At 40.5% G+C, this 144,179-nt stretch overlaps 3 protein-coding genes and 1 long non-coding RNA gene across 9 annotated transcripts; 1 reads left to right on the forward strand and 3 right to left on the reverse strand.

The window, feature by feature from the left end:
- Positions 1-2,873: 2,873 nt before the first annotated feature.
- On the reverse strand, positions 2,874-7,213 carry ntpcr (nucleoside-triphosphatase, cancer-related). 3 transcript variants are annotated; one of them, XM_086166504.1, is made up of 5 exons: positions 7,134-7,213; positions 5,248-5,410; positions 5,068-5,170; positions 3,889-4,098; positions 2,874-3,405 (listed from the first exon to the last, which is right to left on the reverse strand). In XM_086166504.1, exons 1-5 carry the CDS (start codon positions 7,165-7,167, stop codon positions 3,328-3,330), a joined length of 588 nt encoding a protein of 195 aa, XP_086022630.1. In that variant the 5' UTR covers positions 7,168-7,213; the 3' UTR covers positions 2,874-3,327. The 3 variants fall into 3 exon arrangements, with proteins under 3 accessions (XP_086022630.1, XP_086022639.1, XP_086022649.1); XM_086166513.1 differs by having other exon boundaries at positions 3,871-4,098; XM_086166523.1 differs by having other exon boundaries at positions 5,248-5,432; positions 7,134-7,200.
- Positions 7,214-8,133: 920 nt separating this feature from the next.
- Positions 8,134-10,693, reverse strand: map10 (microtubule associated protein 10). The gene has a single exon (XM_086161361.1). It carries the CDS (start codon positions 10,596-10,598, stop codon positions 8,166-8,168), a length of 2,433 nt encoding a protein of 810 aa, XP_086017487.1. The 5' UTR covers positions 10,599-10,693; the 3' UTR covers positions 8,134-8,165.
- A 413-nt stretch (positions 10,694-11,106) lies between these two features.
- On the forward strand, positions 11,107-97,108 carry sipa1l2a (signal-induced proliferation-associated 1like 2, genome duplicate a). Of its 4 annotated transcripts, XM_086166470.1 has the most exons (22): positions 11,107-11,451; positions 42,967-44,742; positions 47,898-48,031; positions 49,966-50,154; positions 55,053-55,227; positions 55,434-55,537; positions 56,667-56,824; positions 57,375-57,951; positions 63,328-63,602; positions 68,728-68,982; positions 72,731-72,877; positions 74,293-74,396; positions 76,406-76,494; positions 78,016-78,383; positions 81,216-81,503; positions 82,551-82,604; positions 86,558-86,696; positions 89,420-89,639; positions 90,997-91,128; positions 93,278-93,392; positions 93,871-93,946; positions 95,344-97,108. In XM_086166470.1, exons 2-22 carry the CDS (start codon positions 43,233-43,235, stop codon positions 95,488-95,490), a joined length of 5,256 nt encoding a protein of 1,751 aa, XP_086022596.1. In that variant the 5' UTR covers positions 11,107-11,451; positions 42,967-43,232; the 3' UTR covers positions 95,491-97,108. The 4 variants fall into 4 exon arrangements, with proteins under 4 accessions (XP_086022596.1, XP_086022612.1, XP_086022604.1 ...); XM_086166486.1 differs by lacking the exon at positions 90,997-91,128; XM_086166478.1 differs by lacking the exon at positions 82,551-82,604.
- LOC147236300 (uncharacterized) lies at positions 50,093-78,060 on the reverse strand. The gene is made up of 3 exons (XR_015107640.1): positions 77,956-78,060; positions 76,397-76,446; positions 50,093-54,092 (listed from the first exon to the last, which is right to left on the reverse strand). It is a non-coding gene; the product is annotated as an uncharacterized LOC147236300 (long non-coding RNA).
- Positions 97,109-144,179: the final 47,071 nt, after the last annotated feature.

Here is a 144,179-nt window from a genome sequence, read left to right on the forward strand (position 1 = left end):
TCTTGAGCCTCTAGGGATGGAGCGACGGCTAATCGATTGATCACCCTGCCCCTGATCTTTGTCCCCTCTGTGCACTCTGACCTCTATATCATCTGCTGACAGCTCCTATTGCTTACCTCCCTGCTCCCGGGACTCTCGAGCCTCATTTGCAGTGACAGTAATGCAGTGTTTATGTGTCCCCACATCTACGTTCTCACTGTGGGCAGCTGATATAGGCAACAAAAACAGCATTGGCACTCTTATGCCGTTGCATTTCCCCTGTTTAGCCACTGAAAAAAAACAAAGAACAAATAGTGCTGTGAAATCAAGTGACTCAAAGGGGTTTTTACAGCCATCCATTGAGACGAGGAGATCACAAGGAGCAACGATGGAGGTGTAACTGGATAAGTTGTCCTTGGGCTTTGAACCCTATCCTGCTGATGATGGGAAATTGTTTTTTGACACATCAGATTAATGCTCTCAAGTATTAAAGTATAACAATATGAGTAATTTCATAAAACCTTAAGTTGGTTTATGTTCATTCTTATGCTTCCTTGAACTTTAATCCCAGTCTCCATAGGTAGGCTTGCAGAGGGCTGTGCTTGTGGCCTGAAACTGGCTTTGAAAACCAACACTGTCTGTCTCGCCTGACCCCAGGGAGCACATGAAAATGATGTAATGGTAAGAGTGGAAAAATGGTTAAGAACATGGATCAAATGGCTTGATTTCCACAGTCGTTGGATCCCATTTTACATAAACTGCCCACCTGTCAAGGCCATTAAAACTTAGTTATGGCCATTAACGCAATGAGCTGAATTTAAGCTTAATTATAGTTATTTGGGAGTATATCTGAAATCCAAGAGCCTGGGGGGGTGTTTATGAGGGCCATTCCAAGCCTCACATACCCCATGATTCTAAATGCAGACTTGAATTTGAATATGGAGACTTTAAAATTGTAAAGTCTAATGCTGATGATGTCATCATTCTGGATTGTCAGAAAGCTCTTTGCATCTATCAGTCCTCTGAGAAGCGAGGGACAAAAGATGCAGGGTGCCAGACAGACATCTGTCCTGTAAATATGGTGCGAATGCAACTCTGTGATATGGATGTTAATTTGCTTCACCTTTATTCAAGCTATTCCACGTGGCTTTTCACACAAAACTCTTATCAGACACATCAAACCATAAAGCCCCTGGTAGACATGGACCGCGGACCTGAAAATTGTCCGCTGAAGCACAGTTACGATATGGACAGAACAAAAAACCTGTCACACTTAAGGCTGAAACTATTAGTCATATGCTGATGTGGGACAATTGTGATTCTCTCCATAATGTCACCATATGGACAACATCGCTACTAATTACATCATGACCCATCAATGCACCCTTGATACGACTGGCAAGGTCTGTGTCACTGTTACATAACCCATCTGCCACTCTGCAGCAGGGTGCCCAGAATCACCCGCCAATCAGGAGAGCCACCTCCTTCTCAGCTCCCGCTACCTTCAATCATAACAGCCTGGCAAGTCTGAGCCCACACAAACAACAAAATTTCATATTTCCATGTTAGTTCAAAGATGATCTTCGATGCCAAGTCACCTACTGTAAGTGCCAATTAATCCAGGAGTTCGTCCCAGAGATGTTCACTGAGCAGATGCCAGCACAGCACCAGGTCTGACGCTGACTATAAGATAGCAGCTGATTTGACAGGTTACATAATTCATATCAGGTTGGTATGAAATAAGCTAGAATATTTTTGCTTTGAAATGACATGCTGAAAATCAGTGCTGAAAATGTTTTACTAGGTTTAAGAAATAACTTCAAAAATGACATTTTTGTCTGTATTAGGCAAAAGTGATTAAAAAAACAAATTCTGCCAGTGTTGACATTTGGGAGTTCCAATTTTCTATAGGTTTGACAACATGTAACTTTGCTGCTGTGCAGCCCTGCAGAACCTCTCAGAGCTGTAGAGTATTAAATCCTGCATTAATGCATTCTGATAACACAAAAATCCTACACTCGTGGATACTATTTATCCCTTACTGTAATCTTACCCCAAATGGACAGCCATTGAAGCCCAGGGAGGATCAGAAAATCCCTGGAACATAAATGTAAAGCATATTTGTTTGTGCTGAGCCCTGGCAAGAGCGACAAAGCTTATCCACAGTATGAAATTAAATATTTGCTTTCAATATTTTAAGACTAAGGTGTGACTTCTAAAGAACACCCTTTTTGATTATTATTCTATTCTTGGTTTATACATGAATAAAAAATGAAGAGATTAGACATAGGTGTGTGCTGTTAAATATTGATCGACATTCAATGAGCACATCTCATGTTGGATACCTAAAAACATAAGCCATGTAAAAAGTAAATGGGGGAGCACATGGACCTGTAAATAACAAATAACAACAAACAAATTAACCTCTAAAATAAATAAATCAGAACAGCATACTAATGCACCACTATTATTCAGTCCTGATTGGCAACACCTAAATTAAAAAGTAAAATCATTTTGAAGACCAGCAGCCGTTTGACTCAGCAAACAGGGGGTATTTACACACTGAAAACAACTATCCTGTTGTGTTCCAGATCATGATCAATTATTCAGCATGCAATCCATTTTCAGTTAGTATGAGGAAGAATAAAAAGAGTTGTGGACATAAATGCATGCATGTGACACACATAGTCATCCGCCAGCTTGCAACATTTTCAGACCAGGTTCAAGTCAATAAATACTTGATTTGTCAACACAAGTCATACTGCAGGGGGGAATTCCCTTTCAGCTGTGTGAAACCTAACAATCCCAACTTCGAGAGTAGGTTTTGATATTCATATACATCACAGTATGAAAAATGATAAACATGACATAACAGAAATAGACCAACTTTCAAATCAAGAAAATAAATAAACTTAGCTTTAATAGACATTGCCTCAATTCAACACATATTACAAGCAATAACTGTATATGCAGGAAATCTGATAAAGCATCACCGATATGAGCTTTTAAATATAATTACAATTTGAAGTAGAAACATATATTGTCCCTGGTTCCTGGACCTACTTTAAGGACATTTCTAGCACATTTTCAAGCAACTGTTTACTGACTTTTTAGCAAGTGCTTGCAAATTTTAAACAAACTTTTCAACTGATTTAATGAAATGTCCATGCAAAACACCAACTCAATTAATATACAATTACCAAGAGCAAACCAACAAAACTGTTGCTAAACAAGTATTCGTGCTCTAACATAAACTCTTGCATATTCTTTATTTTGTGCCAAAACATTTCTGCGATGCAAAAATACAGTTAGATTTGAGTATTTCTTAAAGCAGCTCAGATCAATATTTCAGTTTACATGTTTTAAACACTCCTGTAGTGTTAATAGAATATCTTGTAGAATGGAATTTCTGTTCTCCTTGGTCACCTAAGTGTTGGGGAAAAAAAGAAAAAAACACATTTATGAAAAACTGCGTGGGAATGCTGTTTTATTGTGTCTACTTAGGCCTCAACAGTTTCCACTATAAGATTATCAGTTCAACATGTTGTAAATAATCTCTTGCCTACTGTCACATCTGTGTCATTAGCAATCATGTACTTCCAAAATATGTTTGTACTTCCTCATAACCTTGTTTGGTGTAGTAACTACTATGGCTTGGTGAATGCTTTGCATGACAATATCCATAACTGAATCTTCCGTGATAAATTATTTCGACATTTGCGACCACCCTTTGTTGTTTAATCAGTCACGCATGATTTAGAGTTAATCCTGCTATAGGAGAGGGATAATGCAGGGCATGGCCCCTCTACATAAATGTGCAGAATAACTGGCTTCTAAGACCAAGTAGATACAGTGTAAACTACTGGGAGACTTATAAGCCTCTAAACTGACCTAAATGTTGGTGCTCACCGTGAAGACTTTGACATCTCTCCTGTTCCGGACCTCTTCAACGAGACCGAGCGGTTTCCCCTTGGGGATGGGGATGGTGCCAAAGATGGAGCAGGAACAGCTGTCTAAGGTCTGTCTCACCGCCCTTATGAATGGCTGGCTGAAGAGCTCCATTTTCCCGATTTCGTCAATGACAAACACCTTCCTACTGCCCGTATCCGCTGAGTTGACCTGAGGTGAAAGAAGGCAAAAACACCAAAACAAATGCCTTTTAAGAATTACACCTTATATGAATGCTGGACAACATGCAAAATTTTATATCATATATGGCAAATTATTGACTGTGAAAAGGAAGATTTGCCATGTCTAATGTGTACTACATAAATCTTACTTGGCACTATTTTCTTTATGAAATTCACTTGTTTTCAAAATCATGTAAGACTTATACATGCAACTGCTCAGTCAAAACATCCCTGACCTAAAATTACTAAAGATATAAACAAAGGATATAAAAACAAAAAATATTTAAAGGTCATAAAAAAAGAACAAATTAAAAAAATTAAGTATCTGAGAGTCTCAGGGCCAGGTTTTCTTGACTGATTCATTTGAATCATAATCACCAATGAATTATATACTCAATAGGTCAGATCATCTTGCTTTAAGAGCAGTATTTGAAATAATCTTTTCATTCCTGGGGAGTCACTGAAACCATCATTTAGTTCACTATATGTCAGCATAAAAAAAAACTTGTGTCTGAGTAAGGTGAATATTACCTTACTTCCCATATTGCCCATTTGTAGTTTATAATACAATGAAAAAGGCTTCATGGGAGACATTTACGCTTCTGCACTGTTAGTAAACATTTCATCATGTTAATGTCTCATGTATGTAAAGCTGATTGATGGATAACCTCTGGTAATGAATGAATGTTACACGCACACAGTGATCCTCTGTGATTACAAATTTGTACAGAGATTTAAGTGCAGCACCCACTGGTAATACATAGGCCCCTTCCTCTCAGCAAACATGTAGGTGGCAATCTGTTCCACTTTACATGCCGGATTAATCACGGTCAGTGATGGCCAGACGGCACCGACAGCGCTACAAAAGCCACTGTGGAATTTATGTGTTTGCAAATTGGTGAGCAGGAAGAGTAGAGACGGTTTTGTTGTCTTTGATTTAGTGACAAAGCTGGCTTACATTCCTGAAGAGCGGGAGAGCTAGACCTTCAAATGAAGGTAGATCAACCACGTACTGGCCGACAGTGTATTTCTGTCTGCCATGAGATGCACCAGCAGTGTTGCTGTGGGGTGAAATGAGGCAAGGGTTAGACACGGACAACAGGGTACTTTGATTAGGATTCTATGACAGCCCTGCTACCTGATTCTGGACAGGTGGCCTCGCTCGCCATTCAGTGTGACCACATCAAAGCCCACTCGCCGGCTTCCTTCCCTGACCTCCTCTGTGTAAAACCCCTCAAGGGTGTGTCCTGATGACACCAACATATCGCAGGCTTTTTGGACCAGAGTGGTTTTCCCCACACCTGCAGCAGAAACACCATCAAACTACCAATATGACATTTTTGTTAATATCATTTACACACTGCTGACTTTTTAACAATTCTTCTTTTCCTTTCAGCTTTTCCCTTCAGGGGTCGCCACTGCGAATCAACCTTCTTCATCTAACCCTATTCACTGTATCCTCCTCTCTCACACCAACTAACTTCATATCCTCTATCGCTATGTTCATAAATCTTCTCCTTGGTCTTCCTCTAGACCTTTTGCCTGGCAGCTCCAATTCTAGCATCCGTCTATCAATATATTCACTATCCCTCCTCTGTACATGGCCGAACCGTCTCAGTCTTTGTCATTAGCATTGGTGTATTACAAATTATCAGCTATTTCCAATGGCTGACATTGACAAAAAAAGAAATATCATCAGTAATGTTAAAGCTTATATGTTTTTTAAAAGTCACACACTTGAATCAGTCCATTAACCCATATTAGGGGGTTTGAGTGTCTGAGACAGTGCACCCCACCTAACAGATAAAGCTTGTTTAACGCCTCTTAGTTCACAAGAGAGCTTCAAAAATTAATTATTAAGTTTCAGCTGCAGCTATTCTATTTTTAATGATATCATTTTTTTGGTTTTCTTTTGTCTCATTTTGGGGAGCAAACTGTCCTCTGATTTCAGCAAGTAGGAAATTATTTGGAAATGTCCGTAAATAGACTGTAAAGATTTCAAATATTAAATGGATCATAAAATTATAAATGTTATTTTAAAAGACAATGAATAAATCACAATTCAATCCAAATGGAAATAATCATTGCTTGTGGTATCTTAATTTTAGCTGTTGTTTTTTGAGGATTTTGCCTGCAATCCCCAGTTATGGGGGAGCAAGTCCATTACCACACATAAACTGTAATGAAACGCAGCTAGAATTATAAGTTGTATGCCTTACAGCTAGACTTGACTTTATTTTGAATTGATTTAATTTCAGGGATGGCCTATTTGCTGAGTTAAAAAAATAATTTAGTTGTGGTGAAGTCTGTCTGCAATGAGACTTTGCGTTTAACAGGTCTTTGTCAAGCAACAATGACACCAAAAAAGGGGCTTGTACTCTAAGGATACTCATGAAATATGAGTATCCTTAGAGTACAAGTTCAATTTTTCCAGCTTTAGGAAGTCCATTCCATCTTTAACCCAAAGAGTGAAATACCAGGGTCCTTGTTGCTTAAAACCTTCAAAGATCACAGGTCTTGAAGAGTGAAGTAGAAGCTATAACCATATGAATACCTGAAAGGTGTGAGAGACTTTGGAGATTAAGACAACAAAGTATTATTGTGCTATGTTCAACTTCCGTTATATGTAACAGGATTTCAGGGACCCTTCCCTCGACCAATCCCGTTAACTCCGGGCTGGGAAGAAGCAGGAAACCTCCAGCAAAGTGCAGCGTCTGAACTTTTAAACCAAAACATCACTAATTTTCTACCGTATATGGATTAAATTTGACTGACAGCGCCGAAAAGCTTGGAGTTTCCCTAAGGAGACACACTTCCCACTTCAAAAACCTCTTACTTGTTACAGGCTCAAAGCTAAACTAGCTTGTCAGGCTCGGTATCATGCAAAGATACGGGACACTTTCAGAAGCTAAAAAGGCTTAAGATAGCCAAGTCAGCAAAGGCTTATCAATACTTCGCCAGCTCTTTTCTCGTGGTTTGCAGCAACTGTGACATGAACAGCCGTTTACTGGTGGGATCTGTTACCTGGAGGTCCAGTCAAGAAAACGTGTTTCAACATCTCAACGTTTCACCTCAACGCCGCAGCTCTTCCGGACACACCGAGCTGGCGCATGCGCAAAAACCTCCTCCACGGCAGGACCTCAAACCTCTATTGACACCCATTATTTGCTAATTGCTTAGGGCAGAAACATAAACAAAACACTCAAACTGCGGATAGTCAAGTTTGCGTTTCTAGGTAGAGTAAAAGTTCGTACACAAGACTATGTTTCGTGGAGAAGGAATTTAATGAACTGCGAAGGTAAATCATATTTTGAAGCAATATACTAATGAATACATATTTTAAACACAAAATAGGTGATCAAAACATACTAAAGCATTTTCGGAAATTGATTGTATTTCCCCTCTTATTTATATTAATATTATATATGGTATAATCAGTTTAGTAACGTTTACTGTACGTGAAATTGCAGACAATTTTAAGTCTGTTAAATGATGAGAAGAAAATGTCTAAAAAAAAAACAGCAAGCCACAAAAATGTGCAAAATTCAGACCTGATAAAAATGAATATATAAACGAATTGTCACATGTCTTAACCCAATGTTTATATCCATACAGTACAGTATGGATGAATGTGTCTGAGAGAGCGCGAGTAAGAGAGCTATCGGTTTCAGACACTCTGAAGCTCAAATTTTGAACATCCTGTATCCTGCCAAACAAACAGCACCAGTCTAACAAGTTATCTTACCGCTTCTGTTCTGGCAGTCAAAACATATCAGTTAAAATGCAAATTAGTTGGAAGTAGTTAGATGAAGTATCACCCAACAAGCAGCAGCTCTATGTAAACGTTAATGGAAATTAAGAGCGTTATGAAAAGTTAAATGATTTGCATAAATGGCAAATGGTTCTCCCCTAGTTATATAATAAAGTTTTTCTGGCTCAAAAAGACCCAACAAGATGATCAGTTTCAGCAGCGTTTGACAACTGAGAAATCACACTTAGACATCCATTTTATAAATACCTGCATTTATTAAAGAAGTGAAATTTTAGAGTTGGCCTTTACATAGTGTAGCCACAAAGATTGTTGACCACTAAGTCAGAGATTTGCTGATACTCTTTTCTGAAATCCAGAGATTCAAACTCATCCTCTTGTGCCTCAAACTCCTCTGGTTTAAATGAGGACACAGATTCAGAAGATTCTTGAGCCGGAGGGCCGCTCCTGTTTGACTCTCTACTTTGACCTGCTGATGACCTCAAAGTCCCAGCCCCAGAGCTCCACCCTGTCATCCCTTTTCTGGAGCACGTTGGTTGTTCAGAATCTGACTTGTCTCCAAGATCGGAGGAGGAGCTGAGCGCGGAAGACTGGTTTCGGGGATGAACAACATATGTACCTCTTACAGACCGCTGTGGAGAACTGCAAGCTTTAATGGGTGTAGGGAGGACAGTTCTCTTCTGGATGGATTCCGAGCCAGAGTCAGAATAGTGGGAGTGAGGACAAACAGGAGGCTTTGGAGTCCTGGCCTCAGGACTACTCGCAGGGTCAGAAGAGTAAGCATCACTGGGCCCAAGGCTGTTAAAGTCATCAGTATAGTCTGGCTCCAAGCTTCTTTCCCTGCTGGGCTCTGAAGATAAAGATTTGGGGCTGCTGTGTCTGCTGCATCCAGAAGATTGAATTTTCTCTCTGCGGCTGTCGTATTGATAGAGAAATTGATTTGATTCAATCTGATTCTTGTTGTTTATGGCAACACTCTCACGCTCCTTAGTGGAGTTGTGAATACTCTTTATGTCCCTCTCAGAAGAAGGAAGAATTTCAGAAATTGGTTGAGAATCTCCATCTTGTCGTTCATTGATTTTCATCATGGAATCACTTGCATGTATGTTGCTTTTCTGAAGTACGATCTTGTTTTGGTCTGAGTCAACTGCGATACTCTCTGCCGTTGTCTTGATGTCCTCCCTGAAAGATTTCTGATTTGATATTTTCCTGCTGTATACACTAATCTTATCTGAAGATTTTGTGTTTCCTTTTTTCAAAACTGATTGTGTTTCATTCTGAATTAATTCTATACACTCGCGATGTTTTCCAGTGGAAGAATTTTTCTTCAGCCTCAGGTGAAATGTTTTAGTTGTTCCATACACTAGCTTTTTCCCAGGGGTTTTCCTTGAGGTTGAAATCCCCATCAAAGGTTCTCTGTGTATGTTTTGTAGCAGTCTCTCAGATGCAGGTCTCATGATTTCTGATGAATATTTTCCTGATGAATGTAAATGTTTAAACCTGTGATTTGCTCCTTGGGTGCTGTGTAAGGTTTTGTTCTGTGGTGTGCTCGTTTGCACATTGGAGGATTCTGCAGACTTATAAATCTGAGCTAAAATAGGATGAACTGGCAAGGATTTGTGGGCACTTTTGATATTGAGCTGTGACACCTCAATGAGAAGAGCATTTAGGAGAGGTAACTGTCTTAAGGCTTCACCGAGGACATTTGGAATCCCCACACTTGTTTCTTGGTTGTTCGATGATTCATTCGTATGCTGCACTGTCTGCAATACCACTGATGCCTGCTGGTTGTCATTCGGAGAGGATGTATCTTCAGTGGTAAAATCCTGTGAATCTTTTTTCAAGAACTTGTAATCACTTCCTTCATATTTGCTTTCTTTCTCCCCAGAATTACTGTAGTAAAGATGTGGGGGGCAGAATACAGTTAAATCTTCTTCAAAGCACTCATTTTCTTGAGGACTCTGAGGCGTTTGGCTTCTTGTTTTATTTTCAGTCTCACAAAGAGAGTTGTCTTGATTATCCATATTTAGCAAAGTATTATCCTGTGATTGGATGTACGAGTTTTCCGGTGAAGACAACGTAACTTTCCTGCTCAAAGGTATGGGTTTTGTTTCTACATTATTCCCCATGGTGGTTTCTTCGAACTTGTGTCCTTCAGTGTTTATGTCTCTCCTCTCTGTCACATTTCCATGTAAACTAACTCCAAGAGTTAATAGTTTGTAACTCACAGAAAGTGATCCAACTCTCTCCCCTTGGAGGTTATACATACTGACAAGGCCCCTTTCACCGTGTGAGGAGTGAGTGGAAACTCCATGTTTCCTGACATCCTCTCTGATTTTGTCCATGACTGTAGCCAGGGAGAGCGTGGAGTTCCCCACTAATTTGGGGATCTCCTCGGTTACATCCAACACCATGGCGTAGAGTGGGGTGTTCGACAGATGAGCTTGCAAAGAGTCTAGGTTCATTTTAAAGAAACACGACTTGCCTCTATTAAAGTCGTATTTTCCTCTCTTAGGTCCTTCTGCCAGCTCCCTGTGTATGATTTCACGATCTCTTCGCTCAGGCTGATAAATGAGCAGCGTCGGGAAATCCAGCAGTCGTATCCCGAGAGCTAGCCAGTCGGACACGTTGATTTCTTTATCGAATTGAACGTAGTCCACCAAAAACTCAAATGAAAAAAAAGTCTCCAGTTGATGGCTACCGTGTCGTTCCATGGACATTATGAGAGCAGCGTTTCTAAAAAAAAACGGAAGAAATCTCGCAGACCTCTTAAGTACTTTCTACCTAATCCTCGGACTCTGCGCGTTTAGCCTCTATCGAATCCATGGAAACAAATACAAGTCGCGAGATATCTACGTCACCTGCTTCGCTCGATGGGAAATGTAGTTTCTTATCTTGTTCTTCATCGTCAATTACGTTTGCTCATTAAAAATCAGTAATTAAAAATAAGAAGAATGGTGATAATAACATTTTGAGATATTTCATAGTATTTCGTTTATGTACTTGATTTCAGATATAGATAACGCCAAAAATCAGCTGTTTTTGATTTCACTCCTAAGAAAACATGTCGAAGTGGACATACAAAGATTGAATGGAGATGAATAATATAATCATTTTAGGGTGGAATCGGGATGGCCACTTTCCTCCAGTTCACCAGATGGTGCCACTGTGGGCTTACTGGGCTTAAAGACGAAAATAGTCTGGTAGTGAGTGGCAACCAGGCTCGACTGACGCGACATGTTACTTTTTTATTTAACGTCCAACTAGGTTTGTGATCCTGAAAAAAAGAAAATAAAAAAAGAAAATGAAAAATTAATAAATAAATCCACCAGTCACACGTACGAGGTAAGAGTTCCTAGGAGCGAACGGAGGGCGCCGGTGGGTGGAGCCTCGCTCCGTGCGTGTTGTCATCACTGAGATAGGTGCTGGATGCGTATCGCTATGGTCTGTGCCTTCAGTCTGGAAGCTGAGAGTGCGGGCGACACATATGAGTCGGAACAACGCATCGAGACCACTGGTTTGACCGAGGATAACTAACTACATTAACTATCACACCGCACAAGTCTTCGTGAGGTAAGACCGATAGGAGAGTGTCGGTGAGGGGCTTTCTTTTTTGTCTTCTTGACTTCAGTTTTTGTTTTTTTTTTGCTTCCAACAGTGTAAACAAACGAACTGGAAAGTGAGGAGTGAGAGGAGCAGTTAGTGGTGAACACCAAGCTTAAAGTTACTTTCAGACACACGGGCAGATGTGATCTGAGCAAATAACGCATGAATTAAAACGATCTGTCACTGGAAAAGAGTAGTTTTACCTGTTTAACCCGCCTTTTCCTAAATTGCCATGATCGGAGTTTCGGGGCTCCTTCAACTCGCCGCTTGTTTGTTTATTTACGGCAGGCCGTTAATCCGAAAACAAATGTTTTCAAAACGATAGTTGCAGTTTTGCTCTAGAAGGCGGACGGTGCTGCCTGTTGTCGAGGCTGCCTGTTGTTAAGACTTCTCATGTTTGCCTTGGGAGTGTGAGAACGATCTCGCAGAGGTAATAGCTGATTCACAGTGAAATCTTTCTGAATGACTTTGTAAGATGGCGTCGGTACGGCCATCGGACGGTAGGGGGCGACAAAAGCATCATTAAAATTGGTCACAGCTAATAAAGCCTTCACTTGCCCACTGTGGAGCCCGCTCCTCTGTGCGCTCCAGGGGTGAAAATGTGCATTTAATTATAGCACGCAAAGACAAAGCAATCTCTCCTTCTTCAGTCATATATACACGCACGCAGCCACACTCACATATATATATTTTTTTCAACTGATATTTTCCAGAATTCTGAGCCTGTCAGTATGATTGATAAAAACAAAGAGTTATTTCCACCCACATCAGAGTGGTCTACATCCTACCTCGCCTTAGCATGTCCTGCCTGTAATCTGCTATATACAGTGAAGCCATTATTCCACTGGGAGAGTAAACAAGTGAAATACTGTTTGTTTTCCTGCATCATATCCTTTGCTGTCTTCCTGTCGGATGTTTAGCCTCAGCCATAGCTGAGTTCCCATTAAAGGCAAATAAATGGGCCAATTCCTCTGTTGGTGGCCTGCTGTAGGCACAACAACAAGGTGCTCATGAGGGTAATGTAACTGTCCCTTGCTTGTTTGTTTTTCCCAACTGACTTGAACAAGCATATCGAGACCTTTTGTGCTCCTTGGGAGTTGAATCAATAAAACAGCATTAAATTTCCCTGTTTTGTGTCAGGGAAACATTGTTTTCCCACAGAGCTGCATTGGTGCTGAACTAAGTAGGTACAGAATTGCTTTAAAATTGCCCAAGTATGCTCATGGCCTGATACCACATTTAAGATTTTTTTTCCTTATAACATGACAATGGTCTGGCTGTGGGTCTGGTCTACTTATCGGGAAGGCCCTTTTTTTAAACTGTCCACTCTCCTCGATGGGCATAAATACATATGAATGGATGTGTTACTAATGCGCTTTTATTGTGCACAAAGCAGAAAAGACTCTTATTAATCTGTTCATTTTTCATTGCATTCCTTAATTTCTTGCATTCTTCTACTAGTTAATCTATTTCCCCATTTAATTCGGATTCACTCCATTCATCAATGTTTAATTTGTACACACATTTTAAACTTTGTTCATCGGTTTCTTGACACAGTGAACTTAGTATTGTATATTCTGTGTTGCAAAATTGCTCAAGGGGACGGATACCATTTTTTTCTTAGGAATGACAGATAAACACAGGCCCTTCATTTATTCATATAATTAAAATAAAATAGAATTATTTCAAAATTAAAATAAAGTAAATATTAATGTATCTGCGTAGATGTGTTTTCTCATCCACTGCCAGCAATGATCTCACAGGAGACCTGATCAGTAGGCATGGTAATGACGATGCTGGGTAAAATGCTTCAATCTTTTTTAAATAGAGTGCTACATTTTGCCATCAATAGGGTTTCTAACACAGCCTCCTTCGTTGACAAACAGACAATAGGTAATTGAGCTGGATAGATATGTCTTTCAAAATTAAGTTATGTGCACATTGTGTACTCAGCTTAACAATACAGCACCTGTCACGTTTGGCAGAAAAAACGTTTCCCGTCATGCCCCAGAACACATATCCAATTCTTATCATTGTAGAGCTGAGTGTCTTCAGGCCTACTGGGCTTGGAGACGCCCTACTAGGGTTACAGTGTGGTGTATTTGTGACACAGCATTTGCCTATAAATTTGTAACCATAACACAGAATTGTGAAAATAACTTATCAGCATTGCCTGGTTTTAGCCCCTTAGCCTTGTAGCAACCCGGACAAATAGCCTGTTTTTTGTTTTTTCTATTTCGGGGGTGGGTTCCCACTATGTCTCTGTTCTTGAGGGGTTTTGCTACTTGTGTGCTGACTAGTTTGCAGAAGCATGAAAGTGCACAGTTAAAAAGAGTAATGCATTCCTCACATTTGTGCAAGAGAAAATGCCAAAAGATGTGGTGCCTCTGATTTCTGCACCCTGTGCATGTGATCAGGATAAGGAAAGCCAGTCTGGTCTGAGCTGGCTGACTGGTCGACCATCCAGCAGTCACAATGGGGCCTCTCCAACCAAATCCTGTTGCTTCAAAACCAACCAACCAGTAGACAGGGGATCACATGCTGCCTGCTCCTGTTGTTAGAGCCGGACTTTCTGTTCGTCTTTTGTCAGCCTTTGTTTTGATTGCAGTCTGGATTTGTGGAACATTTTAAGCCCCTCCATCACCATCAGAGAAAGCACAAATGCCATCATTAGTTTAGTGTTTTTTTTTAATGAATTAAATCCTGCGTTCCACCGTAGGTCTGTGAAGAATGTGCAATTGTTGGTTTTATTGTTTTTAGTATAGAAGAAGTCTTGAAATAGTACTGGCAGTCTTTTATTTGATTGATCTATTACATCTATAATATTATTGATCAGTTACAGTCAACAGTACAATCAATGCTTACCATATTAGTCATATATGATAAAAAGAAGCAGAATATAATCAATTGAAACATTCTCTTGATATTCCAGTTAGTTCAAATATACATCCTCATAAAAATTGATTAGCCCTGGTTCAGATCAAAAGAAAGATGTGCATTTCATGTTATCTGGTTTATGATCTGTGTAATAAACCTATTAAAAATTACTTCTTTTATCTGTCCTTGCTGAACTACCTTCCACCTGGGATACGCAGCAACAACATTCAACAACAATATGGATCCAAGAGAAGAAACACTCTTCCAGTAATTTGTGTCAGGTCAATGTTTGGTTCCATTTGGGTCATTCATCTGACTGAATTGTGTGACATGACTTCTCATGTGCAGTCAGTGTAATGGTTTTAAGACAGCATGTTCAACAGCTTGCTCTGGTGCTGGCGTATGTCAGCAAGCATCAGAGAACCACAGGAAAATGCCAACAGCCATTCAAAGCACCATCATTTTCATTCTTTATGTGGTATGCTGAAATGAGATGTTATGGCCTGTGGTGTGTTTGTGGAGGACATATGTGCCCTCATACGCTGCTTTGCTTGTTTATTTATTTGTGTCACATAGATGTAGCACTGGTTAATCTGACTTAACTGATGTGGGTGAGCCGGACAGTGGGAATTGTACATTACACACGCATATGGATGTTGTGTTTGGTCAGATGCATAGTGTTCCATATAAAGGCTTCTCACTAAAGGATTTGCATTTTTTTTAAAACAAGAAATGGCACACATGCACCCTCTAATGCCATCTTGACCAGATAGCTCTGTGATTGATATAAGAAGTAGTCCAGACACAGCGAAATTCCATATTCATCCAAGTGGCTTTCATAGTTTCTCCACCTTTGTCTTTTTAATATCTCTGAGTTTCTTCTGCATTATAGTTTCCCACCTCCTTGCCCTCTTGCCACGCTACCCTTTCCTCACTGTCATGCCAGGCATGTTGGAGTGACATCACAGTGCCATGGCTGGAGGGGAAGCTGCTCAATAAAGCAGATGGTATAATGACAGAAGTCAATTGCTTATTGTGTCATTGCTGGTTAGGACCCTGTCAACCTCTTGTAACACCATTCCCTCTGTCTGAAACACTGAGCAGAAAGTGGGATAAAGGGACAAAGTTTAGGTTAAAGGTTTACACCATCACTGCTGGCTCTTTCATAGCAACACTGTTTTTGGGAGGAGAGAGAAGAGGACATCATGAGGGCAATCTTTTTCATTCTTTTACTTTGGAATGACAGTGAGATAAGAGGGGAATCAATATAACATTTTTCACCAGACATTTGTTGTTCCATGTCTCAAAGTATCAGCTCAGATATGGAAAACTACATGTTAAGATCCACAGTGCAAATGAATTAATTTATTAACTGAATACTGTATATTTAGAGCGTAATGAGAAATACTTTTTCTTATTTTGGTAATGTTCTTTCAATCTGATTTTCAGATAGTGACTTGCAGGGTTTTATGTTATGATTTGGTGGATTTTTCCAGAAAAAGACAATGGTGTCAAAACTTACTGTAATGCGTGCGCGTCAAGATTGTAGGTCTTAAAGGTCACATCGTTGAGTCATCTGTACTTGCATAATTTATTAAAGATTAACCTCTCATCCAAGAGGCTGCTTTAGCCCAATCAGGAATTTAATCAAGTCCAGGTGTCCAAATAATATTTATTAGCAATCACAACAGTGCATCTTGCTTTGAATAAACATTGCAAACACAAATTGTTTTTCTTTTAACTACTCGTCCTGACCCAGCCATATTTTCAGTAGTTTTATCTGAGAGTGAGGATCAGTCTTTCAGCTGCAATAAAAGAGAGGGGGAGATTTTCTTCTTTTATTTGACGAAATCCAAATTGACAACATTTTCCCTGAGGCAAACAATTTGCAGCCCAACATTTTGATAAATCGCAGCATATTCAAATAACAAAAATATCCCACTGAAGTATTGATATATTGATTCTTACTGTGACATAACTGCAGCCAGAAGAATGAATCATTTGTGGTTTTTTTCTATATTCTTTTTACTGTCAACTGAATTTATTTTCTGCAAATGCTGAAGTATGCAATAGTGTGTTGTATTCGTACATTACACACTACCAGTCTGCAAAGGGTCATCAAAGCATCATCATGTGACTGGCTTGGACCTTACTTTTCACACACAACCTTTGAGAACCCACATTATTTTCTGGCCTCAGCTCAAACCAAAACACACAGCTGACAGACGGAGCTACAAATGATACTGTACAATGATTAACAGATGTAGCTGACAGTCATCACAGATGTAACTGCTAAGACATTTTCTCCATCTAAAAGAAAAACTAATCCTCATAATAATCCCTGTGATGCTTTCAAACCATAGTGAAAATTAGGTCATCTCAGTTGTTCAAGAAAGACTATCGTCATTACCACAAATCCCACGTACTGGACAATTATGCTTACATTGCCAGGGTTTTTAGAATGATTACAAACTGATGTATTCAATTTCCATATTATTGCTACCATTGGTATAATCTCCACAGGCTTGACACAACCTTGTAATACCATACACACATAACGTTCACACAGCCTTATCAAGTTGTCTAATTTCTAAAGATTCTACTCAATTTAAAGGTTTGTCTTAAAAAAAGAGGAAAAAGGATTCCTTTTTCAGGTTTTTCCCATTTTTTTATGTTTGTTCTACGAAAAAAAACTGCAGAACTCCATGAATTAGAATGATCGTGTTGCTCTCTTTTTTCCAAGACATCCTTTAATTAAGTGCCACTCCAAGAATCATTGTCCCCCACATTAAGGGTATGCAATAGAAAGCATATAGAAATATGTGGCCTGCCAAGATGAATTATGTCTGCACTTCCTTTTCCCTTAGGGACCTATTAGTATCCGTATCAAGAATGTTAGGGGAAAAGGCCAAGTTGCAAACCTTGCCTAGATGTTTTGTCTAGATCTCTACCCCTGATCCATAGATAAAATGAGTGTTGGCCAGTCATTAACCTGAAGGCTACTAAGTCCAAGGACCAGTTGTGACCCGTGGGGTTAACTCAGTCTATGTTTCCTTCAGCAGGCACAGACAATCAAGACGACTGACTTCTCTGGTTTCAGCCAGCCTCCAATGGGAGATAAGAAGGGATTTGGTGTGCATACCTCCTTCCTACTGTAGCGAAAAAGAAAGGGTATGTTTGAATAGTAAAGTCAGGACTTAATGTAGGTGACACACAGACACATACACACACCACACAATCCTAGCAGAATGTCTCTTTCCTTTCCTGCCTCTTCACCTTCTCAGATATTGCCACAGCATTTACGAATGGCCTAGTATAGAATATGAAAGACTCTTCTCCTTTTGGCTTTTCCTTTCAAGGGTCGCCACAGTGAATCAACCTTCTCCATCGAACCCTTTTCTCTGTATCCTCTTATCTCACATGAACTGCCTTCATATCCTCTCTTACTATAAAGTTAAAACAATTAAGAATTAGAACAAACTGATTAATCCCAATAAACAAAAATAGATGTCATCGTAGCACCATATACCATTGTCAAAGTCTACATTGTGTCAGGTTGGTTTATTTTGGTTATTCTGTTATTCATTAAGTAATGGGTTGAAGAGTTTCATTGAATATTTGCCATTGATTAACTAGAAATGTCTTGGTTAGAAGTGCTCACCTCCATAATGCAAACATCTTTGCCCCTGAGTGTCATATTGACCCAAGTTAAGTATGGAGCAAAGAACCATCTAATTGGTTGTTGTAGACCATTTAAAACATGCTGACTCGTTTAATAAGAATAACTTTATTCTCCCCTCATGGGGAAATTAAGTTCTCTGCAATTAAACCATCATGGATAAACCATGAGCAGTAGGCTGTCGTCCATCAGCGCCAGGGGAGCAGTTAGGGGTTCAGTGTCTTGCTCAACAACACTTTGAAACACTAGGAAGAGACGGGAATCAAACCAGAAATGTTCAGTTCCAAAGACGATTGCTCTACCTCCTGCACCACACCGCCCCAGAGGTTTCTGATAGAGGTCGATTGTAATTAACAAGGTAAATGGAGCAGAGCCATGACAGATGTGCTTTAAAATGCCTAGCTTCAGTAGGTTTGTGTGTGTGTGTGTGTGTGTGTGTGTGTGTATCTGTGTGTGTGGTGTGTGCATGTTCATGTACCACTGAAGCATTCCTGCCAGAGCCGCTATTCATTACAATACTTAAACATTGTTATTGAAGAGTTCAAAGTGCAGTTTCCAAAACATGTGATATTATGTAGGAATTTCCAATGTCTTATAGATATTTAAATTGAACTAAACTCCCGCTTGTGTAGTTTTGTTTGAAAGCTGGCTTTGTGTTGCTCAGTGTTGTCCTTCTGGACTTTGTATGCAGTGTTGTCTGGAATGCCCACGCTTTCAGGCTATCAGCCTTTTGAGAGGAAGGAACTTTCTCATAAACAGTCCTTTATCAATTGTGAGAAAGTGTCTGTGTTTGCTTAAATCCTTTCATGTTGTTTCTCACCAACATAAGACAAATTAGACGTCTAGTCATTTTCTGCATTCTATCATTGTGTTTAAAAACCGCTGACAAAACATATTTGACAGGAGGATGTTGTCCCTGTTTGTGTTTCAAATAGCCCATAAATCATATAATTCACTGCTTGGAATGTGCTTTATTTCAGGACTCCCATGAAGATGAACATTTTTACCATTTGCAATGTTTGGTTAAAAGTGGTGTAGTGCAGTTGTCTCAATGTGTTGCTTTTTAATTCGACTGTTGCAGGAGATTTTTGAATTCTTTCCATTTTGTATAGCATCATCTCATCAAAGTAAAAATGGTGCAGAACTTATCCATGAAATATAATTAATTACTCTTTTTTTAGTTCAATTCAGATTGAAGTGTGAATTATTCACAACATTACGCCAGGGCCTTAATATTTACTTATTGAAGCCGAAAAAATTGAAATGGTGCTGCCTTTGGCCCGTGCTTGTAACTTGCTCTTAACAAAGATGTGTTCTGTGGCCATGTAAGACAATTCACTCGGGATCCTGAGTGAAAACCCCTTTTTCCTAAAACAGGAAAGCAGGGTGCAAATGGAGGAGTTGAATTGTGTGGACTGGCCTGTCCTTTTCCCTGTTCTTGGGGCAACATTAGCAGTTTGATGCATTTAAGGATCTCCGGCCCAGCCAAGCAAAGCTAATTCATAGCTAGCACAGAATGCCATCTAGCTCAGGTTTTTACCTCTCTTTCCCTCATTCTTTGCAACATCATTTCGAATGGCTTTTTCTTTTTGTGATTTATAGACTGTTGACAGAGAATAATGATCTGGAGTGACAGTGCCCTGATTTTTTTTTTTCTTTTTTTCTTGCTTCTATAATCACGCTGTCCGTCAATTTGGGTGAGATCAACACCCCCTCCCCCCCAGGTATATTGAGCTACTGTGTTTGAATGTTAGCCGCAGGGGGTGGGATGTTGCAGGATCCAGAGCCAGAGGCCCACTATATTTGATACTGAATAGTTGTCTTTATATAGGTTTACTGCCTTAAAAGTGGGAGCAAATGAAAAGGAGATGACATAACACATCCAGGCAAACGTTGTCCCAGACACTATGTACGGATACTAACAAGAGGTCTTTGTATAATTATTCTTAAAATGCCCGGCAGCAACACGGTGTGCCCATTCAGTGCTTACCTTCCCCGGGCTTTGTTTACTGAGAGTCTGTCGAAGCCCTCTGAAATGTAAACAGGACTGCAGGGCCACATACAGTTCAGCACTGAGCTCTGCTGGATACATAGCCAGGTGTTGTATCTCTTGCCACAGGAACAGCTGTACAATTACACTGGTGTCATCTGTCTCAAGATTATTTGTCTTGAGGTAGACTGAACAAACATTTAAGTTCAGTGCTCAAAGTTAGATTCAGTTCGCTGAGTGATTCCTAATGAATGTTAATTAATTCCTAATTAATGTAGGTTATTTCTTCTTTCTCAAAGACGCCACAGTTTTGATTTGTCTGGCTAAATGTAATTTATAATGTTATATATGGACATTTCTTTGAAAAAAAGTCAGTTTAAAAAGTCTGTCTAATTTTAATGACTATTTAGAAACCAGGTCTCTGAATAAAGGTCACCTAAGTGCATGTAAACAAACTGATTGTCATCAGGTCACCCACAGAGGTTCATGGTTCACTCTCTCAGGTGGCGACATTTGACATTTATGGGGGGAGTTTAAAGAGCGTAATGAGTGTGGGTTAATTGTTTCCTATCATTTTGTTTAATTTTCACTGAAAAGCGGTCTGAGGATCGGATCCTTTGGGATACCTCTTGCACCTCCCCAGACTCTGTTGGCCACATCCCTAGTTAGTCTGTATTGCTCCTTTCGGATCCCAGCTTCATCATAGATCTGTGCTCTTCTTTTTGTGCTGCACAGCCAACATTGTGCCAATTGCTAAGTTCTAAAATTGTATAAAATGGGTGAGCAAAAATGTCAGTTTGTTAGATCCTGAACAATAATACTTGGCTGATATTGGTATTGAGTTGTATTGCTGATCAAATTATTTTACTGATGAAAGTAATTTGGAGACATTAAATATTTTGTATCTCTTAGGTTGTGTTTCATGGTTGGATAACTAAGTTGTAAAGACCTCTGTGTGACTTTCGCAAGCTGACTCACAACACACAAACACGCATTTACAGCAACTGCCATTGCGAATCATCCACCTTATCAAGCCCTGCTGGAAATAGTGCTACATTTGCAATTCTGGGAAATGAAAGCCGGCCTTTCCATCGTGCTGTTGACCCTGGGGCAAATTGTACAGCTGCCAGTGCATGGTGCTACCAAAAGAAGTGCCTGGTAAGGAATTCTGTGTTTATTTGGGAGGGCTTTGTAACCCTTTTTTTTCACATAAAATTTGGAACGTCTTTCTGTGTGCTGACCATAAGGGAATATTCCATACGCCTTATAAGATGTTTGGTTTCATGTGTTATATCCACATACCATTGCTGTTAATGTCCTTCCCCCCCTTTGAGAAGATCACCTCATCAGATCAGTGGTCTTGATCAGATCTAAAGGTCAGAGGTCACTCGATCACTAGGGGCCCTCATGTCAGGTCAGATCAGGTGGAAGGTGTATTCTGGTGGAAGGAGTGAATTCATCCGAACTCATCTCCCTTGACAATTAACCAATTTCTTGTTCAGAAGAGAGATGGGAAAATGGTGGAGCACAGTGTTGAAGTATAACATAATAACAGTAAAAACCATTTTCATTGTGTCCAGCTATTAACTATGCTTCACAGTATGTGCGGTTTATGCGTCATATGTATGCGTACAACCAGATAGTTACCAGGAAGTATTAAGGACCTGTTGTTTGAAGGAATGATGTGAGTTTATATTTCTGGACTGCTTCTTTTACTACAGCAGATTCATCAGATGTAAGTAAACCTTATGTGTGGCATTCCTCCCGAGTACTTGCCATTTCTATTGACATCTGCTTACATAGACTACATCTTATAGTGTCATTGAGAACTTGTCAGTACTTGCAAGATTGTCAGCATTTGTTGAGGTGTGCATGTGTGGGTGGCTCTCAGCGGGAGATTAGTCTTTGACACCCTCTTAGACACCAAACCTCCCTTAAACACACCCACTGCATGCCATGCCAGCTGCAGCTGTTGGGCCTCAATGCTAGAGATGTAGAAAATTCCTCACACACTGCAATTAGAGCTGCAGATTGCTGAATAGCACACATTGCAATGTCCTAAAATTGCACATGGTCCCCTCTCTTCCCCCCCAGAAGACTGGGTAAATAGAAATTGATGAGAGTGAATGACTAGTAAACTGGCCCAGTCTGTTTTCAAGATGACAGATTGTTTTTTGTGCAAGCTGCTTCTTGTGATGTGCTGTTGCCTCAGTTAAAGAAAATCAAAATGGAAAAAAGGCCTCATTGATGGGGAGGATTTCTCACGCTTGACTGAGGATGTTCGCTTTCCATCGAGTCAAGTGGCGTATTGTGATCTCAACCAAAGAAATGCAAATATATAGAACAGATGTACTACCACTTTTGCCTGTTTGTCCACAGGAGTAATCCCTCACTCCAGTGGGGATTGTTTTTGGTGCACTCTGGGTGCAAGACTAAAGTGTTAACAAGGAAAAAGCCATGTCACCTTGGCACATATGATGGCCGCCTGCCTTTCAGGGTTTTTTCTCAAGAAGGCTAGATGCTCAGGATATATAAATGGAGGCTTTTGAGACCTTTCCCAGAGGGAAAACTTCACAATGCAGGACACACACAGAGCCAAGTCTTTTTCATAGCAAGCAGCTAAAAGAACCATTTCTTCAGACCCACTTCCTTTTTTCTACTCTCTCCTTCACGTTCGCCTGTCCCTCACTCATACTTGCTTCCCCATTCTTTTCATCCTCTGTGAGAACTGAACCTTACTCCCATAATGTTTCCATAAACGGGCTGAGGGAATGGAAATAACTTGGACCATTTCCCACTGCTTCTCTCTATCCACTCTCCCCCCACTCATGGTCTTCACTGGGCTATGGACAGTACGCACTGCCCCTAATGATGCAGTGTTTTACACAGTTTAGAGCACTAGAGTGTACATTTAAGGCCTCATGCCAGTCTCAAAATAGCCATGCTACTGCTACGTTATCAGGCATTAGCCTCTCCACTAGCTGAAGTCCTCTGAAGTAAGTGCAGAAACTATTTAAACAGGTTGGATTGGCTGACTTGGAATTAATATTTTGCTCCTTGGTTGATATACAGTTAGGCCCAGAATTATTTGGACAGTGGGACAATATTCATGGTTTGAGCTCTGCATGCCACCACATTGGATTTGAAATGAAAGCACTGCAACATAATTGAAGTGCAGACTTTAAGGTTTAATTCAAGGGGTTGAACAAACATATATGATTAAACATGTAGGAATTGCAGCTATTTTTATAAAAATGCTCCTCATTTCAGGGGTTCAAAGGTAATTGGACAAATAAAAATAAACCAAAGTAAAATGTTACTCCTCAATATTTTGTTTAGAATCCTTTGCAGGCAATGACCGCCTGAAGTCTGGAACCCATGGACGTCACCAAACGTTGATTTTCTTCCTTTGTGATGCTTTGCCAGCCCTTCACTGCAGCTGTCTTCAGTTGTTGCTTGTTTGTGGGTCTTTCTGCCTTAAGTTTTGTCTTGAGCAAGAGAAATGCATGCTCGATTGGGTTGAAATCTGGTGATTGACTCGACCATTGCAGAATAATCCACTTCTTTGCTTTAAAAAACTCCTGGGTGGCTTTTACAGTATGTTCTGGATCATTGTCCATCTGTATTGTGAATTTGAGCAGAAAGTATATCCCTATACACTTCAGAATTCATCCGGCTACTGACGTCTTTTGTCACATCATCAATAAACACAAGTGACCCATTGGAAGCCATGCATGCCCGTGCCATCACACAGCCTCCACCATGTTTTACAGAAGATGTGATGTGCTTTGGATCATGAGCTGTTCCAATTCTTTTCCGAACTTTCTTCTTCCCATCATTCTGGTACAGGTTGATCTTAGTCTCATCTGTCCAAAGAATGCTGTTCCAGAACTGGGCCGGCTTCTTCAGGTGTTTTTTGGCAAAGTCAATTCTGGCCTTTCTATTTTTGAGGCTGATTAATGGTTTGTACCTTGTGGTGAATCCTTTGTATTTACTGTCATGCAGTCTTCTCTTTATGGCAAACTTAGATACTGATACACCTACTTCCTGGAGGGTGCCCTTCACTTGAGTGGATGTTGTGAAGGGGGTTTTCCTTCACCATGGAAAGGATTCTGCACTCATCCACCACTGTTGTCTTCTGTGGATTTCAAGGCTTTTTTAAGTTCCCAAGCTCACCAGTGCACTCCTTTTTTTCTCAGAATGCACCAAACTGTTGATTTGGCCACTCCTAATATTTCTGCTATCTCTGATGGATTGCTTCTCTTTTCAGACTCAGGATGGTCTGTTTCACCTCCATTGAGAGCTCTTTTGACTGCATGTTGTGTGTTCACAGCAACAGCTTCTAAATGCAAACGCCACACCTGGAATCAACTCCAGACCTTTTAACTGCTTAATTAATAACAGGTTACCGAGGGAAAAGCCCATGCAGTCTTGTTATTTTTTTTTTTTGCAGCCTTCTGAGTCAATTGTCCAATTACCTTTGGTTCCTTGTATTAAAGAGCTGTAATTTCTAAACCCTTGCTCCAATTTGGATGTGAATACTCTCCAATTACAACTGAGAGTCTGCACTATAAACCCATATTGATATATAATTGTATCCTGTATATGTTTTTGTAAACTAAAATAACAAAACTTGTGTCACTGTCCAAATATGTCCAGGCCTAACTGTCACTTCTCCAGCTATCTCTTCTTTATTTATTTTCCATTTTCTCTATGTTGTCCGTATTTCACAGAAAGTTAGTATCTACTCAGTCTCTAATTGTCTTTTGCTTTTCTTCCCATTCTTTCCTTATTTTGGTATCATGCTCTCTAACTGTCACCGTGTGGCTGCCTGGGATTCTGTGTATATGTTTGCCTGCCAGCCGTTGCCTACATCTGCAGACCCTCCTGCAATGACTGGGCAATCTCTCATGTGGGTGGTTGCCCTGGGAACAGATGTTTTGATGCCACTTATAGGGAAAATGCTTTGAAAGTGACTCCACAAAAGGGATGCCAGCTGTATGACAAGCCAAGGCCGCCTAGTTCTCAGGAAGAGTACAGGAGCGTTTGCTCTCTTTATCTTGGAAACACAGCCTGTGGAGAATAAAAATATTTTTCACTTAATCAGACTCTTCCCTTTGGAGAATGTAATTAATTACAGGAGAGAGTTGCTATCCTAGAATATATGCTCCAGGTGGCCACAGAAATTACTTTGAAAGAAAATGTAATTCTTCATATTACAATTACTTGTGACTCTTGCTTGACCTAAATGTTTTCTCACTTTATGCATCATAATACATGTATCACTCGGTGTATTTCTGTTGTGTTTCAAGATACATTCAGGAATGTATCCCCACGTATGTTTTCAGGATCATTTGATTGTAGAGATGCCCTCCATTTCTTTTATCTGCCTAGTTACAGGCATCTGGCATCCTCTGTGGTTACCGAAAAACTCTGGCAACATTTCCTATTGCTGTTAACAGCATGGTTTCCAGTGTCAGATTTCCCTTGCTTCCTGACTGCCTGCCATTTCAGCACACATCCGCATCCGTCTCTCTCTTGTCCTGCCAAACCTGGGGAAAAAACTTTTTGGCCAGTGATTATTATTGACGTGCTAATTTTAGCCCCCGCAGTTGTCAAAGACCCTTATTATCTCCCCTGTGGATGAGGAACAACATGTGCTCTGTGAAAATTTGCTGAGCCAGAAACATTGGTGCCTGCCAACTTCTGCCCAGATTCTAGGTTATTGTAATCCTGGTTCTGTGCCTTGGAGCATCCTCATCTTGTCTTAGTCACTTGGTTATTGTGAATGAAATGGTATTTACAATACAAGGAAATATAAAAGAGTGTTGGATAAAGAAAAAGTTCAGGAATATTTTTATTCCTAAACATGTATTTGAAGGGATTTCTAGGAAAGTAAACTCAAATTGGATCACTGTTGGTTATGAGCCATCGTGTAATAGTTTGGTGTATAGTTCTCCTTTTCTCCACAGATTATTTTTGTATGGCTTTGCGTCACCAAACCAATCTTTGTGCTGAGGGCAGGTCTGCTGTCACTCATGGCTGTCAAATGCAGAAAAATTGCTTAGCAACAAGAGGGATGCAAGCCACAATTTACTCTCCATCCCCTCACCTTGGATGCCCCCCACCGACCCTTATCTTTCCCCAAGATGGAGTGGCATTGCTTGATAGCGGAGGCGACTCAATCTCCTCTTACATGAATTTAGTCAACAGATCCAGAACAGACAGAGAGAAAGTGGGGTGAGAGAAGTGGGTGGGGGCAGATAAAGGATAAGTGACGTCCAGAGGTGCCTGTAGCCTGCCAGCTGCAATTTCTCCCTTTATCTCTGGAGGGGAAGCAGGCCATCTCCCTAAACAGCTCCTGCCCCTCTGCATAGCTTAAGAGAAACCTTATCAGCATGGCATTACATGCCTGGTAGTCCTGAAACCCTCTTGTAGCACTGCTCATTCTTAGAAGATATAGTTGCCATTCTTTGGATTATTAAATGTTCCCAACTTGAAGCAAGTTTGAGTTTGATGGTCTTTCCACACTGACGATTGAAAATGATTTATAAGCAAGGTGCGCGTTAACTGCCACTGAGAGATAATAGATGAATGTAGGTCAACATGTTTCTATATCTATGTCTACATAGTCAACCCCAGTCATGTAAATCACCGAACACTCCTGCCAGTCCAAGAATTGTTTTGGGGGAGTGTGTGTTTTTCCATGGGCCCTGCTACATATGTGTGTAGGCTGATGAATAGTTTGTTTGCTGGGATGCAGTGAAAAGACATTTTAAGTGTTACCTCCTGGGGCTTCCCACTCATCAAATAAAACCTGTGCCTTCTCCTTAGCTCAAATCAAAGCTGAGAAGCAGCCTGCAGAGACTGGATCAAAGCAGAATGTGGCACAAAGACCTGTATTTGCCATTAATTCAGCTTGATTAAAGGACGTCATTTCCTGCTATTAACATGTTCTTACTTCCGACAAGTAACAGATAGTGGAAAACACAGGAGGTGGTAGGAATGACACAGTTTTAGCGTTTTCCAAATAATTTCCTTGAAACTCAAATAAACTACTAAACTTTACGAGAGGAGATATATGATCAAAACTCATTCATCTCACACTGTTGTCCTTAACGGTCAAGTACAGAGGAGGGATAGTGAATGTATCGGTAAATGGATGCCAGAATTTGAGCTGCCAGGCAGGAGGTCTCGAGGAAGACCAAATAGACGATTTATGGACGTAGTGAGAGGATATGACTGTAGTCGGTGTGAGAGAGGAGGATAAAGAGAATAGGGTTAGATGGAGAAGGTTGATTCGCTGTGGCGACCCCTGAAGGGAAAAGCTGAAGGAAAAGGAGTGTCAAAGGAGTTTGACTTCTGCGGGAATAATTTTCAAAGCATATATAGCGACAATTCTTTTTGTCAATAGTAGCCCATATTACTACGTATTGATTGTTGGCAGCCAAACATCAAACTAATTATTCTGTAACTCAAGCGAAATAACAAGCCACCCCCCCTCACCATCATCCCACTCTTTTCTTGTAGCACCCAGCTGTGCTGAGGTGAAAAAGTTGGCAAGGTTTAAACTTTACAGACTTTACACAACTGCAGTCACTTTCTGTGAACAAAGCAAATGTAGTGTGAGACATTTTTTTTGTAGAGACTGTCAGATAATGTGTCCTGACATTAACTCTTAGAAGGCCTGCATTTTCCCCTTTGGAAAACTTTAGAACTGCATTGAGGCAGTCTTATGTCAGATTGCCGGAGAATGTCAACTCTAATTCATTTTCAGCACAACCCTATGACCCCTTACTCAAATTGTTGTCCTCTGAGGTCCAGCTATCAGATCCACTTTGGCAATTAGAGATTGTAGGGATATTGTGCTGAAATGTCTTGGTGTCTTGAGTCAAAGATTTCTACAAGTATCTTACGCTGGCAGAATGTTTGTAACCCTTCTTGTCTGGGCTCTGATTCATGGAATTGAACTTAAATCACTACTATCAAATTTCTTGAGTGTGCGCAAGTACATTTTTTATCAAGAGATATAGAATGACATTTAAACTGATCTTGATGAGCCCAATGTGTTTCATGTCTCAACATTTCCTGAAGTGAGTTGTGTGTTAAAGAGCAAATTTCAGAACCAGCCAGGCAGGATGTTCAATGGAAATAACTCTGGATCCTTACTATTGTCTTTGCAATGTCCTGTTGAGTCCGTTATTGAATCGTGTAAGTTATTCTTAAGATAATTATGAGTGAACGAGTATGTACGATTTAAAGAGTTCTCAAGGCGGTAGGTATGTTCCCATTCAAACTTTTCTCACCTGCCATCTCTCATCTAAACCTTAGCAAGTACTTCCAGTAAAAAAATGCAACTGACAATCTCCTTTTATCTGCAAAGTCTTTTGAAAAGGCATTTCTAGACAATCTATGTGAGAAAATAACTCCTCTATAGGTGGCAATAGAGGACACAGACCCAGATCACACGCAAATCAACATTTAATAACACTTGCAGATCAAACTGTGCATGTCAGCAATGTAACACTATCTATAACGGGCCCCAAAATGGGTTGCAGATACATTCCTAATAGTGGTCAACATATTCAATTTTGTCTGCAACAACCTGATTGAGACAATAAGAGTTCAAGACACAGCATGAGGGGAAACACGTGGAAGGCAAATGTTTGTTTAGGTATCTGTTATGTAAACAAGAACCCCAACCCGATCCTGTTATCTTGTTCTTTTGCTTTGCTTCTTGTTTGGTGGGTCACTGAAAATCAGTGCATACAAAACTTGGATGGTTTATTTCTCAGGGACATCTGCCTTTGGAACATTGTCCTGTGTAGAATTGCATTTCTTTTTGTGTCACCCATCAGCAAAGCACATTCTCAAGGATTGACTCTTTAATGGCTTTGAATGAACTTGAACTGAACCCTCCTGGAGTTAGATTCTAATGTATAATCTACAATCGTTTATGAATTCTAGAATCGTGGCAGTCATTTATATGGTGACAATGCCAAAAAAAAACTTTCTCCACAAATTTGGCACCAAGACCATCTGAGCATCTCCCCTCCTTGTTTTCTCCCGCCTGTTTTCTCTGACCTTTCTTGATGGTAAAAATATTGCAAGGTCATCATGTGCCATATGGACAGATGGGGATTATCACTTTTGAGTGAAGGATAATTCCTTTCTGGTTGTGTGTTTCATATCTTTGTGTGTTCATAGCAGTCATGGCTGCTAGTTCTGATCTTCAGAGAGACCTTTGTACCTTTGAAGTCCGCAGACAGAGTATGGATAAGTAAATTTCTCCATCTTCCACTTCTTCAAATGTCGGACATGACAAGGAACTTAAAAGGTCACAGGCTTGACCCGGCATCGTTATCCCGAAACAATAGTTACCCCCCCCCCTTTTTTTTTCCTCGTCCTTCCCATCAAGCAGAGGACTGAATGTCACGGTCCTCCCTTCCCCCAACCTTCAACACCTCCCAACCCTCCACCCCCAGCTAGCACAGCCACCTACTTTCCCTTACATATGCTAATGTTTCAGTCTTATTCAGCTGTCGGTGGCTTTGTCGCAGGGGCAGGGAGAGGTTAGTGTGCATTAAGGGGCAGCTGTATGCAGTTCACCAAATTGACTCCCCAATGGTTGCCAGACTTCTCTTTATGCAACTTTCTCATTTCAAATCTTTCTCCATTTTTGGGATATTCCTCGGGATAAAGCTGCAGAGCAATGGATGGCAATGCTCTTGCCTGTTTTAAGGCCTTTCAGCTGTAAAGTTTGGAGTACTTTTCTCTCACATGTGTGTTTTTGGGTGGTGTGCACTCAACATGTGGCTGATGGATTTAATGCAGTTAGATAGCATCTCCACAGTGGGCTCATTATCACATTGGCTTACAGAGCTTTGTTACCTCTCCTCACAGGAATTAATAGCTCTAATGAAAAGGATTCTTAATCAGGTAAGCGTGGCAACTTTGGATCTCAATTGTTGGTCTTTTATATTATGTGGAAGCCTCATAAAAGTGTTATAGCTAACACTATACCTAATGTGAAAGGTGATACTTGTAGGCAGCAGGATGTTTGAAAGCTTTAGTTGGTAGTTTGTCAGGGGAAGGGCTTTTGACTGCATTTTGGCAAAGGCACCAAAGAAAGTTCTTGCAAGGTTAATAATTGTGATACATCTGCTTACTCATGTGTGAATCTTTCTTCAGGTCAAATTCTCTGGCTGAACAAATCTTAGTCAGTGTCAACTGAACTTACAGCCGCTGCTCTAAGGTCCAAAATTTATCTTGTTTGCCAGATGTATGTCAGCAACACCAGAATGACTACAACTTGAAGTAAATAAGAGGAAATACTACTGCTAGCAATCTCCTTGAGTGAAGTGTGCGGATGTTTTTGTGCATGCTTATGTGTTCTCAACCATTATATTGTGTCCTTCTCCACTGCACTGTTTCTTAGTTGTCATGTAAAAATACGGGCTCCACAGATTTTGGCTAAAAGACATAGTGAGATCAATGTTTTCCAGAAGTTTTACCTCAGTGTCGTAAAACACGGTTTGTGGCTTCACTTGTTTGCAAAACAAAAACTTTTCTCATGATTCACTTCCTTTTCCTTTCCATGCTTTTCTTCCCCTCGAAGAGTACAACCTCCAACTGGCTGTCACTGTTATTGAAGTAGATGGGTGGGAAGAAAGCTGCTGGGGGTCAGCAGACGGGGGATGTGTGCCGATAGAAAGATGTGGCGTTTTTTTTTTTTTTCGAGAGGCCTGCTGGGCTGCATCAACCCTATATGTCTCTTTCAGTTTCCCCTACTCAGCGGACGTCGGCGTGGCAAGGCCCAGTTTTGGGGACAGATGGTCCCTTTTGGCGTTTGGCCACAGCACAGTGCTCTCTGTCTGTGGGGCTGCGCTGGAGTGGCCAAGACCTAACATGATTTCCTTCTGTTGGGAAAGCACAGGAGCGTCAGCCTTCAACAACTGAAGAGACTTGGAGTCCAAATAAGGAACTAGTCATGTAGTCCTGCACTTAGCTCTTACAAACTGAATAGATTGGCCTGTGATAAGCCTGCCACTCATGATTCTTACAACTTGCTGCCCACTTCAAGTTGTAATCAGCATGCTATAATTTTGTCAGAGAACAGGGGCTCTTTCTGTACTTTATCCTCAACCAAATGTTTTTTACTTTATCTTTTACTGCAGTGCAACAAGGGTCTCTGATTAGGCAGCAGTTGAGCTTTGTTCTCATGTGAATAAACAGGGGAAAATCTGTTGTCCTGTCTATTTTAATTCCCAGATCACCCTGAAACAACCAAAGGACAATAGCAATGTGCTGCCTGGCAGGCGCTGGGCAGATAGCCAGCTGGCAGGGCAACAGTGCAGGAGATTTTCAGTGAAGCCATGAGGAGGTCTGACTCTCTTCCACATTAACTACAGCCGGCTATACCACTAATACAAACCACAGGCTCTTTTCTCTCCAAAACAAAATTTTACAATCTAGCAGAGCTCCACACCTTGCTAATGTGAGGTTTCGAAGCTCCCAGGACTGTGGTTAAGCTGCCACTTGGTAGATTGCTTATGGTAGTTCTGTTCACCTTTGCTTCAAAAAGTTGTCATTCCATTTTGTTGTAGTTTTAGTGGCTGTTATCATAATGCATTATCCATTGCTGAAGTTTTCAAACACTGAATAGGATTCCCAGAGAATCAGTGTATGTATTCCAAATACTGTGACAATTGGCAAGCTGGGAATTAGCTGTGACAAAGTGTTTAGAGTTGGCTCTTTAAAAAATGTGGATATTTAATGGGTTTGAGGAGAACCTACTTGGTGGTTGTTTTAGAAGCACCGGTTCATGTCTTCCCATAATCCATTTTATGTTCCAGTAAAACAGAGATGATATTTATAATGATGTTGTCTGGATCAATGTGCACATAACTGGATTTACCATGACTGCACTTGCTCTCTGGAACATATATAAACAACTCTCTTTTGGCAGACTTTTTATTGTGTGTAACAAAGCATATGGTAGATATTATGAGTGCATGCAGGAAATGAAAAGAATCTAACATTTTCAGGTTCTCTTCTGATAAATACTTGCTGTTCCCTGAACCAAATAAAATGGAGTCATAACACATTTGACCCTTGTGCTGTTGACTCAAATTTAGCTCGCACATTCCAGATGGAGCTACTGCTAGCCCAAAGCAAACTAAGGGGTTTTGTGATATAGGAAAGCACACTTGTTCATCGCAACAGGCTGTATGATGCTATAATCGCAAAACCAAGCATCAGTTCAGACAGTGGTATTTCCAATGCAATTGCAAGGCATATTGCTATATTTCAGCAAATCTTTCACACAGGAGCGTATATTTTGATAGATGTAGTGTGGCATGATGGCCATTAAAGGTCAGTGACCTCAGTTTAGCCCTTGCGGCCAAGAAGGGAGGCTATCAGATAGTGTAGCCTATGACATATTTATCTCATCATATGTTTTCAAGCTGTACTATTTCAAATATGTGGAATTTCAACTTTATAAATTCTTCCATCTTCATTTTCCCCTCTTGCTTGGAGTTGTATAAAATCTGCCAAACTCATTAGGGAAACTTTAACGTATATTATATGTATCACATGTGTTTTATGCTTTGAAGCTGAACAAATGCGGAAAGTATGACCCTTGCAGATACTGCTGTGCTTGCTTGAGTTCACCTCAAGAACTGACTGGGGTTTAGCAAATGTGGGTATTTCCCACACTGTGTTTTGAAGCAAGGCAGCAGGCGAATGATGAGACAGTGAGTGTGTCTGTTTACCCTGCACAGTCTGACCTCCTTTTCTTTATCTATCCAACTGATTGTTCTTATTTTGCTGTCAGGTCAACCAATGTAGCTTGCAGAGGCCGAGGTCTCTTGCTATTGAGGTCTCTGTGCACCAAGATATAAAAAAAAAAAAAAAACTAATCATCTCCTGCTGGTTTGTTCTGTTAATCCCGTAAACATGCAGGTCCACTGTAGTTTTGATGGTAGGTTTTATTATGAGATGTCAGAACACGCATGAATGTTGTTTCCAAAGATAAATGAGATGGACACTGATTAGCTTAAGATGCAGCTAATGATACAACATTAGAAGTCTAATTCATCCATCCATCTTCTGCCTCTTATCCTGCAATTAGGGTCTTGGGGGATACTGGAGCCTATCCCAGCTGTCATCAGGTGGAATGTGGGGTACACCCTGGACTGTCAATTGCAAGGCCACATATACTGATGGACAACTATTGAATCACGCTTGCAATGTATTTCTCTTTTCATACAAAAAAACGCAAAACTTTTAATTACTTTCAATGTTCATTACTTTTGAACAGAACATACTATGAATGAAAAAAGATTGACTTGCTCTGGCATACCAGCAAGTATACCGGAACAAGTTACCTAGCATGTGCGCTCTGTTACAAAACAAAATATTTCTCCGATCTGGCTCTCTTTTTTGTTTAATAAAGCTAACATGCTTGCTTGTTATTTGTTGATGTTTAGTAGTACCGGAGTTACAACAAAATTTTCTTCTCTCGCCTGTGTTATTCACTTGAGGTGTCTGGCTTTCTTTGTTTTGACTCGAAACTTCCTCACTTGGAAGCAGATACCCTTTGTGCCTATAATGGCAGAGGTAACAAGAGTCATATTTGACAGCTTTTCAGAAAATGAGAAATTTGGTTTTGAACTGCGTATTCTGGAATGCAAAAGTAAATGTGAGGTGAATTGAGGTGAGGGAGAGGGTGGGAAGTGAGGGGCAGTGCTTGAATTTGACTGCCTGTTTATATGTGATGGTAATAACCCAGTGCAGAACTGAACACTTCAGATGCTCCTTTATGCCCACGGCCATCAGACTGTACAACTGCAGTCTGGACGGCAAACAATACCGACCGGCTTAAGGGGAACAGTTAGGGGTTCAGTGTCTTGCTCAACAACACTTAGACACACTAGGGAATCGGACCAGGAATGTTTGGTTTAAAAGACGACTGCGACGAGGATAGGATAGGTTCCTGTTGTTGCTGCTGCTGCTGTCTATTAATTGGTGGATGTCTTGCTGTCCTCTGTCTCTCTATGTATATTTTATATTAGTTTTATTTTTTGACATTATAGTGTTACGCTGCTGTGACAAAGGGATTTCCATTATGGCGATCAATAGAGCTTATCTTATCTTATCTTATCTTATCTTATCTTATCTTATCTTATCTTATCTTATCTTATCTTACCACATATAATTTCTCAAATGGATAGTGTTGAGACTTTGCCACCACTTGTTGAGCATTGTTTTTAATGCCTAAACCCACTTTACTTAAATACATACGTGGTGTCTCTATTTGTTATATTCCCAAATTTACATCATCTGTATGTGAGCTGTTGGCAGAATAATATCATGTGCTCTACTCGAGGACTTGACATGGCTGAATTTAATTTCATTGGATTCCTCACTTCCCTTTAGGGTGTGAGCCTCCTTTCACACTGACCATTAGAATCACAGCATCAACCCCTGCAGGCAATTGTGGAATATCAGGGTCTTCAGTTGATGGCCTGATCAGAATAAGAGAAGGCGGACATAAACGATTGGGGTCCTAACACATCAAATGCATTGTTATTGCTGTGCATGGCAAGGAACGGGGCTTGCCATTTATAGCAGAGCCTTTACATTTGCTAATTTGAGTGTCAACTGGTGGTAGAGTCCACCCTGCTGTGAGGTTGCATTTGTGGACCAGAGGATAAAAGAGGAAGAAGGTGAATGGAACTTTTGTTTTTCTCTGGTCTGCACTTTCATACCCTCGGTTGGTGTGAGGAGTATTATATAAATAGTCTTTACCGGTGTTCTTTGTGGTTGTTGAAATAGCAAGGAAGATCGTGGTGGCGCTTTCCCAGGCCCCAGTGATAAACTCACAAGGACTTGGTTGCCCAATTATTTAGTTCTCTGCTTTAATTGCACAGATTTCTTTGAGTAAAACTTTGGCAATATGCCCATTCTCAGTTTTTATTTGCTCCAATTCTTTCACTCTTCTTCTTAACACTACTCTTTACCTTTGCGTGAACTCAGTTAAGGTAAAGTATTTCTGCTTCAGTGAAGCAGAAATACAATTGTTCTCATCAGATTGGAAATGCCTGTGGCTGGTAGCAGACATACACATTTGCATCCAACTCTCAAATTTACATTGTGGATGTAAAGTAATTTTAGATGGCTTATTTTCATGAATAGTTTAATATAGTATTTACCTTACACATATATTTTAGGTTAATTTGATGCAGTCAGAAAACTTCCAACTTTTTTATTTTGTTTCATACCAGCCTTTGTTACAGTGCCTTAGTTAGCCTTCTATCTGTTTTGGCCAAATATACTTTATAAGACCCCTGTGAGCCAGCCAATAGCTGTTGAGGGGTAAGGTCCCTCTTTTTTGGCAAGTGTTTTTTGCCTGGATAAACAATCAAAAAATGACCATGACAGTCAGTTTGAGGCAAAGGTGTGGAAGAAAGAAATACGAGGGTTCTGTGAAACCTGAAGACAGAGCTATGCATAGTACTTTCCCATATCTTAACACTTGTTTAAAATGTGAGATAGTGTCTAAGGAGGACAAATGCCCATCTAACATTAAATTAATGACAGAAAATATAGAAAACATAGAAAGCTCCCTTCAATTCTAACTCATAACTCCAGAGTGTCCCTCCCACTGTAAATCTAGAACAGCTGCTTGCAATAAAGGACCTTGTTTTCATCAACTCCAAGAACGGTGAAATACTACCACTGTGAGCAGCCATGGTCCACTGTCGGGTAAAACAGAATGTGATTTGTTTTTTTAATTGTGAGTTTATTGAAAATTCAAATGGTCCTCGGTGAAGTTTAAGCAATGTGCCCCCAGGTGTGTTTTTCTTTCTGCATGGTTGTTTTCTCCCGTGTGTTAATAAGGAACAGCGTGACCTATCTTAACATCACGCTGGATCCAGCTAGCCTGTGTAAAACAGCAGTGTACAGGTAATAGGAGAGAGAAATAAAAAAGGGTTATGAATCCACTGTGTGGAACTGGGGATTTTAGTCTTCAAAGCAATGCTGCCCAATTCACAAAATGATGAAGTCCATGAGCTTGAAAATTGGTGTAATCATCCTGGCCTCTAACCTACACTGCACCCTAATTTGGCTGTGGGTGGAGAGGAGGACTGCATCAAGGCTTGAACCTCAGCTCTGGAGGTCAAAGTGTCTTTGGGAAGAGGCAAGCTACTACTTCCTGCTTGACAAGAACAGAGGAGCATTAATATAGCTCAATTACACAAGGCTTTATTGAAGATAATTGGCCATAATCGCATGTCTGTGCTCAATTCAAAACTCAAGAGTTGCTCAGCGTCATAGTCTTAAACAAATAAACATGTTTGACCTTGATCTCAGGGCGAGAGGGCTTGACTGTCAGGACAATCATGCTCTTTATTTTGAGAAAAGGAAAGTAAAAGTATGGTTTGAATATAGTTACCTCATATGTCTTTTTTCTTTGTTACGTTTTGCTTCTATAACCCCTGAATTTCTGTATTAATATACATTTAAGTAATGTAACATGGCAGGTGCACCGACAGAAATACAAGAGCGTGATGACCATACATATGCAAATTGTAATGTTTTGCTCAGACTCTTAAATGTTTTCATTCACGACAATATTAACAACCAATTAATTAGTCCTTATCTCCTCGGGGTTTAAAGCATACCCTGTTGAAAGTTACCTTAAGGTTAAGGCTGGAAATGTCACAAATGCAAAGTTTTTCAAGCGGTGTGTCTCAGTATCTTGTCGTTTTTGATTTTACTAAAATCAAGGCTACCTGACATGGGAATATCAGATTAACTGTCAAAATTTTTTTTTTTTAACTGAATAACATTACCCCGCTTTCTGAACATGTGCCACTGCAATTTGCTGAAAGCATCTCAGCTCTAAATGGATTGGTCTTAATAATTTTTTCAAGATGTTTATTTATTGTTACTGACAGTCAAATATAGCTACAGGGTAAAGTATGTGCTGCTCTTTTCTTCAAATGTATGTGTTAAAGGCCCTATTCTTTTAATTGTGGTTTGCAGTGTCAGAATTTGCGTATCTATTGGGTGACAAAGGTTTGGGTTTGAGGGAAAAAAATAAATTATATATATAGTATTGGTCTCCCTTTTTGAACCCATAGGTTAAGTGACATCCATCTGTATACGTCCATGTTCTTTTAATATGCTTGTGTAGTGGGATAAGTATTGATAAATACCAATTCTCACCCAACTTTTGTCTGTTTATTTTTTTTTATTTTTTTTTTAAACTGATTGCATGGTTTAAAATGAACCATATTTGTACAATGTGGAGGTGAAAAATTTAGTTCATCCATATTTAATTCAACAAGATTCAAGTCAAAACAATTATGCCAAAATCTGAGAGCTGTTCAGGTTACAAATCTCCCTCAAAACTTGACTCAGTTCACCATCTGTACAATACCGAAGAAAAAAGATGTGCTAAAGAGAGTTGGTGGGGCTAAAAGGGTGACTATGTGAACAAAGCAAAGTCTCAACTCTTAGAAGAAATAGAAAAGTTCTTGTTAGTTTGGATGAATGACTGACAGCTTGCTGTATATAGCATTAGCGAGGGTCTCATATACGAGGCTTTACCTTTGCATGCGGGTTTAGTGAGGTTTAATGCTGAATACAGGTGCTGACAAAAGAAAGACCAGAAAAGACCAAAAAACAATACTTATGGTTATCTTCAATTCCTTTCTGTATGCTTTTTTTCCCACAATTAAAGAAAACATTTCAGAAGAGTGCAGTATGTTTTTAGGGGTTGGAGAACGGATCACAGGGATTTGCATTAATTTCAATGGGAGAAAATGATTTGGTTTGCAAACAGACTCAAAGAACTAATTCAATTCATAGACAGAGGTTCTACTGTATGTCTTTTTAACATTTGGTCTTTATTGGATCCAGATGTGTTGGAATTTTGTAATCGATTGTACTGAATTCAAATAAATGTAACATCTGTCACTGACAATTATCATGGGGCGTATAAAAAAAGAGCAGAATATTAGAAGATCTCCCTTCACATTGTGTGTAAGTGACTAATAAACAGTTAGTCTGGCAAGTCCGTCACAAGCTGACTCATATCATGTGGTGTCCCCTGCTGTTATAATGTCTGAACATTGATAGAAAAGTATGAATCACAGGATGACATAAACATGTCTGCATCCAGTACAGCATATCAATATCTGTCTGGTCTTTAATCAGACCACAATGTCAGAGGATTATTCAAAGCCTGCCAAAACTACTGCACTATCCATCTCTGGATTAAACAAGCTAAATACAGACTCACCAACGTCACAGACTCTAGATGCTTTTTCGCCCTCTAAATTATGGTCAGATTTTCACTGTTAACCCTTCATCAGAGATCCGTTTGAATAATTTCCCATTTTGTCTGTCAAACTGTCAAAGAACAAAGAAGCATTTGAGTGTAGCAGACTGTTAAACAGATTTTCTTTTTTTTGTGAGACAAACCAACCATTGGTCATTGTAACACAGCTTTTCATGTTTTTTTGAAACATGAATATTCATCCACCTAAAGGCTTTTTCCAACATTAAGTATTATATGTTGGGCAAAGAAAAAATATATAAGAGGGAGACAGAATCTCAGTGAGTGGCCAAGCTACAGGTGAGCAGGACTGGCTAAGATTTTGACTTACTGTCTCCTTATCTACAGGCACGGCGTATAGATAAATCCATAACAAAATGCCATGTTTGTTCTTGAAGTATTTGCGTGCTCCGAATCCATCGAATTCCCTCTCTCTTCTCTTTCTCCCTCTCTCGTCTCTCTCTTACAAGCTTTTCTCTCTCTGTCCCTTCCCACTGTTTGCCAGACCTTGTGTCTTAAACACCCATAATGGCGATGCTTTACTCCACTAATAAATGGCTGTTAGTAAAGTAGACCGCCCACCCTCCATCTGCTGACTCCCAAGAACACAGAGCCACAAAGGAAAGAACAGAAAACAGCCTCCTCAGGTCACACAAGAGAGAATCTGCTGACCAAGTAGCCTGTGACACTCCGCATTGGCTGGGAAGGGGTGGGGGTTGATGGTCGGGGATTTTTGAAGGTTGGAGGTGGACAGAGACACATTGCAACTGTGTTCATTAATCACTGTCACAGAGAAAGTAGCTAATAGAATGAGGAGAAGGGAAACACAGGCCACCATGTTCACCAGTTTTTCGTTGTCTTTTCTTTCACATAAAATACAGACACAATTACCCTTTTCTTGCCCTTTGCGGCAACATGATCACAGGGAGGCGGGACATTTTTTAAAGGATTGCCTCTGCATTTGTTAAAAAAAAAGCTACTAAATAATAGAATATCAGTGGGAGTTTGTGCAACATATTAGATTGCTTCATAACTGAAGTTATAAACCAAAGCAGTGGGTATATGCCTTAATTTATGCTTTTTTTTTGTAATTCTGGTGATTGAAACAAGTTGTGCAACGTTTCACCTCAGTATTCAATATAATTCTAAATGTTGGCACAATAGAAGGTTTACCTAGCTGATATTTATATAACTGCCATACACTAATATATTGTTGTTTAGCTGCACAGCACAGACACGTGTGAGAGGTCATTCATTTGTCAAGCACTAAGATTATAGAATGTTGCATTCATTATTCGTCCTGTCCTTCGTCATCCTTAAAAGCATCTGCACAAGTGTCATCCATGAAAGAGCTATTGGCACAGGTGGGACAGTATGTTGTGACTTGCTTCAATTGGAAACGTGAAAAGACTTGGTATATACTGTAGCTGTCGCTCAGCATTCATTCATTCCTTCTCCTTGTTATGCCCTAAAATTGACCTTGGATGGATTTTGGTTCATAGGAGAAACCTAAATTAAATGCCTGGCAACCAGAATAGAAAGCAGTGGGAAAACCATGTGAGGGAGGATATTTATGTTTTTAAGCTGGTGGATTCAGCAAAGCTCATTACCTCCGCCAAGAACCTTATGCGATTGCTTTGGTACTATTTGTTTGTCTGATTGTCATGCTGTTTTCACCAAACTTGTTGCAAGGGTGTTGCATGAGACAAAGAAGAAGCTGTTAAATTTGGTCTTGGGTCAGTCTTACAAAGGAAAAAATGTTTCTCTTTTCGACTGTCCTTGTTTTTATTTGACACCCAAGCAAGTACTTCTGCTTGCTTGGGTATGATTTCAGGATTTTTTTATTTCTCAACCAGAGTGAGATAAAGCTGTTCAAAATAGTTACCCCTGTCAACTGGATTATATGATTTCTTTGTATATGGTAGGCCCTATGTCCCCGACTGCCTCACTTAAATATTGAAGCAAAAACATTAAACATCACACAGAATTTGATTTGCAGCCTGATTCTTGTTTGTGAAATTGCCAGATGATGAAATTAGCCGATTAACTCTTTTCAGTCTTTGTAGAGGTTTGAAGTATCACATTAATCTCGTTAATTAAGAATAAGAATTTTTTTACAATATGTTTCTGATGTAAAAAGGTAACCCAGATAACCACACAAATTAAACAGGAACATTTCAACTCAAATTCGGGCTGCATATTTTTAAAGATGCTTCACCTTATTTCCTTTTCTGCCCATACTGTATATGCATGTGAATTGAGACGTATATCCAAAACATTTCTCTATATCTGTTAAACGTTAAATTAGTTTTCTGTACAACATCATGATTTTTTACTCCCTTTAGAACAAAAAAACAACGAGACGTTTCATAAGTAACTCAGACACTCATGCCCTCACAGACGATGTTAAATCTGACTGGCTCTGGCAATATTTACTTCATGGCAGCGAGTAGCGTATTCCATTATTCATCACATGCCAACTGTAAGGGACAAACATTTCATAGAGCAGTCTTCGTTGCTTTTATTATGCAATCACATGACACAACACAATATCCTGCTGCTTTGTGTTAAATACAGTAACATCACACTTGTCATTCAAGCTGTTTTCATTGCCAAGCCAGTCTTCATTTTGTATAGCAATACAAAATGTGGCAATAACTGAGAAAGTATCACTGTTAATCTTTGTCAACACATTTGGGTCATGCATGCATTAACCCCAATTTGAACCAAGACAAGGCACATATATTTAATGAAAATGTTTGCAACTTTTTCAGAGTATTTGGTCTATCCTAAATGGTTTATAATAGGATCTGTCCCATTTTCATTTTAAAATAGTTTATAATCCTTAACCAAAAATGTCAGTGAAATGTAAACAGTTGTCTGGAAACATGGGCCATCATCTGTAGATAGAGCTGAAGCACAGCCCAGGGGGCTGGCCCCAATTCAAATCATCCCTAATTTTTGTTTAAATGTGGCATTTAAAAAGAGAATACGGTAATTTTAACAGGCTTATCTTCAGTGAAGCAAACACGAGCAAGTCAGTTCTGTCTCCCTCTTGTAGTCCAGGGTTGTTGCTTGAGGGATATCTGGAAGGCTTACTTGATAACTTAGGGTTTTTAGAAGATGATTGTATTGGGATAAATGACCTGAAGAACTAGTAAAACATTTTGGTCAATGTGGAAACACTTCCAGTCTCGGTTGCAACTCAGCATGGATGAGATCGATCAAAGGAACCTGCTGATGTTGGACTTATTTATTCATATTTCCTCTTAGAGTTGCAGGTTTAATTGGAAAGTTTTTTTTGTCTCTCTTAGTGTTTTTTAAATGTCAAAAATGTTTTCTGCTGTAAAATTAGACTCTTATTTATCAAAAGCCTCCATGTGGCTGATGTGCAGAGACATTACTTTGAAAATTGCTTGTAGAAGAATGAGCAAAGTGACATTCATTCTGAGTAAAACGGATTCCACACTTGTTGATATGCAGCAGCTGAATACTGCTCAATCAGGTGGCAGGGTTTGGGAAATTTCCTCACAAAGCAAAGATTGCAGCTACTTAATATTTCACGGTCATTTGGCTACTATTACATTTCAGTTTTTACACTGTGTGCACAATTATTAGTATTTATACAGCTTGGAGTGGGAAATTATGGATAAAATTATCATATGGTCAAGATAATCACTTGCCTAATAATTGTGCACAGTCTATAATCAGTCGTACACAAATGTAACTTTCCCTCTAGCCAGCAATATTTGGTTTAACAGGAAGAATCAGTGATTGCTCCTAAATGTGAAAAAAAATCCTGTATAATTTGCAGCCTGATGATGATGTGAGCAGTTGGATTGTACATGTGAACATTTAGCTGAACATCTGCTTTTTGTTGCTGTAATTTGCTTCACCACCATCTGTTCGATGTTGGCTAGAAGCGCCAACAAAGATATACTGTCAAATTAATGGAAATATCTGACGGGTGAACAGGATGACGAAGCTTCCGCCATAGTGGAATCCTGAATGATTAAACTTGAGTGTAAATATGATATAAATCATTTAAATTCACCGGATCTGAGCCTCTGATGATGACCTGTATGAGATATCTGCACGTTGGATAATGCCCTCACAACAGTATTATCAATTGCAAGACTTTTTTTTTCCAGGAATAGTTCAGAACTGTACCAGAATATGCTCTGCAGCCATTTTGTTGGCTGAATATTTACCAGGACACAAAATGCGGTGTTGTGTTCTTTTTTTTGTGTTTCTTTATATGTACTGCTTCTGCCTTTAATGAACTGGAAAGGACAGCAAACCCACTAAAATATGCTAATTAGACCTATTCTAGACATGCTCTACTTTGCTGTAAAACTATATGTCCTTATGTACCCTCTTTTGAGACTTCTTGCAAGGTAACACCATTGCAACAATTTAGGTCAGCAGCAAGGTCAATTTTAGTGTTTAAGTGAATGTTGCTTGTTTTGGGGCCATTTTCATGACAATAAACAATATATTATGGAAAGCTATGTCAGTTACACAGTCCAGAAACCGTGGCTTTATGCTAACTTTTTTCTCTGTGTTTTTGTCTCCGTTTCATAGATTCGTCTCTTCCAGCTGTCGCTCTTTATCTTTGGCACGCTGTGAGAAAAAGAGTCCTCTCTGCTGTGCTGCAACCCTCATCAGACACTTGTCCTTGACATCCAAATGCTGTGTGTCAATCATCGTGCCAGGATTCTATTGTGTTATGATGACGGCTGCTTCTTTGACTCAGGAAACAGGCCCCTCCTCTCACTCGTGAGCCGATCACATGGTATAATGAAGAAGGGTCCTGAAAGTCTGCTCCTTCAGGCCTCTGCCACCAGGATATGAGTATTTTGAGCCCTGGTTCAAATAACAAATCAAAGGTTGCGGGAACAGAGGGAGGCCCAGAAGAATACCCCAGAACCATGCAGTCAGAGGAACTATTCAGCAGGAAACTCAAAGCTTTGAATGGTAGCATGGGACCACCAGCATCCAACATGCAGGGGAAACCTGATGTAGCTGGCAAAACAAACGGTACTCCAGCCATGCCTAAAATGGGTGTCAGGGCTAGGGTGACAGAATGGCCGCCAAGGAAAGATGCGTGGGATGGAAGGCCATCACCAAACTATCACAGTATGATACCAGTGTTTCAGAATGGACAGCAGGACCACACTGCAGAAATAGTGGAGCAAGGTGAAGGAGTGTGTTTGGAAGTGGAGTACTCCGATACGAAGTACACACTGAGTGACCTCCTCAGCCACTCACCTTTGAAGGGTCTCCACCCAATCCGTCAACGTAGCAACAGTGACGTCACGATTAGTGATATTGATTCTGAAGACATAATGGACCAGAATGCTATCAATCCAAACACCGGGGCCTCTCTACACCGTGAATATGGAAGTACATCATCCATTGACCGCCAAGGCCTGAGCGGAGATGGATTCTTCACAATGCTTCGAGGCTATCGAGTAGACACTCTGGACCATCGCAGCATACCTCCTTTAGGATTTCCCGAGTTGTTGCGTTGTGATGCCGCACTCTCTCCCAGTTTGCAGACAGCAGCCCAGATTGCAAGGGGTGAGATAGTCCACATTCCAGGCTATGATTATGTAGACAGTTCTCTTCTCTATAGCAGGGACCGGGAGAAATCCTTCATGAGGCGTCTCAAGTCAGAATCATCCGAAACATCTCTGTTCAGGAAATTGCGAACCATCAAAAGTGAAAGTGATGCATTGCGGCTCTCGATAGAAGATGACCGTCGACCACTCAGCTTTCAAAAATGTTTTGCACATTATGACGTGCAGAGTGTTCTTTTCAACATCAGTGAGGCAGTGGCAAGCAGGGCCAACTTGAGCCAGAGAAAGAACACTACTACCGGGGCTTCAGCTGCTTCAGCAGGAGCCGTAGCTGGTGGAGTGTCTGGCGGAGCTGGGACTATACCTGGGGTGGGGCCAGATAGTGTAGCAGCAGGATGTAGCAGTGGAAGTGCCACAATTTTTGAATCTCCATTGGGAAGCAGAGAGGACTTGAACCCCAAGGAGAACTTGGATGCTGATGAGGGGGATGGAAAGAGCAACAGTCTCGTGTTAGGCTGCCCGCATTTTCGCAATGAGATTGGTGGTGAGGGCGAGAGAAAGATTTCCCTCTCCAGAGCCAACAGTGCCAACTACATTGGAGTGTCTGAGAGCTGTTCCTTTGAATCATCTCTGAGCTCACACTGTACCAATGCAGGCGTCTCTGTTTTGGAGGTGCCAAGAGAAAATCAACCTATCCATAGGGAAAAGGTCAAACGATACATTATTGAGCACATTGACCTTGGAGCGTACTACTATCACAAGTTCTTCTATGGGAAAGGTAAGAGCCACATGTGTCTTCTTTTTGTTTTATTAGTATGATGTAGTGATGATATTGTAGGGAATAAATAATACATTGCCAAGAATGATGAATACATCAGGTCAAAGCTATTTTTGCTGGAAAAGACCACATTGAGCAGCCTTTGGTCTTCGGGTCAGATATTTTGAGGGCCCATTTATTCTTGCAAGCCATGATCAAATAGGGGCCAGGACAATATGAGGGTTGTGTTGGCTGTCAGTGTTTTTCACTCTCTTCGAAGAGAAGCGGCTGTGTCTTCCCTGTGATACTGCAGTGAACCCCTTGGAGTAACTATGATTAGTCATGTGGGAAGAGATAGGTGAGCAAGAGGATGTGTTGCAGCTGTTCCCTGTAGGGGCCAAAGGGGTGTGAAGACCCCGCTTACGAAACAATGGGGTCAGCAAAAGCATGTCAGGGTCTCAGATCCCCTCATTAAAATACCTATATAAGTGTGGCTGGAAATACAATGCCTACCCCAACCCCTCATAACGTCATACGTTTCAGTTTTTCCCACTGTCCTTGTGTTCACCGCTCTCAGCAGATTGGATTTCTCATACTTAAGCCCCTCAGAAAAACAGCTGCTTCATCTTTAGCATTGATAGATGCTGAAACTCTTCAAGAATATACTCTGAAATCAGTTGACAGTCTCTTGCCAAGGCTAATGAGACCAATACAATAAGTTTGAATAAACTATTGATCTCTAGCAGATGATCATGTGATTTTTTTTTTAATGTTTCATAATTCTCTGAATTCTCTCAATTCAACTGCTTGAACCGTTAATATTTATAATATTTATACATTTTCTATTTATAGCAACAGGGGTCACATATGTAACTGGTATAAATAAAGAGCCCCAGGTTGCCGTCACTTTCATTTAGCTGTGACAGGGTTTTTTAACGAAAGATGTCTTTTTCACAGTATGTGAATGTAGCCTTTGCCCTTTTTTATGAGGTGTTTCATTGGAGAGACAAGTCTGTCATCACCGCTCTTTCAACACACACACACACACACACAGACACACGCACACACAAGAATTACTGTGTGTCACCACTTTAGGGTAAGCTTTTATCAACCTGCCCTGAACATTGATCCCTTGAATGCTTACAGCCATCTTTCCCTCAGCAACAGGCGTATGTCTCCCCAGGCTGCCATAATAAACAGCATTTCATTCACACCAATGGAACAAGCCTTGTTGCATGGAGGTCATGGTCAAATACTGCATTTGGTCACACATCATGACTTCCATACTCTGTCATAAATGGAGATATTTGACCTAAAAAAAGCACCATGTATGAAATAGCAACAAGAAATTCAGGACTGAAAATTCGGACACAGTTGTGGTGTGGAGTGACAGGAAGCCAAGAGATAGGGCATTATATGACAATCAAAGTCTTTCATTTGCAACCTTTGGCAAATGTCAACACCAAGTGATGTGTGCAAGTGACATATTACAAAGAAGAGTTGACTAAATCTCTTCTCTGGTTAGCACTGCTTCCTCACCCGGTGTGTATGAATATTCTGGCATTTGACCTCATGCCTCACGGACCATACCACATCAGTCCTCTGTCTCTGGCATGCTTCACATTCCTCATGTGTAACCCTGCTTGAACTCAATAAAATTGAAATAATTGTTCCATTATTAATGCTGATATCTTTCCCCACAAGTCAATACTGCATTGAAAAAACACGGTGTATTACATTCTGTTGGCAACATGAAAAGGATGCGATGTCTAAAGTTTCCACGGTGATCTCTTTGCGATTATAAGGGGTTTGACTCCCTACTGTGGTTTTTCTTTTGTTGTCGACTGAATCCCAGCTTTCTTTCAGGCTTTAGCCTGGATTATGAAGTATGTGCTCAAGGCACTGCTGTGCAAGTGCAAAACTAAACTTTGTCCGCCAATACACACACACACACACACACACACACACACACACACACACACACACACACACACACACACACACACACACTCGGTGACTGTCATTAAGTTATATTTATTTTGAGCATTGTATCAAGTATCAAGAACTATAACAATAAAAGTCAAGTCTTAAGTGCTTGTAGTCTTCATTAACATCTATATACCACTTAATACTAAGACAAAATGAGGTCCAAATGACTATTTTTCAAGGCTGTACCGAAAGAGGGGCAAGAATTGTAAAATTTAAAATATTAATCTTTTCTCAGAACAATATTATGTTATAGAATTTCAAAGCAGAATGAATCAGGGCTGAATTTGGGAGTTAAAAAACTTAATCATGGGTTTCATTAAATATAAGTAATTATCTTCATCTACCGCAAAATATGTCTCTTCGTTCAGAGGATTCACTGCTTTTCTTTCAAATGATGTTAGTGTGAAGAATATTGGTAATTGACATAATTACCAGTATCATACCTTTTTTGTTGTTATACTAATGACATTTTCATATTGTAATAGTCTCACTGATGAAACAAGAACAGGCCAGGATCAAAATAAAAATTGTAGGCAGTACCTAACTTATTTTGCATGAGATAACTAATAAGCTACTATCATATTTTTCTTAGGAGAAAAAATGTGTATTCATTTATCTATGTTGAGATGTAAAATGTTGAATTGTCAACCTGTCTTACAGTTTTGATTTTTATTTGTGTGGTCGTGATCATGTCATGATTATAGTATTATTTTAATTGAAAACAAACCAGCGAAAATGCATTCAAAGTTGTTTCTTTCACAACACTAGTGTCTAGAATAACAAACTTTACTATGCAAACATCTATCCAGCTTCACAAAAATCTGACTTAGTATCTCATGTATTTGGGTCTATGGTGAGTAACAGTGGGTTAGACTTCACTCACAGCTGTTTTTCCCCATTTGGTCTATTTTCATATCACAATCTGGGATCTTTCAATTCTAATCATGAGTGAATTAATTTCAAATCTTGCATCTAAGCATTTCTCCAGAATCACTGTCAACTTTTGTGCCCAAAGCACCGTTTGCAAGAATAAGATATGCAGATGACAAAACATATACAGATGCAGAAATATGTCACGGCATACTGATTTAACAGGATAAAAACCTTACAGCTTTTGTGTTTAAACTCAGACTGATAAATGATGCTTAATATCTGTTTGCTTTTTGCCTGTCTTGATCCATCTCCAGAGCATCAAAACTATTTTGGGATAGATGACCATCTGGGACCTGTGGCAGTTAGCATCCGCAGAGAGAGGCTGGACGACGGGAGGGAGAAAGATGGAATGCAGTACAACTATCGGGTCACCTTCAGAACCAGTCAGGTAAACGGACCTCTCTGCTTGGGTCATGGTTGTAAATCAGACCAAACTATTTAAGATGTCTGGGCAGAGAAAGCTGCTTGATTTGTGTTCCTCTGTGATATTGGTGACTTCCTATATTTAGACCACAATCTTAAAGGATATGGCTCATCTATTGCATTCGGCTAGACATATTGAGTTCTTTGGCTCAGGGCTAGGTAATGCAGCACAGGGGCACTCTCGGATAGGAAGTGATTCCCATTCTGCATCGAACATGTTCTGTGTGTGAATTAAAACATGGCAACCACATAGTAATCAAACCAGGTTTGGCCAGCAGACCAGTTATTTGAAAGCATTTCCTGAAGAATATATTCATACATGCACCCTCAGTAAATATGTCAACTGTGTGAGTTTGAGAGGGAATGTGAAGAATAATTTTAGGTACATTTTCTTGGCCGTTAACAGCACGGTCTTCACAAGTAAAGAACAGAAGGGCACTTAAGTCCAGCCTGCACTGGCATCTAGACAGGTGAATTGTTTCCCTTAGCCTCATCCTTGTCAACCGTGATACATAGAAACACATGCAGCTCCAGGGAAGTCTACCATTAAAAAATAAAAGTGTCCTCAGTATAGTCACCAATAAGTAAAAAATGTTTACGCCACTTCTGCAAAAATTCAGTATGTTGGGCAGGTGGATGAGCTAGCTCATTTTCTCAGTCCAGACAGCCGCTTGCCACTACTCACTACGCAGACCAATGACAAACCTGTCCTGGCTGAACCATTTATAATAGAAAAAGAATGCTAGCAGGTGTTGCCCCACATGTGCTAGTGTACAGAAATGCTTCAGTAGCAATGGAAAGAAGAGGAAGTGTCTCACATCTCTCCCTCCCTAAATCTGTTGCAAATAGTCTGAAGAGCCCAGTGATTCTGTGCCAGTTTTAGCTCTACTGGTCAGTCATGCAGACACTGATGCAGTTTATCAGAATCAGTGTGACCAGCTTTGTTCACCCTCACACATCCACACATAGACACATGCACATGCATGCACACACAACACAATTAATCCTCAAACCGGGATGCACATTCCACGTCCCTGGTGGTACAGAAACCTTTCACTGATAGATGCTGGGTGGTCTCATCCACTGAATTATTCAGGTGCAACAGATGTGTCAGGCAGGGAAATGTCACTGATATCCAGTACCGTTCCTGGTTTGAAGCACCACTCCCATGATAAAACAATGTATCTGGGTCATGCTAGCCCTGCAAGTAGCACGCAGACAATGTTTAACTCCCCAACCACTGGAACATCTTTTGCATACAGTCTTACCATTTAGCCACAGCCCTCTTGTCTTCTCTCCTGACTCTTAGCCCCAGTTGCTGTTAAATCATGTGCTTCTCAGAAGTACCTTATATCCAGTCATTGACTGCTGTAATTCACTTCCATGGCCAAAATGTAATTTGTAAGCATAAAAGTGTCTGTGATATTTGAAATAACAACACATTGTTACACAGTGGGTGTTTTATTTTTACATTGGCGGCTTTTGATGCTGGTGTTTTAAAAGTGACTGGCATACTAATGATCTTAAACAGTGAAATACTACTTAACATCTGGTGTGTGTTTAGTATATTCTTCTTATTTGAAATTTAAGACTCTAATTCTGCCTACTGAAATGACACAGTAGGGGAGCAATTGGCCTAAATAGAAAGCTAGCATTCTATGACGGCGTATCACATCTGTCTCACAAAGCAGCCATAAGAACTCAAAACATATGGTTCCAGTCATATACGATGAAACAGAATAAATCAAATAACTGACTTACAAACATATTGACCTACATGCTAAGAGGGATCACTTACACTAACCACTAATACGATATACTGTCCAAGGGTGTACCAGAACCACATATCAGATACTCAGCGTAATTAACTGAATCTTTGCCATCTGTGTGGCCTCTCAGCTGACCACACTGCGTGGAGCCATCCTGGAAGATGCCATACCCTCCACAGCCAGACACGGGACAGCCCGTGGCTTGCCGCTGAAGGAAGTGCTTGAATATGTCATCCCAGAGCTTAATATCCAGTGCTTGAGGCTGGCCATCAGCTCCCCCAAAGTCCCAGAGCAACTCCTAAAACTGGATGAGCAGGGGGTGAGTACCATTGTCTATAGTGCAGAACATTTCCGTGTTTTTTTTTTTTGACTGGAGTCATGCTGACGAGGAGCCATTGAAGGAATACATGTATTTTCAACTTCTAAAATAATGAATATAAGATAAGATAAACTTTATTGATCATATTGGAAATTCTTTTTGTCACAGCAGCTGTAAGTTAACAGTTATAAGCGTCAATAAATATCAATATAAATATAAATAGAGAGAAAATTAGGAGACAGTTCCAAAAACCAAAAGACGTCCACAAATAAAATACATCAAAGATAAGAATATACAACAAAATTGAAAAATAAAAGGGGAGTAAATAGACAACCAAAACTAAATGACAACATAAACAGTGACAACTGCAAGGACAAGGACAAGAATAAAATAAATTAACAAAAATAAGCAGGATGCGATGGGGATGAGACCGACAAGGTCTATAAAACAATATAATAATATAATATAATATAATATAATATAATATATACAAAATATTTAAAATAATAATGTGGTGACTATTCTGTACTGGATTGAGGCGACTGGTCTTTTTTATATTCAGAAATTCTATATTTGTTAACGAGCACACATGTGCTTGGAGTTGGATATTGTTACACTTAGACACTGTGAGATAAACCATTTCCTTTTGTTAAGACTGCTGGTTGTAGTTTCATTGTCAACTATCATAGCATGAAGGCAAATACGCTCATATTTCCAAAAATATTTCTTGAAGGGAGGACACAGATTTTTGCTGTTTTGAGGATATTAACGCCACTAGCAGTATTCTAAACAATTTTCAGGAACAAAGCAAGAATGATAATATACCGAACATTTTTATATTTAGCAATATCCTATAGAAAGAAACATCAGGAATATTGACGTTATAGTATTTTTTGCTTGTCTCATGCTTGCCCACAGATGAAGGCATAAGACAGCTAATATCTCCCTAAAATTGAATCAATATGAATCCTGCTCTCAGTGTAGCCTGTATTGACTCAAATAAAACACTTCTCTGCTGATAGGAAACATAGTCACACAGTCTTCTGATATCTAACTTACTTTGGCGCTTCTGATTTGGTATTCTGCTTGAATGGTAGACAAAGTTCATCTTGCATTATCTCTGTTTGAATAAAATGGCTTTTAGTGATATGGGCTCTATATTCGCAGGTGTCAGAGATGGATTTGCTATGTGATCTTAGGGCCTTTAATTTCTCATATAATGAAACTGCAAAATGGGAAGAAGTTAGGGGGGTGATATTCGCGCACTATGTGTCTGACTATCAAAGAATTGACTGCCTATTAGTGTAATTACATTTCTTAGTGGTTGCCCATCTTTTCAATTGACAGGAGGCCTGGTGTTTTAATAGATTGTGTCTGCCATGGGGCTCTTGTATATTAAACAAGAGCAGTAAAAACAAGAGCACTATAGTGATCTCTCCAAGTAAAGCTCAGTACTCTTCAAATAATGAGAGACTTTGTGTTTCCAGTTATCACTGAAGTGCTCTTGCAAGTTTTCTCCTGCTTGATCCGAAGGAGCTGGTATTGCATGTGTGGGTTTGTTTACCTGCTTACTGTTCCCATGTTCCCTTTTGTATGAGAGACTGTCCACAGAGACAGACTTTGATGGAAGATTGAAATGCACTTGGAAAAATTGCAATAAAGTCATCCATGAAACACTCAACTCTTTTCTACCGCATCGAGAGCACAGACTAAGTGGGACTCAAAGCTTTTCCAACTGGCACTCTTCCTCACAGACCTCAAACCGAACGCCCAGCAACGCCACGCCAGTTTTATATTTGGACCACAGTATTTTTATACAGTCCTGTTTTAATCATTAATATTATGCTTTCTGTGCAATCTTACAATATCAGAAACTCCCCCATCTAGTTTTTACCTAACTTTCATGATCCATGTAATTGTTTCCATGTAAAGCTGAGGAGCTGCTTCGTATATTAGAGTGGTTAGATATTTCATTTGTGTGCATAACTTCAACAGCTTTGTCTGAGATTTTAATGTAAACAACTCTTTAAAGACACATTGCTTGTCTGTATTTTTTATGTGTGTGTTTGAAGAAGCTTTTTTGTGTGCAAAGAGAAAGCATGTCTGGTGTGTACTGTCCTAGAGCAAGACGGCCTTCAAAGTATCCTAATGATCAAATGTGCAGGAAGAATATCCCTGAAACCCTGAAAACCGTGCTGTAGACAGTGCACAAATGGCCCCAAGCATAAGGAGAGAACAGCACATATTTGAATGTGTTTTCAATCACAGTAAACTGAGTATCTTCAGAATAACTGAGAAATGCGTTACGAAAATCTCAAGATGTGATTTTAGTGATAGCATCACAAACATGCATTTTCCAAGTAAGCTAGAAATGGAGAGATTGCTGTTGAATAGAAACAATGATTTGAGATTTATTGCTTTAATGGATATGAATGAAATTGTCTTCTGAAATTCCAAAATCTCAATAATAAAAGAAGTGACTGAACAAGATAAGGGGTAGCATGCAGAGGTCTAAGAAGATACAAATCAAAGTAAGTGTGTTTGGAGATAGTAACGTTAACAACCTTATTAATGAGAATCCATAAAAAAGGCAGAAATCTTGCTTTCCTGGTGATTTAAAATATATTAAAGAAAGCCTTTTTATATTGACATTGATTCTGTGTGAGATAATAACCTTTGTATGAACTGAAAGTAAAAAATCGCTTTCAGGAAAATGATTGAATTAATGAAGCTGACATTTCCTTGATTGCAAGCATAATTTTCTTATATTTCCAATTATGATTTGATATCCGAGAGGAAAATCCCACCTTGCGTCATATATGTTTCTTCATTCATACGTCGACACCACATCTCTGAATTTGGGCTCCACTGGAATTTGTTCCTCAAATTCCAAAAGAATAATCACACATCACCACGAAGGTTTTTCACAGAAATCTATTTCAGATCTACCTTATGTAAATCAATCCTTTCAGTATATTAAATCTTGAGGGTTTACATCGTAATGCACTGAGCACACCCATTTCCCTCAATCAACACTTCATGTTCTTTTTTTGCATTGTCGAATGAGAAACGTTCCCATATAGCCATGTGTTTTAAGTAGAATATGATGGTAGCCAGTACTTTGGGGTCATATTTCAGGTTTTGGTTCCATCAGGGCACTTTAGAGCAGAGAGATGTCACAATGATAGGAGTTATGTTAGGACACTGTTGTAAGGCACATCTTAGGGCACTCCAGGGACAGAGTGTCCTCATTTCTCTCTCCACTTATTGTCTTTCCAGCTTTGTATTTTTTTTATGTTTAGTTTTGTTTTTTGAGAGTATAAGGGGATTAAATAAAAAAAAAGAGATTGACAATGCCACCATCCATAAGGCATGAGGAATATTCTAACAGCAAAGCAACAAATCCTCCCTTCATGAGATTAGAATTTCAATTTTCATTGACTATGTGCCGAACGTGGTTATTTTTCCAATCTTAAATTTCGAACCATTAATTTAAAGTGCTGTTGGGCGGTTTGTGTTTTAACAGTCTGTGTCATTTATATAAGTTTAAGATGTGGATAGATAAATAAAGCTCTCACTGTATTTGAATCAGAGGTGTACCCAGCCAAAGATTATTTCAAAGTGAGCTCTACCTCCAAAGCTGAACATATGTATGTGTTGTTTATACTTTTCAGAAAGTGTCAAATACCCTTACAAAGGGCGGTGTGATTGTCCTTGCAAGCAGCCTGAATTTTAAGAAGGGTACAAGGTTAAGTGAGCCCATATAATACTCTATAAAAAAAAAAAGGAGGGCCGCATCTTTGCACATCATGCCATTTCCACAAGGCTTGACAGTATAATAGGTTTCCATCACCGTAGGAGCTTTTTCACATAGCAGACTGCCTGATAGAGGAAGTCACCATGACAACAGTGTCAGCAGCACACCAGGAACAGATAACCTGTAAGGGAAGAAAAAGACAATTCCAATTTGTTTCACTATATGGATCATTTGTCAGTTTCACATTCAGTGAAACCTTTTTGTCTTGGTGTATTGACACATTGACCCCGTGTTAAGATCAAGGTTCTGTCCTCAGTGATGGATACAGGGCAACAGGTGCCAAATACGGGGGGGGCGGGGGTCTTTTCCCCATCACCCCCATCTCCCCTCCCCCCCGTCAGGGAGCTCTGAGCCAAAAAACATTAATGCATGTGAAGGGGCCTGTCACTCTTACTGTGAAGGGAGAATCTGTACCAGATATATTCTTGTTTCTCCATAAAAATTGTATCAGACAGGGTAATTTAGTTATGAAATCAATGCTTCAGGGTAAAACCCTGCAAATTTGGTCGACTCTCTCTATTTATGAAAATAAGCTTTTGCTTTCATTTAGACATATATGTATAGGCTTCACCTTTTGAACAATAACTTAATTAAGATTTGTGATTTTTGTGATATTTGGAGTACCAATATAGGATATAGATGTAATGTCTATGGCTCATCTTTTCAATGCTGTATAATTGGTCTCAGCAAGCACACAAGTGTAGTCTGTCTCAGAGCATTTAGTATACTTAATATACTTCTGTTAGTTTGTTGTTTTCATGGGCGATCCTGTTATAGGTTTCTAATTCACTTCATCTTTCTCCAGAGCTGCTCTTAAGTAGCAGCTCTTAGCTTGACTTGATTTATGCTTCACTCTGGGCTCACGAGAGTTCATCACCTGACTTTGCAAAGGGGGATTTGAGCTCTCTTGTAGAAGGGTTATGAACGCTTCCGCATTAGCTGTGACATGATGGAAAGTGGGTGCTCACATCTTTTGAGTGCATATTGTACAGTATGTATGAGGAGGGTGTGTGTGTGCTCCACACCATCTACAGGGAATAATACTTATTCACTGAGTGTTTGTGTATGATCCTCATTCCAGCTAAGTTTCCAGCACAAGGTGGGAGTGCTTTACTGTAAGGCAGGCCAGAGCACAGAGGAAGAGATGTACAATAATGAGAGTGCTGGACCGGCACTAGAAGAATTCTTGGATCTGCTGGGCCAGAGAGTACGCCTTAAAGGCTTCACAAAATACAGAGCTCAGCTGGATAACAAAAGTAAGATAAAACACACATCACACGCCCCAAACTTAACAGAACATGCCCGGATACTTCTTATCCTGCTGAGCACAGATGGTCTGCTCATTTATTTCCTCAAGGCTGTTTTTTTCATGGTTTTGTATATTTAATTTAGTTGCAGATTAATAGATATAAGACAAAGATTCTTATTCATGAGGCTTTGACTGTCATGTCCTGTGTTGCAGCGGATTCCACGGGCACACACTCTCTTTATACCACCTATAAGGACTATGAGCTCATGTTTCATGTATCCACCATGCTCCCGTACACACCTAACAACAGACAGCAGGTTAGTAAATCTTTTCATTTCACACATACTTCACACAGTCTGTCCCACAACTCTTTCAGCAGACCACCATGTTTGCTCTTGTGTGTGGTCAACCAGAGTCTAATGGTGGTAATAAGTCCCTTAGCAGCTTCCTTTTATGATATTTTCAGTCCAGGCTCCTGTCAATCTCTCCCTAGAGGCTCATTTAGCCACAGTAATGACCCATCAGTTGAATGTATGAGCATTGCCATGGAGACGGTACCTCAAAGTAGGGGTTTAATCAATGCGTCCCGAGGGGCTGAGCCTGGCATGGTATCAGATGTGCCTCTATGTCTCCTTGTGCTAACAAGTGGAATTAAGTGGATGTAGTGGTGGACTGACGGCCGATGGCCTGATAAAGCTGCAATCACAGCGGATCACTATCCTTTCATTTACCCTGCTGTTATGGAAGTGCCTCAAGAGTCCATAAAAAAGCTTGCGGAAACATAACCTACAATATTATTAACGATGAATCCACTGGAGGAGGTGGTGAGTGATTGAAGAGTTGTGTGATCCACAAGGAAACACCCAAGACCTAAGAGACCTAATCTATCATGTGCATCTGAAATGTCCTGATTGCCAGATTGTAGACTTTTCTTTCTCCTCCTCTGGCAATTGTGTGTTGGCATGATTAATTTGATCCCAGGCTGTAATCTTTCAGCAGACACAAGGAGATCTCAACCTAGTCATCCCTTCATTCTTTCCAGTTCACCTCTGCACCATCTACTGTCGTTGATTACAAGCATTCAACGTCCATTTGCACAGTCCAACAATAGAGGCAATCTAAATTAGATTTCGGGGAATGTATCACCTTCACCCTGTAATCCCTTGATATTAAATCGGCTTCTCACATTTTAAGTTACAAAACGTGGTTCAGTTCATGAGAGAACCCACAACTTATCCCAGTGAACTGTTCGGTACCTCGCTTGCCAAAATTACACCACATCAATAGACAAACATCTCAAGATGGCATTGAGATGAAGATGACACAGGAATAACACATGCATTATTAACTTAAATCACACCATTAAAAACATCTACAGTACTTTTATGTTTCCTTATGTGACGTATTCTTTTGTCTTTTTAACACGTGTTTTGTCTTTTTTTGTAGTTATTGAGGAAGAGGCACATAGGCAATGACATTGTCACAATCGTATTCCAAGAGCCCGGGGCCCTTCCTTTCACTCCCAAAAACATCCGCTCTCATTTTCAACATGTGTTTGTCATCGTCAAAGTCCACAACCCCTGCACTGATAACGTCTGTTACAGGTAAATAAAGCTATTTTACTGAACATCAGAACTCAACGGTCGTTAAAGCAATCGTCAGATATTACAAAACTCATCATGAGATAAGAGACGAAATAAGACATTGATGTAATGCGTATCGTTTCATGTGCTTTGCATAAATGTCTACATGTCATACGTCTCAATGCAAACTTTTTCAAGTTTTAATGATAGCCTACTGAAAGCTTTCTGTGTTATCTGTCTTGACTTCATAGTACCTTATACTATGAATTAGAATCAAAGGACTCATCTGATCTGCTCAGTGATGATGCAGTTATTATCTTCAGAGACACCTGGAAATTATGACTTGTTTCTTTCCTCCAGTGTTTTTCAAGTAGAGATGATGCATGTTATTAAGCATATGTCTAATAGTGGAAGACAAGGCCAAGCTCTTCTTTGACTCAACGCTTCAAATTATTTTTCAAAAAAATCAAGTGAATGCTCATTGTATGTGAATTCCTATGCTCTGGCAACCCATGTATGCAGTCTTTGTTCTCATTATGGCAGTGAACAGATGGTTAATATGTTTTTCCAGCGTGGCGGTGTCCAGATCAAAAGACGTCCCTCCTTTCGGGCCACCAATTCCCAAGTCTGTGACTTTCCCCAAGTCAGCAGTTTTTAGGGACTTCTTACTTGCCAAGGTCATTAATGGAGAAAATGCAGCGCACAAGTCGGAGAAGTTCCGAGCCATGGCAACTCGCACGCGGCAGGAGTACCTTAAGGACCTGGCAGAAAACTTTGTTAGTACTGCTACTATTGACTCTGCTGTCAAATTCAGCTTCATCACCCTGGGTGCCAAGAAAAAGGAGAAGGTGAAACCAAGGAAAGATGCACATCTGTTGAGTATTGGAGCCATCACTTGGAGCGTCTGTGCACGGGATTTTGGCCAATCGATGGACGTGGACTGTTTGCTTGGCATATCAAATGAGTTCATTGTGCTCATTGAGGAGGAATCAAAAAACGTAGTCTTTAACTGCTCTTGTCGTGACGTAATTGGATGGACCTCAGGGATTATGAGCATCAAGATTTTCTACGAACGCGGAGAGTGTATCATGTTGTCTGCCCATGACAACTGCGGAGAAGACATCCGGGAGATGGTTCAAAGATTAGAGGTGAGTTTGTTTAAAGTAACCCAATTCTTGTTTCCCTAAACTTTAAATTTGAAACCTTTCTAGCAGGTTTTAATCTCAAGTCATACCATTATATCCAATATGATTTTTTTTGACAGATATTAATTGTGCCTCTGTTACAGCATGACGCTCCTTCCTGTAGTTTTCGTGGTTACCGGTTATAGTTTAATCTTGTTTGATATCTTGTGATAATGAGAACGTATGACAAATCTTTTTTCACTGAAGTTCTGTGTTGAAAAACCTTTTCACCCTTTCACTCCGAGGTGTGGCTTAGTCAGACCAAAGTGGTTTAAGATCTACCGCGTGCTTTGTTGGCAAAGTAAATGCAAGGTTTCAGCCTCTACTGATGGAAAGCTCATTGTGATGCCAAAAAAAGTAGTAGTAGTAAAGAGATACCTCAATATTTACAGTCACTACGGTGTAACAGTCACTCCTAATATTTGTTAAGTGTCATAGTTTGGTCACATATTTGCCAAACTATATAAGTTATTCGCTTAATAGTTCTCATTGATTTTCTCTTGCATTTGAGGTTGTCAGCACCTTATATAATGTGAATGACTCACCGTTCAAAGTTATTTCTGAAAGGCCACATGTGTTGGCCCACTGTTTCAACTTGGTTGTCTGAATGGTCTTTCAGCCTTCTTGCTATAATTTCAGTTAATCATTTTAGGTAGTAAAGGAGACAAGCCACCCTTTTAAAATCTTTTATGGGGGTTATTTTGCCCATTAACTACATGTTACATGAAGGGCAACAGCCAACTATACTTGAAATATTGTTTTGAGCCACTTTTACATATATTTGTGTTTTCCGTGGTCCTTCTGTGGCTAAACAATGTGTTCTGTGAATATTACTTTGCCACTCAGCCCTTACCACTTACCACAATCATAGTCATTTTCTTTTATTGTTTTTGCAAGAGAACCATTGAATACTCATACAATATCTAAACTGTTGCATTTCATGTGCTATTACCCAAGCTTTCAATATTTTATTTTCTTTCACTATGTCTCACTACTTGTTTCCTCAAAACGATAAACATGTGGTTTGAATCATTAGCCCAAAAAAGTACTTGTTCTCCAAACTCTCGCCTCCTGTGTCCACCTGCTCCCCATAGGCCTGTCCAGACATGTGAATGTTACTTGAATGTGAAACTGTAATGGAAAATTGACAAAGAGGATTTTGGACCTCCTGTTGATAGCTTTTTTTGGCTCATCACACAGAATCAGCAGAGGTGTACAGCCAACTATTTAGGTCAGACATTTGCAGTTGTTGTCCTGCTCTTGATCAGGATAAACCGTTATTAAACTTCAGGACATATTCATCAAATAACAAAGCCAGAGCCACTCCCTGCTGCAAGTAGTTTATTTAATGGAATGAGAGATTAGTGTTAATGAGATTTGTGCCATTTTTGAATTGATGGATGCCTGGCTGGGTATGTGCAGTAAGGCAACTTAAACAGGACACCAACCCAGTTTTGAAGGGAAGGGGAGGAAATACAGAGACATTTTTGGGCATGAAAACCTAAGAATAGACTAGAATCGCCCTGACTCTCTGACTAGTGAAGGCTACCCACTTAGTGCTTTTATCCCCATTCTGTAGGCTAAAACAGGGTTGTTGTTTTTTTTGTTTTGTTTTTTGAGGCTGGAAGGTGCAGGCATCTTGTGGACTGAAAACAGAATCAAAACATCTGCTCCTTTATCCTGGATGTCGGCATCTAATGTCTTATTACTGCTCTTAAATGTTGGTACTGACTTCAGCCCGCCTGCCTGTCAACATACTGATGTGCACTCATTCCTCATAGCCATACTTTGGTAACCTCTTCAACAGTTCCCTCAGAATCTGAACAGAAAGAAAATGTTTAAGCGGAAAATATGAAGGTGATGAAAAGTTTCTACACTTTGTGTAATGGGCAGTATTGGTAAGACCCACCCACCAGCTAATATGTTTGTTGGTCTCTCAATATGCAATAAGAAAACCAAAAAAAACCCACACAACCCTCAATTTTGATCTCAAAATGTCATACACAGTGCATACAGTGGTTTTTAATCAATTTTTTATTTGATATTTTGAATACCTCACAACAGTTGCTAATAGGCTTAAACAGGAAAACAAACAGTGTTTATCCACTTCTGTCTATATTTCAAATAGAGATAGGTATGAATGAGATTGTGGTTCTCTTTAAAATATTCCTTTTTATTTGTCTGTAATGATCAAATACTTCACAATATCCAGACTGAATATGTTCGTAAGTTTCTGTCAATCGGCACTTTGTCAAAAGGTACTGATCAATGCTTTGGAATATTTTCCATTAACTTTTTGGCAAGTGCTTACTAAATAAGATTGAAAAAAAAATGTGTCTGATTTAACTTCAGTGTGCACAATGGCAGGCACAGTTTTAGGTAGGACGACTGTTGTATTTGTCCTGCCTTTGAATTTAATCAGTCTGAAGACCAAGGATTGCCCAAGCTTCTCAAGAAAGAGAAATATACATGAACTTAACTCTCGCGACCCCATCGCTCTTCACTAAAATTGTATGGTTCCTAAGAGCTTATAAATTTGAATAAGTAGGTAGAAGAAAAAAAAAAGTATTAACATGACAAAGATTTTCCACATCATAACCACCCTTCAAATATAGGTGATTATGATAAACCATCTACCACAATTAATCTTAAAAGGACAAGGGAGTCACTGAGTAGCTATACCACACAGCACTAGAAAAGACATAGCAGGATAAATTAGCATTTGTGATTAGCCAAAAGGACTTCATTTTGTCATTCATAATGCTAATCTCCTCTCACACCCACGAGATTTGTCAGGGATATTCTGCAGAAGACGCTCAGGATAAGTGTGAATAAGAGGGTTGATATTTACATTACTTCGACAGAGTAAAGCAATAGGCTTATTTGGGTTTGAGTAGACCATGCATACTTAGAGATGTCTATATTTTTTGAGAATGTTCCAGCAGTGGACTGGAGTCATGTTTTATCGTCCGGATTTACAGCCAGCCTGAGCTGTGATGTAATGCAATCAGAACAGTAAGACACTGGACACTTTAACATGAAATGGAGCCCAGGGTGAAAGAAACTTAAAAGCATTATTTTTACATCCTCCCCCATATATATATATATATGCACACACACGCACACACACATTTATTTAATGTAGTTTATTGTATGGAAGGATGATATATGAATGCCATTCATGTGCTATTCCATACAAAAAAAATAAGTTTAACGAAGTAAGTAAGTAATTATCTGTGTCAGCATGTCCAAGAGTACTGAAAATGCTGAGATTCAAGAGTTGTCAAGCACATGCTGAGTTGGAAGGGACTCAGTTACCAAAAAATACATTACACACTAAAATCAGGTAAATATTTTACTGAAGGACTAAGCGCCTTTTATTTTTTGCTGTCCATTCATTAATTCTGCACCAAACAGTAACTCAGATAACCACTTATAATTTGTTCCACACTTCACTGAACAAACTCATTCCTAATCACATTGCAGTCTATGTCCCTAGATATCCCCTATTATTTACTGAGAATCATAAACATGTAACTGGAGGAAACAAGGGGACCTACACTTGGCAGTTTACACTTGTCTCCGATGATGTTAAAAGGAATGACAGGAGTTTTGTCAAAGTCTGAATGATTTGCAGAGGACGTCAATGTCACGTCCGCTTCTGACTGTCAGACCTCTCACTGAGGATCAGCGACTTGCTGTTTGACAGCAGACCATTGTTTCTTTAGGGCAACATTGTAGTCTTATGTCACAAGTCATCAGAGCCCATGATCAGGCTCTGAATTCTGCCTGTAGAGTTCAAAAGTCACTTCACCACTTTCAAGAAAAATAACTCGACAGGTCCTCATTGGAGGCAGAGATTGTCTTGTTAGACATTGTAATTCTACTGTTTGAATGAGAAAATTGGCACATTTTTGGATGAAGTGGATGGTGGGACCTCATAGAGGCAAAAAGCTATTATTTAACCAAAATACATGTCTGACCAAGGGCAGTTTGATTCAAGGTCCCTTATGCCCAGTCTAATGTCTTCCCTCTACACAGACCATTTAGCTCTTGAGTTAACCCCCCAGAGAGCTGTTGGCCATCACATTTCAAATTCCTTTTAGCCTTGATGTTTTATGCAGATTTAGTTTGTGGGTCATGCAGCCAAGGTGCTCCCCTAGTCTTATTTCAAGAAGAGCAAAAAAATAGGATGTGCTATATTTGATAATAATACCGTAAAACCCAGCAAAGCATAAAGCATTGTTATAAATCAACTAACTAAACAACTACAATGCCATACTTAGTCACCGAGGAAGCTGTCGATGCATCCACCGTAGTGGTATAGGGTCGGCTCTATCACAGCGGGGGTAAATAATTGCCTGTGAGAGAATCTGTTGGGGTGTTGACAGGCCAAAGTCTGAGTTAATGTGTCTTTGAAGCCAGCTGCCACTCTGAGGCAAATTGAGGCAGTCAACCACAACTGAACCAAGACTAATATGATGGGTGATTAAAACTTGTTGGATGTTGTGTGTGCTTTTCTGCGGAGTCTGTAACAGATGCACCTACGCTGCAGTGTAGCTAATGCATAAACTGTCTCTTATACCGTCGAGTTAAAAATAGATCTTGTATTATCATCTCTGTGCGCCATCGCGTGCCTTAACTTCTGCGGTGCCACTGAGCCAAAATGGGTCGCCTGAACTTTGCTTGACCCTTAACTGACTTAAAGAGGATTAGGCAATCAAGCACAGCTGGGAAAAATGAGCAGTTGAAATTTGCATGCAACATTTGGAAAGCATCAACTGCCTGGAAGCTATAGAAGCACTGGAGAGAGCTTGGTGATCATCAGGTGATATTATTGTTTATTGACGTCAGTGATTGGGAATTCAAATTTTAGACACGTTTCCTTAGATTCTAATTGTCGGTGAAGCTTTCTTATATTCTAAAGACTTAAAAGATTCCTTGTGGCCTTCGCCAACATCAGAGGCTAAATTGTGTCAAATAAGCAATTTTACAGTTAATGCTGCAGCCCATAGATAAAGGGGTGTGTCTACTAAGCTCTGTCTCTACTCCAAGTGGAAATCTTTTCTGTCCAAGTTTTTCAAGGACAGGATTTTTACTTTTCCTCTAAGGCTGTCATCATATTTGTGTATGTGCAGATGTATTGTCTAGGTCAACCTACATAAAAACCCTTCCGAAAACAATTTTCTGTATCTGAAAAACAGTTATGAATAAGGACTGTCTTATTAGTTTTATAGTTAATTTGTTTCTAGCATATTTGTTACATTTCACATTTTTTCAGCAAAATAGTTAGTAAACAGACAACCAAGATAATCAAACTGAATTTAACTGTGCTTCCAGATAACCACAAGAGGCTGTGAGACGTCAGAAATGACTTTACGTCGAAATGGCCTCGGGCAGCTGGGTTTCCATGTCAACTTTGAGGGTATCGTGGCAGACGTCGAGCCCTTCGGCTTTGCCTGGAAGGCTGGACTGAGGCAGGGCAGTCGACTGGTGGAGATTTGTAAGGTGGCGGTTGCTACTCTTACCCATGAGCAGATGATTGACCTGCTGCGCACCTCCGTTACTGTCAAAGTGGTTATAATCCAACCTCATGAAGATGGCACCCCTCGCAGGTAATAGATTCAATTTTATTATCTTTATATAGTATCTCTGTCATAATCTTTAATGAGATCATCTCTCTCTCTCTCTCTTTCTCCCTCTCTCTTGATAAATGGCTGCTGTGCTTTTGTTAGAGAGACCAAAAAGCAGATACTCCTCAGATATGTATGATGTCATAATGAAAAGCGCAGTTTCTTCTGTCTCTGGTTTTTCTTTAGATCTGGGATAAATGAACTTGACTTTTGTTTTCATATTTAAGATCATTAGCATCGAGAAATGCCTATACAGTGGTTTCTCTTGACACGGTTAGTATCTGCTGATTTCTCTTGAGGACAGATTTTTCTTTGCATCCATGTACTCCATAGCCCCACTGGAGCAGAGCCATAGAGACAGACAGGGACAGTCAGCATTTCTCACTAATACTAATGAGAGGAGCATTTTGATTAATGGCTCATCTCTCCTTACTATTGTCTCGGCTGGTCACATTTCCAGATTGCTTTTTTTCTGTCCTCACCCAATTGTCTGTTCAACCATTGGAGTGGCTTTTTAGGGACACAGTCTCAGGGGTAGACACCATGAATCTTGTAGTTAAATACATAAAAGACAGAGATCTTACATTTTAACAGGAAAATATTGTCTATGTTTTGTTTGAGAGACTGACACATACTGTATGTTAAACAATATCCATCACTCTTTAATGCTCTCAATTTTCAATATCTTCTATGGAGATTTTTTTTGGTTTTATTTTGTATTTTTTGCAATTGATGTACACCTTGCAGAAATGTCTAAATTGATTGGAAGCTGCAGGTCCAATGCCGAAGGACATTGCTTCTTAAACTAGATTCTGTCAATGAAAGTAAAGATCTGTCTGTCTGTCTCTATCTGTCCATCTGTCAACTGTGAGAATTAATTCCTGATTTCCCAGGGCATTGCTTAAAAGATGAACAAATGCTGCAAGACTGGATTAGACATTTCATGTATTTTTGGCAGGCTTCTTAATTTGCTGTATTTCTTAGAGATGCAGATGTAAAATAGCTAACATTCAATTGGACTTGTTACTGTGACTTGAGTTAGCACTGTGGCCCAGACCAGACCAGTCAACATATTGGCTCCCCCAGATCGTGGGCAAACATACTTCATCTGTCCATCCAACGCAGCTGCCTAGCTGGCAGAATATATATCTAATCCTCTCACCACGATCTGTGATAATACATGATGACATAATCATAATCACAGTCCAAAGAACCAAAAACCAGACCAGACTAAACAAACTTCCCCCAAAATTGGTTGTGTGTCAACAAACCCAAGTCTAAGTAAAAAAAACTGTGGTTCCAGTGCGGCGGACTTGATAAATCAGCTTTTTGTGTGCATTGTAAGACATCTGGCTTGATTTGAATGACACTGGAAATCTTTTTAGGTTTTTAAGATAGGGTTTAGTAAGAATAGACACCATTTAACTTTGCATTTTACCCAAGCATTTCATTAATTCACTTCTTATATCCCTGTTGGATGGCATAACGGCTGACTGACCCTGACCATAAACAGTTTGCTGTTTGATAACAGATGTGTGTAACAGATTCTTTGCTAATTCTGTTCTGTGGTCATCTGTGACACTCTCGTACTAAAGTTCAATTTTCCACAATCATCCCCTGAAAATCAAAAGTCTGTATATTCCAGGTCATTGGGAATTTCTCCCAAGACTGAAACAAATGAAGAGGTGAGAGATCAGGTGAAAAACCTTGAGGGCCCTTAGCGCTTTTCGCTGGCTGTGTTTTTGAGTTGCCAAAGTGTTGCATTTAACAATAAGTGCCCCACTTTCCTCGCCATTATCTCAAGGGAAAGGAATTCAGCAAAGGGCTCAAAGACCCCAGTCAGTCCCCAATGACCAGAAAGATGGGGCAAGTGTAACAACAATGGACTAGACTCTCATGATCGTTAGACTTTATAGCATAGCTACGTACTGCGGCCATGAAAAGGCAAAGTATCTTAATATGCACATCCAAAGGCAAGACATAACAAATGTCCTTCTCACTCCTTTCCTATAATCAAAGTGTCAATTATTCTTAATTGAAAGGGATCTTTACCAACTCAGTTTAATTTAGTCTGAAGGAAAAAAAAACAATGGACTGCTGAACCTCACACACTGTTATGTTTTGGTCCTATTGCTTTTCACGTTGTCTGCCCGAAGCGAGATATCAAATATTATACTTACCTAGCACTTTATTTATTTCCAGTGGAGGCAGGATGTGGTTTTAGCCCAGTGTAATACCAGAGGCTTCTCCACCATCACTCTGAAGAGCTTTAAACAAGTTCACCATGTGAGTGTGAGAGCCAACTAATGAAATAAAGATGAATGGAACTGCAACAGTATGTATGGAAAATGCACGTGATTGCATGTTTAGCCTATGTTTTGGTACATAGTCATAAGAGAAGTAAAAGTAAATATGTGGATCAGTACAATCTGGACTTAATATGGATAGTGAATACAGACACAAAAGCAGGAAAATGGTAAGAAAAACTATATCTTAAGAATACCAAAGTCTTTATTTGAAGATGGTGTAGTTTTCCAGTTTCGTTGACAAAAGATTGTTTTAAATGGTGGACCCAATAAAAGGGCGGGCAATATGCCCCAGATATGCCAATATGCCCTCATTACCCTGCTGGTGATGAGTATTGCTTGCAACATTCAAATGGCCAGTTTTGACCTTTCTTTTTGAAGTGGCATCAGGCTCATCATCATGAATTTTCATCTGGCCTGAAGTTAAGCCGGATTTCTCACGTCCCATGCAGACACCCTGTGAAAGAGAATTCAGCTAACCCAGAAACCTGAACCACAGTTTTCTGTCTATATTCCTGCCTTTCTATAGCAGTGCAATTATTGAGATCCATCAATAAATAAGAATAAGGATTTTTTTTTCTTTTACAATGGGGTTGTGCTCTATTAATGTAAGCACATTTCATCAGCATCCCTCACCCTTTTTTTTTTTTGATGAACCTCTTGCAAAGGGCTGGTGGAGGTCCCAACCTCACTGGCTCTTTGCTGTGACATGGACTGTGGGAATGGATTAGCATGTCCTTCAGTCGTTGGCCATGTCATTAGAGTGACAGCGCTTAACTGAGGTCCAAGGTCCAGCAGTCACATTGTCCTATTCCAGTTTATTAAGAAACTATAGCGGAAGGATTGTTCCCTTCAAAGCAGGCCTAGCTCTTTTTGTTTTTTGAAATGAGTACAAGTTGTTTCAGTAATTGCATTTTATTAAATGATGTACTACAATATATTGAACGTAACTACTGTAGCTGTCAACTCCCTCAAAAAAGCTTCTTTAGGCAGATACAGAGTAACTAATAAGCTTTCTCATTTAGTGGGAGTAGTGTACTGTAGCAGTTTGTTGTGGTATCAGGAAAAGGCAGACTATATTTTTCACCAGCTCCCCTCCCTATGGGTAGCTTAATGTGTCTAAGTCCAACACCAGCCTCCCACTCTCGTTTACTACTATTCCCCTGCTGGTTTACCATGATTTTATGTGGAGAGACAGAGTTCTCTCTATCCATGAACACATGAACAAGAAACAAATCCCTCATTCATCCAGCCAGTATATGATGGTGATTAACACCTCCAGTGTATCCTGAAGCCACAGAAGCAGAATATCAGGACAAATCTAGCTTGTCAAATCCTGGTCACTCTGGTTTAAAAAGTAGAGCAAGAGATAGCAAGTGAGACCCCTCTTGTTGAGAAGCTTTTAGCTAGATTTATCTTATTCAGGGGTTAATCGTGTGGGGCAACCCAATATCACCACACACACACACACGCACACACACGTGGGCACAAAGTTAATGAAGGTAATGAGTGAGCCCTATTAAAAAAATATTGATCACTTGGCTTGAGGCACTGCAATATAATATGTATTTGCTGCCCTTCCTCCTTACAAAAACCCAAACCGTAGAACAAAAGAATATATAAAGTATACATTCAGTTAGATAAGACATATGTTAGATTGAGCAGATGCAGCAGGTAGTTACATTATAGTTTGCGGGGTATTTTGTTCAACAAGATCAACAAATCTTGTGTTTAACAACCCTCATCTCTTTAATTCTGTAATTTCATCGTCCCATATAGCAAACCAACGATGCATGCCAGACACATTCAATAAATAAATAGTGTCAGCGGGCTGAATGTAGTATGTGCCATTGACGGGCTCTCATCATAGAGGAGGCGGTTTGATGTTGACATTGACCAGATGGGTGAGATGTGTCGCAAAGGGGAGGACTTAGTGAAAGATGATCTTATAGCAGACCCACATCTCCAGTGAGATGCCATCTATAAACAGCCCATCCACCCATGGCCCAGTTTGATGAAAGAGTCTGTCTGAGAGGGATTAGTTGCCCCCTCCACCACAGTCTTGGTAATCAACACACCCACCTTAAGACCCACTGTTTGTACATGTATGACCACAGCTAAGTATACATAAAATTCCACCAACCAGAGGATTATAGAAAATGGAGGGGGCAAGTGTAATCATTATGGTCATACTTGAGTTGTTTTTGAAAGCTTGAAGAGCAACTTAGCTGTTGAACCCTGACACATCACAACCATTCAATCATACACATTGAGCTTCAGAAATTAATGTTGCCTTACAGACATTCCTCCGACCATGAGATTTTCACTGCTATAGGCAGTAATGGGATGAGATTGAGAGGAAAAGCCTTGACCCTGAGAATTTTAGTTTTGTAAGTATGTGTATATGCATGCTATTTATGTGTTCACATAGAGCAGGCATTTGTGTGTCTGCACATGGACATACTATATCTAGATGTCTAGTTCTGAAGTTGTCAGTGTGTTTTGACATTGTCATGGTATCAAAAAGAAACATCCGTCCCCTCTCCTCATATTTTACACAGGATACCATTTATGGTGGTTTAGTTTGGCAAGTCAGCTGATGAGCAATTGCTTGCTAATACGATATACGAAAGACTTTACAAAGCGATGTGATTTACAGATTTTTATATCAAACATACAGCAATTTACACTGCCAGGAAATATTAGGGAAATACTTCAACAGATGATGCCAGAGAGTGAATAAAGGTATGATTCTTTTGCAATTCTGTGACTGACCTCCGCCCCCTACCTCTCCTCTTTAGGGGGTGCTCTGAGCTCTATCGCATACCCATGGTGGAGTACAAAGTCGACAGCGAGGGGACACCATGCGAGTACAAGACACCCTTCAGGAGAAATACCACCTGGCATCGGGTGCCTGCTACAGCTGGACCAGCGTTATCCCGAGGATCGCCCACACAGGGCCCCGATCGCCTGCAGTGCCAGCAGATCCTCCAGCAGCACCAGGCAGCCATCCCACGAAGCACATCCTTTGATCGGAAGTTGCCAGATGGGTCCAGGTATGGTTTGTGGCTCTGGTCTCCACAGCCTTTTATCTTGTTCACTTCTTTCCTCTTTTTTTCCACATTAGAGGATAAAGACCACAAACAACTCTAAATCAATATATATAGAGAAAATAACAACAGAACCTGAGAGTCAGAGCTGTTGGATTACCCACCAAAAGGACTATGAAAAGACCGCCAATTTTCATAGAAATTGCTCTAGTGTGGACTATCAGGGAATATCCTGTCAGTTTTTTTTTTTTTTGTTTTTTTTTTCACTCACATTTTGTGGCTGTTGTTCTTTGCAGATTACCATTAAGTTCTACATTACCTGGTTTTAAAAATAGATGGACAGCATCCACTTTCATATATTGTGGGTCTTTTTTTTTTAAAGGCACTTCCTCCCTCCTCTTCATTAAAAATATATGGAAATGCTAATGTTTTTCGATGTCCCACTTCCCTGTAAAGTCTATTCTCCCAACAAATGCAATGATTAAATTGCAAATATTGATTTCAAAATATCTGATTTGATATCCATCTAAACATCGGTTTCAGAATGAGTACAGAAAAATGAATGAGCAAATGTGAAGAGGCAAGCAGACCCTGTGCTGACCTCAATGTTCACAGGGAAGCTCAGACATTCAAATGTCGCAACAAAAAAGTTGTGTGTGAGTTTGTGTAGAGAGAGCGAGAGAAGGAGAGGCTGAACAAGGTCTGAACGTTAAAAATTAAGGAGACAAACAGGAGTGTTCTTTGGAAGAGGAGCTTAGTGTTCGTAAGAAAGCAAGATTGAAGAGTACTCCTGATCAAACGTCCTCCTGCTCAAATATGCAATCCTGTTAGATTGAATCTTTGAACTCTCAGCCTTTTACGTTTTGGAAAAAAAAGGAATCTCTTTAAGGGTCTGCCTATGTGTTCACTTATTTGCATATGCATAAATGCAACAATTTAGCAGAATTAATTACCAGCTCCCCTTTCATCTCCCTTTAGATGATAAGGCTGTACTTAGACTTTGTTCCTGTCCTAGACCACGTCTTTTTTTTTGGACATCATCGCACCATGAAAAGCAGTGATTTGTTCATTCTAATGAATCATGATAATATTTCCGGTGTGTCACAAAGACCCCACCCTCCCCCCCGTTGTTGCAAACGCTCACTATACTGGGATAATGGCTGCCCTCTCTACCTAATCAGTGTCCCTGGCAGTGGGAGCACACCATTCTGTCATTCTTTCTTTCTCTTACTCTGCATCCCTTCTACCCATTGCTCCCTCTTTTTCCCCGCACCCTGCTGAGGAGGAGGTGATGGGGACACTGACACGGCTCATCTCAACTCATCCAATTACCGTAGAGACAAAGAGAGAGCACTTCTCCAGACCATGATATGTGGAGCCCCAGAGGGAGTGGGAGTAAAGGAGGGGCATGAAGGAGTTATTGACTGAGGAGGAGGAAAGAGAAGGGAAAGAATATTCTGCAGATGCAAATTATACAAATAGAAATTCTAATGGAAATCTATGTGTTGTTTTGGCTCTTGCGTGTTTTTTTTTTTTTTTGTGTGTGTGTGTGTGATTCTACATAATACAGACATAAAGCATAAAGCAGAGAAAACCTTTTTACAATGAAATACCTTTGATCAAATGACAGCTGGTCAACATATAAATAAATCTAGACTTCATATTCTAAAATATGACATCTAGTTTTCAAGCAGCAGGGACCAACTAATCTTGGTAGCTTCAGACGTTATTCTAGCGCAGAGGGAAAAGCTGCGATATCCCCTCAGAACTTAACAGTATGTCAAGGAAGGAAGTGGAAGAGATCGAAATGCAGCTGCTGCTGTTTTACATTATAGTGTCCCCACAGAGGACGCTGTGATTTCAGCCAAAGAGGAAATGTAGTGATCTGGCCAAAGTGAAGTGAAGTGTGCAGCAACATGAAGTGCTGACTTTTCGAAAGTATCCCATGAAGAGTTTTACCTAAAACAATCCCTCAGACAAAGCAGTCTTATTGTGAAATACACCAACATAAATCTTATTATTTGGCTTCATATTCTTATGATGTTTTATGAGCAGACATTTTTATAGCACACTATTTGTCAGCTGATCGGAGTAGGTACGCTTGTTATAGATCCAAACGCATGCACTGATATGAATAAAAATATAAGCCAAAAAAGAAGCAGATGTGAAAAGAATTGAACAAGCAGCTGGATGTAGGTGGAGACTAAATGTGAAAGCCCCCCCTTCCTATATGATTGAGCTCTTATTTCCTCTAACTCATCTAACCTACTTTGGTGTGTTATTTGAAAGGAAGGCCTCCAGGCAGTACACATAACTCTGTCCCAGTGTTTATTTTCCCCTCCAGACTATGTTCTGCACGCCTTTTCCTATCCAGGAAAAAGTAAACAAAGGCTTAATATGAAATCAATGGTATTGAGTCATGTCAGGACTTATTCTAGGATAGTGCAATAAAGTTAATTAAAGTCAGTGAATTATTTCAAATCATTTTCCAAACAGATGATGTGCAAATTCCAATTATTATTTCAAAGAATCTCTTTTAAATTAAGAATGTACTTTTGTCAACACACAGGCCTTTGCCATCTGGATCACTTGGTGAGGTTTATTGCCATTGCTAAGCTCCTTTTTTCATTTTTTGAAGATCAAGACACCACTCCTATTACCAACATTTTACCGGTAATATTTTCATATCCAGAGTTTTTATATTTAGAGGGTTATGATCTGCAGTGATATATTGATAGACTGGACAGTGCGAAGCGATGAAAATACATAAGCGTTGTTTATTTTTGGAATGTAAGCCCCTGGAGTCTGAATTGTTACATATGTTTTTATTATCTATCTTTAAATGATAATCAACAGGACCACAGCATTTTTAACAGTTGTCAAGATGTTGATGTTCTGACCCTTGATCGCAACTGTTATGGCATTATTACATTGGGAATGAGTATTCCAAGGTCTGTTTTAACTTCACTCTTCTCTCTCTCCCTCTCTCCGCCTCTCTCTCTCTCTATCTACAGCTCCTAAGACCCCATCATTTACATTAAAATCCTTAATTTTATAGTTTCAATAAATCAGTTTCATGAAAAAATAACAGTTGGTTTTCAGTTGTAATATTGCCACAATGCGTATATTTACAATGAGTGACTTTTATTCTTTTATTTAAATTGTGTTCAATTGAACACTTGAGTTTTTCAAATTAGCGAACATTGTCTTACAGATTTCCTGTCTTAGAACTGTATTACCTTGCTGAGTGTTATTAATAATAACCTTATGACAAGGACATTTTTGGAAGAAGGATATTAAGTGTGAAGATCCAGCTTTAATAAATATTGAGTAGTTGTAAAATCAATTACCTAATGAGTTGAAAATTAATTGAGATTAAACCCGACGATTGCTTTTCACCAGTCATTAATAATACAAAATCAGTAATTCATCAAAAAAAATGCCAGATTGTTTAATTTTCCAGCTTATTAACTGTGTCGGCAAGACAGAACAGGGCTAGGAACTGAATTGCAGTGTGTGTGCGTGTGTGAGCGAGTGTGTGCGCGCACACGCATTTGTGCACGTGTGCATGCGTGCATTTCTTTTTATGATTTGTTATTTATTAATGTTCCTTAATTGTGAAAATATTTCCTGAGTAATTAGCAATGACTGTAATCATCGAATGTTGCCCTGACATGAATAACATTGAGCATCTCCATCTTAGCCAACGATCTGACAAAGTAATGAATATTTACGTCATGCTGGTGGTCTGCAGGACAGTGCAAGACCTGGAGAACCCCCAGATCACTTCATGTAACAAAGGAGACCCACACTACCGAAGTTCACCCAGCAACCAGTCATCATCGAGCGATCCTGGACCCTGTGGGAGCAGTACCTGGTCCCAACAGCCCGGATATGAAGGGTATGTTACAACTCCTCCCTTTTTTTTCCACACAGCCACTAAATAGCGCCTACAGGAATAAGCGGTCTTGCACTATTGAATGCAGCTACATTCAGGCCCGCCACTATTTCCGAGACCTTGCAATTTCTGCAAATGACAGCAATTTTGCCTCTGAAATGACCAAATCACCAGTGTACTTGGCCAGTTGTCCCTGCATTTAGAACAATGTGATTAAACTACATAATAAATATGTAGCTTCTGTACCATAAGGCATCATCCAGAAATTGAGACAAGATGAAGGAATATGATTTTCTATTTGTCACTAAATGGATATGATATTGCTCTCCTTTCATTCATTAAATGATGTAAATCCTATTGTAGTCATTACGATCAAAGGAGAAGCTTAACTGAAATATAAATGGGCCTATTGTGAAATTTAAGTATACATGGAGCCCGCAGAGTCCATAGATTAGAAATGTTGAAAATCCAAGCAAACCACGTATTGTTAATATAAGGTATTTATGGAATTTCACTCATCAATATTATATATACATATATATATATTTCATGGATGGCGTTTTCTTACTCGGGGAAATTACAATCTTGGCTGTTCTAAAGAAGCTCTAAAAACACATTAAGATGTTATCGCTTACTGTGAATGAGGTGCCAATTTGGCAATATTAAAAAAGTCAATTTGACAAAAAGGGAAAAAAAATAATTGGTACGAAAAGTGTAGACACAGCAAGAGGTAAGAAGAAAGACAGCGAAAAACACAGATTGTATTCACCATCCCACCATTCCATTCCATTAGTCGTCCTGTTCATTGAAAAGATGAGTATGCATATCTTTTCAACCTTTTGCGTTTGAGCTATTTTCAACAACACAATGGTCGTTGGGGCAATATGTCTTGGAGACTACGCCAGGGTAACATCTGTCAGACCGAGTCTGGCACATGAGCCGCGACCATCAGAGACCAGCGTCTGTCTGTAAATGTGAATGGATACAGACCGTGACAAGAGGCTTATCCCCCTCACTGCTGCCTTTCTGTCAGAGGCCTCAAAAAAAACGTTGAACTCGCGGGGAACACTGTGACCTGAAAGAGCTGCTACCATGCAGAACAATACATGCTGACTTGTTAAATTGATCTTCAGTTAGTCTTTGTTAAATCTATGAACTCCATCTCATAACCTTTATTAGATCTACAGGATTTAATTAAGAATCACGTGGGATAACTCACATCTTTTCTTATGTCAAACGCAATAGAGCAACTGTGTTATAAGAGAGCATCCCCAGTAAGTCTTTCAGCAGTCTTTTTTTACCGTAATGAGCCCGTGCTTCACCTTTCAACGCTCTTACACTACGCTGGAAATAAAACTCTTGAGGTCTTTCTCACCCGAGCACACAATGAATCCATTCCCACGTGTTTGCCCCTGCAGATGTCCTTCCCCTATTCTCCATGAGCATACAGGGGACATGCAAGGGGCTGATGGAGAGATCCACAGGGATAGAGAACACACTCTGGAGCGGACCAGGTCAGCAGGTGAGGCTTTCATCCAACTGTTCAGGACCCAACTGCATTGGTATGTTTAGAAACATCACATGGTATCATGGATGTCTTAATTATCAACAGTGTTACACATAACCTAACGGACTTCAGCGGTGGAGCCCGATAAAGACCTTTTTTAAGCTTGAGATTTAATTTATATATTAAATATTTTCGATCTTTAATCCATTTTTTAATCAAGTTTTAATCAAACTTTTTAATTCCTCCTCCCTCAGCCGCAGGGAATCTTCAAATCTTTGTACTTAAGACCTTAAAACACTTGATAGCCTTAACCGTGACAATTTATATTTTATTGTATTTCTTATTCTCCCTCCTTCCTACTATTATCTATTATTGTTATGTTTTTGCTTGAAACTCTAGCACAACAATTTCCTTCGGGATGAATAAAGTTGTTCTCATCTCATCTCATATCAAATTCTGAGGAGACTGAGGTTGTTTGCCGTCTGTAGCGGGCTCCTCGAGACCTTCTACCAGTCTGGTAGCCAGCACGCCCTTCTTCGCTATAGTTTGCTAGCGAGGCAGTGCCAGGACTGCTGAGGTCAACAGGTTCAACAAGATAGTAAGGAAAACCCGCTCGGTGGTGGGACTTAACCTGGCCCATCTTCAATTGGTGGTAGTGGGGAGGTTGAAGGACAAATTGGGAGCTATCCTGGACAATCCTTCCCACCCCCAGCACAACGAGCACAACAATGGTTCATCCCACCCCGGTGCAGAACTGAATGCTTTAGATGCCTCTTTGTGCCCACGGCCATCAGACTGTATAACAGCAGTCTGGACGGCACATGACTGACCGGCCTGAGGTGCATCTGGGCCGCTACCACAACCTCACTAGCTCACCCAGTGACATGTCATGCTCTAACTGTGCTGTCTTTCTTATTCTTGTTGGTCTCAGCCCGTATGCATCCTGCCTATTTTTGTTTATTTATTTTTATTCTTGTCATTGCTATTTTCACTCTATTTATATTGTTGTCCAGCTCTGGTTGTTTATTTTTTACCCTTGCTTTTCCATTCTGTTGCCCATTCTTATATCTTATGTTGTTGCTGTTGTTGCTCTCCCTGCTGTCTTTTTTTTTTTTTGTGGATGTCTTGCTATCTTCTGTCTTCTAACTGTCTCTCTATTTATATTTATATTCATATTTATCTTTGACATTATAACTGTTACACTGCTGTGACAAAGGAATTTCCCCTATGGAGATCAATAAAGTTTATCATATCTTAAATATGTTTTCTGAAATGTCATGAGCAAATCGATGATCTGGAAACTAGTACCTGAAAATGTCCAAGAGACTGCCATAAAATGACCTAATAAATAAATGATGTCCTAAAAGAAATAAATTACCATGTGAGTTGGAATTTAGCAACCAATTGCTACAAGAAAGTAGCCAGCAAGTGCAGAAGTGAAGTAATTGCTCATCATGTTTGGATCATCCATATATCCATGTCTACACTTATCCAACACTGAAGATGCAGGAATGCTGGAGCCCATCCCAGCTGCCATCAGGCTGGGTACACTCTGGACTGGTCACCAGTCAGTCGCAGGGACAAACAGCCATTCACTCTCTCATTCACACATCTGGGCAGTTTCCCAATTTTTGATTGTGGGAGGAAACTGGAGAACCCAGAGGAATCCCACGCAGACACGGGGGAGAACGTGCAAACGTTCACAGAAAGGTCTCCTGTCAGAAATTGAATCGGGGTTCTTCATGCTGTGAGGCAGAAATGCAATCACTGCACCACCATGCTGGCATGTTGGAATTATACTCAATCAGATTTTTTTTTGTACTTAGGTAGCTATTCTTTATATGGGTATGTTGCCCAGCTCTCCCTCAATTCTAAATGTGAAGCGCTCCCCAGCTCACAGCAGAAAGGTATCATATCTCTGGCGCAATGTTACCTGGGATAGGCTCCAATAGGATAAGCATTCTAGACATCGAATAATTATATGTGCATTCTCAAACTGTACACTTAATCCTCACCGTCTACAGAGGCCAAATGGCACATCCCATCCACCAAGATCTTGAACCCTCTGAAGCAGAGAGAAGGAAGCAAGGACTCACCCAACAAGCTTTCAAGGGTAAAAATCTTAATATCTTTTTTGACATGATGGCATGACCTCAGCTTAAAATGTGTTGATTTAGACTGCTGTCTTTAAATGTGCCTCTGTTTGTGTTTTGACTCATCCCTGTTGCCTACTGCCTAACTCTGCACTGTCACATGTTTCCACCTTAAATGAGTATTTGAATTAGAGTAAGGTCAGATTGCCCTTGTTTATGGGCTTTGCAGCAATCAACAGCTCAATTGGGGTGTTCAACCTCATGTCGTCCCCTGCAGACACTCTTTGCACTTCTCACTTTCCCTGATCTGCATGCTCTCAGGCATCTCATCGCATTACCGTTTCGGGATGTCTAACCCTTTTCTGGGACACATTTTCCTAGAAGGTTGAATATATTAAACACTTTGCACTATTTCTATTGTCTCCTCCTTCTACTTTATCCTGTCCCGCCTTCCTTCTCTGCCTTTTTACTTTGAGGTTTAAGGCTGGCGTACTCTGTTAACATCTTTCAGTGCTTTCAGCAAGCAGTGCATTAACCCAGGCTAGAGGATAAAAATTTTAACTATTCTCTTGGCCCATCACATCCTTAATACAATAGAGTTGGTATTTTTCTAATCATGTCACTTTTTTATGTGATCTTATTTAGGCAGCTAACTTAAAAACAACTTGAGTTTAAAGTCCTAATTCACTTCATAATATTTGAAGCAGTGTGGGATTTTTTTTTTCCTTGCTGTTCCTGAATTTTTGGCCGTAACTAGCATAGCTGATTTTTTTTTTTCTTGTCGAGCTCTGGTGTACCAATTCTATATCAGTGACATTACAACATTCTACACCTTCTCTAAACTGTGAAGTCATGGAGCTTGTGACCTTTGGCAAATTCCATTTTGATTTAGTCAGTTAGCCTTAGAATATCATCAGCCATAGCAGAGCTCACTGTTGCCACATGTACCCAGACTGGCTCATCTAAATATGTATGACACTGAGTGTAGGCAAGTTTGAAAGCATCTGAAAAAAATTACTTTAAATATTGAGTCTTAAAGGTAGGGAATTGTCAGATATTCATGTATGACACTGAGTGTAGGCAAGTTTGAAAGTATCTGAAAAAAATTACATAAAATATTGAGTCTTAAAGGTACAGAATTGTCAGATATTTATGTATGACACCGAGTGTAGGCAAGTTTGAAAGTATCGAAAAAAATTACTTTAAATATTGAGTCTTAAAGGTAGGGAATTGTCAGATATTTAGATATTGCCACAAACAGTCTAATTTCCAAAACATGTCTTATTTTTCATGCCAAATGTCAAAAAGTATAACATGGTTACTCACTTTAATAATCATATTTCCCCATAAAGCACATGTACTACAACCAGCATGCCAAAAATCATTGTTATCATTGTTAAAAATCATCATGATGAATGTTTGATAGCAGTCAACAGCCAGTTAACCAATAAGAATTGTTATAAGCTGTTTTTCGTGCCTACCTGATTTCCAACATTGACTCTCTCTCTCTCTCTTTCTCACTCCCTCTCTCTGTTTACTAGGGGGACAAGAACTCAAGCCACTCAAGTAGCAACACTCTCTCAAGCAACGCCTCCAGCAACAGTGACGATAAGCACTTCGGCTCTGGAGACTTGGATCCAGAAATGTTGGGCCTCACTTACATCAAAGGGGCGTCAACAGACAGCGGCATTGACACTAATCCTTGCTTGGCTCCTGGGGCTCGGGTATTGCTGCAGAGCCGGATGGGGGAGCAAGGGCATCCCTGGGTATTAGAGCACCACGAAGATGAAGCATCAGAGGAGGATCATGGGAAACTGTACTTGCCGCAGGGCTACGCTTCGGCCATAATGGCTGGTAATGTGACAGAGGGCAGCATTGGAGACCTGAGCGAGATCTCATCCCACTCAAGGTATTATGAATAACGTTTTGCATGTTTTTCTTCTCAAAATCTGTCCTAAATGAGAGTTTAAATTCAAAGGTCTTAGTTTTTTCCATTAAAAATGCAATAACGGTGCAAACGAACAGCAAGTGAATGTATCATTTTATCGATTTCCATTGCCTCAATTTCCAAAAATTATCTTCAAGACTCATCATCCATTCATCAATTCTCAGTCCACTGACGGGTGATGATAGTCAGATTCTGAACGTGAATAATGTGGAAAAAACTGTATTCAGTCCTTCGGGGGGGTACAGGAACTTGGAAGAACAAGGTCAGAATGTAATGAAACTATTTCGTTGACGGCTCAACCCCTTTAATTTGTCACCAATTCATACACATGCCAATAGTGATGCTCTCTTTGTTTATACTCTATGTGCAATTACTCGGTTCTGTTGTGGCTTAATCGTAGCGTGACTGGATATTGATTTACCCGCTGGGGAAAATCACACCTTGTTCATCGGCATATGGCTCACAGCACAATCAACTGTGTTACATTCACACATATACCACCACCGCTACACTATTCAGCCTGTTCTCTCCTTAGTTAAACACACACACGAAAACTCACCAAAAGGGCCGATCTTTCCACCTAGCCGTGCCACTTTTCTCCTGACCCTCACCCCGACTCATCCAGCTGCGTTGATGCTGGTGGGTGGGGCCACTGTCAAGAACCGCAATGGCAGCTGGACTGCATCGCACGATGATCCAAGTCGTCCTCAGCAGACTGGGGCCCATCTGGCAAAGAGAAAGGGTGTCAGGGAGGGTTGGCCCTGCAGCCACTCACAGTATGTCTCTGTGAAATAGAATAGATATCACATTAGCTTCTGCTATACAAGATCATGTTACCACAATCTGCTCAAATCATTAACCTGCTTGGGAGGTGTCAGAACTGTCCTCTCCAGGACATCATTCAGAAATTTGGAAACAGCCCATGCCATCACCTTGACCACTCCGGTGCTTCCCACCTTTTATGTAATGGTTTTTGACACCAGAGTGTCATCTGAACAAACAGTCAAGCAGCAGGAGCACATTCTGCAGGGTGTGGCCCAGATGGTCATGAATATGTAAACAGTATGTGTAGTCTCCCTCCAGTGAAAGCCAAGTTGAAGTGTTTGCTGAAAGTTTACCAGCAAACCAAATGTTAAGACCAAAGTCTGGGATCTAAATCTTCAGCCATTTGAACATCTTTTGCCAAAGTACACTAAAATGCATTGTATTGAAAATGGTAAGAAATGAGTGTCAAAATGAATTAAAAAAATTGCAGAATCAATCAAATGCATGGTGAAGTCTAAATATTACATATCAAATAATTTTCTTCAGAGGCAGTGGAAAATTATTCATTCTAATTGCCTCATAGATAGTTTACCCTCATGAACTTTTGCTCGTGAAATATCAAATATTTTGAATTATCCTGATGTGGGTTGGCTTTCTCTGTGATTGTTACATCGAAAGATGCAATATATTTTAGGCCCCATAGAATTATCCTGGGTTTCCCAATTAGGGTACATCAGTCCAAAGGCACCTTCAACAAAGGAATTGTACAAGTGTTTCAAATGTTTCCGTGGAGGACGGCTCACCTATCTTCCACACATTGGTAAAAGTCTAACAAGGGTTTCCACTGACCAAAAGTTAACCAGTTTCTGCTTTTTGCTTTAAGCATATACCAAATTCTTCATTTCTTCCATTTCCTTTTGTTTTTCAAAATGCCAATGCAAAAAGCTCAGTCAGCATCCCATTTCATCTCCTTCAGATCTCTAGCTTATCCATTATTTTGTGTAATTGCAGTCTCCTTGCACCATGCAAGGGCATTATTTTGAATGTTTATGTTACAAAAGTACAAGCATAACAAATTCATCACATGCTTTTTGTCATCAAATACAAATCGCTGTATTTAGATAAAGATTTATAACCACACACACATTAGTATATAAAACTACCCTAAAGCGGAACAAACAATAAATAGCGAGGTTTCCACTTTCACATTGACATCTTGGGAATCACAATGATACTCCCAGGTATGTTGCAGAATTATAATCAAGGTAAACAAAAGCATAGAGAAGAGGTGCAGTAACGAAACTATGTTTCTGCAATTTAAAAGACACTAAATGTCAGTCTGCGCCTGTACATGGTGTACAAATGTTCCAAAGTCACCTTTTCACAATGCTCAAACAATATTCATAAAACAGAAAGCAGCAGCACTCGGAAATTTTTTCGCATCCATAAAGCTATGGAAATTAAGTGAAGTTCTGTCATTTTTCCCTCTACAAAGAGGCTACTTAACAACTTAAAGGGTTCGTTCACTCTCAAGAGTCATGAAATAAGGCCACTCATTCCTTGACAAACAAACAACACAGTTTGGGTTGTATATTTGACTGCCATTTCATGCTTTGAGCAACACAAATTAGCAAAAAAAAACAGATGCCTAGAAAACTCAACAAACAAACCGGCTTGTTACTCTTGGCAGTGAGACTAGAAAATATCTTTCCTTATTTGAATGCACTGACCCTTTAATTTGTTTTGTCACTTGATATTTGACTACAGATCAAAAGGATAAAGTTCAACAGGAATAACCACATTACAGAGTAGAGTTGAGTCATGCTAAAATGTAGGTCAGGTTTGTACCAGCCTGAATATAGTATATGGTGGAAATGATGTCATCCTGTCTGCCATCATCAGAGTTGAGCTTTCAAGTATCATTTTGTTGCTTACTTGTTCATGCTCTCTTGTTTTTGAATGCTTTGAATCCATTCATTTTGTCACCTTTTGAGTTACATTCTGTTTTATTTTCTGCTGTCTGGTCAGTGGTTCACATCACTCTGGCAGCCCACTTGCACGTGGCGCCAGATACTGTATGTCCGCTGACTCCTCCAAGGTGTACACCATCCCCCAGACCAGCAGCTCAGTTACTGGTCCAGAGCCGGGGCCAGGACCAGGCACGGGTCCAGGTCCCAGTTCAGAGGCCTGTGGACAGACACGCACACAGCCAGACGGCAAACTCCCAGTGGGCGGGCAGACGACTGATGTAGATGATGGGGATGATGATGGTGATGCCCACAGCACTGAGGGACCTCCGAACATTTCAGAGTGTGGGTGAGTGGGTATGCGTATGAGATGGAAGAACATGTATGTCCGAGAACACTGCAAATCATCTTGAATCTCAAAACTTCAAAGAGGCTCGCGCTGACTCACTTTCTATTCACGCTTACTCCTTTCGCTTGTTCTATCTCTCACTAAAAAGTGCATAGAACCACAAATACTGTCGCACTTCAGCAAGATTCCAATAGTGCCCCCCAAAAGTGCTCCCCTTTCTATCAGTCCACTCTGTGCATAAACTGGCCCTGATTGAAGCTGACAGCCACACAATAAATAAGCTCAATGAAGCCACAGACATAATACACTTGGCACATGTCACATGTGGTTATTGATCACTCCCATGAAGCCGAGTCTCTGTGGATTGCCAGACTGAGGCCGAGCTGAGCATCTACCAGATCAGCATCTTTGCTAAAAGCCAAGCGGGGAGCCAAAACACCACTGCCACAATACACAATCCGAGGATGCCACAGAGTAGACTCTAGAAATGCGTCAAAGACAGATTGATGTAACACAATGTTTATATGAGCTGAGATGACTGAATGTATATCTGATAATGAAATGGTGTTCTTTAAAGGACAGAAAGTCCTTGAGAAAAAAAATGGAAACAGCCTCCAATGTTTGAGTGTGTGTATGTGTATGTATGCGTGTGCGTGCGTGCAGGTGAATTTGAAGCGCTGTTTGGGTGAGAGTTCAGGGCATGTCGAAGAAGAGAATAGGAGATTTTCTCTTCCCTTGCCTTAGCTCTCGTCTAATTTCATTCAGTCAGAGAAATCTGATACTTAAGGGTTGTGTGATTTATTGCATGCACTGAAGCCACCTTCTGCAGACTTATGAAAACCCTATGTAATTCAGTTACCCTCCCAATTGTTTGTTTGTATATTCTCGCATTTTTATTTACAGTGTTATGTAACTGTGTTTCATGATAAATGGCCCCAATATTATCTGTATATTGTTTCCCCTTCTTGTAAAAGTTTCCTTGTTTGCTCCAACTAATGTAGATGTATAACAGTGACTTTTCTGTCTTGCTGCTCCTTCTTATTTCAGAGGAGCGGAGAGCTTGTTAGCATTCCTTCTCAAAATGCTGTCTGAGCGCTCAAGGTACAGAGTTAGTTCAAATCAACCCTGTGGCCCTGATCTGACCCATCGTGTTCCCCCACTCTCCTTCCTCCCTGTGTTCTAGAGCACCACTCCCACCACTCCCCTCTGTTCCCACTGTGTGGTGCTTGCTGGGAATCGGGGGCAAAGAGATGTTTTAGTGGTTGTGACATTTTATGCTGGATCTTCTACAGAATCCTGCTGCTGTGCACTGCCACCAAGCACTTCGTCATGTCAGTCCCCCTTATCCCTTCTTTTCAGACTCAACAAGCTTTTAGGATGTAATTAGTGAATTTCAGCAAAATGTTACACAATATTCAGTCCCTACAAATGTTTTTCTACTTTAAATAAACCTTCGCACCCCAACTATATACACATTCATCTGTAAGGGTTTCATAAAAACAATTATTTGAGCATCCACAACTGATACATCATGGCATTTCATGCTGCTTCTGCCTGATTCGTCTCCTGTGATCCACAAGTACCCTGTGGTGATTTTATAAACCATGCTGATGGTGGCTGGGTGAACCAAGGGAGGCTGGGGGTGATATACAACAGCAAGCAACTCAGCAACTGAAATGGGGATATGTTGGTAAGGTGCCCCCCAGGCACCTCTGCTCTTTTTATTCTTTGCATGGTATTTTATATAATTTAGAACTTTTAATGAAATAGTGGTCTGTAAAAGTGGCTGGAAGCCGAACAAGAGTACTTTGACTACAGCCAAATCAGGATAGACAGTTAAAAACATAAGGTACAAAACTCTCTTGGCATAGATTTTTTAGAGCCCACTCAGAAGCATGTGAATATACATAAGCACTATTTATTTAACACTTCAAATCTAGTTTGACGGATGGCATTAGCCACCCACATAACATTAATATATATCTGTAACATTAACTGCACATTTTAATAAATACCAATTCTTCACGATTCATATTGCATGATCACAGAACCTTGACCGTAAGAACAAATTGATCTAAACCTGTAAGCAGATGTACAGTGGACTAAAAAAGTGTTTATTCAGCCACCAATTGTGCAAGTTCTACCGCTTAAAAAGATGACAGAGGCCAGTAATTTTCATCATAGGTATATCAACTATATGAGACAAAATAAGAAAAAAAAATCCAAAAAATCACATTGTCTGATTTTCAAAGAATTTATTTGCAAATTATGGTGGAAAATAAGTATTTGGTCAATAACAAAAGTTCATCTATGTTGGTGATGGCAGAGTTCAAAGGCTTTCTGTAAGTCTTCACAAAGTTTTCACATTGTTGCTGGTAGTTTGGTCCATTCCTCCATGCAGATCTCCACTGGAGTAGTGATGGTTTGGGGCTGTTGCTGAGCAACACAGACTTTCAACTCCCTCTAAAGATTTTCTATGGGGTTGAGATCTGGAGACTGGCTAGGCCACTCCAGGTCCTTGAAATGCTTCTTACGAAGCCACTCCTTCGTTGCCCGGGTGGTGTGGTCGGGATCGTTGTCATACTGAAAGACCCAGACCCAGAAATACATGGCCCCATTCATTCTTTCCTTTAGAAGGATCAGTCTTCCTGGTCCCTTTGCAGAAAAGCAGCTACAAAGCATGATGTTTCTACCCCTAGCTTCACAGTTGGTATGGTGTTATTTGGATGCAAATCACCGTTCTCTCTTCCAAACACAAGTTGAGTTTTTAACCAAGAAGTTCTATTTTGGCTTTATCTGACAATAGAATACTCCCCCAATCCTCTTCTGGATCATCCAAATGCACTCTAGCAAACTTCAGACCAAGCTGGACTGGCTCAAGCAGGGGGACATGTTGGGACTGCAGGATTTGACCCCTGGCAGCGTAGTGTGTTACTGATGGGGTCCTTCGTCCCTTTTGTCCCTGCTCTCTGTGGGTCATTCCCCACGTGTGGTTCTTGGATTTCTGCTCACCGCTCTTGTGATCACCTTGACCCCACGGGGTGAGATCTTCCGTGGAGCCCTAGATCGAGGGAGATTATCAGTGGTCCTGTATGTCTTCCATTTTTTCTAATAATTGCTCCCACGGTTGATTTCTTGACACCAAGTTGCTCACCTATTGCAGATTTAGTCTTCCCAGCCTGGTGCAGGTCTACAATTTTGTTTCTAGTATCCTTTGACAGCTCTTTGGTCTTGGCCATTGTGGTGTTTGCAGTGTGACTTTTTGAGGTTGTGGACAGGTGTCTTTTATACTGATAACCAGTTCAAAGAGGTGCCATTAATACAAGTTATGCGTGGAGGACAGAAAAGCCTATTAAAGAAGAAGTTACATGTCTGAATACTGATTAATTCATTAAAAATTCACACTATGGGATTTCCTGGATTCTTTCCCCCCATTCTGTCTCATACTTAAAGTGTACCTATGATGAAAATTACAGGCCTCTCTCATCTTTTCATTGGGAGAACTTGCACAATTGGTGGCTGACTAATTTCTTTTTTGACCCACTGTAAATGCAGTCCAAGCAGTCGACTGAGAGGAAAGTCACATAAGAGGAGCTCCTCTCTATAAGGGGAAGTACACACTATCTTACTGCATCATATATTATGATTGATGCTTGACATTTGAAAGTGTGTTTTGGAGATTATGGAGGTTTTTTTTTTTTTTTTACATGTTCTCACACTAATTGTTCATGGTCATGAATCTCTAGTCAAGAACTCATTAGATGATAATCTCTGTTGTTTACATCCTATTCTCTCCCTGTTATGTTTACGATAAACGCTCATATTTAAGAAAATGGATAGTCAACCATCAGGTTAAAAATTCACGGCAAGTAATTTTAAATTATGAAAATTGTTTTTTTAAGCCTTTCTTTTAGACTTGTGAACTGTTACTTCATATTTTCAAATAATTGTTTTTCCTCAGCTAAAAGGTATATAATGAGGTTTTCCAAACACTTTAGTCAACTTTTTGCAGGCTCAGTCTACATTATTTTGATTTTCTCTCTCTCTCTCTCTCTCTCTCGCTATAGATATATATACATATATATATATATAAATACAGATTTGGCTCAGGTTGGCTCTAAGGCCTTTCCAAATATCAACACTGTGTTTTTTATCAGCACATAGTCTCGGGGAATAAGATTGAATTTCATGTGGTCAGTTGAGACACAGGTGGAGATGTACTCTAATGGCAGGTGTGACGTCTGGGACATTGAGTTGATCAGATCATTTCAATCACAACGCATCACTGCCAGTTCAAAACAGCACCTTGGTTATTTGTTCTTGGTTGTCAGGCTGCCAGCATCATGAAACTGGACAAATCTCAGTGTCAGAAGATAAGCATTGCAGTCAGCCATGTAGCATAACCCCCCTGTGGCCATCTAGCACCCTGCCAACAGCACTCAAGTGTGTTTTATACAGGCTGCTCACTTAAAGTAGAGATTTCACAGCCACATGACTTTACTAGCCAGGTCAGTCACATCCATGCCCTGTCAGTTGGTATCCGGAAAAGTGTTTACATATTCACTGAAAAAATCACCCTGTAAACCACAGCAGCCAACATATGCCTCCTCTTGTGGTTCCTTCCTAACAGCTCCCCAGTCTTCTTCTATTGTTGTCTGGATACCTCTCTACGGTCCATGGTCCTCTTCTTTCTGGGTGTAATTTCTGTTCAAAACCATCCTTTTTCCTTCACATCTATCTCACACAGTTCTTGGCTACATACTGCACGGCCTCTTTAATCATGGTTTGGCAGCTTGACATGGGAAAAGGAGAGAGAGAAAAGCAATCCTTGCTTCGTCTCCAACTTCCCCATTTCACCTGACTAACATGGATGAAGAAGGCACCTGATGTTGGCATGCTGAAACAAATTCCCCCAAACCCCTTGTGTAATTTTGACATTGTTTCCTAAATAGACAAACCCAAACTGTGACGGCCCAAAATCTTACTTCCAGCATGTGGGTTTCATGGCCCTTCTAATGAGCTCTGCTGTTCTGTGCCCTCTATATTGTCTCCAGGCAGTTGTATGCACAAGAGGCCGCCTGCCAGCTGCAGACCGCCGAACAGGATGGAAAATCACTGCAGAGACTTTCAAAAGAGGAATATCTTAAAATGATGCTGCCTGACAGTCCTCCAGGAGAAGAAAGATGTCGAAAGGTAAGGTCAATAACAAACCGCTCACAAACATATTGTGATTCTCAATGGCTCACACACAAATGTGACCTGTTAGCTTTGTATGGATCTTGATGGGTATCTTGATAGATAAGGTAAAACAACACCATGGTTATTTTAGCATGTTGACAAGTAGACATAGGACAAATGAGTTTGAACTATTGCAGGTAACCTCTTGCTGAGAAGAAGTAAAAATGCAGGCCCATCTTCCTATGTCTGTCTTCTCACTGCTGCTGAGCACCACAGATGATTGGCATAAGACCCTTTCGGTCCCCACTGACCGGCATTGAGAGTTTGAATAATGCAATTTATTATAGGACCTTAGTTTGCCCAGCAATGTCATGGATTAAAGTGCATCAATATTTGATATTCCTGGGTCTGCCAGACAATATTAATTGCATCTTCATTTACCCCCCAACCATTATCTACTCGGACGGTGCCCTGGAGACATACAAATAGGATATTTTTGGATGTTGCTCAATACTAATACAAATACACTCTGTTTCTAGAAAAGCAAAAAAATACACGCAACCATCCCTTCTGGGAAAGGGATGCCTTATCCCTCACAAGGCAGTGCAGTACACTGATTGTTTTGTCTTGCTCTTTTGTACTGGGATTACACTGTATGTAAAATGTGAATTATGAGAGAACAGCCTCAATGACTGTCTAAAACCGAATCAGTTGTAAGGGCTGCACCTCCTTTTGATTTTTTTTTTTGTTTTCAACAGAAATGGTAGACAGAGCAGCTGCTTGCAATGTCCAAGAGAAGGAAATGCTTTGTTCTTTTAAATTGCTCTCTTCAGTCTGATACAAAGCACAAACAACAATCTGAGAAAGAGCGGCTTGAGAGGGGTGCACAGGACTATATACTTAATCTACATATATATATATATGTATATAGACAGAGAGAGGCAGAGCCCACTGAATGCATACTGCATAACACTTTTACTGCCTGTTTTTCACCAAAATTGTGCATGTGACGAATGCACATTATAATGATGAAAATCTTGGAAAAAAAATGTTGATTCATATGTAATTTAGCAGCCTAAAACGGCATAATACTGACCTGTATTCTAATCAGAACCAGAGTAAAGGTTAGGGGCGTGTATCACTTCTGGCAGAAATCGGATGCCTGTGGGTGAGCAGGTGCTGAAAGATTTGCTTTGGCAGCCACATTGTCTGCTGGGACGCCTCTTCCAGAGACAGGCATGCTATTGTGTGGCTGACGTAAAGGAAAATCCGTTCACAGCTTATTTACCCACAACGTTTCTCCTTTGAACGTCTTGTGGGAAAGAAAAACGCAAATGAATAGGTGGTTGTCCGACATATCCTCCCAAGTGGCACGTCAAAGGGTTCCATATGCTGGTTCTTGGCTTTGTTCAATGTGAGCAGCAAGGAAGAAATCGGGGAAATTGAGAAAAATCAAGGTGGATATGTGTCACTGCTGGCTTAACTGATAAGACTTTATACAATACATTGTAGCTCAAATTTTGAAGAGAACTGTTACCAGCTGAGCTGGACATCAATAAGCCCACCTTTGTCTGCAGACTTTGCAGTAGGTTCAGTGCCAAGATGTATTTAAAGAACTGTTTAAAGGCGTTGGTACAGTAAATGGGCAGCTTCTGAAAACCATTAAGACGTATTACAAATGGTTTCAATTATGTACCTCTAGTCCTGGCTAGTTCAGTGTTTGATTCGGTCAACCAGTCAATAATTTTTTAACATTTTTTTTGGATAAGCGGGAATTTTATAGGCTGCAGTCATCTAAATTGGAATCAGAAAGGTTACAATAACACACACCGTTGATGAGTAAAAGCATCGGGAACCGATCCAAAGCACTGTATGGATGCTCTTCGAATTCCAGGATAGTAGATCTATGTTTTAAAGATGTGCAAGATGTTTGTTAAATTCCCACCGTGGGATTTGTGGGAGATCCGTCTTTGGAATGGAGACGCCTGGGTGTCGGCTTGCTTGGATGCCAGTCTAATGCTGGTTACAGCTGGGAAGCCGAAGACAGACATTTACCCATCTGGCCGACTGCCCCGCATATCATTTGTGGCCACTTTTGATGTCACTCCTGCCATATTTATGTAAGTTGAACAGGGCAGTGATGGGTTGTGTTGGTCGTTGTGGTTTCGTGGGTTTAAACAGGAGATCCCTGCCATGACACTAATAAATCTAAAGAGAATTTGACCTTCATGCTCAATGAGAATACCCCCAGGATGATCATGCTTTTTCAACTCTCAGTGCTTTTGAGATCTTGAGATTTGTTCATAACCTTGTGTTTCCCTTTGACCTCTGCACTGGTCTCTATAAATCTTTAGATACGCTGTGATGTGAGTCCTCCTCAAGAGGAATCACACATGTATATACATACATTGTTAAATTCCCACAGCTGCATATTCTGTCGAGATAAAGACCCTGATTGGAATACCAGTATACAAAATCTGATCTTTACACCGAATTACTTTTTTAGAATTTAGTGCAGTACCTCTACTTTTCTGTTTCATGATGTTACCTGCTTGCATAGCTAGTTGTCATCCTGCCTAAACCTTCTGAGAAATGTAAGTAATTGCAATTAAGAAATCATCTAAACAGGGTGCGGTATAGGCAAACACAGATTGTGTGCTTCTGGAAAAAAAAAAAAAAACGCCAGTCATTATTATTTCTGGATATCTGCTGATAAATCCTCCATTTCTCTTCCTCAGGTGTCCACAATGGGCAGTTTGTCACCAAGACGCTCTCTGTATCGAACACTGTCCGATGAAAGTGTTTGTAGCAATCGCAAGGGCTCATCCTATGCCAGCTCCCACAGCTCCATGTTGGACCAAGCAATGCCTAATGACATCCTATTCAGTACCACCCCCCCATACCACAGCACACTGCCACCTCGCATGATCCACAACCAGGGAGCATCTAACCTGAGGAGTGAGTACAAACAATCCAAAACCCACTTGCAATACAATACAATAAAGCCTAAATTAAGACAGCTCGAATATCTAATATACTCAGCCTCCCGTAAGAAGGGAGCTAAAAAAACAAATAGTACTCCAAGTTGTCTTATCTGATTTCCTCTGAGATAGGAGGGCTAGTGATTCTTGAACTCCTTTTCTTCCTGTCTGGTATTAGATGAAAGTCAGGATATATGTACTTTTTTGAAGAGCTACTTGTGTCCTACCAATTTCATGAATACAACTTGTACACACTTCAGCAACACTCCTCATTTTATCCAACTAATTGGAAGTGGGATAGGTGGTGAGCAACTTGTGAGTGGGGTGGATACACCGGTCTGTCCGCATTAAGTGGACACCTGTCACTGTTGGCAAGTGTCCTTATCTCTTCTGTTCCCTGGTTGCTATTGAATATGTATAAAGTGATGAGAGGTTTGATATGTCCTGCCTGTGCCACTGCAGATCTCAAACATCTCCTCTGACATGCACATGTTTTGTTTTCCATCAGAGTTATACAATGCCTGTCATACATGATGTTTCATTCATGCGTCTGTCCCTGCCTGCCTCCCCTCACTCTTCCCCGGTCTCATTTTCATACTGTTCGACACCCATCACTGGCGAGTGTTGCTACACAGAAAACGGCTTTTGAAAAGATATTTCACTCTTTGGTCCTCGTCTGGCTGTAATCCTGATGGATTCCCGATTGTTTTGACGGGAAACTGAGGCTCTTTCTCTTTCCCTTCTTGAAAAAGCCCAATTTGGAAAACAGTGAATCACACAGGTTCCAACTGACAGGAAAATATCATCATCACCCCAAGCTCCTTCTTTTTCTCACCTTGCTTCTTAACTTGTGCTTTTCTAAATGCCTACCTGTGGAATGGGAGTGTGATTGTAGCATTCCCAGTGTTTTTAGAATAAGAGAATGGATAATTACAAAGACAGAGGAAGGAAAAGGATGTATTGATTGAAAAATAAGGATATTTATCGAGACAAGTAATTTATTATTTGACAGCACTTTGTGGTTGCTCCCCAGAGAGTTTGGTCTAAAGTGGCTTTACCCTGTCACAATGCCCAAACCAGTTAAATTCTTTGCATTCAAAGGTGTAAGGACACCTGAAAGGAAATTCTAATGGGGCTATTTTACTGATTATAAACATAAGCCAGGTGTTCTTGATATAATCTTATTTGACTATGATGCCCCCCAGCCCCAGAGACCACTTCCCTCCCAATCCCTGTCAATCTGCACTGATGTGAGTTGATGGCCAACTCAGAGAAAAGCACTAAACTCGGGACCAGGCCCAGACACTGATCAGAGGGCCTGCCTGTCTCTGCAGATGAGTTTTGGTTCTCTGACGGATCCTTGGCAGACAGGTCCAAGTTCAGCGACCCGGGCCTCATGCCCCTTCCAGACACTGCCACAGGCCTGGACTGGTCTCACCTGGTTGACGCAGCAAGAGCTTTTGAAGGTAACCAGCATGGCTGTACCTGCTGGCATCCCTCACCCCCTGGCTGCTTAGCTTGTGTTTGTGTGTCTGCAATCTGCAAGTACTTATTTGCTTGCATGTGTAGGTTTATACTAGCTATGTGTGTGTGTTCCCTGTAGTTCCTCTTCCCCTAAGTGCTTTAGAAGGTTACTCCTGGGGATCCTTTGCTTGTAGCGCCTCTGCTCAAAGTCCCATAAGACCTTGAAACTTGAAAAAAAAAAAAAAAGAGCAAATATCTTCAAGCTCAGATATAGTCAAGTCTTACACCATAAAGTTAGCAGGTACCCATTCACAGATAGTTGGTTTTAAGCCTTTGGGTTGATTATTTCAGCAATTTCAGCTTCCGCCATGACCTCTTCTCCATTAAATCCAAACACGGTCTACTGGTTGACTACATATCTGCAAGGAAATGTAACCTCATTCTCTTCAATGAAATCAATTTGATCAGTCTTCAACTGTAAAGGGGGTTTCTTGGTTTCCTAAAACTACTTTAGCAGCTGATATAGAATGTTTGTGTGTCATAAATGTACCCTGTCCTGGGACACATTTGATAATGCTGGAATTCAGTCCTCACACAAATTTATTATGGACTATGTTGTTTTCTCATTGGGTATTTAATTGAACTGAAAGCAGTTATCCGTCACACATGTCGTCATTTTTCATGGTCAACATCATGCTATTTTTATTTCCCACAACTTTAAATACATTTCTGCCCACACTCAAATAAGTGTATTTCATATTCATCACATAAACTCGTAACATGACATGAGCCTGAACTCCATCTGACCTGAAACCAGTGAAAAGGCAATGTAGCGTGTGACCACTCATTTGCCATAATTAATGAATGCTTTGTAGATTTTCTCCTGTGGTACAGCTTCTGTTGTATAGCCCGTAGCATATCATTTAAGATGAACAAAATTAGAGGAGGTTATGCAGAGTCTGACTGGCAGCGAGAGGCCAGTTGACACGGCATCTTGGCCCAGAAAAGTGCAATGTGAACCAGAGCTTGGCTGCTACTCAGAGAGTAGCTCCAGGCTGCCATTGTCATATATGTTTAACCAGCCAGCTTAGAGCCAGGAGAGAGAACGCAATGGGAAGCATTTATGACCTTGGTCGTACGGATCCTTAGGGACTTTTCATATTTCTGCTGCATGAAGAATGTTTGAAGAATCCACAAAAAATCCTTTGTAGCCCCGATTAGTCAAGTAGACACAGATAGAATTGCGATTAGTTATTTAATGTATATTTTACATGCTCATTCACATTTCGATGCGTTCATGTTTCGTTAAATATTCTTAAAATAATATGGTTTTGTTTGTTTCAGTGATTTAATGGATAAATCTTGACACGAGGTCATGCAGCGCTGTCAAACTGCACTTCTGCACCCATCAGTGCTTTCATGAATTCTTTTAATCTTACTGATGCAGCCATTGAATTTGAGGAAAACGCTCATTCATATGTAAATATTAGCCTGCTCTCGCTTTCCTGACTCGTCTGAGTTACCAACTGCAGGCTCGCTCAGCTTTTGTCTAGGAGTGGATTAGCTTTCGTTTGGGTGTTAAATTAAAGGAAGAGTTTCCTTAATCTTTTCTATGAATATGCAGATCCTTCTATCTTTAGTCTCAGACCAGGGGCTTGGGGCAAAAGGGTGATTTCTAAAGAAAGGAGCATTATGCCTCAAAACTGAGCAGTTCCTAGGCGTAAAATACCAAGTTCGGGGTTTTCCATGGAGCTTTGAACAAGCTTAAGTGCCTGATATGTTAAAACAAGCATGACCGCTGTCTTGCAGCTCACTGGGCTCCAGTCCAACAGCTGTCAGAGAGGAACCTGGTCGAAGGATGTAGTATATCTGAAATTGTCTCGAAATAAATTCTGTACTACTTTATTCTCCATTGTCTGCCTTTAGATCTCTTAGTGCGGGCAACAGCTGATTGGTGCCCATGATATAGCTTTAAATGGATCCATTCATTCATTCAAAACATGAATGAATTGTTCCATCCTGTCAGGAAAGCAAGCATGCTAGTGTGTTTTTCTGCTCTATTTTAGCTGCATGCTGTTGCCACGAAACATTTCCTGTTTTTCAATATCAAGGAGAGTTTACGACCTATGACATCACCTATTCTGACTATAGACCAACGTGTGGCCTCATTCTGCACCATGACGGACATGCAGAGGGCCGAGGCGCTGCAGATCTCCAGAGAGCTGACCAGGCGGGTGGTGGAGGCCGAGGGAACTGCAGAAGCTGAGTAAGTTGCGCAAAACATCTGCTTCCATAATCATTCGTGTCAATGTTCACAGAGAGCCTTGTTTTACCCAAAAACAGAGGATCTGCCTCTGACAGTGGAAAGCCATGAACTGATTTTGCATTTTGAAGTAAAACCTATTTATCTCCTTGCCATTTCACCTTTTTTTTTACCCAGGAGAGAGGGACAAATACATAAGGGTAATTGGATGGGTGATTGATTATTGGATGAGTCACAGTATTGTGGAATCTTTTATATTTGCATACAGTGGATGCGCAAAGAATTTTGAGGACATTGCGTCATTACTGCACGACTATTTGATAGTGTAATTTGGACAATGTTCATAGTTCACTGTTCACACCCATTTTCAAACAATTAAAAAGTTGCCTCCGGAACAAACAATTCAGAGGAGGCTGTTCTTTTATCATTAACCGAATAATCACTAATATTAGCATCAATCTTGTTATCTCTCCAATAACAGCTCCCCATCGACACTAACAGGCAAAGTCAACCAGCTGGAGGTGATCCTCAGGCAGCTGCAGCATGACCTTAGAAAGGTAACCTCACATGAAGCAAATTCATTTCTCAGATACATTTTTTTGTCATATTTTAGCTGTCAATTTTTAAGGTAACCTGTTTCACACAGTTCAAGAAAGCGGACATTGAGTAATGTGCCTCCTAAGGTCTGTGGAATACAAACTCATCTGCTAAATTGAATATCCCACTTCCTCCTGCTCATTGTATCCCAACACAACATTTCTCTACCTACACTAACATGTTTAAAACAGAGAATAAATTCACTTTTGTTGTAAAAGAAAAATGTTTTTTTTTTCTCGCTATGGTGATTCCTCCCATCTAACAGCTCACCGATTAAAAGTGTGATTCTGGTGCTTTCACCAGATTCTTTTGTATTTTTTGCACTATAAGGCACACCGGATTATAAGGCACACCTTCAATGAATGGCCTATTTTAAAAAAAAAAAAAATATATAAGGCACACCGCATTGTAAGGCGCATAGAATAAAAGCTACAGTAGTGGCTGGGCTTGCGATATGCATCCACTAAATGGAGCTGCGCTTAACGTAATGTCAACAAAACAGTCAGATAAGTCAGTCAAACTTTATTGATAGAATACAAACCTACGTTCTGACAACTCTGTTCACTCTTAAAACAAGTTAGTGCATTTACAATACGGTACCGTACGTACTGGTAGCTCTTACCGGTATTTGCGCCGCCTTCATTGAAAATAATGTATTTCCAACTCCATTCGTCATCGTTCAAAGATTTTCATAAAACGAAAGCGCCAAGAATGACCGCCTCTAAATTCATCGATGTTAAGTTCACTAGCTAGCACTGTTGCCCTCATTCATGTAGTGACTGTGGTGACACTTCTACTTGCAGCTCTCTGTTCTACAACCAACTTTTGAAGTATGTCCTCTTAACCGTAGCAATCTTGCTTTGTTCGCTCGGAAACTCTGTTTGGTCTTGTTTACTTGGTGCAGGTCATCTTCTTGCTTCCTCCACTTCCGCACCATTGATTTGTTAATGTTGAATCTAATGTTGCTCTATTCCCGTGTTCTACTGCGTGACTGATAGACTTGAGATTAAACTGAGTCGTAAGCGTGTCTCTTGAAAGGAGCCATTTCGGGGTCCTCACACACACACACACACACACACACACGGAAATGAAAATGCACGTTTTGAGCACTTTTATATCCCAGTATAGTATGCACCGCACACAACTTCTTCTACGGGAGAGAGTGGAGTCGGCGGCTGCTTCCCGTAGCTGTGAGACCTCTTGCAGCTCAATATTGCTCCATATATAAGGCGCACCGGATTATAAGGTGCACTGTCGGAATTTGAGAAAATTAAAGGCTTTTAGGTGAGCCTTATAGTGCGTAAAATACAGTAATCTCATGTGCTCACGCTTGTTGTTTGTGTTTTTTTGTGTTTAGGAGAAGGAGGATAAGGCAATGCTGCAGGAAGAGGTGCAACACCTGAGACAGGATAATATGCGACTGCAGGAGGAGAGTCAAACAGCTGCAGCTCAGCTCAGGAAGTTCACTGAGTGGTTCTTTCACACCATTGACAAGAAACCCTGAGAGAGGGCAAGAGGGAGAGAGACAGAGAGAGCATGATAGCCTTCTCTCATCGCTGACACCTGCTCAACTCTTAACACTCCGAGATGATCCACAGGAAAATTGAATCAAAAACTATCACCGGCCCCAATCAAGACTTTTCAAGCAACCCCTGTTCAGAGACTGAAGCCATGCCAAATATGGAGCGGCTTGAACCCTCGATCTGGAACTTTTTAGCTTCAGGACCCTCCCTTGTAGACGGTGCATGGCTGTATATGACAGTTTCTTCACCCCAGCAAATGAGACTCTTGGGAAACCTCTTTGTCTCCGGCACTGGAGAGGAATTCAGAAAGGCATCCCGGGAACCCGCCCGGGCCCGTGGATCTTCTTACAGTAGTGGAATGTAAAGCTCATTTACTGTAGTCAACATTTAATCTACCTACGTATGTCATGTCAGTTTACTGTACTGTACTATATTCAGCTGTACTGTATGATACTGCGCACACTGTCACACAGCTGTTTTTGTGCCAGTTCTTGGATGCAGGAAAGAAAAGATAGTGAGGAGAGAGAAGGGTGCGGAGAGGAGGGGAGGAATGTACTGGAAATAATGAAGTGGTACTTACTGCTTTCACCAAGAGGAATCCACACATGGCGTCTTGAAATATATGGTGGGAGAAAATATGAATGTAGCTCAACTGAGACCCCCCCCCCCCTTTTTTTTTTTTTTTCCTCTGGATTTCTGGTTCTGAAAACCACTAACGCTTCAAGGTTTGATGTCTTGGACCATTTTTTCTTTATCTTAATTCCATTTTTCTTTTCCTCAGTGTTGTAATGAAGGGTCACATAGAAGTTAATATTGATGTTTAAAGGTGCTTTTCCTCACATGTTTGTCAGTAGTTTCCATTCACTGTCACAATGTCCTAGCAATAACAATGTGGTAGTTACAAAACTGTGTTTGAAGAAAAAAAAATTAGCACAAACGTTAAGAGTTCCTGTCAAGAAGCAGTTGTATTCGACATGTATTTATAAAACAGGAAGAGACTGTGCCTAAAACTCTTGGTTGTAAATGGATTGTTTTTCTTTGCTTTTCTTTTATAAACACATGCCTTGTCTGTGGCTCACTGATATAAAAATGTTTGTCGGAATGAGTGCGAGTGTGTGTGAGAGTGTAGTTTATCAAAGCAAAATGTGTTCTTATGCAGTGGTTTCAAGAGCATTAGAGCAAGCACCAGTGAACCACACTTACAATGCCAAATGTGTTTGTGTATTTCTGTACATATCTGCCACAGAAGTGTCTTGTATTTAACACTGTTATTTAAGTTTATTTAACCTAAAGTTGTTTATTTTATTAAGGGTATTTGTTTTGTTTTCTTTCTGCACTAAGGAGAGATAAAGCTCTGTGTATGTTGTAAAATGTGTAGCTTGCCAGGGCAAAAAAATATATATATTTAAATATATAAATGATGATTTTGGAGACTCCAACATTTGGATGCTGCTAGATAACAGTTTGCTGGTTTGTATGCTTTTAAAAATGTCCCTCTCTGTAAACTGTCTCATCCTGTGGGACACTGGTTGCTTTTTTTCTTTTATTTGTTCGTTCTTTGGTCTTTTTTTTTTGTAATAAATGTAATTGTAAAAATAACCGATAGTTTTTAGCGTCCAATTCCGATCCATAATCCCTGGGATGACATTTTGGTAAACTTCCCTTCCAGACAAAATACTGTTTGTCCGAATAATTTGATGTTTTAACTTTGTGAGACGATGATGGAGGAGCAGAGGTTGAAGACTGTTTTCCCTTTTCTTAGACTTGATAGTCATTTATTCACATTTGATGATAGTGGTTTTAAGCGCATCTATTAACAAGATTTGGATGTCATTCTTTAAGGATAACTGTCTCATTTTAAACATAGCAATGTTGGGGGTTAAGGGACAGCTTCCACCAATAAAACATTGTTTTTCTGAACCCAGTAATGCTTTAACCAGTGGTGTAATCTAGTCCCTTTATTAACTTTGCCCCATCTGAAGTTCCCGCTGTTCAAGTCTTGGTTGTGTCACAACTCACCTAAGAGACCGAGTCGAATCGACTGCCTCTCCTGACCTCTTACTGTTGGCACTGACTTAAGCATGAAGGCTGGCATGAACCCACGCCAACATCCAGCCTATCTTTACAGGAATTCAAATAACGTTACCACGCCAAAGTCTCATACCATGCTGGTTTGGCCTATTGAAAATTCCAACACCAAATGAAATGCATCAGTTCTCAAATGTAAGTGCAAATCCAAGAGAAAATGTGAGTCTGAGTTGGATTACGCTCAAACACTACACTGAAGTGTAACTCACAAAGCAAGTCATGTGTTAGTCTTAAGTCTGTGTCCTGGACTTCATATTTGCTCTAATTCCAATTTACTTCACAGCATTTCACGTTGTCTGTGCAAAGATGAAAAACGCTCCACATCTGTCTTACTATGCGCCTCAAAATTATTTTTGGAAGCTATACCTGTATTTCTATGTGTGTTTGAGGTAGAGTCAGCCTATAACTACTGTAAATTATGGGTTATAAGCCACTACTTTTTTCACAAGCTTTGAACACTGCAGTTGATGTGGCAAATTTATGGCATTTTTTGGGCTATCGAGGATCTTGCAAACATTTAGCCTCGTCACATCATATCAATGAAATTACCGTGAAATTCTGAGGCTGTTAAATTCCGACACTGAAGAAAACGACATTAATGGTTTTATTACGCGGGAGAAAGATGAAGATAGCTAATCAGCTAGCCGATGTGGCTTATATTCATTTGTGCTCAATAGTGCGGGAATTTCAGTGCGTCAAACTGATGAGACCATGATGCTTGTTTGGTGATGGAATTTGCATCTTATTGAGATGTGGATCTGTGACATTATCTTTTATCTTTTACACCTTACGACTTTCCCATTGCAGTCTTAAAACTGGAAGTCGGGAGGAAATCTTAAATGCGGTTGTGGAGTCTTACAGGAGTTGCTGCATGCTCCCGTCATCTTGGTCATTAAGTGTTATCTTGTAGTCTTACAGTCTTAGGGCAGTCATAGATCAGATTTTTCCTAGCCTCGGGTCTTTCGACAATATTGAACGTGTTTGATTTTTTTGTAAGTCTTTGTGTTACATCACTGTAAAGACTGAATCACAACCAATAGACGAGCTAAAACAAAACCAGAAACAGGAAACCTGTTGCCAGCATGGTGGAATAACACTGCATGATGGGAAAGGAAACTAGTTGTAATTTTCCATGAGTCTTTTCAAAATCTTTGCAAAGTCTTTAGATGTAAGATTCATAGTCTTTAGTCTCAGACTATGCTGAGACCAGGCTGAGACCTAAAACTCTAAAAAAAATTGTCTTTAGAGATGATAGTTTTTTACATGAATCAATTCAAAATCTTTTTAGAGTCTTAAGGGGTAAGACCAGCATTTGCTGACTAATGACTGAATATTCAGGAGGAGCAAACTCTAAAATCGCCATTGTGAAACTAAACTGACTAAGCAATGATGGAATTAGATACGCCCTTTGTCAGCAAAACAATATAAAAACACAAAGGTGAGTGAGAGTAAAGTATGTAAGTTGGACAGTGTGGTTTTTGTCTGTACATTAATACTGTTTTTTGTTTTGTTTTTTTAACTAGAAGCCCGCTGCATTCATAGCTCCCACTGAAGAAAAAAAGACAACAAGCTTTTCCATAACCATTCCGTGTTCTCTCTAAGTCTTGCAAATGGAAACATGAAACTGAAATGAGATTGTGACTTGATTCCCAGTGAGTTGCCTTAAATAAATGACAGATGTTGCTTTCACCGCAGGGACAGCTTGGGACCTGCTGAATAATTAATCACAAGCCTTTTTGGGTGCGCAGCAAAAAAACAATTAAATTTGTTTGCTTCTTCCTGCATGTACCACCATCCCAGCTGCTGGACTTCGGCCCAATCTATCACATCCCACTGGGGCTAGAGGCTATGCAGCTGCTGCATTGTGGGTAGAGTTTGGGCAATGTTTTGTTCTTTCATCAGACTCACCTGTGTGGGAGTGGGAGCCAAGCTCCGAATCAACTTTGCAATGAGCTTATGGAGGACAGTGAACACAGAGAGGCTTCTTCAGAGCCACAGTAATCCTCTCCAGGTTATATTACCAGACAGTCTGTTCGGACCCTCTAGGGATTCCCGTGATCGCTGCCTGACCTCTGCATCAGGCCATGCCACGCCAGCGGCCAGAAAAGAAATCTAGAGGGTTTTGTGTGTGTGTTTTGTTGGTACCAGCGTGCAGTGAGTGACATAGTTAATCTAACTGCACATGCACGGTGCCAGGGCAGCAGATGGACGCTCAGACTGGCACACGGTCCTAGTGTAGCCAGTGTTTCTTTTGATGAAGGAGAGATCCAAGATGTGTTATTGAGTGCAGAAGAGAGTGGCCAAACGACTGAGGTATCTCACTGAAGTGGAGATTTATTGATGGACTTGGAAAGCTTTCAGAAACAAGAAGCGATAGATTCTCACTGAGCCAGTTACACTATGGAATTTCATTAATCCCGCACAACATGCTGACATATAGGAAAGTTCGATCCTACAGATGGCGCAAGCTCATAATCATACAAACTGTATTGATTTCTAATATTCAGCTTTGTCAGCGGTTTCGGCAGTAAACCACCAGGTTTCTCCTCCACTTGGGAGTGACGGTCATTCACCGCTCAACACTTAATAGCATTTGACTGGGACACAGTTGTCCTGCCTCCAGAATCCCACAGCAGATGTTCCCCTGCTGTGAGTGCCACCATCCTCAGGATCATGTTACCCAGAATAGGGTTTGATATACTCACAGAACAGCTGGCACAGCGAAGAGAGGGGCTGAGTGAGAGAGAGGGGTCCTCTGTATTATATCACAGAAAGGAAAACTAAACTGTTGCTTTACACAAAAAAATCTAGTTGGACAATAAGGAATTATCAATTGACATCACTGATAAACTTTTATGTCATTATTTTGAATAGCAGCTTACTGAAACTTGCCATTTACATTAACATTTTAGCAACAAATAGTTAAGTATTTTGCATGCCCTTTACTCATGTTCAACTGTTATCAGATTTTAATACTGTAATGCAAATGTGAGGCATAACGGCAGGATTAGCTCTTTCACCTGGATTGTTATCTATGCAGCTCATCTCTATGCCCCAGGCACTTCTGAAATTCCGCCCCGCTTAGCGGTAAACTTCACGTCACACACCACGCTGAGTGAAAGGGGGGAGGGGATTGTCCAAACCAGCAGGAAGCCATCTCTCTCCCCCCACTTTGTATTTCTCCCTTTGTAGCCATTACCAACCTCCCATCCCGAAGGGTCGTCATTTTCTGTCAGTCCAGTCACAGGTGACCACCCTCTAAGCTGGAGCCACTGAAGGGTGACATCATGTAAGCAGCCTGCCTGCCAGGCTTCAAATCACATCACACATAATCACGTGAAAATAAGGGGAAGAAAATGGCTAGAATGCCCAACAAAACCTCTTATGTTGCAGATGTGAGAATGAAAAGAAGGTTGTGTGCTATTTTATTGCCAAATAAGATAACAAGACAGGAACAAACAGTAGAACCGGGCGGCCCGGTTATCTTCATTTGCCAAGTCGTCCTTGTCCGCTGTCCTCTTCAGCCTCTGAGCAGCTCCGCGATCGATTCTCCATCGGCTTCTTCAATGTGGGCGAGTGGGAAGGAGGCAGTCAAGGCATGGGGCGGGTGGTTAGGATATCTCCAGACCTAGATTTCTCTGCTTTCATTCCCCCTTTTTTCAAGATATTGATTATGCAAATAAGCACTGGTCTGGCCCAGTCCATGTGGCTGAGTAGCAGGGTTGTTTTAGAGGGTCATGGGAATATTGATGTCCAGAGGGTGAATGGAAGGTGTGATAGTGGGGGTGTATAGTGAATAACAAACAACCCCCACTGACCCATCATCAGCAATAAAAGCTTAACTGGCGTTGCAATCGATCGCCTGTCTGAGAGCTGGAGATTCAGAGACACCAGAAGGTCAGAATGTGTTTGAATGTTTTTGGTTGATTCTAAGGAATAAATGGTGCCAAGGCTGTATTCCCTGCAGTCTGAATTTTGCATCAACCTGTAAAGTAGGATGCATGCTAAGTCCAGGTGGAACTAATGGGAGCAGGCATCATCTGCAGACATGCTTTGCTGAATATCTGCATTTTCCCCTCTTGCAGGCATTCTTGCGACTCAGCAGAACTGCAAACATCAGCACAATAACATTCTCATAATGCAAACATGCTGATGCAGTAAAGAAGTTTGTGTTTATATTTCAAGAATATCATTGTCATGTATAAGCCTGTGTGTATGCCAACTCTTTTTAATATTAACTTGCCTAATATGGAGTCCAATCAATACATAATACATCTCATTACAATCCTCCTCCTCTTTTAAAAACACCAGTATCTGTGTATACATTTGCTGAAATAAACTTGGACTCACACTGAAATGATCTAAACCGTCGGGAATATCTACATTCCCAGCAGCCTCTTAGCTGGACATCAATCTTAGACGTAGATATCCGATTAAAAGTGAGACCACAATGTCTGAAAGTTATAGGCAAAGACATTCAATTTTGACACAAATCATATCTAATGTGATATTGTTTTTGTGAACAAAGAAAATATAAAACATTTCAGGCAATTGTGACACTATGGGATTTGTGTATGTTTTATTGAAAGTGTAACATGGGGTTTTTAGTTTTAACTACATTTTAATATAAGTCTGTAATAATTACAATAAAAATACATTTAATCTATTTATTTATTCAATCATTCATTTGTTCCTGTACTTGGGGTGTCAGGGCTGCTAGAGCCTGTCCCAGCGGTCATTTGGCGAGAGGTGCAGTCCATCCTCGACCACTGGGCCAGATATAGAGCCATACAACTTTCTCATTCATCCATCTGGGCAATTTAGGATCTCCTCTCAATCTGCTGCATGTTTTTTGACTCTGGGAGGAAACCAGAGAACCCGGAAGAAACACGAGCAGACACATGGAAAACATGCAAACTACTCAGTCAGTTTCCACCATTGGATTGGGACCAGGGACTATAATAATGATAATTCTTCTTCTTCTTCTTCTTCTTCTTCTTCTTCTTCTTCTTCTTCTTCTTCTTCTTCTTCTTCTTCTTCTTCTTCTTCTTCCTCTTCCTCTTCATCCTCTTCTTCCTCTCGGCTTTTCCCTTCAGGGGTCGCCACAGCCAATCAACTTTCTCCATCTAGCCCTATTATCTGTATCCTCCTCTCTCACACCAACTACCTCATATCCTCTCTCATGACATCCATAAATCTTCTCTTTGGTCTTCCTCTAAACCTCCTGGGTGGCAGCTCCAATTCCAGTAGCCGTCTACCAATACATTCACTATCCCTATGTACATGACTGAACCATCTCCGTCTGGCTTCTCTGACCTTCTCCCCAATGCATCTAACGTGTTGTTCCTCTGATAAACTCATTCCTGATCCTATCCATTGTCATCACTCCCATGGAGAATCTATGCATCTTCATCTCTGTGACCTCTGGCTCTGCCTCCTGTCTTTTCATCATTGTAACTGTTTCTAAGACATACAGCATTGCTGGTCTCACCACTGGCTTGTACACCTTTCCCTTGATTCTGGCTGATAGTCTTCCATCGCATAGTACCCCTGACACTTTTCTCCATCCATTCCAACCTGCTTGAGCCCGTCTCTTCACCTCTTTTCCACACTTTCCATTGCTCTGGACTGTTGACCTGTTGTACCTGAAATCCTCCAACTTCTTGATCTCCACTCCCTGTAGCCTCACCATTCCACCTTGGTTCCTCTCATTCACTTAATATACTCTGTCTTGCTGCAACTAACCTTCATTCCTCTCCTTTCCATCGCATACCTCCACCTCTCTAGATCTTCCTCAATCTTTTCTCTGCTCTCACTGTCTCACTGCTCTCACTGATCACAATGTAATCTGCAAACATCATGGTCCATGGCGATTCCTGTCTAACCTCATGTGTCAGCCTGTCCATCAACACTGCAAACAAGAAGGGGCTCCGATCTGATCCCTGATGGAGTCCCATCCCAACCTTGAATTTCTCTGCTAGCACAGCACACCACTTTCTTACAGCTAGCATACATGTCCTGCACCAGTCTAACCAGAGTTACCAGAGTTACCAGAGTTCCTCTCTTGGCACCCTGACAGATGCTTTTTCTAGGTCTACAAAAACACAGTGCAGCTCTCTCTGGCCTTCTCTATTAGCATTCTCAAAGCAAATACTGCATCTGTATTACTCTTTACCAGCCATACTGCTATTCACAAATGCTGAGTTCTGCTCTCAGTCTAGTTTCCATTAACCTTTCCCATAACTTGATTTTATGGTTCATCAACTTTATCCTTCTATAGTTACTGCAATTCTGCACATCCCCCTTATTGTTAAAAATGGGCCCATCACACTCCATTCATCTCCATCTTCTCACTCTCTAAGATCCTGTTGAATAATCTTGTCAGAAACTCTACCACTGCCTCTCCTAGACACCTCCACAGGTATATAATCAGGACCAACTGCCTTTCCACTCTTCATCTTCTTCAATGCCTTCCTCACTCCACTTTTACTTATCTCTGCTACTTTGTGGTCTACAGTAGTCACCTCTACTACCCTTGTCTTGCCATTTTCTACATTCATCATCTCTTCAAAGTACTTTTTCCATCTTACATCACTCTTCTAGCATCACCTTAATCACCCAGACCTGTTGTACATCCTTTCCATCTTTATGTCTCTGTTTCGCCAACCTGTGTAGATCATTTTCTCCCTCCTTACTGTCCAACCGAGCTTACAAGCCACTGTGCGCCCCTTGGTTTTGCCTCTGCTACCTCTATTTTTTACCTTATGTTGTATCTCCCTGTATTCCTGTCTGTTCTCTTCAGTCCTCTCAGTGTCCCAATTCTTCTTTGCTGACCGCTTTCTCTGTAGATACTCCTGAACTTCCTCATTCCACCAGCAAGTCTCCTTATCCACTGTCCTTCCAGATGTCACACCAAGTACTCTCCTTCCTGTCTCCCTGACAACACTATCTGTAGTTGTAGTCGTAGCTGTAGTCATTTGAAAGCTCTCCCTGACAACCCAGAGCCTTTCTCAATTCCTCCCTGAAAACGATACAACACTTCTCCCTTTATAACTTCCACCACTTTGTCGTATGCTCTGCCTTTTTCTTCTTGATCTTCCTTGTCACCAGAGTCATCCTACAAACCAACATCCTATGCTGTCTGGCTACGCTCTCACCTACGACTACTTTGCACTCACTGATCTCTTTCAGGTTACCTCGTCTATACAAAATGTAGCCTACCTTGGTGCTCCTCCTCCACTCTAATTAGATACCCTATGTTCCTGTCTTTTCTGGAAAAAAGTGTTCACTACAGCTTTTTCCATCCTTTTTGCAAAATCTACCATCATATGTCCCTCTACCCTCCTATCCTGTATACCAAATCTACCCACCACTTCTTTTTCCCCTCTATTGCCTGCACCAACATACCCATTGAAGTCTGCACCGATAACCACTCTCATCTCTGCGGATATTCTGGATCGCTTCATGGATCTCATTCCAGAACTTCTCCTTCTCCTAAAACTCACATCCCACCTGCGGGGCATAGCCACTAACAACACTGAGCATCACACCTTCAATTTCCAGTTTCAGACTCATAAGTCTATCTGACATTCTTTTCACCTCCAGAACATTCTTAGCATACTCCTCCTTGAAGATAACTCCTACTCCATTTCTCTTCTTGTCAGTACCATGATAGTTCAACTTAATCCAGCTCCTAAGCTTCTCGCCTTATTACCTTTCCACCTGGTCTCCTGGACACACAGTATATCCACCTTCCTTCTCTGCATCATGTCGACCAACTCTCTACCTTTTCCCCGTCATAGTCCCAATATTCAAAGTCTCTACTCTCAGTCCCAGACTCTTGCCTTTCCTCCTCTCTCTCTGCTTCCGAACATGCCTTCCTCCTCTCCTTCTTTGACCTAAAACAACCCAGTTTTCATTGGTGCCTTGTTAACCCGGGTCTCAACCAATCCGGTATGATCTTGTTATTAGGTATGATTTGCATGTTTGGCTGTGGCAAAAGTTTTACGCCAGATGCCCTTCCTGATGCAATCCCCTGCATTTATCTGGGCTTGGGACCGGCTCAGGGAGACACTGGTCCGTGCAGCCCGAAGGCTGCATTAACAATAACAATAACAATTATTATTATTATATCAATATCATCAGTTTAGCATTCGCTTGAGTTGCAAAGTGGATTCGAAAAGTATCGTGTGATCAGAACAAGGGAGTCGCAACGTGAAAGGGAAAAGTGTAAAATCCTTAACTCATAATCATTTCCCTCCTCAATATGTCCTGGCAACATATTCTCCTACTCAGCAGCTATCACTTCAGAGAACAGGGTAAAATGATATTTACAGAGGTCAGATATTTTGAAAAATGCAGTGGTCCTCAAAACTTTTCTCCCTTTATAAATCTTTGAAAAATAGTTTTTAATCTCATCGAAAAACTATTAAAAGAATGAGACTGCCTTTGGCCAATATTTGATGCAAAGTACTTTCAAGTCATGCTTTACAATAATCGTATTATTACACTCTCCAATTGCCTAATTCTCTTATTTTTATATGATAATGGAAACGCATATTACAGAATGGCCAAAAAGAAAACAAAGCAGCTCTACCTTTTCATGCACCTATTATATCTATGGCTGTATATTAATCATCGCTTTTCTGTAAAGTGTCTATTTTTTCTTTGCGTTAAATGTGTCTTACATGTTGTTTGTAATTTGTGGCCAATCCATATATAACGTTGATGATTAAAGAGTTGTGTACTTCAATTCCTCCATTCAGAGACATCAAAATCAGACCCAAGCCTTGCACATATGTGGTCACCGTCCTCCAGATGACATGATCCATTATCTTGCATCAGTTGCTTCACAGATCAGATCCCGAACTTTGGAAGCTTAAAAGTGGTGGGATGCAGCTAGAATCTTGACATGAACACACTTTAATCTCCAAAAAAATAAACTCACACAGCTCCAATCCTCAGACGTGCTCTTATATGTTATTCACCTTCCTACAACTTATTTGTCTTTGTTCCCTGGAGTGACATAACACCCTGACAAGTGCACACCCTGGTAATTTATGTGTGTAATAACCAAGCTGCAAAGCTCTGGTGATCTCGACGTCAAAGACAAGCAAGTCAGCTTTCAGTCTGCCAGCTCCCTGAAGAATAAGAGATCCTCACTTCTCCATTGATTTTACTTTACCTCTGCTCTGCTGCTCCTCCTCCATCCAGCTTATTCCCGCTGTATATTATACTGCTCTTTTTATGCACTATTCCATATCCCTGCATTGTGGACTGCTATTCAAACCTATCTTCACTTACATCTTTGCATGCAGTGCATCTGCATTCAACTGTTGCAAATTCTTTTAGAACAATGTTGAACAATTAATTTGCCCTTCTCTTGTGCTCTCATGTAATAGAGCCTTTGATATCGTGTAGCCACAATGGATTTGTTTGGGTATTTGAAGCAGGAAAGTTTCAGAGATAACATGACAAACATTGGGAAGAATGGAATAAGGGAAGGGTTAAGGATGGAGACAGATTATCAGCTAGGCTAGGTACCAGCTAAAGAAGGGCATCTGCTTAAATCGACAAAATTTCCCTTTACAGCACCTATTTTCCTCTTGCTCTCTCCCACAGTATCAAGTTCGGTCTGCAAATCATGTGACAAGGCCCCTGCTCGGGGGAGGGGAAGTCTGGTTGCAGCTTGTGTGCCTGCAAGCAGCTGAAGGAGCTCAAACCACAGCGACATCTGCAAGGAGCGAGGTCACGTTTCTATCACACCACCCACAATGCACAGCAACATGCTGCTAGAGTCATGTGGGATGAAGACAGAAATATAACATGATGTGCTGGCAAAAAGAACTGAATTGTATCACCCACATTACTGACAGCTCTGTTAGTTACATTCTCTGAATGGTTCCCACATGTATTATTACTTACTTTTGTATTCTAGATAGCACAAATGAAGAAATATAGTTTTCCTCCATTCAGGCCTGAATTCCAGTGGTCATTCAATAATAAAAGTCATTTGATGGTAATATCTGTCTATCACATCAAAAATATCAGATGGATTACAAACTTGATGTCATACCATTATTATGAGAGTTACTTTCAGAACCGTTCATATCCAGATGGGGAAGTGGCTGATCCAGAATGCTGTTGCCAAGGTTATACTGTAACATGGCACAGCAACTGTATTCCCAGATCATTTCCCCAGAACCCCATTTCTGACAGAATATACTCAAAATACTATTAAGTTTCAATAAGTAACTGAACAGTTAGGGTTTACCGGATATCCGGTACAACGTCTTCGATCACCCGACTTAGAACTTTTAATAGTTCCCAAGGGTGAACCGAGGCGCATTTTTTTGACTATTTACAGTCCTGATTGTTCAGACCTGTACAAGAAAATAATTTAAGAAAGCAACAAAAAGTGTTTCCTTGTAATTTGATCCAAGTCAACTTGAAATAAATCCATATAAATCCAGAGATTTATCCTTCCTTTCAATTCCTCACCAGGCATTGATGCTCGTAAAAGACATTCCTTAATGATTAGATAGGAAAGTACATTTTGTTGATGTTTCTCTTAGCATCTTCAAAAACTGCCTGTCAATAAGCCAGTCAATGTTCAAGAATACATAAAACATCAGGAAGGGCAAAATTTACTTTTCTTTAAGCATTAATTGTTTTGTTATTTCACCAGTGCTCTTGTAATATTTGTTAAGGTGGTTTCCACCCTTCTTCCATGATCTTTGAGAGAGTTATTGGACTTTTCTTACTTGCCTAGCCATGCTTGATGGGTTTTATGAGTTCCATTTTAAGGTGTCCGGCAAGATTATACACATATATAAAACGGCCTGATTAAACAGCACACACTTGCGGCCATAAAACAGATTTCCAGCCCTTTTTGCAACACATCCAAGCGTCAAAGAAGGACAAAATTAACATCCATGTCATCTTCCTTGACGTGGCCAGTGCCTTTGGATCAGTTCCCCATACCTTCCTCTGGGAATCTTTCAACTTCTTCAACATTCCATTATTCATCACTGGTCTGCTAGAGGCCTATTTTAAGGACCTGCAATTGCGCTTCACAACAGCTGACATAATAACATTATAGTAATGCATGGAGGTGGGTATTACATTTCATTACATTACATTACAGTCATTTAGCAGACGCGTTTATAAAAAGCGACTTATCATGGCACGATCATCATGGTATCATGGCAGGATGTACAATCTCACCCCTGGCCTTCACAAAGCCTCAACATCAGAGAGGATGAAAATGGTGGTCAAGGAAATGCGCTATCAGGAGGAAGCAGCAAGAAGGGCAAAGGCCGTCTCTCTTGCCAAGAAGGGACAATGGATGAGATGGAAAAGCCTGGTAAGAAGAAAGCTTGGCTGGAGCGCTGGGAGATGGAGGCAACATCAGCTTCACCATCAGAGCCACCTATGATGTGCTCCAATCATGACAAAACCTTCCCCAGTGGTATGGCAAGGACCCAACCAGTGCCCTCTGCCCAACTCCAGTGACACTCAACCACATCTTGACCAGCTTTAAAACAGCCTCATTCAAGGCTGCTACACCTGGAGGCACAACCAGGTCCTCAACAGTCTGGCAGAAGCTCTTGAGAACAAAGAGTATACCACCAACTCCTTGCCCCTGAGAGCAACCATACAATCACGGCCCCAACCTTCATCTGAGGGGGCCAGAAAAAGCCCAACCGTCCCATTACCAAACCAGAAGCTGGACAGCTAGTCATGGCCCGGGACTGGAAAATACTAGTTGATATTGGCCAGCAACTAATCTTTCCAACTCAAACACCTCCCTTAAACTGGACTTGGTACTATGGTCTCCATGTCTCCTGTTTACGTCACACATCACAGTCCAAAGAGGGAGTTCAACGGAAGAGGCCTACGAGCGCTACAAAGAACTGACAGCAGACACTCAAGGAGGAGAAATGGCAAAAAGCTATCCGGTTCCCCACGCCTGAGATACAACTCTCACACTACTCTCAACATCAATGCAAACCTCACGCATACCATCTATTGGCACAATGTGGTTTACCATTATGTCCCATGTTTCACGATTCCAAACTACTTTCACTGGAGGACTATGAAATCTGTGCTGTGAACGGTGCAATAATACAATAAATGTGCAGCAGTTACATTTCATTTATGTTTCTACTTTTTTCAGTTTTTTTTCGAAACACATTGTGTCTCTTCTTAAGTCATTTTCATCTTTATTTGATCCATATTTTTTCCAGACACTTACAGTTAATGTTGTTGCATATCTTTGCAATGATGGTATAGAGTCTATACCAGGGGTCGGCAACCCGCGGCTCTGGAACCACTGCGGCTCCGAGTGGCGTGGGAAAATAAATTATAAATATTTAATTGAAGTGTATTTCATTTGTGTTAATTCCTTTTTTTAACTTTTAGTTCTAAGTTGGACGATTTTTGTGATCTTGAAATATTAAATAAAATTATATTTATTATTTTTCGCCGCTGAAAATAACGTCACACTCGCGGAAGCCGGTATGCCCGCCAGCCGGTAAAGTCCCGATTTGCAGATGCTGTGCGCAGAAGTTCAGGAGCAGAAGTCCCATAAACCAAGTAAAATAAGTATTTATGAAGATATTTTGCAAATATTTATTTTTTAATTGTTTACTGACACAGTGATTTTTTCCCGATTTATTTTTAAAATTCAGGTCAAGACTCTGCTACTCGCTCTGAAAGCCCAAACCTCAAAATGAGTTCATTACATGAATAAAATTTAATTTTCCATGTAATACTTTGTGAATTTCAGAAGCATCACACTACATACTTGTTTATACAAAGTGTTAAGGTAATTAAAAGCAATCTATACAGTGGTACCTTTCTTTTAGACATCAAAAAGTAATTGCGGCTCCCAGTGTCTTCTTTTGCGAGAAAACCGGGTCCAAATGGTTCTTTGGGTGTTACGGGTTGCCGACCCCTGGTCTATACCATCATCAACTTGATCAATTCAGCTATGTAAGGTAAGACGGTCTATACTATGGACTGTCTATACTATAAACCGTCTTACCTTATCTAGCTGAAATGATCAAGTTTTCTTCACAATATGGAGGCTCCACATGTGAATAATACCAATTCACCTCAGTGTAAGGTGCCCTTGTAGTGAGTTAGAGAGAAAGACACAGTTGACTAAAATGTCATACTGAATTTCATAATTTTTGAATGAAGATGTCTACCATCATGCTTCTCTTGAACAACACTCTACCACTCAGGGGGAATGCAATCATCAGACATGGATGAAGCCAGACTTAAGCACTGTCTGCCGATGGGAACAAACATTCGCTCTGTTCCTCCTACAGTTCACACTAAACACACAACACACGGGAATGAAACACCATCTGGCTCGACTGCAGCCATGGCCTATCGGACACGAGTTTCCCCAAATGAATGACTGATCCACCAAGTGAGTGTTGCCTCAAATGTGTGCATTTCGTACAGGTTCAAATTTACACATCATTTTTGGGGAATTACCATGGAATTACTCATTTGGCATGTAAAACATCTGTGATTCAAATCCACAGCATAAAGGGAAAGAGATGAGAGATCATCATTGAAACAGCTAAAGGTCTGTGCATATAGTCTTATAGTCATATAGCCTTTTTCAGCGCACAAGGGAAGCATGGATGACAGTGATAACAGAAATAGCAATTTGAAAAGGTGTGAATGGCATCTCTCATTAAACACACACAGGAGGCAAATAATCCTCAGATCCAGACTGTTCTTTCTTGTTTTAGTTAGACTTTAACACTAGTTCTGCTGGAAAGAGAGCTGTCAACCACTGTACAACCATAGAGGAAGATTTTGAGTGGAAAAGGTTTCTTTTTGTCTACCTACATGGCTGCCAGGGCGAAAACACACTGTCTCCTCATTTGGGGTTTGTAGTAGCCCTCGAGGCTCAGCCAATGTTGGGTTTCCACGGCGACCGAGGCATGAAATGTGCCTACTGGCAGTGCTGTACAGTGTGAGTGGCCATTCTTTCTCATTTCTTTGTGTTCAGCCCATTCAGAGAAGCATGTCCGCCTGGCAGGACTAGACAAATCAATATAGCTTGGCAGACAGACACCCACACATCTGCCTTAAATTCCTACAAGCTGAAACCTTCACAGGCCTCCTTAGGCCTTTTATTTCTTTCATTCTTTCTTTCTTTATTTATATCTATTGAGATGAGCAGTTGAGGGAGAACAAACAGAGTATCAAGAGCATTGGAAAAAAAGATCGTGTATGTTTTGAGGCTGAACAGGCTTCAAAATATAGGTTTTACCTCCACAAAGGACTTGGATAGTAAAATTCTTTCGTCAACGCTGATAGTCTCTGTGTTAACAGAATATTCAGAGCTTAACCGGGTAATATTGCACAAAGAGGTGGAAAAGCTATCAGCAGCCTAGCTGTGTAAATAGACAGACAAACAGTCACTGGGTGATCATTGTTTTATTCAACCCTAGATGTCTGCATTGTCCACCACTTTGTCTCCCTGACGCATCCTACATATGGCTTCCAATGTGTCTTGAGTCATCTGTGCAACAGCCCATCGCTTTCCACACACTGTGAATGAGCAGGTGTGGAAAACCAGTGTGTGTGTGTGTGTGTGTGTGTGTGAGCCTTGTATTCACTGGCAAAACGCATTTCGGAAAACAGTCTGAGAGGAGGCAGCCGTGGCAAAAAAACAAGTAAAAACATCAGCCATTTCAAAAGCACATGAGCACAGCTCCAGGAAAAAGCAGAGCGAGTTGCTGGACACCAGACATGGGGCTGAGTGGCGTCATCGAGTAATCACGGCGCAAAGGGCTCATTTAATCCAGTAGTGAAGCTGGGAAGAAAGAAATAACCCTATCCTGCTATAACATGTGATTGTTATACATCTGTAGGATGATGGTGTAGCCCCTTATTTACTGTCACGTGAGATCATGTAAAAGCTTCTCACACTCAACCAACTGAGGTTTGATTTTGGTGACTTGATTTAGCCGGGAGCGTTTTTCTTCTCAACCCATTCATATCTGCAGTTGCTCGAAAGAAGTGCTTATTGTCTTTGTTTAAGTCTTGCTGCTGATTAAATGCGGTCATGGTTATATGAGTTGTCTTGACTTCTTGGTCTTTACCAGCTGCTTTCCAGTCTGAGCCATTCGACAAAGACCTATTAGTGAATTCTTCTGTTGGCTTAACGTCACTTCTGAGCAGTGGCTGTAGCCGTGATTGCTCACATTCGGGCATTCTTCCACATACCTGAGTGATATCACTATGTAAGCTCTACAGCTTTGCCAGGATAATCCTGATTTAATTTTGGTTGGCTGATTAGCTTCATACCTTGCTATCTTTTTTGTTAGATTTCTCATGGGGGCTTTGTTACAAGTTAAGAGTTTCCCTGCGTTGCGGTGTAACTGATCTGATTTCATGCAGGTAACCCTCAGATAAATCAGTGGAAATCGAGACCAGTGCAGCCCTCTTTGGTGTTTGTCTACATCATGACAACATAGCCACGTGTTTTAAGGTAATAGAAAATAACTGGAAGCTGGGAGGAGAGCCATTCTTAAAATTACTTATGCAGTATTTTCAGCACAAATCAAAACTTTAATGATGAATTAAAAAAAAAATGATGGACTGCTCTTGTGTTTATGTGGGGAAATATAAATTGTCTGCCAGCAATTACGGCCACAAACAGGAGGAGAAATCATTGTCCCGAATCTATCCAAAAAAGAACAACTTGCGTTTTAAAAGGTGTACTATACTTCTGCATGCGATTTTTTTAAAGCAATTAATTACACAAGGTTTAGTTCTTTACCTGTAATGGCAGAATGATGCTTTATGATCATGTGGCATACTGGGAACTGATATCGGCCTTTGCCCGTTTGTCTCCACTTCTTTTCCCCCCACAAAGCAGTTCTGAAGACAGGTTGAGCTTTTCCTTCAATTCAAGAGGTTAGGATTTAATTTGAAGAAAGGCAAACCTTAGTTAATATGTAAATCTAGCTATAGTCACTTAAAATTTGCAATTGACCTTCAGTGGGAGCCACAGCTGTGGGCAAAATTCACTGCCAGTGAAGTGACTAATTTATAAAGAAGATGTCTCTTTGATGGTCTTTGAGAAAAAGTGTAATATCCAATCATACAAAATTCGGTTTTGTGACGATAGAGAAGAACATTACACTTGGACTAACTGAATATTCACAAAAACAGTAGGAGATGAACACACCAATAAATTTGTTCATTCAGTGAGGGCTCAACTTTATGTAATAGGACGATCTAATGGAATAAAATATAGCAGAAAGCTATATTTACATGACTGCTGACTCTACAGTCAGAGGGGCAGAACAGTTGAATGAGGCCAGAAGAAAAATCCTAACTCATAAAGGCAGTTGGAAAGAGCAGTCGATGTTCTGCAGTGTCATGTTTTGATCCGGCATCAGTAGCACTTTGCTTCTCTAACCAAACCCCCGCAAATAGCCTGACAGAGACAGCCGAGCAGCGGAGAGAGAGAAAGAACATCCATTCAAGGATGCTAGATAGAGGGAAACATCCTGATTCTGAGCAAATTTAGAGTTTTAGTTGAATGACTTTGCTTTTTATGTTCGATTGTATATTTCCCTCTTTGTTTCCTCCTTCTCTTGGGCACTTCCGCCGTAAGCGGGGAAAAAAAAATCACCCGATTTCTGCAGACACACACCTCGGGTCATTTGTGTTCTTGAAGCGGCAAAGGAAAAAAAAAACAGAAAATCCTGTCATCATCAATCACTCATGTGCATTTTTACATGGTAGTCTTTTTACCAAGAATATGGAGGAAACAAAATCTACCTGTAACTAATTTTTTGTATGCTGGCTTGACTGCATAACTGTATTACATTGAAAATTAAATTCTTACCACACATTATTACCATTACATCATAAGTAACTACAGACCTTGATTGCACGAATTCAGTCCTTATCTTCGATCCACAATCTACACCTCTGCAACTTTATGTCCAAAACTGCAAGTCGATAGATAACCAGACTCATACTTTACCCCATCACCTGCTTGCACCGTCATCCTCGAATGGTTCAAATATTGCAGTTCGAATATACGTCTTTCCTGCCACCTCAGCTTCTTTGCATTCCAGGGAACATCTATATAATACTATCACCTCTAGATACATAAAACGGTCAAAAACTACTGCATCACTCACACACGGATATTGTAGCATCAATATGAAGCGAAGAACTGGCTGAATGGATTTCATTTTCCCAAATGAGTGAAAACAACAAAAATGAAAACAATAACACCCCAAAGTCCCATTTTCTTTTCGCATTTGTATTTGCCCTCATTTATTTTGAGGTGGGAAGCAATCAGTTCTGTTCATCTTCCATCTGTTTCTTTTTCCACAAGAGCTCAAAGTTTGGGCCTCAACTCAGTGTCACAATTGATGCCTCTCTGCATTCCTGTGTCTCTCATGTGAAAGACAAACAGACTGTCAGAAACCTGCTGACTTCTGCTTTGTGTCATTCAGCGACTGAGAGCGGAATGTGACAGGGATTGAAGCCCTCAGCTTGAATTGAAAAATCTCAAAGTGATTCTGTGTCGGTCTCCGTTTTCTTTGGTCGGATGATAACACTGAGCAACTCACACAAATAGACCATTACACATACTGTACCTCGACTTCTTTTTTGGTCTTTTCAGAGAACTGAGGTGGATGGAGGCTAAAATGAAAGGTTGAAACCCCACTGTTATACAGTCCTTCCAAACATTTGCCAATAATGCAGGCAAGAAATGTCACCAAGCCACAGATGAACATTTCAGTATAATCAATATCTAAACTATGATTGAAGTTATGTAAACACATGCCTCCAAGGAGCACCCACCTTTGTGTCACTTCTGATTTAGCTCAGCAAGGTTCAATGTATCTGCACAACAGGTCACTAGCCATAGAAATGTGGGCATCTCTGTCGTGTGCGTGTGTGTCAGCCTTTCTGTCTGTCTGTCTTTCTGTAATGCCCTGAGGTCAAGTTTTTTGCACCCCTTTTTTCTTCTTCACTTGGGCAGCATGCATTGGCTGTCGATGGTTATACGATATTTGTTCTCCAAAACTGCATAAATCAGGCTGCAACAAAGGAGTATGTGGACAGAAATATCTGATTTCTGGCTTTAAGAACTACAGATAAAACATGTTCAAGGTGTATCTGTATGAGATTGGGTCAGGGCTTTTTTTTTTTTTATTAGAGCAACATTATGTAGGTTTACAAAGGAAAATTGGCAGCTTCATAACAGAATTGGGGTGTAATTGAAAGCTGACAGGACATACTCTGTCCTGACAGTTATGTTCACATAAACTGGAGCTGCTGAAGGCTTAAGTGGAGTGCATGTGGGGGGGAAGGGGTTCTTTTCTTTGCATGTATCCCCCTTTAAACATCCAAGTCTGTCTTTTTAGTTCCCCTGTTATGTTTGACATGCTACCAAGGAGGCTAAAAACCCTCAGGCCTGTGTTTGTTGCCAGCTCATTTCTCACAGTATCAGAGAGAACAGTTTACTCACAACTCTAGTTTTTAGTTGCTCTTGCTGAGCATTGCTCTACTTATCACCAGCCAGTATATGAAGCATCCTGCACAGCAAGAAACTGAGTAATACTGCAAGATTGAACATAACTGCAAAGTCTAATAGCCATAGTAATCAGCAAAATAGCAGTCTGCCAAAGATATTGGGATGCATTGGTAGCAGGGTGCAAATATGACGGGAATTAGATAAAAACATTGCATTTTTCTAAAAATTCAAGAACATTTGAAATAAAAACGGGAAAACAACAGAAAAGGAAACATCGAAAAATAATACAGTTTAAACAGATGCCCATGCCTATGAGCATAGGTTTGAAGGAAAAAAAAATGTTCAAACAGTTCAAACACCACAAATCAAACAACACTTGTGATATCAACAAAGCTGTGTGCATAACTATTTATCCACATTCATATTTATTTGCCACAGTTTTGCAGAAATGTAAAAAACATGATTAATCAAAAATTCACTATATTTTTGCGTGAATACAAAACAACTGATGCAGCTATAATGGTAATGCAGCAGTTATCCAATTGTAACGTGACGTGCTGTCCAACATCAAATGCTAGAGGGGAATCTCCTTTATGCATCACATTCTATTTCGCATCAGCATTTCTACCAGCTAGCTTGTCATGTCCTTTACACTGGTGGGCTTTTTTTTCTGCAGCAAAAATGAGACCGTCTAAATTCTTGCACCAAAATTCCATTCACCTTCGAGGTGGTTTTGGAAGCAGTCATCGAGTCAGTGGTTAACAGGCTTAGAAATAACTAGTGGTTTTCAGCAGCTGCTAATCTGCTATCAAATTCTTATGTCCTTTTCCTGCTGCCTGGGTTGACATACCTGGCACAAAGCATCTCTCATCTAAAGGTCAATGGAAAAAAAAATCATCCCTTGTCATTCTGACAAAAGCACAAGTCAGTTTTGATACCAATGTTCCATTGTTCCTTGACTGATGTGGCTTCAACGCATTACCAGAGGCTAGATGAGTGTGCTGCTTTTATACACACTGAGAGGGATGCAAGTGCATGGTTTGTCAGCTGTCATCCACCCTGACAAGTTGAAGGTCTGTGTTGCACTCCCAGGCTCAACCAAATAAACCATGGCCTGGCAGAGAAATTATACCATACAGTGCACATACAAAAATTGGGATTTATCAAATGACATATTAGAAGACTATCATATTAAAGAGAGAAGCTGCAGGTTTGATGGGGAGTACAGGAGAGTTTCGGCAGCAATTAAGAGACGGGGTGTTTTATTTATACCTATTGATGTCTGTACTCAACTCTCTGAAAAGAATTCAATCAATATACCTTCGAGCAGCAGTCACAGCTGACTGCGCTCTGGGGTTCCTGATCAATCGGCATCATCATTGTCGAACACTGCATTATATCATTTTACTCTACAGGTATGAAATGTTGGTTATCGAGCCGCCATTCCATCAACATGAAATAAAAACATGGAAAATGATAGTCCACAGAATTGTCTGGACTGTTTGAGCAATTGGACATGAATGATAAGCAGAGGCTATCAGAGTCCTCCGAGATCTTAATTATGTCACTACTCTGGAAGGACTTCCTTTACAACTTCCTTCAAAAATTCTTCTCTGATCAATTTTTGGAAAATTGTTCGGAAATACAGCCTTGAATTAAAAAAAAAAAAAAACAATTTACCGGCCAGTAAATCAAATGCGACTGCTGTCCACCCATGCAAAATGATGACAAAATTACAATGTCCACTGTGGGATCATAGATGACTTGTTTCACAGCCAGACTAATGTGATGGTGGGTCATTGACTTATCTCTGCATGTAGGTCAGAAAAACGTCAGCAGCAGCATGCTCTTGGATTATGGACATGGAAACCTCCACCCTGATCCATCTCCATGTTGATGCCAAGAAGGTGTAACTGAATCCTCCTGTTAGAACGCTAATCCCTCATGAGGACAGATTTAGCGAGTGCTTCTCATCAAGCTTTCATCTGAGTCCATAGCTGATGTCAGCCAGATCACTGACCCTCATCACAGAGTAATGTTAAGAACAAACAACTTCACACCTGCTCTGCAGCCACACTGAAGTGACGCTGCTTATATTAAACAAGCAACTCACATTAAAGAATCAGAGTCCAGTTGATGGGTGAGACGGCTTCCTCTACCCAGCCAAAGCACATCAGGATGATTTGGATCGGGTCAACACAGGTATTGACCAACTGTCAACTGCCAAAGGGGTGTGTCAGTGATGAAAGGAAGATGTGAAGCATCCTCAGACCTCTGATCAGTCATCCCCTCCACAAACCCCTTAAATCCCCTTTGGTGCCAGCAGGGGCTTCTGTGGACACCCTGCACACAACATGCAATTACCCTTTAAGCTGTTCCCAAGCACAATTATCATGCTCCTTAGCGGAGCAACACATGGTATTGCCATCATGTGTGCAATGACCAGTGTTGGTGTTTGTCAGAGCAGTGTTGAGCAGGAAACACAACCCTTTATCATGTCTCCTGGTGGAAAAGACCGCACCGTGATCAAAGACATTTTCAAGATCTATATTTATGGCCTTGAAATTTCAGCGCTCTGAAATTGGACCGGCTTATCGGTTATCTGCCAAATGGTATCCACAAGTAATAATCAACCATGTTATTTCTGATGCTTGTAAACCTGGATGTTGAAGAGAGAGTGTATTTTAAACTTATAGGCAAAAGAATATGTAATCATTTCAAACACGCATGTGATAAAGCCTGTGTAAGGACTTCAAAAAGACAAAACATCATTCCCTACATATTTTAATGCAATAGCTAAAGTTTGCTTGACTTTATACTGCAGATAAATGCTTTCTGAAGCAAAGCTTTACATCCCTCAGGTGTATTAGAATGTTGGCTGGTGAAAATTGTAATATCTGTCGTCAACCTGTAAAGCGTCTTTGTGTACCGTGAAAAGCGCTATACAAATCGTATGTATTATTATTATTATTATTATATTTTGTTGTTGTTCATATTTTTAATTTTACAATTATTTTATCAATATCTGCAGATAGTTATCACTATCACCAAATTTCCTGGAGAAATTCCCCTTTTGAAAGCGATCTTTAAAAATTTGCAATAAATTTGCAATAAATCACCTACACACTGCACCTACAAACAAGACATTATCATTAATTAAGTGGAAAAAACAAAGCTCAAAATAATTGACTAATCAAACAAAAAAAAGATAATCGTAGGTAGTATCTTAGGTACTCTAAAAAACTTGGATTGCCTGGAGTTGCTTGAAAGACCCTGGAAACCACTATGGGGTATTCAAGAGTCACAAGTCTGTGACAACCTTAATTTCAAGGTCTCATTTTTATGAGCATGAAAATACAATATGGAGAGGGCTGAATTGGTTGGTTCTGGTAGGCCCAGCTTTACGAAAAAAAAAAATGTTCTTGCCACAGATTTTCTCTTCAGCTCTAGGCCTGTTCATTCACCTGTTACCACTGCCTACCTCTTTCATCAAACTGAACAGCCTTACCTGTCATCGTCCATCTGATGACTTCAGCACTTTTACTATTGTGTGGCTCAGTTGATTTGACTGCTGTTGTTGTCATGTTTGATGCTTAGCCAGTCTGTATTATTGGTGGACACGAAGGAGTGTGACCTCTCACCCAACGGGACTGGGGGCCGGGGTGTGGTTTAGGTCCCAGGCATTTTGGTGTCCAGAACTTCATTGCTAGTTTTGTGTTGGTGTTAGAGGAATAAAGTTGGAACTTGCCATCGTCTCCGCAATCCTTCCTTCTCACACCGCGGTACAGCTATTCCTCATCGCAGTAGGCTAGTCTGACTCAGACCAATTGGGCAACCACACTTCAGCCGTATCGGTCCAAGTCCCACAATTGGCCATTCCCACTGCGGCCTTGACATTCTCGGAGTTCTGGCAGAGCGACCCGGCCTCCTGGCTCCAGCATGTCAAGGTGCTTTTCCACTTGCATGGAATTGTCTCACACAACACCAGGTACTTCCTTGTAGTCACTGCAATGGACCAGCAGTCCACAAGGCAAGTCCCCCAGCTGTTGCACCACCCTCCGCAACACAGTAAATATGCTGGCCTCAAACAGATTCTGCTACAGAGGTACAGTCTGTCTGGACAACAAGACCACCATGGACTTGATGAGCAAAATGCTGTTGCTGCGTAGATAGGACGAAGGTGGTTTCCTTTTCCTGCATGTCTTCCTGCACCAGCTTCCATCGCCAGTGCATGCAGCCTTGGCTAACTTCTGGCGTCTGGCCATCGGTGACTGCCCTTCTGGTGGAGGAGGCCGACCACGTCCTGCCAGCTACCGGGCAGCTAGCCGTCCGGAGCGTGGTGTTTGAGCCCCCGTAGACAGTTCCAGGGGGACATGGATCCAGCCATGGTGGCCAGAGTGACTGTCCAGAGATGGCGCGGGACCAGCTTCTGCTTTTTCCACCAGTGGTTGGGCAGCAAGGAGTGGTGCTGCGTCCCCCGGTACTCCTTCAAGGCAGAGGAGATCAGAGGCTAGCAGCTGTGGATGCAGGCGAAGACACCTAACTGACTCGAGGTCAGGAAGACGGTTTCTGGTCGACCCTGGCTCGCAGAAGAGCCTGCTCCCTCCGACGCAAACAGACATACAGGTCAGTGGCAGCACCAACTACTGAGCACGGCTGACGGTTCATCCATGGTGACATTCGGCTAAAGGTCGGTGTCTGTTTTTTTCCACGGCAGCCGTTTTGAGTGGGATTTTGTGATCACCTTTATCACTGCCCCCATCATCGGCATGGACTGTCTGTGAGTAAATGGTCTACTCACGGACATGACGAACCTCCGTTTAATTAACGCTATATCTTTCGCCACTTTTCTTTGTGTGATAGGGGGAGTTGGGCCGCTAGCACATGCTACCTTTTTAGCATACTTTTAGCATTTTTTTCAATGTTTGCCAGTGGATTTTTCGTCACCCACTACACCCACTTTTTGCACTGTGTTTACCAAACAGCATTTCACTCCCATGGTGGGACCGCCAGTTTTCACGCTGGCGCAGCGTCTTGACATGGTTTTTGCCGTTTGAACAACGTCCCCACATCCCCCACATTCAGGATTTTTCCATATAGTTGGTGGGTGCCACCGTTTTCTCCAAGGTGGACCCTGTGCACATTGAGGATGTGCCCAAGACTGCGGTGATCACCTCATTTGGGCTTTTCGAGTTCCTGTGCATGCCTTTCAGCTTAAAGGGAGCCTCTCAAACCTCTCAGAGGCTCATGGACTCAGTGCATGACCTTGCTTTCATGTTCGTCTATCTTGATGACATACTGCTGGTCAGCCCGTCGTCTGATGAACACCTGGAGCACCTGACACAGGTTTTCCATCAGCTAGACGAACACGGCCTCATATTCAGCCCGGCTGAGAGCTCCTTTGGACTGCCAGTGATTGACTTCTTGGGTAATCCTTTTCACCAAAAGACACAGTCCCATCGCTTTCGAAGGTACAAAAATTTCCCCACCCAGCCTCTGTCAAAGCATTCCAAGAGATCTTGGGCATGGTGAACTTTTACTACCGCTTCCTCCCTCGCACTGCTCACCTCCTTCAGCCACTTTAGAGGGCTTTGAAGGGCTCAGGAAGGCGGAAGATACGGTCGACTGGACCCATGAATGGGCTTTTGACGGGGCTAAGCACGCCCTGGCTAATGCAGCCCTCCTCGCCGATCTCTCACCCATGCCGTCTATACGCACAGGCGTTTCTTTCTTCCTGGGTCACCCATTTCGGCACGTCACCAGACATGACTTCAGACAGGGGTCCACAGTTCAGGGGACCCCACTCAGTTCATGTCGACGCTCTGGACGCCACTGGCGAGGTCCTTGGGCCTGAAGGTGCATCATACTACAGCGCACCACGCTCAGGCTGATGGCTTGTGCAAACAGTTCCACCAGTCCCTCAAGACAGCACTGTGTGCTGCGCTCTTGGATGGCAACTGGGTGGACCGTTTTCCTTGGGTTATGGGTTTGCCAGAAAGATCTGCTCCTCCACCTCATCAGGCTGCGGATCCTTTCTTGCCCAGCATCTCTTGGGTTCCAGGCCCCATTCACCACTATTTTCCGTCAAAGTCTTTTGTCCCTGCAGAGAGACTGCGTCATATCGGCACAGATTTGTGTTTGTGTAGCATGATGCTCACCGCTCACTTCATCAACCCCCCACGATAGGCCATTTTTGGTTCTTGAGACAGGCGTTAAAAGTTTTGTGCTGGGTATGGGTGGGCATCAGGAGCGGGTCACACTGGACTGGCCGAAACCAGCACACAGGGTGACTGGTGAAGATGTGTTCCCTTTCCATGTTCCCCATCCAGGTCGCCCTCCTTCCAGGACCCCAGCACAGGTCCAATGTCCCTGCTTCAACCAAGGGATGGCACAGTCACTATGGCAGGCTGCTCAAGCCTCCAATGAGAGACTAGTTTATTTTCAAGAGTCCCTACTGGGTGTTCGAGCGAGGCTGTGTGGCAGACATTGAGGGCCGTGGCTTCTCACCCCACAGGACTCGAGGCTGGGACGTGGTTTAGGTTCTTGGCATTTTGGTCTACAGAAGTTCGTTGTCAGTTTTGTGTTGTTGGAATAAAGTTGGAACTTGCCTTCATCTCGCAATCCTTCCCTCTCACCACGCAGTATAACTATTCCTCAATACATTAGTTAGACAAGCGTGCGTAATGAGGATAGTAGTTAGTTGGAGAGGATACAGAGAATAGGGTCAAATTGAGAAGGTTGATTCGCTGTGGGGACCCCTGAAGGGAATAGCCAAAAGGAGAAGAATAGGACAAGTGTAATCCTTGTTAAAAAGACTTTATCAATCACAATTTATTAAGAAATTTCATGTCTGGTTTTTGACCTACTGTTCTTTGCATTCACCGTGAGTACTGCCCTACTAACTGAAATGATGATGAGTGTCATGCATATATACATTTCCTCTGAAATTTCAGCAACTATCTTGATAAGGGGAGTTGTGGGCTATGTTATGGTATTTTGGAGGTTGGGCAGGTGACAGCTATGCATCTTGTGAAAGCACCATACACCGCTTGGTCTCATCAATTGTTGATGGTGAGGTAATTAATTTCAGTTTCAGGTCTGGGGCTGATTGGACAAGCCTTTGGGGAAGAGTCAGATTGATTGAATGATTCCTCTTTCTCCTGCAGTGGTGGAAATGGCTGGTTGGTAAGGAAAGAGCAGGGGAGACACAAACCCTGTCTTTCTTTCTCGCTCTCACTTTCTCCCTCCCTTGCTTGCTCTTGCTCTCCCCAGAGATCACCTGCAAATTAATACAAATCAGTGACCTCTTCTCTGCCTGAGCCTCATCACTCACCTTCCCCCCAGGTAGGAAGGAAAAGAGAGGACGATGGAGCAGGTGCAGCCAAGTGCAGAGCAAATGGAAGAGAAATTATTAGAATATCAGTTAGGGCTTGTGTGCTTGAGCGACTGTATGTGTGTGTGTGTGTGTGTGTGTGTATGTGTGTGTGTGTGTGTGTGTGTGTGTGTGTGAGGTATGGGTGAGAGAGAACGAGAACTGAGGAAGTGTGATATGGAAACTATAATGCAAAAAACCTTGGAAGGATGCATGATACTTGATGAATTGTTATTTCGTATTAATTTTTTCATGCTGAAGCAGATGGAAGCATGCCGTCCAAGTTAAAAAAAAAATGAATTATTAATTCTGACTCTGCTGTAAAATAAGACTTTAAGAGTATATGCTCTTTGTGTTGTGACCAGTACACTTCTTCTGTGAATAAGTAATATTACATGCTTGTTCAGCATTAGGATGGTTGCCATCCATCCAGCAGAGGAAATAATAGTACAGTGATGGTGGCAGAGTGACCCCTTCTGGTCTGCTTCCCCATCATATGCTCCCAGTGCTCCCAGTCCAGGTTAAGATTTTTGCTCTGAGAAAGATAATAACTTATCCGTTATTAACCCCCCTGGGGAAATTCACTCTCTGCAATTAACCCATCTTGGGTGAACCATGAGCAGTTGGCTGCCGTACACCAGGAGAGCAGTTAGGGGTTCAGTGTTTTACACAACAACACATCGGCATACTAGGAGTCAGGAGTCAAACCACGAATGCTCAGTAACAAAGGTGATTGCTCTACCTCCTGCAGCACGCCACCCCTAAAGAGAAAGCCATACATAGATAAAGCCTAGATAAAGCCATGCATGGTAACAACTCAAGCAACCACACATCTAATTATCTCTACACTTGTATTTTTTCAATTTTGATTTGTGTATCAGCAGTATTTTTTCTCCACTAGTTATTATATAATATTGATTGATCTTGTGTAATACTGTAAATAGAGGTTTCTCTGTGAAAACAAACAACATGTTTCTTTTGAGACTTTCTTCCTCATCATAGAAATCTGTTCTGTTACATCCAGAAAGTCAATTTCCTAAAAATGACAGTATTGATTATGATCTTACCTTGTGCGTTTTTTTTTCCTCCCATTCAGATTCTTTTGATTTTTTTTCACCACATGACACCATGACTGTTTGATATTCCCTGTTTCATAGATTGACTGACCTAGTATGGTCAGTCAGTGAGTAGTCAATTAATTTTCATTTGGTTGCTCTTTTTTTTTTTGGTCTTATTATATATTTTGGTAACTTTAAGTAACCTTGAGTGACAATCCCCTTGAACCAAAACTGATTTGATTGATAAATCCTTTTTGATCCCACTTTTATAACCCAGTGTGTCAGAGTGGGGAGTCAGAGATAAACTGCAGCCTTTGGCCCATGTAAAGTACACTGTGCTCCAACGCTGCTGATAGATTAGAAGTTTGATGTCGGTGCATCAAGGCTGGTTTAAGCCCAGTAGGAAAGTTATAAAACAGAGCTATCATACGTGCAATGCAGAAACAACCTAGATTGTCTAGAAATCATCAGAGTGCATTGCAAGCATTCTGTCCCACAAACCACACCAACTCATGGCTTGGTGATGGGCTGGAAGAGGACAATTGAAATCCCCTGACATTAAGGCAACCCAAAAAGAGTCCAATTTGTTGCCCAGATGTTCAGAGGTCAGAGTGGGGGGTTGAAGGGTGACAAACTAGCCTGAAGTACTGAATGTTTATCCCACTTTAAACAAATGACCTACTTTAAGAGGGGGTATTTCCTGTCCATAAAGGCCACATTTGCACACTTTGGCTCCATTTTTACCTCATGTTACAGAAATGTTCTGGATGTAGTCAGAGCAGCTCTATTTAAAACCAAACTACAACCTATAGAAATAAACACATTTGTAAACACTGGAAACTATATGTGGAGCTCTGTAGCTATTTAAATGAAAAATAAGCTCCCATTTCAGATTGTTTGTACGACATAATTATACCCAATTATGTTACACCCAATTATTTTTTGTAGGTAAAAACAGCATAATACTCCAAAAAGTAGGGCTTTAGCAATTTTACCATAGGTTGCACTGTCTTTTTTCACTTTGTGTTTATAACACAGAAAACAATAATCAATGAAGCTTTACACTTCTTGTAAACCAAATTTCAGCTAATTTCAGCTGTATATAGTTTGAGGTCAAGGTGGTATGATATCCATATATGTATTGTAGCGTTTTATATATGTATTGTAGCGTTTTAGTCGGGGAAACACCTGGGTGACGGTAAAACATCTGTTTAATGAGCAATAGCCACACAAGCCTGCATTACAAACTAGCAGTTCTCGCTAAATTCCAGGTAAAAAAAAACCCATCTAATTCAATGCACCCCAAACCACAACCACAAAATTCCCATCAACTCCTAAATCACACAGAAAACAAGCATCAACATAGACCCCTTGCTACAGTATTATATATATTACTGGATGTGATTAACACATCTTTGTGTATTTTCTATATATAAGATAAGATATCTCTATAAATAAGATATAATATTCTGAAATAGCATGCAATATCTTGAAATTAGAATTATGGTGAAACACTTGCTACAACCAATGTTGACTTACTTTGTCAAAACTTGTGCTAGCTGTGTTAATGACTTGTTTTGATGTAATATGCATATCATAATATAAACATAAATAGAATAACCTTTTGTTCATCTCTAATAGGTAAATTTGGCAGTTGTGTATGCAGTTACTATCAGCCTGTATTGGCTCCCCTTTTCCCCTTTACCCATATTGCACCCTTCCATTGATAACATGGTGTCAGAACACACAGCAGGACTGTACCTGAAAGCACTACTACAAGCAAGCAAGCGTTTCGTGCACAATTAAGTTAATCTCTCTTCTGAAGGAACACATGGTGCTGATGGTGCCTTTCTTGAAATCCTTTTTTTTTCTGTAATTTGTCTGAATTATTATCTGGTTTAAATATACTAAGAATTTCTATCACAATATAAATATTAACAAGACTTGAGCGGTAAGCTTGAAACTGAGTCATTTTTTTTAGAGTCCAAGGATTACAAAAGTGATACAAAAAGCCAACCAGCTAATGTTTTTAACAAATGAATTCAAATGGTCTTCCAATGTAAGTGCAGTAGGTCAGAAAATGGTGCATGTTATTTGCTTTGCAAGAACTTGATTTTTAAAATCCAAACTGACCAAGATGTATGTGTGTAGGTCAATTCTCTTTAAATAAAGTATTGCTAAGGTGTTCCAGCAGGAGTCAATGCTCACATATGGGCTGCCCTCTGCTACATTCTATTTGCTGCTCTTAATCTTTCCTGTTCCTTCTCTATGATTATTCAAACCCAGATACTTGTACAGTGGGGCTAAATGTATTTAGTGGAAAGAATTCAAGAAATGACATTGTAGGATTTTTTAATTAATTGTTAATTTCCTCAGTAAAATAAGTATTTGGTCACCTACAAACAAGCAAGATTTCTGGCTATAACTTCTTTAAGCGTCTCCTCCACGTGACTTGCATTAATGGCACCTGTATGAACTGGTTATCAGTATAAAAGACACCTGTCCAGAGCCTCAAACAGTCACACTCCAAACTCATGATGGCCAATACCAAAGAGCTGTCAAAGGACACCAGAAACAAAATTGTAGATCTGCACCAGGCTGGGAAGACCGAATCTGCAATAGGTAAGAAGGGATGCAATAGGGAGCAATTATTGGAAAATGGAAGACATACAAGACCACTGATAATCTCCCTCAATCTAGGGCTCCACGCAAGATGGGAGGATGTCCTATGGTCCAATAAAACCATAATTAAAAAAAATCGGTAAAAACTCAACAGGTCGTGTTTGGAGGAGAAAGAATGCAGAGTGGCATCCAAGTAACACCTACTGTAAAGCATGGGGGTGGAAACATGCTTTGGTGCTGTTTTTCTGCAAAGGCACCAGTACGACAGATCCGTGTGAAGAAGAGAATGAATGGGGCCATGTATCGTGAGATTTTGAGTTAAAATCTCCTTCCACCAGGAAGGGTATTGAAGATGAAACATGGATGGGTCTTTCACCGTGACTATGATCCCAAACACACCACCTGGGCAACGAAGGAGTGGCTTCATAAGAAGAATTTCAAGGTCCTGGAGTGGCGTAGCCAGATCTCAACCTCATAGAAAATCTTTGGAGGGAGTTGAAAGTCCATGTTGCCCAGCGACAGCCCTAAAACATCACTGCTCTAGAGAAGATCTGCATGGAGGAATGGGCCAAATTCGAGCACCCGTGTGTGAAAACCTTTATTTGCTACCATAATTTCCAAATTCTTTTAAAATCAGACTGATTTTCTGGATATTTTTTCCCCTCATTCTGTCACTCAAAGTCATCTTTTTAAGTGGTGGAAGTTGAACAATTGGTGGCTGACTAAATACTTTTTTTGCCCCACTGTATTTGGTGGTGCTCTATAATGCAGCCTGTCCACTCAACGTCCTCCCTGGGCAATGCCTTTTTCAACAGCGGAGGAACAAAGCTCTTAAGACTAAAATTTAAGTGATCTATTTCTTTTCAATCCTGTGTAATTTTAAGCCGTCTCTGTGTTTAAGATTTGCTCTTTGTAATGTTTTCAGGCTGAGAAATCGGCGATCTTTCTCAGTTGCCTTTATCTCCAAATGAATGAAAAGTGGTTCCAAATCCTCCCTTGAGGCTGTTTTTCACAGTGTAAGCTTCATGTCCACAGGGTAGAACACCATGCGATCCTCTCTCCCTGGGTAATACTAATCGCGTCTGAATCAGATGCCTTCAGCAAATTCACAGGACAATAGCAATGCAATGTAGCCTTGAGGCAAATTGCCACAGGGATCAAGAGCAGGAGGTATCTTTAGTAAAATTGGAGTACCATATGTTTCTTAAAGGGTTTCCTGGTAGCTTTCCCTGACCTGTATGCAGACACACACGCAAGCGAACACACAAGCACACACAGACACACATGCTCACACACTTTCTATCATAATAGATGATACTACAATAAACTAATCAGAAGTGTGATTCTCTCCTACCCCATTACATTATTTCCATCAGCTACTTTTAACTCACATTTCCCTTCATTTTAAAACAATATTTAATTCAAGTTCTATAACAACCAGACTAAATGCTGGAAAATGTTAAACAATGAGTGATCTTTCATCAGAACAACCTTTAGGCCAACAGGATGTTTTTATCTCCACCATATTTAGGCTTCATGCTGTGCTGAGTTAATTTCCTTCTTGCTCCAATAATGATAGTCCTAAGAAAACCCAGGTCCACACGCTTCCTCCTGTAATATCTGGTGTAATTTTGCCAAAGGGATGTTAAAACTGTAATTTAGCACTTGAGATGTTTGATCATTGTTGCCTTGGTGATCAAAGAGGTTTTTTTTTTTTTTTTACAGTTGTTGCTTGAAATTAATTTCCTGTTGCTCAGGATGAGTCAGTAGAATACAAAACGCTGTTACTCATATTTTCTTCATGTGATTATTTTATATTTTCTCCCTCCCTTTCTACTAGGATTACACGATAGTAAGACACACATTGCTTTGACAAAACCTGATCAGACCCTGGTAGATCATCATAAGGTTTCCACAATATACAAAGGGAGATCAATGATGCATATGTGTTGTATAAAAAGCATTGAATCAAACAACTTGTTGTTTGGAAATTAGAACCAATAGAGAGAAGCCTATGTCTTTCTCAATTAAAGAGGTGCACAATTTTACAAAGGGGCATGCCTGACATGTGTGCTATCAGCCAAAGTGAGATAATGTGATGATGCAATCTGACAGTTAAAGTTTAGTCATTGCGAGCCTGCAGCCCAAGCATCACATAAAAGCATCGCAACACGCAAGCATTCCCTGCCTTTAATAATACTGCTTATTGCGTGACATCAAAATTAATATTAAATATTAAAGATGCATATTGACTTTGTATGTCTTGTGCTCCATTATGATATCACAATGAATTATTCTGTAATGGCAAGCAAATCTGTGTTTGGAATTGAGTTGCCTGAGTCTGTTGGAGGTGAAGGTCAGCAATAGGTGCATCAGTCACATCCACACAATGGAGGCATTGTGCATTCTCATCTTCTGCTGAAGAGGAAAAAGCCTCTAGGATCCCCTTTCGGCAGATGGGGGTGTGTTAGCGGGACAGGCAATTAGGCCAGCTATAATCCTCCATCTGCTTTCCACCATCACTGTGGAATCAGCCAGAAACCCAAAAAACAAGGGTGCCCCAAAACTCTGAACGTGGAGGGACCGAACCAAAATGGAAAACTAACCATGATCAAATGATGTAAACTATGTCTGCCATTTTTTTCCAGTAACATTTTCAATTTCTCCCTGTCTTCCTTGTCTTCACCTGCACCCACTTCCTTTGAAGGTCTCCAACCCATCACTTTATTTTTCTTCTAGTTCATCAATTTTCAGTCTCTTTAATACACCATGTAAGTACTTATACACAAACACACACATATGCCGTGAATGTAGCCATACGGTCACCATCAATTTCGCCTTAAAAGATATCTGAAGATATTAACTTCCGTGAGATCTGTAGCTGAACCGCATGGAACTGCAAATGACATGGAATCACATTGTTGAGCTAGCTGCACCCGGGTGATGAGGTACATTGGGATCAAATATTCCCTATATACAGTGTATGTATATGTGTATGTATATGTATTTGTCGATGTGTGTTTGTATAAAATAAACCATAGCCCATTAGATCCACATCACATTGGTATTATTTCTTCATTCGTTCAATATCACCGTTTATCCTTCACTTGGGGTCACTGGGGATGCTGGAGCCCATCTCAGCTGTCATTTGGTGAAAGGCAGGGCTACACCCTGGACCAGTTACCAGTCAATCACAGGGCCACATATAGAGACAAACAACCATTCACTCTGTTATTCACACATTAGAGCAATTTTCCCAATTTTTTGCAATTAACCTTCTGCATGTTTTTGGACTGTGGGAGCAAACCAGAGAACCCGAAGGAAACCCGTGCAGACACGGTTAGCAGTATGATGTTACCAAGTAAATATCCTCACATTAATTCAGAATATAAAGCCTCAGCATGTGCTCAATGTTGATCGCTAATAAACCCAGTAGGATTATAACAGCTGTTAACCGGTACGAAAATGAAATAATTTTCTAATAGATTTTTTTTTTTTCATGGCAAAGAAAAAAACACATGGGCAAACACATCAAACCTCAACTAACAATACAATAAAATAAATGAATAAAATTAGATACTAAATGAAAATTATAGTAAGTTGATAGTGTCAGCTTATTGCAACCCCTACTCTACAACTCATTCTTTAAATCATGACCTTTATCTCATGCAGAATGCACATTAAATTTTGATTTGTTTTACTCATGCCAAGTTCAAGTTTTACTCATTGAATATGACGGCATTATGTGCTACAATATAGATTATGTGACATGCACTGTTTTATTTTGTGTTGTGTTTTAACTTCATCGTCTCTGTCGTTTGCAATTGCACCAATTAATTTTGTACTTTCTTATCAGATTAAGTTAAGGGCTTATTGTTGTATTATTTGCACACAGCAGCTTTAAAGCCATCTTCACCATTACTTGATAGTAAATGGCAGACGCTCAGGTTTGTAGAAATATATCCATGGAATATGAGGGTATGATCTATATCATACATACTTCATTCTGAATGCCCGCTTCCCCCAGGGAAAGTGCAAAGCAACAATACACAAGTGTTGCCACTGCCACCAGTGGTACGTTGACCTTCTGCAAAATTAACAGGTCATGCAGCGAACAGCTCCCGCCTCGGGACTGCTTCATTGACTGCTTCCAAACACCCTGATGAGAAGAGGTGGAAAGAACATACCAAGCATTCATGTCAGTCAAACCAATGTTTTGTTTTATTATTACTGTTTTAGCAGTTTTAAGCAACTAGTATTCCCTATTCCATATTTATGGTAAAACTATCCAATTTTGACTCAGTTATCTCCAGACTGCACACTCAACGTAACTTGCAGCGAAATGGAAAGTGAGTCACTCAGCTAGAAAAAAAAAAAAAGGTAGCCCTCTTATGTGCAGTCGTGTTTTTCCTCTGAAAGAAATGGCTTTTTTCCAGGCTGTATGGAGGATTGTTCCATCTGGCGCTCTATCCGGGGGCAGCAGCCTTACTCTCTATGGTCAGCTGGCAGACAGGCTGAGGGGTCAGTGCATTAGACGCTGTTAGTACTTCACTACTTTGTTAGATAGCCTTTTGTTTGCAGAGGCGACTGCTACAACTCAGGGCTGTTGGCTTCAAATAACTCAGCGCTGGAAGAAATCTGTGTGAAATCTGTTTTTTATTATAGCTAACAAAAAGCTGTTTTACACCAAATACCACACAACTAACATTATTATCAAATTTTAATTTCACTTAAAGAAACATAATACAATTAAATGAAGTTTTATCACATATAGGCTTCAGAATGTCTGCACATTTAATTGTTGTTTTTGTGTTTGTTTTTTGACAGTTGAAATGTTAGCGCAGTGATTTGCACTTCTGCCTCAAAAGATGGAGGCAAGAAGGCCCCAAGTTCAAATTCAACAGGGGGCCTTTCTCTGTGGAGTTTGATATTAGTCACCTCCAATTATTTTTAAACCGTTGCCATTTCATCTTCCATTTTGGATTTTCATCTAGATAGTTGTATGCTGAATAATATAAATGATGTGGACTGATGTGAAGCAGAGTCTTTGTCAACCAGAATTTTAAAAGCCACCTGGCTTTTACACGAGACTCAGGCAAACACCACAGACATGGTCACACTTAAAGAGAAGCATTCAGAAAAGGCCACCCCCCTCACATTTACAAAAGTCACCTCTCATTATCTCCTAGTCGCGCGCACTGGGTTTTATTGTGCTTTGTAATATCTTTTACAAGCATGGCAGGACCAGCTAAACATTTGTAAACAGTCATCTACCTTCTCTGTTGCAAATAGCCAATCAGAAATATTTCTTCTCTCCTCATGGCTGGCTAGATGTCTAGTCTGAGCTTTGCAAAACTACATGTGTTTTCTGAATGCCAGCACATCAATGCTGCTATTTCACAGAATGTATCCTGGCAATTATGCTATTTGGTAAAATGTAATTGGAATTGAATGGAATGTTCTGGACTGATAATAGCGTTGTTGTGGCCAATGGTTCGAGACAATGTGCGGATGTATTGTACTGCAAACTGGGGAGGAGAATTGAAATGTGCAAAATGAAGCAGTAAAAGACAATGAGCAGTCTTCAGAACAGAACTTTAATGGCTGTTTAAGAGTACAATTTTACCAATGTTCACGTAGACATTAACAATGATCATGACGATGATGATACATCTGTATAGTTACACCTGTTACATCTGTTGTCTTTTCTCATTTACTGCTCACTGATCATCTTGTTATATTTTTGTTAAACAGTAAAAAAAAATCTTTAATTATTGTCCTTAACTTGTTGGATTGTAATAACTAGCACAAGCTGATCACAATCACTTTTATTGAATGGGGGGGGGGGTCTTAAACTTTACAAATTAAAAATATAAAGAGAAAATATGCACCATTTTGCTCAAAACCGATATGTAAAGTAGTTAATAGCAGAATAGTTGAAAAATTACCTTAATGTTCCAAGAAAAATGAGGAAGATGTTTTCATTATAATGATAAAAAATGTATTTCCTCTGATGAGTTACTGTCTTTCAAACACATGTATGTAAAGTTGAAATTCATAGCTGATTTCAATTGAAACTATGGGTGAATTCATTTGCGAGACTCTTCGCCATTTACCTGTAAAGGCCATCTCTGGTGTGAAAATACTGAATTACAGAAATTTAAATCCAACAAATTTAAAAAGCAATTCAAGCCCCCACATACTTAGTCGACATATTCTTAAACCATTTTTTCAAGATTCTAAACATAACATGAGATATTGTTTACTACAGTGTTCCCCATTCCATCACCTCTCTCTACATGTATTGATGAAAACATGCAGGTGTGTGCATGCTATAGATGAGCTTCTGTTGAGCTGACCTGATCAGGTGCCCGACTGTACTCTGTGGGAATTGTGCATGTAGAGGAAGTGGAGCTGTGCCTCCAGAAAAACATCTGTGGTGGTGGCTAATCTTGCGTGGAAAGATGTGCTGCTCATGCTGTCATTCATTTCCATTATCCCGAAGTGGGAGTGCTGATGGAGATATCAATCAGTGTGAGGCCACTCAGCCCGAAACTGTCATGTGGCACCATTCTGTAGTGTACTGTGACAGACAAAGATAGATGGCAAACTCACGAGACTCAGAGAAAATACTTTGAGACAGTTAGCGGATGACAGCGTTTGTTCTCTATCAAAATTGGATGTCATTGTTTACCATCGGTAATCCTTCTCTTTTCCACTGATCCTCACCGTGGTAATTGCTTGTCTGTTGCTTGACTCCATACAGATCTGTCCACCAGCTACCCAAGTGTTCATGGTATAGAAGAAAATACCTGAAGCAATCACTGGCAGGAGAACAGGATCATGTACTCTCACCAGAGCTCCATTGCTTTAATGGCGCAGTGCCAGGTGTCTTTTCAAAAGACTTCAAAATAGCAGAGCTGTTCCCCAAACTGCAGATATTCATCTCTCGCAGTGTCATTAAGTCCAAAGAGTGGTAATTGCTTTTAGTGAGGCAGTCAACCAAATCGTTGATGGATAGGAGACAACAAGACTATTTTTTGGTAAAGCTGCATTTGCTGTATACAGCAGTAATGTTGTGATTTTTACCTGCAAGTTAAACCCATTTCTCCTTTTTTTAATCTCTCAAGTCCTGCCAAACGCACACCAAAGACCCTGATTATAACACCCTGGTTAGTTCTTTACAAAATGTGGATGATCGCAATGGAATGCCAGTTGTTTTTTTCAGCATATTTCAGTGACCAGACCAAGACAAAGGCACCTTCGTATCATGATTGCTTTGTCAAAATACACACGCAGCAGGGTAGTATAATGACAGCCCATCACAAAGAGAACAATATTCCCCTCTTTCATTCCATTTTCTTTACTCATAAGGGAGTAACCAAACAGAAGGTTATTTTTCACCTTACCTCATGGTCCGCCTAATGACAGAAACCTTGGTGGGTTTGCTCTGTTTCATGCCTGCAAATGGCGAGTTGGTGCTGACAGGCCACTCTATTATTATTAGATATTCTGTATACTACACAGACATGTGCTGTAGATTGGTGTGTTTGCAGGGGGATCACTAGTTTGGGGGGAAAAAAAGTAACATTGTCTGGACAGTGAAATGTAAAGTGAGAAATGATGTGAATGGATGAGCCAGCACCATGGCAACAAAAACAGACACCAGGCAGCATAGCTGAGATTCCCAAGGCGACTGCTCATTCTGTATCCCTGTGTTTTCCTTATCACCAATAACAAGATGTTCATTGGGGGTGACAGTTCATTAATGAGAGAGGTAATTTCTATACAGTATGTATGCAAATGTTAGTAGCACTAAAAGAATGAAAACACAACACCTAATTTCTCCTTAACGCAAAATTAGTCACAATAACGAACTGCCTTTTTTTCCAGTTTTCAATTGAAATTCTACCACTCTCTCACGTTCTCATAAATTAAATGACGATGAACCTTTTAATGAAAGCAGATCGACAACGTGAAAAAACAACTAGATACCAGTATTCTGAAAAGCGGTAAGGTTCAAATGCAACCATTCCCACCATGCCTGTGACATTGGGACACACAGGGACAGACTCCCCGGGGTGTTTACAAAGGGCTCCTCAAGTTCACTTCCTACTCTGCAGGAGGAATGGCTACTTTTGGAAATCTCCTGGGGAGACACTACAAAGTGAGCTCATAGCTCTGCAGTGCACAGGCTGCAGAGCAGGATATGGCAACCCTTCTCACTGTCCCTCTGTAGGCTGTATATTATTAATCTGTCAGCTGTATATTAATAAACTTCAAAGATCTCAACTGTTGGTTCTGCCCCGTGTTTGCTTTCCACTTGTTTTGCCCTTGAAAGTATCATGGCCTTAATTCATAATGTTATTCAATGTTCCATATTGGCCAAGGTCTATGGGGAGAGGACAAAATGCAGTTTATATTTCTTCATGCTGCCACAGATATTTGGAGGGCGTCTCACTGAGGTCATTTTTATTAGATTTCATGTCTTGCGATGCAAAGCTTTTCTGGTCAGAACAACAAACCACGGCTTATCTGGGTACAAGAAAAATGAAACATATATATATATATATATATATACATATTTGTGTTCTGGCATTGAGTCAACAGGAAAATTGCTGGAAAGTGACAAAAATAACTTCCTTTTCTGTCATTACATGGCACAGTGGATAGCACTCAAACCTCCGAGCAAAAGGTTTCCAGCCTGAAATTTGCCGTTTGAGTCTGAATGTTCTCTCCAGGTACTAAAGCTTCCCACCACGAACAAGTATGGTATTTTAATTGGGGTCTCCAAATGGCCTATGAGTGTGAAAATTTGTCTAAATGCATGTTCGAAGTAATTGGCTCCAGACCCCCTTGATCGGGGAACTGAGAATGGATCAGTAATTAAGAATTAACTTTGTCAGTGTATTAGAAAGTTCAAGTATTAAAGTAAGACTGTAATTACCACAGATTTTACAAGCCAGTGCTGACTCTTTTCTATGACTTTCCCAAAAATGTTTGATGGGTTTTGATTGAGGTCTGCAGCCTCTAACCAGATACCGGTATATTTAGTCTTATTTATTATGAAAAATGCATTATCATTATGAATTCTATATGAGGATGTGTGGGGGAAAGCTTTGGCAAGATAACCAATATTATCTCTAATACCTCATAATATACAGTATATGTGATTGCACTGATAAACTGGGGTTGACGCAGATTAAAATGATATGGAATAGCCATTTGCATTCATGTAATTACTGGTCTTTCTGTAATCCATAAGTGCAAATTGAATCACTAATCTAGCAGGTCTACGTTTTTTCTGTTGAATGGAAAAGCTTTCAACCTTTTTATTACAACCACTGGGATGATAAACCAAATGGCACTAATGTTTTTGGGCTGCTCATTATCAACTGTGTGTTGTGCTGAAAAAGGATGGGAACATTTAGCAGGGCCGAAATAGCAGCTCTTTACAAATCTAGTGAAATGTTGCACATCTCAGGGCTAAACTGATGTAAATAGTATGCTTAGGAAAACATCGAAAGCCCCTACTTTTGTTGCTGAAAGACCTTTCACTGTTAGCGCCGCCTGATTTAACCCACATACTGGTATCCCCCCATCAGTTGATGATAATTCAATGCGGGGGTGGGGAGTGGGGGTCAAGTAAAGAGATTTTCTTGACCATTAGAGCAGCACATAAAGCACATACTTTTGTGCTAAACATAGGCTGATGATGTCAGCAGAGGGTAAGTCATTTATAACGCAGGTCATTCAACAACAGCAAGGAGGCCATGGCATGTGACATATTTGAAGAGCTGGCAAGAGTTTCTGCATTTTTTAAATTTAAAATCCCACATTACATGCAACCCTGATGATATCTTAGCTCTCACAAAGATATATTTGGCTGTCACAGATAAACAAGGATTTCTTATCCAAAGTGAGCAGAGGCCATGTGCAACTGCCTCACTTTGTAACTGCATTTTTCTGATTTTTCTGTCACTATCAGAGTTTTCGGGTTAATCAAAAATGCCTCTGATAGTTTCCAATCTTCCGTTTGACACTTTGTTCTTACTTGCCTCCTTCTGGAGTTCAGCTATATTTCTGTGGCGTCTTGGAAATAAAACTAAACACTGTGTCAATGGTGACATGGGAAGTGAGCTATGTGAGTCAATGTTTTTAGAGATTGATGGATGTTGTGATGGCTGTGAACTGTGAACATGCCCCAGTAATGAATCCAACATAAACAGAGCATAGAATAAATATTTATGTTGTGGAAAACCTCTTAAAACAAAGATTAGCACAAGATGTAGCTTTTACTAGTCCAGGGATAGATTTTAGTGTATTATCACCATAAATCTGCATTTATGTACTGAGCTGTTATCAGAACACAGGCTTGTCATCAAATTACATTATGCTTACTTTTTGCTTTAGCTCTAAATCTGAAAAACACTGAAAACACTCCTTGCTGCAGCAGAATAGACCAAGACGCAGGATTGCAGAATGGCATAACATATACGCTGAGGAGACCTGGACAGATGAACTTGCAACACAATTCCAAAGAGAAAGGAGCACACAGCAAACAAAACTTTTGAACTTTTTTTCAAACTAAATATAAACTGACCCTTTAGACAAACACCCACTCTATATTGGATTTATATCAGCATTTTTACTTCAATGAAAGACAAGTGAACACACAGGCCAAACATAAAAGATCTCTCTCAAAGGCAGCGCCTCTTCATCACCATGCCGTCGCAGGGGGAACTCCATTTGAAGTCATGCTCTCAGCTGGTGGGAGCAGTTTTTGTTCAGGTGGAGGGTTTAAACTTAACAAGCCTTTGGGACAAACTTCCCCCTCAAGCAAATAGAAAAATGTCAAAATTTTAAACCATGAAAAATAGAAAAGGTTCCCTGCGGAGTACGTTTTGTTCTTTTTTTTCATCTTTATCTCCGATGTTTAAAAGACATTTACTATAATTCTCTTGGATTACTTTTTCATAAAAAGAGAAGATCTTCATAATTCCTTTGTATAACCAACTATACTGAATCTTGAGATTCAAAGCGTTTGTCACATGCATATGTGGATTGTCCAGGGTATAAATATACCTTTTTTTTCCTATCCCGAGGACGCCACCCAAGGGAGATAGATATACATATATATCCCCTCAGAAAAGGCGATCGACCAACTAATGCAAGACACACAGGATCGGGCAAGGATGGACAGACAGGATTTAAGGGGAAGAATTAACCTTTTATTAATTTTTCCCATAATTGTTCCAAAATGGCAATAACTCAAAATACTGGCTGGGGAGGACACATAGGCGGATGGACCACCACACATAACAGGAGAGGGGCCACACGTGATGGACAACTACCGGTGGTGTGAGTCAGAAACGCCGATACCCCGCCACCAGGTGTTGGACCTCCCTGCTTGTGTCCCCAACTGCTTTCCAAAAAAAAAATACGCTCACTGGCCACTTTGAGATGATTCCAGCTTTATGACATGGCGCATTATCCTGCTGAAAGTAGCCATCGGAAGTTGGGTACATTGTGGTCATAAAGCGATGGACATGGTCAGCAACAATACTCAGGTAGGCTGTGGCGTTGCAACGATGCTCAATTGGTACCAAGGGGCCCAAAGAGTGCTAAGAAAATATTCCCCACACCATTACACCACCACCACCAGCCTGAACCGTTGATACAAGGCAGGATGGATCCATGCTTTCATGTTGTCGACGCCAAATTCTGACCCTACCATCCAAATGTCGCGGCAGAAATCGAGACTCATCAGACCAGGCAACGTTTTTCCATCTTCTATTGTCCAATTTCGATGAGCTTGTGCAAATTGTAGCCTCAGTTTCCTGTTCTTATCTGAAAGGTGTGGCACCCGGCGTGGTCTTCTGCTGCTGTAGCCCATCTGCCTCAAAGTTGGACGTACTGTGCGTTCAGAGATGCTCTTCTGCCTACCTTGGTTGTAACGAGTGGTTATTTGAGTCACTGTTGCCTTTCTATCAGCTCGAACCAGTCTGGCCATTCTCCTCTGACCTCTGGCATCAACAAGGCATTTCCGCCCACAGAACTGCCACTCACTGGATATTTTTTCTTTTTCGGACCATTCTCTTTAAACCCTAGAGATGGTTGTGCGTGAAAATCCCAGTAGATCAGCAGTTTCTGAAATACTCAGACCAGCCCTTATGGCACCAACAACCATGCCACGTTCAAAGTCACTCAAATCACCTTTCTTCCCCATACTGATGCTCGGTTTGAACTGCAGGAGATTGTCTTGACCATGTCTACATAAATGCACTGAGTTGCCGCCATTTGATTGGCTGACTAGAAATTAAGTGTTAAAGAGCAGTTGGACAGGTGTACCTAATAAAGTGGCTGGTGAGTGTATATAGCAACAGCAGCTTGCCAACAGCAGACAGCCCCACGTAATGGTGGTCAGCAGACTACCTGTGCAAACCAATGACATGCAGTCAGGGGAGGCAGGAGAGGCCGTGCCTCACCTGTCAATCTTGGAAAGAAAAAAAATGTAAAAAATAAAAAAATAATGACATTATATTAATCAGTGATTTGCAGTATGAGGTATTTTTTAACTGAAGGACGACAAGGGCAACTTGTATAATCAAGTTATCAATGCTTTTGTTCCAAAGGGAGGTAAGATCAACTTTTTTTTTTTTGAAGTTAAACGTGCTTTGTTTTGTGTGCTACAGTTTGCATGAGTGAAGAAAGCTGATATGAGCTTTTAAACATAACCTATTGACTGGTGCCAATAAAATGGCGAATAAGCCTCTCTTTAAGGTTCATATGTTTGTAAATCTGAATGTGATGAGGTTGGTGCCTCACCTACCATGAACCTCCGCCCACATCCATGATACAAACAGAGGATGCTGGAGACACACGAGTAAAACAAACGTTGCTGTGTTGTCCAGGACAAAGTTAGGAAAGATGGCAATATAGCTCAAACTGTGATGCACAAAATCTCGTCAGTGGGGAGGATACACACCGAAAACCCAGCACAATGCCGGAACACAGGGCGAGAAGATAAAAAATTAAAATAAAAAAGAACCCGCATCAGCAGTCTTGCTGGAACCCCTGAAGTCGGCCGAGCTCACAGACCAGCGAGGCCAAAAAATAATGAATCAAACAGCAACATACCCAGGTGAAGCTAGCTCGATTAATAGCGCAACAATAGCGGACGAGACTCCGCACAAACTGCCATTTTTCCGTGAAGGGCATATCTCTACGGGCTTGGACACTCAAAAGACGACTAAACAGACCGCGGAAGATTAAAAAAAAAAAAATACGAATCTGTCACACACCTTGGAATAGTCGGTGCCATGATTTAAAGAAATTCAGATACGGGCGATTGGCGCCAATCAGTCACATGTGATGACGACACGCCGTGGCTTAAAGACACAGGTATCCATTATCCGCCACACATAGTATAGAAATGTGTTTCCCTGTACAGTGAAATTCCAGTTAAATATTATATTATTATATTATACTAACATCATATGTTAGAGTGATTAATGTTTGTCAAACTCATTGCTGTCTATATATGTCACATATCTATAATCTATGATATATCAAATAATGCAAAGTAAATATACATTAAAATTAAGAGCAATTCCTTCTTAATATAAACTTGCCAACTTAGAAACAGACTGAGGAGTCTGTTCCTGTCACCTTTTCACCAAAACTCAATTGAGAAAATCAGTGAAAACCTTGTCTGCTGCATCAAAGGGAAGCACTGCACTTCCATTCTCAGTTTTCAGTTTACCCCAGTGAAAGGACTGTAAAATGGAATTTATAAATTACATGTTTGAACACTCCAAAGCATTTTTTATATGGTGCAATACAGTTGGGCCCAGAACTATTTTTGTTATTTTAGCTGTTTACGAAAACATATTCAAGATACAATTCTATTATCAATATGGGCTTACAGCGTAGTCTCTCAGCTGTAATTGGAGAGTATTCACATACCAATTGAGGAGGGGCTTAGGAATAACAGCTCTTTGATACATAGACGCCTCTTTTTCAAGAGACCAAAAGTAATTGGACTATTGACTCAGAAGGCTGCAAAAAAAATAAGAAGAATGCATGGGTTCTTCCCTCAGTAACCTGTCATCAATTAAGCAGTTAAAAGGTCTGAAGTTGAATCCAAGTGTGGCATTTGCATTTGGAAGCTGCTGTGAACACACAACATGCGGTCAAAGGAGCTCTCAGTGGAGGTGAAACAGACCATCCTGAGGCTGAAAAAAAGAAGAAATCCATCAGAGATAGCAGAAATGTTAGGAATGGCCAAATCAACAGTTTGATACAAAAAAAAAAAAGAAGAGTGCACTGGTGAGCTGAGGAACTCAAAAAGGCCTGGACGTCCATGGAAGACAACAGTGTTGGATGATCGCAGAATCCTTTTCATGGTGAAGGAAAACCCCTTCACAACATCCACTCAAGTGAAGGGCACTCTCCAGGAAGTAGGTGTATCAGTATCTAAGTTTGCCATAAAGAGAAGACTTCATGACAGTAAATACAAAGGATTCACCACAAGGTGCAAACCACAAATCAGCCTCAAAATTAGAAAGGCCAGAATTGACATTGCAAAAAAAAAAAAAAAAAAACAGAAGAAGAAGCCAGCCGAGTTCTGGAACAGCATTCTTTGTACAGATGACACTAAAATCAACCTGTACCAGAGTGATGGGAAGAAGAAAGTTTGGAGAAGAACTGGAACAGCTCATGATCCAAAGCACACTACATCTTTTGAAAAACATGGTGGAGGCTGTGTGATGGCACGGGCATGCATGGCTTCCAGTGGCACTGGGTCACTTGTGTTTATTGATGATGTGACAAAAGACAGCAGCAGCCAGAAGAATTCTGAAGTGTATAAGGATTTACTTTTTGCTCAAAGTCACCCAGTGCAGCAAAGTTGATTGAACAGCGCTTCACAGTATAGATGGACAATGATCCAAAACATACTGCAAAAGCAACCCAGGAGTTTTTGAAAGCAAAGAAGTGGAATATTCTGCAATGGCTGAGTCAATCACCAGATCTCAACCCAATAGAGCATGCATTTCACCCAAGACAAAACTTAAGGCAGAAAGACCCACAAACAAGAAACAACTGAAGACAGCTGCAATAAAGGCCTGGCAAAGCGTCACAAAGGAGGAAAGCCAGCGTTTGATGATGTCCATGGGTTCCTGACTTCAGGCATTGCCTGCAAAAAATTCTCAACAAAATATTGAAAAGTAACATTTTACTTAGGGTTATGTTTATTTGTCCAATTACTTCTGAGCCGCTGAAATGAGGAGTGTTTTTTATAGAAATAGCTGTAATTCTTACATGTTTATTTATATATTTTGAGTTCAACCTTAAAGTCTGCACTTCAGATCTATTGTAATTGTTTCATTTCAAATCCAATGTGGTGGCATGCAGAGCCCAAATCAAGAAGATTGTGTCACTGCCCAAATATTTCTTGGCCTAACTGTATGCGCATCTGTAAAAAATAATTAGATGATAATAGAAAATCATGTGATATGGTCATTTTCTAAAAATGAAATGAAGAAAATAGATTTTGAACTATTTTTCTGTCAATAGATTTCACCTTAGATTATTGATGAAAATTCTACATAAAGATGGACATAAGTTGATAAAGATGGCATTTAGGTGGACATACCTCAAATAAATGTATTACTTTGAATCATTATTCATTCATATAATTATTAATACATCTTTCCACGGACTGTAAAGACAGAGAGAAGGGCCTTTTACCGCAGACATCATGGTGAACAGGTGAGTTTTCCGAAACACTGGCACATTGACGCTAAATGTAATTACTCACTTAGAATCATCTGACATCTATTAGTAGATTTGAAGTAGAAGAGTAGATTTGATAAATATATAGATTACCGTTGCTTTTGTATGAAATCAACACAGCTTTAAAGCTAGCACACAAAAAGTTTAGAGGTCGGCTTACTCTGGAAATAATAAAGCAACACTGGCACCGAAGACCCACTCGAGAGTGAAGTGACCTTTCTTCATACGCGCAGGCTAACATCTGCTTCATCCTCTCTCTTGGCCAGAGCCCCTTCAAGTCTCATATATAGGCCATACTGGTGGTTCATATGAAAGAAAAAAAGGCTCACATGATGAAAACCTCACCATTGCTCAGAGGAGCTCTCGTTACTTCTCACCCCACCGCTAGACGTCTAGATCCATCCATCAGATCCATCGATTCCGTTTCCACCCGCTGTGGTACCTGTCCACTTCTGAAACTAAGTTGGAAGCATGGCCAAACTGACATGATATATTAGCTTTCTGGTGACAGACACATCTCTGGGGATGTTGCAGGGTGAACTAGTGGCTGTGCTGCTCCTCCTACAAACCCCCCAGAGAAAATACTAACAAATGTGTTTTTCCTGCTCAGACATGAAACTTATCAATTCTCTGCTGCTTATGCTGGTGTTTACAGCAATGGCTGAAAAAGACTGCTGTCACGTCCTCTTGATATTAACAAAGAAAGCAGTGAGAACATCTCTTTGCTTTAAACAAAGCAACCCTCCTTTTTTCCTCAAAGCTCCTGGCAAAACTAGGGGATTTAGGTTAGACAGCAATGTCTCATAGAAGAGGGCTGTAAAAAAAATACATTTTTACAGAGATTTGATGGTGTGTCACATTAAGTTCTACTCAACATTGATTTTATTACGCTGATGGTTTTTGGCCAGAGGCGAGCTTAAGCTTTTAAATGGATTGCCTTCAACAAAACCATACGAGCACTTGATGTACTTTGGAGATGACACAGTATGTGGCACATTTCAGAAAGATTTGTCTCTCCAAGTGAAGAAGGCTGCTCTCAAAGCACTGACTGGAATTTTTATTTTAGCAGGGTTTTCTTTCCAAATCAATTTTGACAAAAATTCATACAAAATTGGACACTGACCCTCTTATCAGTTTTTCCTTAAAAAAAAAAAAAAAAAAAAAAAAAAAAAAAAAAAAAAAAAAAGGATC

This window comes from Fistularia commersonii, chromosome 2, assembly GCF_037954325.1.
Source record: "Fistularia commersonii isolate RoL2024-O1a breed Wild chromosome 2, RoL_Fcom_v1.0, whole genome shotgun sequence".
NCBI lineage: Eukaryota > Metazoa > Chordata > Actinopteri > Syngnathiformes > Fistulariidae > Fistularia > Fistularia commersonii.

Excerpts from the sequence above, each read along its gene's own strand:
- ntpcr (XM_086166504.1), bottom strand. The coding sequence starts at position 7,167 with ATGTTGAAACACGTTTTCTTGACTGGACCTCCAG. Across the intron at positions 4,099-5,067 it reads CTCTCCCGCTCTTCAGGAAT|GTCAACTCAGCGGATACGGG; the intron begins GTAAGCCAGCTT and ends CTTTCACCTCAG. Across the intron at positions 3,406-3,888 it reads GAGATGTCAAAGTCTTCACG|GTGACCAAGGAGAACAGAAA; the intron begins GTGAGCACCAAC and ends CCCAACACTTAG.
- map10 (XM_086161361.1), bottom strand. The coding sequence starts at position 10,598 with ATGTCCATGGAACGACACGGTAGCCATCAACTGGAGACTTTTTTTTCA.
- sipa1l2a (XM_086166470.1), top strand. The coding sequence starts at position 43,233 with ATGAGTATTTTGAGCCCTGGTTCAAATAACAAATCAAAGGTTGCGGGA. Across the intron at positions 44,743-47,897 it reads CAAGTTCTTCTATGGGAAAG|AGCATCAAAACTATTTTGGG; the intron begins GTAAGAGCCACA and ends ATCCATCTCCAG. Across the intron at positions 55,538-56,666 it reads CACCTAACAACAGACAGCAG|TTATTGAGGAAGAGGCACAT; the intron begins GTTAGTAAATCT and ends CTTTTTTTGTAG.